Raw genomic sequence first — 144,179 nt, 5'->3', positions numbered from 1 at the left:
ATGCATGACAGGGTTATTTGTAATGTCTATTGCTGACTTATTGTCTATTCTAATAGGAATATCAAGAAAATCCATACCGTAGTCACGAAGTTGTTGCTGAATCCACAATACCTGGGAACAATAGCTACCAGCAGCCATATACTCTGCCTCACATGAAGACTGAGCAACACATGTCTGCTTCTTGCATTGCCACGATACTAATCTCCCTCCTAACAACTGACAACCTCCAGTCGTAGACTTTCTGTCATTGTTACAACCGCCAAAATCCGAATCAGTATATGCAACAAAATCAAACGTTCCTCCCATTGGATACCATAGACCAAGCCCTTGGTTTCCCTTAAGATAACGTAGAATACGCTTTGCTGCAGTGAAATGTGACTCTTTCGGACTAGCTTGAAATCTAGCGCAAAGACAAACAGCGAACATGATATCTGGACGCGAAGCAGTCAGATACATCAATGAGCCAATAATAGCACGATAATAAGTTGCATCCACAAGTTCATCTTTCGGATCAAGAACCCCTAAACCATGATTTTGCTGAATAGGAGTACCATATGTCTTAGACTCTAACATTTGAAACCTCTCCAAGATGTCATCAACATACTTAGACTGGTGAATAAAGAATCCATCTTTCCTTTGATCTACTTGTAGTCCGAGGAAAAATTGTAATTCCCCTATAGCACTCATTTCAAAGTCATTTTTCATGCTCATTTCAAACTCTTTGCACATCTTTATATTAGATGAACCAAAAATGATATCATCCACATAAACTTGTACAATCAGATAATCTCGCTTCTTCCACTTGATAAACAATGTGTTGTCTATCGATCCTCTTGTAAAGCCATTTGTCAACAAATGTGTCGACAACAAATGTGCTTGATAAAGAGCCTTATCCAATCGATATGCTCTTCTTGGATAATTTGGATCTTCAAACCCCGGTGGTTGATAAACATACACTTCTTCTTTGACTTCACCGTACAAGAAGGCACTCTTAACGTCTAACTGATACACCTTTATACCTTTGAAACTTGCAAAAGCTAAAAATAGCCTTATAGCTTCAATCCTAGCAATTGGTGCAAAAGTTTCGTTATAGTCATATCCTTCTCGTTGTGCAAACCCCTGAACAACCAAACGTGCTTTATTTCTAGTAATGATCCCTTTGTCATCTCGTTTTCATTTATATACCCAACGAATTCCAATTGGTTCTTTACCTCTAGGCACATCTACTAACCCCCAAACTCCAAGTTTTTCAAATTGAGCTAATTCTTCTTGCATAGCTTCAACCCAACATGGATCTTGAAGTGCTTCCTTAACATTCTTAGGTTCTACTTGTGAAATGAAACCAGAATACAAACACTCAGTTATCAAACCAGTGTCTTTCACTTCACAAAACAAACTAGTCAGATCCTTATTCAATTGATTTCTAGTTCGAACAGGTTCTGTAGCATTTCCAAGAATATTTTCAACTGGGTGATCCTTATTAAATCGATATTGAGGAACCGAATCAACATTCAAACTGTCTCCTAAATTTGTTCTAATCTTAAACTCAGGAGAGTTGAATTCATCTTCCGATTCTTCAGAAATAGGATCATCATCGGGCAGTGTAACCTTCGATGGAGTAGGTGGTGTAGTGTTTGTGGGTTCATTATTGTCTGAATCTGGTGTCTTATCCTTGTCCTTACCACTCTCATCAATATCAGTAGTCGACTGAACGTTGATTGGAGCAGTATCGACATTCCGAGTAGGCGGAGATATAGGAGTATTATCCATGTGATCTCTTAAAATAATCACATCGTCAACTGTCTCAGGATCTGAATAAGAATCAGGACCATGTGGTGAACTAAACACACTATCATAATCGAGGTTTTTGCCACTTCCAGAATGTATAGCGGGCTTATGACTGACAATCTTTACATTTGTTCCCAAATCAACTTTGCCGGTCTGTTTGTTGTAAACCCGCCGAATTGATGTTCCCGGTTTATAACCCATGAGAAATCCCTCTTCAACCTTTGAATCAAACTTTGACTGAGGTGGATACTTCAAGAAAGTACACGGTACACCGAATGGTTCAACATTTTGTAAATTTGGTTTCTTCTTATGTAGAAGCTCATAACAAGTCTTATTATGACGCTTAACTACTGTAACCCTATTTAAAATATGGCAAGTTGTATTCACCGCTTCCGCCTAAAACATAGTAGGAAGCCCTGAATCTGCAAGCATAGTTCTGGCTGTCTCGATTAGAGTCCTATTCTTCCTTTCAGCAACTCCATTCTGTTGTGGTTCATACGGAGAACTGTATTGATGTTGGATTCCCTTTGACAAACAAAAGACATCCATCACATTATTCTTGAATTCAGTTCCGTTGTCGCTCCTGATTCTCTTAACACGAACTCCATAAATGTTTTCAGTTTCGACAAAGAAATTTATCAAAATCTGCGGAGTTTCATCTTTCGATTTAAGAAAGAATACCCATGAGAATCTCGAGTAATCATCAGTAACCACCAAACAGTAATACATCCCACCAATACTTCTTACATTTACTGGATCAAATAAATCCATGTGAAGAAACTCAAAAGGATTGGCAATAGAATTTTCTTGTTTCGGTTTATGGGCAGACTTTTGCTGTTTACCTTTCAGACAAGGTACACATTTGCCTTCCATTCCAAACCGTTTCATGGGAACGCCGTCAACCAAACCATGTTTGACAATGTCATTCATCTTTCGGAAATTGATATGTCCCATTCTTCTATGCCATAGTAACGATTCAGATTCGTTTGCTTTTGATAACAAGCAAACAGACTCCTCTGGATTATCAACACCTAACACAAGGCCATAGATGTCTCTCTTCCTAGGAGCTTTCAGCAGGATCCAGTCTTAAGGAATAACATATCCCGGTTTCAATATAAGTGCTTCTTTCTCATTAAAATGGACAGTGTTACCCTTGTCACAAATCTGAGAAACACTTAATAAATTGTGTGATAACTGTTCCACATAATTGACTTTCTCCAGCGTGATCTTCCCATTAACAACATCACCTTGGCCCGAGATGTTGCCGCCCTTGGGACCAGCGAAACTAACGTACGAACCATTTACATCTTCATAGTTGGACAAAACGTTCTTCTCCCCTGTCATGTGCCGAGAGCATCCACTGTCAACATACCAAAGACTAATAGGCTTCCTTGGTTCTCCCTGCACATTAGACGATAAGATGGTTAGTTTCTGAAGGGAACCCAAACCTTTTGAGGTTTAGGTTTGCCGAATTCATCTCTGATGATTAATTCGGACCAACATCCATCGCTCTTTAATGGAGCCTTGGATGAAGATGGTGTCATAGACTGTTTCTTAGGTGAGGTGAAACGAGTCTTAGGAGGAGAATTCCTTGGTGAGTGAGTACCAAATCTAGGTTGACTCCCTAATCGATCATAGAATTTAGATGAACTATTAATTCTAACAGGAGGGGATCGATTTTGTTGAGTCATCTTCTTAGGTGAATTACTCCTTTGAGGTGTACGAGAACGACTCGGACTTACACTACTAAAAGTAGTATTCTGTGAAAGTCCCTGTCGTTTTAGAGTCTTAGCCCTATTGACACTTTTCCTTTGATCTGTAACAATAGACTCTCCATATGACACATTTCTAAGTAACTTAACATAATTCTGTGCATTTTTATTATCAGGATGTCTTTTTGCATACTCCTCATAATAATCCTTCTTATATGCACTCATAAACTTTGGTGAAGCTACTTGTTCAACTAGTTTACCCTTCCCTTGAGTTTTAGGAATATTATTAACATCCCGTGACTTGACTTGACTGTCATTCTTAGGATTCTTGACCTTCCTATTTGGACATTCAATAGCTATATGGCCTTTCTCACGACAAGTATAGCATTTCTTTACTTGTTGTTTTCTAGATTGACCATTCTCTATTTCAGGGATTGGTATACCATACTCCTTCATTTCATTTATGGTATCAAGCGTCTATATTGCTTCTTCCATATTTGTTATTGGTTTAAAAGGAGCATAATGTCTATCCTTATATGGAATTTGTTCGGCTAACCATTCTTCTTTATTTTCTACACACCAAACTTTATCAATTATTGTTTTAGGTTCAATCCTATTTATAGATACTTCTTTATCATAAAAAATTGTATCACGGTCTTTCAAAGTATAGTATACTACTTCATCTAGATTAAAAACTAATTTAGTTTGTTGGTGATCTTGTAGACGTAAATCGGAATCTTTAGACTCATTACCTTCCTTTTCACGGATAACATTTTCATCAATTAAACTAGTTGAATTCTCTTTTAGTTTCAATATTTCTTCTTTTAAATCTGACACCATTCTACATACATCAATTATAGAAGATAAAGAACATGATACCTTCTGATCTGCAGCCTTGCAATCTGCCATGTATGCAATGAAATCTTCAGTTGTCATACCTTCAAGTATCTCAAAGTTCTTCATCTGTTCTTCAATGCTCTGCATAGAAATGTCATCAGCAGGATTTGATGACTCTTTCTTTTCTTCATCTGTTCACTCTCAGATCTTACTGTTTCAGCAACATTACACATATTCTTCTGTACTATCTCAGATGCACTTTCTTCACTTGAGTACACAGCATAATCAATCGTTGCGGCTACCTCATCATATAATTCTACCATATAGGCATGATTCAAGGTATCATCGGATTGTGTATCTCATTGATAAATACCATCGGATTTTGAACAACAACAACCTTTGAATCCGAAAATGGTGACGAAACAGGCTGCTGTGGAGTAACAGGGTATGTAATCATTGCTTGCGTCTTATGATTATTTGGTGTAACACCGCCTTGATTATAATTTTGACGACCAGCAACAGTATTATCAATCCTTTTAGGCCTTTGACACTCTCTTGCAAAATGACCAAATCCATCACAATTATAACATTTCACTTTGGATTTGTCAAAACCTTTAGTGCCATTACCTATAGGTCTACCAGTTCTCTGAGTGAATCTTCTGACCTTAATAGTAAGCATAGCAAGCTGCCATTGTAGATCCATTTCTTCCAAATCATCAGGATCTATTTGATTGTAATCCTCATCAATTACTGCAGGATCAATAACCTTTCCTCCAATAAATGCTTCATGAGCATTACAAAAGGCTGCGTAAATACTCATTCTTCCCTCTGCAGAACTCATACTCATTGGCATAGAATGGAAAGATTATGCATTGCTCTTAACATTTGAATTTGTATTGTCATAAGCAACATATCCGGCAATACCATCAGCATCTACTATTGGTGTGGCTTCTGCACCACTTAGAAATGCATTATTTCCTGAGCTGGAACTTGATAAAAGAACAGACTTAGCATGATATAAGGATGGATCTTGTGTAAAATCTGAGTGAGTGTCCTTAATCCTTCTCTTCATATCTCTGTTCTTTAGCTTGGAGACTACCTTCTCAAAATCCCATGTACTGTATTCCTGATCATCTTGAAGTTGATGAACATAATCAGTCCAAGTTTTAGGCAGTGAATCCAGAAACTTATCAACTAGCTCAGTTTGAGGATAAACAACTTCAAAGTATGACAATTCAGTGGTTAGATGACTGAATCGAATAATAATCTCATCAAGAGATTCCCCTTTCAGTCCATTAAAGGCTTCATATTGTCGCTTGAGAAGCTTGATACGGTTTTTCTTCAAAGTTGCATCACCCTCACAATACATTTCAAGAGCATCCCATAAATCCTTTGAAGTAGTGTACTTTTTAAACAGATGTACACTATCTTGAGGCAATGCCATAGTTAGAGTTGACAAAGCCTTCCCTTCAACAGCGTATCTTTTACGTTATTCAATAGGCATATCAGCATAAGTATACCTATTGATTACTCCGTTCTTCTCATATGAAGGCCAATCAAAACCTTGAGTTATTACTAGCCACATTTCCATGTCAGTGAGACGAATGTAGTCTTCAAAACGTCTCTTCCACATCCAATAATTCTCCATTCGGAAAAGCTTTGGAGGTGTATTACCCCGACCAACCTCATGATCATGCATGATCATCTGGCTGATAAGTAAGGCATTAGGTGAGTTTGCGGCAACTGGTAAAGTAGTCATTTCGAATCTTTTGTTAACAAATTAAACGAAATAACACTAAGTTCGTGTGAGACGAAGTACACGTGGCACGAAGAACACGAGGACACGCAAGAAGCACGTGACACGAAGGACACGAGGTCACGCGAGAAGCACGTGACACGAAGAACACGAAGTCACACGAGAAGCACGTGACACGAAGACACACGAGGTCACGCACCTGAGCACGAAGATCAGTTCGTGCAGACGTGGCATTAGCAAAGCTGACACGAAGTCAAGTTAGTGCTGACGTACGCACTAAGCAAGGATTACCTCATGCTGACGTAAGCACGAGGTCGCGCGAAGTTAGACACGAACACAAAGAAAAACACGAATTTCGAACGAATTTGCAATCAATAGCAAATCAAACAGTCTTAAACCTTATGGTAATCAACCTTAGGGCTTTGATACCACTTGTAAGGTGCCCTATTGTTGCGTGGATCATAATAAGACGTGATTCGTTATGTCAAGAGTGCGGAATCCTCTTGAGATAACTAGATTGCTATTGCCTTTCGTTGATTAATGAGCAATTAACCAACCCAAGGAGATGCACAAGGCTTGTGGTTCGTGTAAAAGAACACACGAAGGAACAATTAACCTTAGCTCATAAATTCGTGAATAACTATCAAGGATTCGTAAATCATTAACCTAATTTCGTAGATTAGGTCTTGTATTTATGCTAGTTACGTATTGGATCGTGTGGGCTTAGGCCTTAATTACGTATTAGGCCCGAAACAATTAACAACCGATCTGCCTCGTGCTGACGTCAGCACGAGGTTGTTCCTACATGTTGATGACGTCAGCACGAGGGACGACCCGTTGTTCTTTGTTTGACTTCGTTTGACTCGTACATAACATCCAATCACCGTTTAAGTGTTCTACGACACTTATAAACCTTGATTCTATGTTCTTGTACCTGCAAAACAATATATAACACACAAACACAATACAAAACATAAACAGATATAATATAGAAGTCCAAACGTAATCATTAAATATCAACACAAGTTCTTATTTAAATGATTACAAACAAGTTCCTAAAAACATAAACAATAATCAAATCTATGTTGCGATTGTCACAACGAATCTACATCTACATTAAGTGATGGGACACTTGATGAACCTAGAGTGGCAGCGGAAGACATTTGTATGGGATCAGCAGGAGAAGAATAAGAGGAGAAATCAATGGTAATTGAAGGATCAAGAGGAGTTTGATCAGTGGAACCATTTGACTGATTTGAGTTATCAATGATGGGGTCATCAGCAGACTCCATGTCTTCAGTGTTAGCTGAAGCATCATGAAACTCATCATCAGCAAAGTCATCAACTTGCACATCATCAGCCAGTGATCTAGGTTTGGCTGATGCAGCATGGATTGACCTTAAGATAGACTCAACTGGCTCAATCGTATAGATATGAGCAGCAACTTGCTCCAGCTCAGGATCTGCTGAACTGTCCTCAGTGAGTTGCTGATCAAGAGGAGACGAGCAAGAAGCATCAACAAATGAGTCAGCATCCTCCGTAGGAGGATTAGTGAGCTCATTGAAGATCTCTTCAGTAGAAGATGGTTGGATGTCTTTAAGAGAAGATGAGCTTTCATCAAAAGTGACATGAATGGATTCATCCACTTTTTGAAGTCGAGTATTAAATACTCTAAAAGCTTTGCTAATGGCAGAGTATCCAACAAAGTAACCATCATCAGCTTTAGGATCAAATTTGCCTAAATGATCCTTATTATTAAGAATAAAGACAGGACAACCAAATACATAGAATTATTTGATTTGAGGTTTCTTTCCTCTTAACACTTCATATGCTGTCTTGTCATGTCTTTTAACAATGAGACATCGATTTTGAGTGTGACAAGCAGTGTTGACTGCTTCAGCCCAAAACCTACTGGGAAGTGAGGACTCACTGAGCATAGTACGTGCTGCCTCAATAAGAGTTCTATTTCTCCTTTCAGCAACACCATTTTGCTCAGGAGTTCTAGTAGATGAGAAGTTTTGTGAGATCCCTTGATCAGCACAAAAAGTTTCAAGAGTGTGGTTTCTAAACTCAGTGCCATGATCACTTCTGAGTTCTTTGACCCTTATGCTGTTGAGATTTTCCATTTTCTTAATGAATTTGATAATTTCATCAGCAGCATCACTCTTAGAATTAAGAAAAATTGTCCAAGTGTATCGTGAATATTCATCCACAATTACTAAAGTGTATCTACTACCCTTTAGACTTTGGACATTCACTGGTCCAAAAAGGTCCATGTGAAAAAGGTGAAAGCAACCCTTAACAGAATTAGCTTGTTTTGTTTTGAAATTAGCTCTATGGCATTTGCCTTTTTCACAAACACCACAAAGTCTGTCCTTTTCAAAGGACAGAGGAGGAAGGCCACGAACAAGGTTCTTTTTGGCCAGTGAGTTTATGGTTTTGAAGTTCACATGCGGCATACGCTTGTGCCATAACCAATTTAACTCGGATGCTGACTTGGCAAAGAAACAAGTCTCACTATCAGTCTTGATAGGATTAAAGTCTACAAGATATACATCTCTTTTCTTGGTGCGACCAAGACGACTTCCTTGTTGATGTTTACTACAGTGCCTTGATGTTTATCAAGGATTACTTTGTAGTCAGCATCACAAAGTTGACTTATGCTGATGAGATTATGCTTTAATCCATTTAGATAAGCAACTTTTGAGAATTTTATAAGGCTATTAGACAAAAGACCATACCCTTCAGTCTGTCCAGTGGAGTTATCACCAAACACCACTGTAGGACCAGGTGCCTCTGTATAGTTATCCAGCAGGGACTTAGAGCCAGTCATGTGTTTTGAACAACCGCTGTCCAAATACCACACTCCTTTTCCTAGCGAGCCCTGCATGGATGAAAAGAAAGGATTTAGGGTTCACTTAGTTCATCCATTGCTATGTCAGCAAGATTAACTGAAGGTACTTCAGGGGAGGATATTGGCTCTTCAGAGAGAGCCTCCTCAAGAGTAGTGTGATTTCCCATAGAGACAGGAGTAGTGTTATCTTCATTGGAGGGCATTATGTTGGTTTCATTATTATGAAGATATGCATAGCTGCTCACTACATCAGGAGCGCTATACTCAACCAGCATTGAAGGTTGTCCCCAAGCATTTGAAATAACCCTCTGAGAATGGGGAATTTCAAAGCGCTGAGCTTCAATGTATTCAGCAATGCTTGCATTTGTGACAGAGGAGGTGTCACTGATAACTAGTTCAGTAGAGAGGTTCTCACTGATCCGTGTAGAGGAAGAAGATGTTTCAGTAGCTGCAGAGATGTTTGGTTGAAATACAACCGCTGGAGCATCTCTTGGGCTGTATAATACACATTCAGAGGCAACATGTCTTCTGCTGCTACAAAGATAGCATTTTTTGTCAGAGGGATTGCCTTGATTCTGAATGAGAAAGTCCCTCAGCTGAGAGGAAAGATCATTTACTCGCTGAGTAAGTTCATTTATTTAAGGAGTAGAGGAAGAGGAAGCCTTGCTCTTTTGCTTAGACTTGGATTTATTCCTTTGTCTAAGTTTAGGAGGGGGCAATTGAGGAACAGGACCAAGGATGGATTCACCATGATGATTTTGAGGATTTTGATGTCCTCTAATCATGGTCCATGCTTGCTTTCCAGCAGGATAGGAAGAAGAGGAACCCTGCTGAGACTGATTCACATAGTTAGGAGTTGTGGATCTGACTTGACGTTTTGGAGTGACTGACCTCCTTTGCCTATGAGGTAGGTACTCCCTGTTGGACACTGAGGATTGACTGTGCTGAGAAGGCACTTGTCCTACTTGTGGAGTAGTAGGTCTCATTTGCTGATGTGGCAAATGTCCTCGCTGAGGAGTTATAGGCCTTACCTGCTGATGTGGAAAGTGTCCTCACTGAGGAGTGGTAGACCTGTTTTGAGAAGGCAGTCTTCCTCTTTTAAGAGTGATATGCCTTAGATTTGATTTTGAAGGCATAGATTGAGATGCTGTATTAGTTTGAGTATCAGCAGGTACAGCCTTTGTGGGAAGTACTTGCTGATGTCTTGCATCAGCGAACCTAACCCTTCTGTTCATTAGATGATCTTCAGACATTGAATTTGCATGGGTAGGTTCCAGCTGAGAGGAAGATTGAGCACTAGAGAGTTGCTGAACGACATGATTGACCCGCTGAGGAGTACCATAGTCATAGGGAGCAGCAATAGTGCTTCTTTTAAAAGGCTCAGCACCTTTTGCAGATAAACGCTGAGGAGCAATGGGTACATACCCATCACTTGAAATATCCCCTTTAAAGGTTCTAGGTGGAGAATGTTGTATTCTCCCTTCATATGGCATCATGCCAACAATGGGAAGATGAGAGAACATGTCAAAAGTACTGGTTGAGGAACTGGTACTTTTAACATTTGAGGAAGAGGGCACACTGGTGGACGCCGTAGCCTTAGAATCCATCTCAGCATGGTAGTCATTTTGTCCCTTGACAAAATACCACTTTTTCATCTCTTCTTGAGAAATGGAAGATGAACAGGGAGGAGGAATAGAGATGTCAGGCTTTACATCATCATTAAAAGAGTCAGCAATAGAGGCAGCAGCATCAAAATTGCCACCAATCACTGCTTGTACTTGAGCAGGGACTTGCTCGCTCAAGCATTGATGATGAAATTTGGAAGCCTTTGACCAGGAGGTCACAATTTTCTTTAGATTAGAAACTTCAGCCTTGAGAGTTTCATTCTCAAGCTGGAGTTTCTGAGTCATCAACTCATGAGATTGAAGTTCAACATGAACATTTTTCAATTTCACAAGTTTTTCAGATTTTTCTCTTAACTCTACTCCAGCAGAGTTAAGTTTAGATTGAAGTTCAGCACGTAGACTTTCTATGAACTGAAGATCACAAGACAAAGACTCAATAATTTTGGTCTTGTCATGATTAAAAGAGGAAGAAAGAAGAGAGTGTACCTTTTTAACAGTGACGTTTACCCATTGACTAGAGGAGACTTGATCCTTTGTCAGAGCATCACTGTCAGCAAGTTCCATGAGGCACATGGCATCAACATAATCGTCATCATCAGAATCATCTGAGCCAGCCCAATCATGTTCTTTAGCAATTAGACCTTTTGCTGGAACTTTGGCATCCTCTGTTTCAGCCACCTTAGCCCTCAGCTGATAGTATTTGTTCCTATATTCATCAGCAGATTTAGAAGGATTAGTTTTGGGAGCAGCAGGATTGGGAATAGAGAGTCTGCACTCCTTTTGGTAGTGGCCTTTTCTGCCACACCTCCAGCACTCTTCCTGTGATTTGTCAACAGGAGGTTTGAGGGGAGCAACCGTTTTGCGATTGTTCCACCTTCTGGAGTATCGTCTACCAGCAACAAGGGCAAAGCCCATGAAGTCATTGAACAAATCTTGTTTTTCTTTATCATCCAGCTCATCAATGAGGGTCTGAATAGGTGCTGGAAGAATTGAAGTACTGGCACCATCATAGAGATCGATGGGCTCAGTAGAAACAAGAGCGATAGGGTCAGAAATAGGATGAGAGGAGATGCTGACAGAGGAAGAAGAAGAAGAAGAAGGGCCAGCATGTCTTTTGGCATCAGCAGAGGCTCGAATATTTTGAGCCAATGCTCTCTCTTCAAATTGAAGAGTGCCAAAAAGTTCTTCAAGATCAAAATCTTGGATTTTCTTCGTTGTACGAAGAATTTGTCTTAAGTTTTGCCACTTAAGAGGAAGAGAGTCGATGAATTTATGACATACTTCAAAGTTATCATGAGTAATGCCAACATTTGTCATATCATTGAGCAACCCTATAAAGCGAGTATAGGTGCTCTCAAGACTTTCATCAGGAAGAGAGAAGAAGTTTTCATAAGCTCTTTTCAAATCAATTTTCTTGATTTTGATGAGGTCAGCAGATCCTTCATAGGTGCTGACAAGTCTGTCCCATACTTCCTTTGAAGAGAGATACTTGATGACTAGTTTCATGATTTCAGTGGGAAGAGTAACGATAATCATGTTTTTCAATCTAGCATCAAGATTTGCCAGCTTTCTTTCTTCATCTGTCCATTGAACCTCTGGTTTAACCAGGTCAGTGACTATCTCAGGAGCTTCAGGTGTAGCTCCTGGAGTCCTTTGGACATACATCGGTACGTATGGACCCTCAGTTAATATGGTCATTAAATAGGGTTCCACACCAGAGATGTGAAGAAGCATCCTCTCCTTCCAAGACCCAAAATCTTTGGGCTCGAACTTAGGAGGTGTCGACACGTAGCCAAAGTCACGTGTGTTCACTAGGCTGGGAACAGAAGACATGTTCTTGTTTTAGAGAGAGAAGGTTTCAAGAAGAATTAAAGAACAGAAGTTTTAAATGTAAACACAAGGAGGCAAACAGATCTTGTTCCAATGATTTAGGAATGGTGGCTCTGATACCACTTGATGGTTCACTAATGCACAACTTATGTTATATTTAAATTAGACAAGAAAGTAAATAAGCAAGTAAATAACAAGAACAACATCAAGTTCAATTGTAGTACATCAATGCAAGGATAATCATATGTATCATTGATTAAACGATGAATACATGGTTGATCTTACACACTTGACTTATAAGAATACAAAAGAACAGAGGTAATTGCTAAGTCTAGACACACTAAAAACTTAAACAATTACAAGTGACACACACTTTCAAGGTGACTAACACACTTGATACAATGCGGCTGTGTTGCTTTATATAGAGGAAGAATTAGGGCAACACAGCCTTCCTTTGATAGAGATAGATGGTGGTTGTTGACATTCCATTGGCTCCTTGTACTTCCAAGCAGGAGATTTTGTCTTCTTTACCAAAATGGGTATGAGAGAGAAGACCCAAGTTTTGGTCCCAACAAGTACCTTTTCCAATTAAGGTATGTTACAGTTGGAAGAACCACCATGTGACTCCTGTCTTCATATGGTTTGAATACTTCCCGCCATGACAAACATTTGGTCAGCATGCAACCCGCTGAGGAGAGTCACTGGACTTGCTGAAGACTTGCTGACTATACATGTCAACGAGTAAGTCTTGTCAGCGAATCCAAGACTCAAGAAAGGGTTTGTTCACAGACAAGACTCTCCCATTGCTTACTCACCGGTAAGTAGTAACCAAGAATCTTTATCTATATATTGTGGTTTGTTTAATAGTTCTATTGATTTATGTATATTTTTGGTACGATATATGAATCATATATAGTGATCTACAAGAGATGGATATCCCTGCTGGAGCGAGATTGCTTATTCTTGATTACCTCAAAAGGTTTGAATCTTGACTTTTCATTTGAAACCTATTTTGCTTGTTGTACAGATCTTTTACATTTTGTTTTTGTGTGCTTAGGAAGGAAGAGGTGAAGAAAGATGTTTGGAACTAGGCTTTAGAAGTGAAATTTAAGGAAGTGTATTACAATACACATGTATTGTTCAAACTTATTTTTAAGTTAAACTAAGATATGATAACTTGACATTCCATGCATATTTCCATTCTAATATTCTATATGGGCATTCTGAATGCACAATTGTTATTTCTCATGATTTGGGATAATACTTTCTCATAAAGTAATTAGAATTATGATGGGCCAGGTTCATGAGAATCTTGTGGTCCAGGTTTTAATTGAATGAGCAAATGTTTCAATTATGATCAGATGGCGCTGAAATAAGACATTTTTCTTGACCTAAATCTCTATCGCCAGTTCTTGTAATTAACGTAATGATGGCTATTCACTAGTAAATGAAATACATTTTTCAACATCTTAACCCCAGCGGTCTTCCTTCATACACTGTCATAGTATTGATATCCAAAATTGGTAGAAGACGATATTGAGTGCTACTTACTTACTTACTTTGTAAACGAAATACATTGATCTAGTCAAACATCTTTTTTTCTTTTGAACAGTTGGGAAACGGTTTTCTTTTAATTACAGTTTGTGTCACACATTAATTACGGGTAATTTTCAGTCCGTTGTCATCCCTATTTGTGTCGCTATATATATGTTATATTCTATTTTGATTGTTTAGGTTGTGGTCCGTAGAGCATGTCTAATGCTACAATTGCCACCATTGGCTTAATGTAGATATCACTTTTTTGTCTCTAGGTTAGTTTGTAGCTGCTTATATTACCAAGTTCTTATGAACATGTCATGAAACAACGATCCTTAGCATACATAAAAATATGAGAGGCGGAAATATTTTCCATTGATATAGAACTACTATCTTATAAAACATTTTGTCCTTTTTTAAAATCTCAAAAAATGATTTGAACTATCTAAATTACCCCTCTTCTTTATTCACTAATTTAAACATCACTACCTATTATTACCTATAATACCCTTAAATCTTAACCACTCATTGTTCACTTTGTCCTCAAATCTCAATCACTCATTTTTTTTCTCCCTACTACATAAATCATTGTATTCCTCTAATTCATTCAAAATCTTTTATCTCAAAAACGTATATCGATAAATTATTAAAATTGTATGGGTGTTCTTAAAATTTCATGCTCTTTCATTAGAGATGTCATTAGATATACTTTCGACAAATTTTTAAATCCTAGGGCGAAGCCCGTACGGGTAAAACATTTGCTATCACACTCTATGACTTATCACTTCATATGACCTATCACCCCCACCATCTCGCCGCCGTAACACGCGAGGACTTTCTCTCGTTTTAATAAAACATGAGACCATTATATTTGGAGATAGTAACATTATATACCGCTCACATACCAGTGACAACAACTAATAGTAATTATTTGATTTAGAAAATATAAGTAATCAATTTATGTCGATTCGTATAAGTTTTGGGCTTAATATTTCGACGGTATATGAGGGGTTAAAATATAGACAGTTTAACCCGTACTATGACAGTATAAAGAGACTATTTGCATATTCTTAATAAAATAAAATAAAAACAGAAAAAACCTCTAAAAGTCTTAGGCATGAGAATAAGAATTATTTGATTTGTATGATGCTATATATTATGAGTTGGTAGGAACGAAATTTATATGATTTTGAAGTAAATTTGACTCGTTAAGATATATAAAACGATGCATATGGTAAATTATATATATAGAGGGGTTAAGTTAAGAGTACTTTAGCAATTAACCAGATTTTAGACTCGTGTCAAATATACAAGTTTTGTAATATTATCAATATAAGAATTACTATTGAACAAAAAAAAAATACTTATACGTTAAATGTAAAATTATATTTAAAAATGAATTGGGATATTCAAATCTTAATATTGAATGCTAAATCATTTTAAGGGTGGAGGTGTATTTTATACAAACTCTTCTAAAATATAATATCATAACTTTGATTACACAATTCACCGAGTTTACATTGATATCTTGTAAAAAAGTAAATTTATTTTTGTAAGCCATGATTGTTAAGACAATAAAAAATAAAAGTAACAGTTGATTCGTAAGGTTTTCAATGATTTCGTGTGTTATAAATTTATTTATAGGTTTCAGTTTTTATAAGAATAATTTGTATCCTAAATATAGTTTGATTTCAACTACTAATAACAACAATGATTATTAATATCGTAATCTGATTACATTTACTAGTAAATTTTAGTTATATTTTGTTATTAGATAGACATTATGCAATAAAGTATTAATTATCTTTAAATTGGGTTAAAGTGTAAATTGTTGATGGAAAACCAAAAAGTGTAAATTAATTTAAACATGTGCTGATTTAATTAATTTGGAGAAATTAAGGACTGTGATTGGTCAATTGAGGTTAGGTCAGTTGTCTTTTAGTATATATTAAGATTAAGATTAAGATACCAAGATCTAAAGATGCTCTTTGAATCTTACTCATTGATTTTCATTTAAAGGTTAAAAATTTTTCAACTTGACTCAAAGGAAATCAACTTAAAAGAATCATCACCCTAACCAAAAGTTAACCCATATAACTTCTAAGATTACAAAATAATAGTTATATATTGATAAACTAGCTTATCATCCCGGGTAACACCCGGGATTATTAAAGATATTTAGGTGATGAACATACAAAATATGTATACAAAAATACAACACTACTTACATCTTTATAAAAGTTTATGATAAAAATAAAAAAAAACATATAACCGTTATCATGCTACAACTGGAAATTCTAAAAGAGGTGGCTAATACTCAGGCTAAAATATTTTTACGTAGGATAAAAATGTACACTTGTTGATCAAATAGATAGTAATTATACATCTTACTCTTCAAAAAATATGTTAAACTTCTTAATGATTAATTAAAAATCAAAATTTAATATGATGTCATAAATATAATTATATGAAAAAATTAATTAATAAAAAAAGCCTAGATATGCCAAATAATCCTTTTTTTTTAATAATGATGTAATCAAATTTTCGTTTTATTTATATAATAGAAAGATCTAAAACTTACATTTATTTTATCTAAAATTGCAAAATAATAACTATTGATAAATCTTAATCTTATTGTATTTTATATTAAAAGACAAATGACTTAATTTCAATCGAATAACCATAACTTCCAATTTTTTTAAATTTAGTTTTTTTTGTTTTTTTTTCTTTTTTAAAGTTAGTTTCGATTTAAACGTGTTGGAGATAATTTTAACCAACAAATCGATGGATCTCCAACCCCCTCCTCATGGAAATTATTATATTTCATAACAAAATATTAACTTTTTTTCAATGCTTTTAAATTATTATATTTTATGTCTATCTGTGTATATGTTAATAAAAATTTACTTTAACGATCTATTAACAAATCAAAATTTTAAATTTTACACCGTACTAAATAGTTCTTATCTTACACTCAATACTTAATGTGATTATCAAAAATGAGCGACAATTTGAATAAGAAATAAATGATATAGTGGTCATGTAAATTGTTATTAAATATTTGTATCGGCAGTTGGTTTGTAGCTACAATAGCTAGTTTTCAAATACGGACAATTGTTAACAATATATAATTATATTACTACGAAAGATTATATTACTAATAATTATGAGTACTATAAAAAAGATAAATCACAATATATGCATTCACTATTTTAAAATTAAATTTTTTATAATTTGATTTCATCTGGAATTTTACATGAAAATTTACATTGTTAACAATATTCATCTAATTTTGAAAATGTGTCATAAACAACTCTTATAATAAATTGCCGTTAAAGAAAAAATAGAATAGAATGATATAAAAGGAAAAGGTGAACAGGTAATAACGGTAGAATTCGAAATTAAACATGATTGTGATTATTACTTGTTTTCGATTTATACTACAATTCGAATTCATCCATAACTGTGATTACTTGGTCCAATGCTTATAAATTGAAAAATGTCTAAATTAAAATTCACAAATTCTAACGCCGATATTACAAACCCTAAATCGCAACCCTATTTCTCACATCAACCTCCGCCTTTTTTTAATAATCTTTGCGATATCATCATGGCTCCGATTTTTGGTGGCAACAACCAAACACCAAATTTCAAAAATCCTGTATTTATGTTCTTCTATATATGTTTAGTCATTACCATTTTCCTCTATGTGCGTTATGTTCATAATCAATCGTTTAATTATGATGAGAACTCGACTAAGAAACGTGGTCGTCGAAAGGCTTATCTCGACGTTGAACCTTCGAGTATGTGGTCTTGTCCCAGCGTTACACCTTCAGCTACGACCATTGTGGGTCCCGAGAGCTTCCTCATGTATGTAATGTACAAACCCTCATACATAGTTTTGGAAAACAAAAGGTTGAAGCGGTTTTCAAGATAAGAAAGAAACCGGTTTTTAACAAACAAGATGCATGGTGATTATCAATTCGAGATAATAATAGAATGTGATCAATGATTCAATGTCTTAACTTCTTATTTTATTTTACTGTTTATTTAGTTATTTATTTATTTTGTTAGATTTTGAGATTTCACAAGATATGGTTCTGTATTGCTGTATTATTGACCTTATTACTTGTAGCCAATGTGCCTACTCTTAAAACTGTGATTGGTATTAACTACTTGTCATACGATGAGAGACACTTTAATAACATTGATACGATGTCTTACGTCAGATATGAATGTAACATATGATTATAATTATAATTTGATCATAATGGTAATAGATATTAGTAAAATTATAATTCATGTATTGTTAAACTTAATAATTCAAGTAGACTTGAATAGCTATTTATGGTATGTAAGGTTGTACTTGGACAAGTAAACTGGTTTATGTATACGTTTTTAGGAATATGTTCGAGTTGCGTTAAGACTAGGATGTCGAATCTAATCTGTATTTGAACGATCTGGCACCTAGCATACTGCAAAACATCCGTTTGCAGTGCTAAACAGGCTTTGTTGTTTGTTATGAAAAACCAGCCACTAACTCCCCCTCCTGGTCTAAGAATTTCAACGGATCCTTGCCCGTTTCTTTTTTTTTTTTTCAAACTGCAAACATCTATTCGTGATCCACCACCGCTCCACAGCGCAGACAAATGTTCTTATGTTTGTGGATCATCCTAATTCCTAAGTATGGAACCTCTAGAACCACCTTACACAAGATATCAACTAGACATAATAACTCAATAAGCTAAGCATCTAATAAAAGTAGCTAACATCAGCCATGCATCTAATTTTGGTATCGTTTCTACTTCCAATAATAAAACAAAGAAAACCATTTCGCATAACATTTACAAGCAATTCAAATAGTTTACCCAAATATATAGTAGAACTGTATTCAATATATGATTCATCTCCCTCGTAAATCAACACATCAAGCCATCACTTTTTTTTCTTCAGAACAATCTAAATTACAATGTTAATATGATATGATGACCCTTACCTTTTCTAATAGTATACAAATTCAATTTCTAACACACCATTTTAATTTCATCAAATGATATATCAGAGACCAAATCATTCCAAACATTTCACTTGGTTGGTTTATTCTCTGTTGTCACACCAACAACGACATTGCTTACCTAGTTTATCATAAAAGACACAAATATTAAAGGAAAGTACAATGGGGAGGAAAAAAAGGGAGGGATATAGACATAAGAACTTACCAGTTTCCCACTCTCATCAACAGACATGGGGTTTTCAACGACAACAGTTAGAGTATCCGAATGAGGCTTTTCCTGTTGATATATGTAGAGAAACGATTTAGAAAGTGACATGCAACATCTTTTGACACATTTTATAGGAAACAATGAGTACAAAAGCAAGATATGACACAGCATTTTAGCTCTAAAGCAAACGTAAAGCATTCCCATCATTGCCAACCAAAGTGTTTTCTGGTTATTTTCAACAAACAAAGAGCATTTCTATTGTTACTAGTTTTGTCCAATAATAAATATTCCAATATCACCTTTCTTATCAACAGACATAGAATGTTCAATAAAGAAGTTTGGTAATGAAAGCAAGGCATGCATAATTGATTTAAATCTAATGGGACTTTAGTGTACAAGTGCATAACATTTGTAAAAATAGAGAATCATTTTAGCTCTTCAACTGTGTGTACATCATGAAACTTTGTTTCTAACCATGCTACCGATACAAAGAAACACACCATATGAACCTCCTATTTGTTTTTCACTTTCTCTGCTAATTTCTACTTAAAAAGTAGACAAACTTTTTCTTTAGTATATGGTACGTTTACAGACAAGTTGTCAAATGTACCCAAGGAAATTTGTTATCACTATTAAAAACACTATGGATCACAAATGTACACTCTCCTGCTATTTCAACATTTGGCCAGAGGTCCTTATGGATGCAGTCTCTCTACCCCCGGGTAGAGGCAAGACGGTCTACATCTCACCTCCCCCATACCCCGCATGCAGGAATTGGGTCTTGTTGTTGTTGCATTGAAATAAAAAAGAAGGTGGTCCTAATGCCAAAAGGGACAAGAGGGAGACTCCCTCTCTGCCACTCATGGAGTCTTTATGAATAATTTTTTTCCTCGAAATTTCATTTTAAAAGGACATGATTTTTCGTACACTTTTTGTCCAGAGAGAGTAACCTAAATAGTGGTTGTCCTACTTGCCTAAGTATACTCTTTGAAAAGATACTTAAAATAACCAAAGCGGGAAAATAGGAAACTCACAGTCGAAGTAGAGGGCATTGACCCATTAGGTTGTACTGGGGTAGGAACCCGTCCATTACTTGTCTGCTGCAAACGGAAACATACAATCAGTAACAGGAAAAGAAAGCATCTTCCTAGTCAGACTGGTAAATTGTCAGTTAACAAAAACTATAACATTTCGCCTTTTAGCAAGTTCTTAACTTCAACTGCATACAACTGAACACTACAGTGCATTGATGACATTTACAAATGGCCAAACATCTTTCTTACACTCTGTATATTTCTCAGTAAACTGGTAAAACTCAGGTCGAAAATTTTGTGTACAAGATCCATGTTCACATGAGAACATCTATGGCAGCACTCATGTATCCTTCTAAAAATCTGAAGCAGACACTGGTCGGTTCTTCAGAGGAGGCAAATAGAGATATCGGATTTCAAAAAAAGGTGGGTATTTTGGGTAGTTTCAAAGTGATGTACTATCAAACTATTCTACTAATACTTAATATGAATATTTAGAATTAAACAACCATATAGACATGAACAACGATAGAATTGTGGAGTTGAAGTCCAATAAAGTTTTATTCAGCAATATAGAGAAATATAGTAAGAAATAAGTATTAATCATATTGCCAGAACCACATAGAAATCAACAAAGGAAAAACTTAAAGAGAGGGTTGTGTATTTTAAGCTGCTCACATTGACATTTGTAATGTAGTGACAAACTGCACATCTAACAGACGGGGCACCAAATGGATACATCAGCATCGTCCGGCAATTTGCACAGCTGACTTGAGCAAGCTGGTTTGCAACTATAAGAAAATGAGATAAAGATGAAAACAGTAAGAATCCACAGCTGTGTAACTAGAGATATTTAACCTATTGAAATCTATTAACCTAAACTATCAGTATCTTAAATCCAGTATTATACACGGGTGTATCTCTCACTATAGAACAATCTAACATAATAGCATCTGCAAGAAACCATTAACTCCCTTATCTTTTCTCCATCAATGGAATGTCTAACAAAGTAACATTGCAACACAACTGGTCAACAGGCCAAGTTTTAGAAATAAGCAATAAAACCTAAATATGTCCAAAAGGCCATAAAGTGAAGAAGTAACTGTTCTCAATACAAATGTGGTGTATGTGCAGTAGTGCAGGTGTTTACAGGGTTAGACTCTTGAATTTAAATTGCAATTCTTTAACGAGCTATTAACCATTTCAATCTCCCTAGTGTTATTGGGTTTATTGTTAACAAAGGGGCAACCAATTGAACTTTTCTCAATCAAGGGATATGATAGTTTTGCTCACCAAAAAAGGGGTAAGGGTAATTGATTTAATTTTTCTCATTATAAGATTACTTCCATTTTTTTCAAATTAAGGCAATGCGTAGTACACTTGGACTTTCATTAACCACTTAGCAATCCGCATGTATCAAAAAGATGATGTAACAACTGAATGCATACATATACGGCAGAATTATTCAAAAAAAGGATCATAAGGAATCGAGTTGTAGTGTACGTATTCAGTTGCATGTTACGTTTAGACACGTAGACTTAATTCAAGTGAAAAGTTGTAGGTACCCCTTTTATGAAAAAAATAATACTGATCACCTCTTGTTAGGCGAGGAAAATTACTTTAACCCTTAATTAAACTTTCTTGGCAATTTGCCCTTGTTAAACTGTGTTTTACACTTTCAAGCCATTCTTGGAATCTAAGTTTTTTATAAACTCCTAACAAAATATTACCAAATTTGAAAACAAATTATTGAAGTATACCTGGTGCAAGATTTACAACATGACAGCATGAGCATCTAACGCTTGTAGCACCGCGTGTATACATCAGTAACGTGCGGCAACCTCCACAGATCAGCTGGGCCATTTCCATCCCTGAAAGATTTCACACCCGATATATGTGATTAAGAATAATATAATAAACAATATTTTAGTACTTAAGTGTGTAGATAGTCAGTATTCATCATAAGTCCGTAAGGTACAAGAAGTGAAAAGTGATGATTTGATCTTAAAGATCAATGTAATGCAAATGACGCCATCTGGATCAAAAGCACTCTTAAAAGTCTATACTAGTTAAAAAACTATACCTAAAAAAAAGCAACTGGAACAATATAACATTTTATTATTTTGATCGGAAAATAGTATTCATTAAACAAACTGGCAAGAAGTTAGACATACAAGACAACTTGATCAAACGAGACAAATCCATATACCTAGAGCCTCAGCAAATCAAATATGATTATTGCCGACTCAAGACAACTTAAACAAATATGATTATTGCCAAAAGAAACAAAAGCTTTGAAGTGATTAGCTATCAAGTATCCTACTTTTAGGGAGTTATATTTCAAGATTTACAGAGCATAAACCATAAATATCTTCAGTTGCAGGAAAATGGTGACATGCTTTAAGAACTATATACAGAATAAACGTGTATGTGTGTCAATCAGTACAAAATATAAGAACCTCATAGACCTAAATTAAGAAGGCTAACATTCATGTAATGATGATAATAACTGCCACCCTTTCTTAAATTCACAGCTTTCATGGGGATTACCAAAATAGAAAACACCAAATTTGCAGTAGATTGTTCTGAGTATCTTGTAATAAGATATGGTTTTAATAAATAAAGACTATGAAACTACTTAACTTAACATTACTTAGTACAATTGTCATCCATATGCTAAAACAAAATCAACATGGCTCTCTCTCTTGATTAACCCACAATGACAGCTTACCCATTGGGGAAATGGTTCACTAAACAAAGGCAAGGTTGTAAAACCCGCCCGATTTTGACTCGTGACTCGGTTACCAAACGAGTCAAGCACTCAAGCCAGCCGGAGTCGGACTAAAACTCGCTCAACAGGATCAGACTCAGGTCAACGGAGGTCAAACTCAGCAACCTCGGGTCAAAGATGGTCAAATTTTTTATTTTTTATTTTAAGAATAGACTTTTAATAAACATTTGTTTTCAATTATATTTAACTTTGAAGTTTCTAGTCTAGTTATAATTTTCTATTACATATAATTTCAAATTTATTAATTTTGTACATGAAAAACCCAATCCAGGTACCCCCGAGCCAAGTCCGAGTCTCCAAACACTGACTCCCACCCCCACCCCCACCCCCCAAAAACAAGTTGAGTCCAAGTCACGAGTTCCCCAACCTTGGACGAAGGTATCATGCTTAAGCCCCAACCCACATATCCTATATGCATCTGGCACAGTTAACAATTGTCATGTTTTAGTAACGAAAGACTAACAACTAATACAGCTCAGCTTTCCTTTATCTTCTCAAACATAATAGACAAGGTTTCTACTCAAAGTAACTCATCCCAGTGATGGCAGCTTTAGCCGTCAGGGATGTACAACATTAAGAGATATCGGGCTGAAATCCAAACCCCACATATCTTATATGCATTTAACATTATTAACAATCTTGTCAAAAACACCGCAATCCTCATTTAATTAATCGAGTTTCTTGTAATAAATTACGGTTTTGATAAAGAAAACTAAACTTGCAAGTTGCGACATGGTTTAAGTAAACCTTTATACTGAATAAAGGTTTCAACAGAGACAAAATATTAAAAATTCTCACAAACCTCGATAAATACTGGTGTAGTTCATGTAATGATGATAACTAACTTTCTTGAAATCTTTCGGAAAATATAAAATATCACAACTTTCATGGCGACTACCTAACGGAAAAAACAGTGTGATTTGCGGCAGGTAGTATCTTGTAAAGAAATAAGGTTTTAATTAAGAAAGACTATTAATTTACTTAGCTCAATTGTCATCTACTTTCTCAAGCATCGTATAAAAACAAGGCACTAGTCTAATTAGCCTATCCACACAATGGTAGCTTACGCGTTGGGGAAACGCAGCACTAAGCAAAGGTATCAGGCTCAAGTTCATAACTAGCATGTCTTATCTGTGCTTGACACAATTAATAATCTTAACCCAGCCTCACGTATCTTTTAATCCATACCCTACGTCTCTTATGCACCTTTAGCACAATTCACAGCTAATTATTCAAGTATCGATTTTAGCAAACTAAGATATCAACTAAATTCCCATATATCTTTTCAAACATAACCAACAAGGCTTCTACTCCACCTAACCAATCCCCGCGAGGGACACACAACACTAACCGAACATCCGACCCTCTAATCCCAACACCGCCGCACTTAACAAATTTGTCGGAAATATATACATACATACATACATACATAAGAGGTCCTAAAATAAGATGTGGTCTCAAAATATCTCACCCCATATGTATATATATATATATATATAAATGTAAAAAAAAAAAAGTGGATATACCTGGAGGGGGAACAGATGTAAGGGTATTACATAGTGCACAACAAACATTTGAAGCTCCTCTTGGATACAACAATATACTTCTACATCCACTACATACTATTTGGCTTTGCATTCTCCACCACCCCCACACTATATTTTATATATTTATATATATTTCACCTGCAAATAAAGCACAATAATTTCTTATCAAAATCCCATTTTTCAATTTCAAGATCACAGATTTATTGATTATATCAAGTAAAATATAAACGATTAATGATGGATAGAAATGAATAGAAGGTTACCTGAATGAATTCTGAGACCCGATTTGATGTTTGATTTTTTGTTGAAAAATCGGAAAAAATGAAAAAATAATTATGAGTATTTATTTATCTTAGACGTTGAAAACAGGACCCAAAAGAAAGAATATTTGGGTCTGTCAAAAAGAGACAGAGCCGGATTTAGTATTGTGCTCCTAATTTATTTTAGAGTTAATTATAGAAAGGAAAATGATTTATCCACCATCTTATTAATAGTTTTATTACGGTAATAGGTGGATATCATTGATTCTCTTTCCTAATTACACTCACGGATTTTCCACATATTACAATCCTATTAATTAGGAGGATCTTTAATTTAACAACTTATGAGGATCGATCATTACCCAGAAACTTATAGAAATCGTCCCGTCTTGGACCTCTATTTACAGCTTTTTACTGTTTTAATACAAAAAACTTTGTTGTGTCAATACTTTTGGTCCTGGCCATAAACGTCCATAACAAAAGAGGTCACGTGTCGGGCATGTGATGGGTAATCTCGTAATTTGGCTTAGAGTTAATTACAGAAATCGTCCCTATCGTGAACCACCATTTTTCAGTTTTGATCTCTAGTTTTTAATAATTAACTAGCACGGTACCCGCGCTATGCGGCGGTGGTCGTGGCGGCGACGGTGTGATGGTTGGACGACTGTTGGTGGTGGAGCGGTGGTGAGTTGTGTATATAATTGATGTAAAAGGTTAATGGATATATTTTAAATGATAAAGGACTGACAGTGTAATTTAATCATTAATGTTAAGAGGATAGTGTATGTGAAAGTATTTTAATGGGTGTTAAGTGAAAATATTACATATTTTCAACATTACCAAAAATAAAAAGGGCTATTCTTTTTATAATACGAGACGGGGTGCCCGCGCGATGCAGAGGTGATGGTGGTAACGACAAAGGTGTGGCTGCGGCAATTGTGGCGATGATGTGCGGCGGTAAGGGTTAATATGGTTATTTAAGGATTGGAGAATCTATGTTGTAGTTTATTTTATTAAGGGTATTATAGCTATATAGGTAAAGATGTTTAAATTAGTGAATAAATAAGAAGGGTAATATGGTCATTTCAGGTTCTTAATTACTTAAAGGGGAAGGGAGTTTGCTTTATATAGTAGTATAGATTTTAAGCCAAATGAATTAAATCAAATCTAAAAAACCAAAGTCTTATCAACATATATTAAACTAAATCTAATATACAAACGAATTGAAGCACGTGAGCCACAACAAATGAAAAGGAAATGAGATATGAATATGTGAATGCTACTATAAATGCATATGTGCGTGAGGAAACTAGGAAAACATGAAACAAATTAAAGTGTGCGTCTCCTAATAACTTTGAAATTGGATTCAATAAACAATGTAAATAGCAACAACTTTTCACAATTTTTTGTTGCAATACGAAAAAGCAATATTGCAACTCTTGAGTATAATGAGAAGATTTAAAGACAAACTCAATATAGAACTGAATTTCAAAAAAAAAAAACACATAAATACACTGAGCTTTCAAAAAAATTATCATCTTATTATTTTATCGATTGTGTTTTATTTTAGACAAATTATCAGTTTTATTGAGATTAATAATTTATCAAGTGTGAATTTATAGAGCCTCACGAGTTGTTCGTGTGATTTATTAGAAGTGGGTCTATATTATTTCTAGAAGTTTGTATTTTAATATATGTTGATAAGATTTTGGGTTTTAGATTTAGCATAACTAATTTGGCTTAAAATTAATTGTTAAAAGTTAGGGACCAAAGTTGAAACTGGTGGTTCACGATAGAGACGAAATCTGTAATTAACTCAGCTAAATTACAAAATTACCCATCACGTACCCGACACGTGACCTCGTTTTTTAACGGATATTTATGGTCAGGACCAAAAGTGTTGATGGAGCAAAAATTTTTGAACTAAAATTGTAGTTTATTAAACTTATGGACGAAAGCTGCAAATGGAGGTCCACGACAGGGACGATTTTTGTAATTAACTATTTATTTTATTTTATTTTAAATTCTTTATTCTTTTCATAGAAATCTCACTGTAAAGTTTTGCACATACCTTAAACAATAAAATGTAAATCATGGTCCATATAAGCATTAGGAGGGGAAAAACCCAAGGCTTGTCATCTTTGATCAAACTTCACAAAACGAAGGTTTTGCTCGTTATGGAACTTGATCGAACATCTCATGACACCAGCTGACGATAGCAATGCAGCACCTGTATGTAACCCCGTTTCCTTACAGTTTCAAACCTGACGATTATATTGGATTATGGCAGCACCTGTATGGCTGTATGTAACCCCGTATTTTTTTTCTTATTCGTTTTTGATGATATTTTGCTATTATGTATATTTGCGAATACGCATTGCAGAGTCGCTAACTTAATAGGAAAAATTCCTCTACGGGATTAAGGGGTTCTGACAGTTTTTTTCTTAACATTAAAAAGATTTGTTAGATGGTGTCGTAGTAACCTGAAAAGACAAAATTATGTCATAAAATAGTAAACTTCCTTTACCATTAATCATGAACCTAAAAAACTTTTATAACTAAACTTCATTATTATTATTATTATTATTTCAAGTAAAATGGTAGATGAATGTCAAAGTTCAAACACACGTCTAAAGATAGACCTAACGCATTTAATGTTTGACACTTATATCATGGAGTTGAACAACAAATTAATAATTAGCATTCTAGACACCACAATGACATCTATTTGGGCAGTATGCGGAACTCGAACCGCCCATGTCTCGAATGAAACTCATGACTCTCGAAACCTCCCACCCCCTTCCCGCCCAATAATCCACTCTTACAAATGTAAGAGACGAGATTTGAACCTTAGGGGAAATACTCCAAAGTTTAACACCTTACCAATAGGCCACCAATTTCATTGAAAGTGTAATGTGTCATCATTATACTTTTAACATCATGTCGAATGATACATAAACAAGTATCATTTGTATGAAACCGTAGTCATGTAGTGAGTATAGTTGGTTTGGATAGGTTATGGTCAGTGTCGGCTTAAGCTTTTTCGAGGCCTTAAACAAGATCAATTTTTTATCATTAAAATCAGATTTACAAATTAATTAGCATTAATAACAATAAAAAGGAATCACAAAAGGCAAGCGGTGAACCTAGTGGCCACTAATGGACCTGCTGGTGGTAGACATGCCCGACGTGATGGTACCGCCGCTAGTTCGTAGTTTGTTGTGGATTGTAGTCTATAAAACACTAATATCTAGCTTATAAGTTTAAAGCATAATTAAAAATATTAAACCCATAATATAAAAATTGGAGGCCTTTGTATTTTGGGAGCCTTAGGCCCATGCCTAATCTTTAACTATTGTAAAGCCGGCAATGGTTATGGTACAAAACCTTCAATCAAAAATGTCAGTTATGAATATTTTGCACATTATCTAGCTTTCGATTACATATATTTGATAATTTAGTTAGCATCTTTTCTTATTATTACCTCATTATATATCCCATGCGGAGCGTCCATACCGATCACACTAAGCCATAAGCAGAGTTATGTATTATAAACTTCATATTTAAACCCCTTCGCACCGTTTGTCAATTATATATTGCGTAGCCTCTGCGGTTGTAATACCGAAAGGGGTATACACAATCTTTTTCATGTTAATTTATCTAAATCTCGGAATTTTAGGAAGTATATGTCTCTCCCCTAAACCTCATCACACGTTTAAATGAGATTTGAGCATGAATTTATTATAACTTTGTGACTTCTCCTCCGAAATCGCCATCAAACATGCAACCCAAATCCATCTCTCCAAAGCCATAGTCTAGTGTGACTATTTTGATCAATCATTATCCAAAAGGTTCTTATATTCTTTGGGATAATTTTAGATATTTCCTTACAAATTTTTTTTTTTTTTAAATTCAATATATTACATATGTCCTTTCAATACTCTGGAAACATCATATTTGTTATTTTCATTAACTAATATTGAACATATTTTTAGAACACGACCTTGTTCGATTTCAAAACCGATTTACTCAATGATTACTAATGAAATATTCATACTAAAAAATTTGAGTCCCCCAAAAGAAAAGGCTATACCATTTTCCATCACTTGCATAATTGAATGTCCTTAAGGAAGGAATTATACTTGCTAATGTAATAATGTAATTTGTTTTATATTAGGGTATCTAGGTTCACAAAATGTTGCAAATGCTAAATTTCCAAAGTCCTAAAAGATAATGACAATCAGCCCAATTTTATAGGCTTAAGAATGACTCTAAGTCCATATATTCATTTCAGCCCGGAATTTTACTTGTTCATTTGCTTCACATTTCACACGGGCCCAAAACAATGGATGATAGTATACTAAAAAATCGACACTTTTGGTATCCTGATTTTATTCATCATCCATAGTTTAGAATTTTTTTTCTCCTCAAAATCTGGCATAATGGCTAATCTGAAAATTGCTAGCGATATGTTCATCGTAACTTTTCCCTTGCTCGACATTTTCCACTCGTATGCATTATTTCCACTAGCAGTCACGAGGTCTAAAGATATAAGGGATAATGTTAATATAGACAAAGGTCGAAGGTTTTAGTGTGTAACATTATCAATTGAGTTAGAGAGTGTGTGAAAATAACGTGCAAACTTTGTACAATTCAGACACGATCACATCGACTCCTTTTGTATTGAATAACGTTTCACAGATTTCAAATCAAAGTAAAAATGAGATGACTTGGTGTATGACTCGACTTTGCTCCGAACTCGCCCAAGTCGATGCAAGTCACCTTTGAAGTCACAAGTCAAAAAATATATATTTTCTATCTTATGTTTTTTAAACATGATTCTTTTATACGCTTTTAAATTTGATTCTATGAGTCGAGTCAAAATCATCGACTTGACAACTATTACTTCAATGTTATCCGTTTTAATTTTTTCCATCTTAATTTAGTTTTACTTTGTTTTCTCATTGTAGGTCTACATTAACGTTATTAGGAATTAGCATGAGATCGATATTATCCTGTACTAGCTGTGGTGCCGATACTAAAAATCACCAAAATGTGTATTAGTCTAAGTCCCATATAAGGTGGTATCGGTAATGACCACGACGGTACCAGGAAAATCCTATAAACTACGAGATTTCTCAATACCGTCCGGGTCCCAATCCTATAAACAAATAGTGTTCCGATCGTGAATAGGATTTATGTAACTAATTGTAACACCCCAACAAGGCGGAGTTATGAGGGTTACGAGATAAGCATAGCACGACATGAAAATTATATAAAGACAAATCTAAATGCTTTAAAGGATTGGACAATCTATACAATTCAATTGAAATACAAGTACCGGATCATACAAAAATGCATAAGGAGCACAACACCATCAAACGTTTACAAAATATGGTTCAAATGATGTCTAACGATCCTAAGCATAACCCAAAAACGGGAACTATGAATCACGGATCCAAGAATAGTCCAAGTCCAATACTAGCATAAAGTTGGTGAGTTTGTAGGTTTAAGCAATAAAAAATCAAGTGTCGGGATATCAACCGTTATCGATTATATGAGGACTATAATACCTAATCACGTCAAAGAACCCCTAAAGGGTACACATTAGCACAAGTCAACACATACAATGTCAATGTCTTATACAAATTGTCAATACATACATATATATATATATATATACATATATATATATACATATATATATATATATGGGGGATGGGTATAAAAGGTTGTTAGGCACCTAAGCTTAAGTGTGGAACACACATATTGTTTTTCTAATCTATAAAATTCATGGGGGCTCAAACATTTATTTATTAATCAAGAAATATTAAAAAAATTTGTATATGAGGGGTTCCACACCTAAGCTTAAGTATCGGACAGCCTTATATTCACTTTGCCCTATATATATTTATAATAATTATATATATATATATATATATATATTAAAAGAGTAGTTATCCTAATATTTTAAAACCTCTTTCAATTTAAAGCTATTTTTAAAAATTGACACATAAGCTTTTATCCCATGTGTCATTTTTATAAATTTTTATAATAATTATCTTATTTAAACATATTTAATGAATTCCAAAAATTCTATATATGGCAAAGATATTTTAATAAATTCTCATCAAATATAAATATTAATAAACTATTTTGGGGTTTATGGAATTTGTTATGGTCATCGTTTGATTTTGACACAAAAAAAAATTATTTAGATTTTTACGTGTATAGTCAACTTAATCAGGTTCAATAAAATTATTAACATGTAAGTTTGTTTGTTACTCACACATATAAATTATACTCGGTAATTTATAAATAAATTTTTTATCATTAAACCAATTCTTTTTATTATCCGTGTCAAAATTATTTTCAAAAAATAAATTTAATAACCGCACATCGTGCGGGTAAAACACCTAGTATATATATAACATGGGGAAAGATTATTTTAAGAACCCTTTAAAAGGCAAGAACCTTTAGAAACCTTTTTTCATCCAGATTTACAAGAGTAATGTTGTACTTTTATAATTGATTAATTAAATTAATATAAAGTAAAAGTAATATGGTTATTTATGCACATGTGATCACTAATATAGTTGTTCATGCACATATGATCACCAATATGGTTGTTCACGCACATGTGATCACCAATTAATTTTATAAAACATTGTATAAAATATAATAGCATACATGTGCTCAATTGTTTATTTCATTCACATATGATTATAATTTTACATGAGTGCACATGTGCACAAACAGAATATCTTTAAAAATATATATGCATACATATGTACAATAGTTTATATTTCGTTCACATATGATAATTAGTACATAAATGAACATGTATCAAATACAATATTTGAAAAAATTAAAATTATTTTTCATTCACATATGATAATTGGTACATAAATGAGCATGTATCAAATACAAATATTTGAAAAAATTAAAATTATAAGGAGGATAGATATATGTGCACATATGCAATTTTTAAATTCGCAATGTGTACATATGCACATATATATCATCAGTTTTTTCTTCAACAACTATCATTGGATTCTCACTCCTAGCCATTTTCAATCTGCCATCGGTTTTTCAAACACAATAAATTCATTATATATAATAAATAATTAAAAGTGAATTAAAAAAGAAAGAAAAAAGATCAAAAACATTAGACGATGTAAAGAAATTTAAACAAACTGGAGATGTCATCACCATTAATATACATTCAATAATTGACCAGCCAAAAATATAAATATAAATGCAAAGTAATGTTGCCCTCCACGACCACTTCCAATAAATTGTATTGAGTTAATTTGAATGAAGACAAAGTGGCATAAAGTAATTACCTTCACAAATCATATAAAGGTGCTATAATATTCCAGCCGCAAAACAAGAAGTCACCATCCCAAAGCAATTGTGAAAAAGTGTTATTAAAGAAATGTTGAATCTACATATATATAAAAAGTATAAATTAAATTACTGCAGTTTTTTTTCCAATAGAAATGCGATGTTAGTGGCCCATTTTTAGATTAGGGTAGTTTTTATTTTATTTTTACCTGACTAAATTGCTCTTTAATACTATGAAATAAATATTTATTATTTAAATTAATTACAAAAATGTCAATTGTAGTCCCTTGATCAAAAGCATTAAAGGTGGAGATTAATCTAAAAATGTTCTCAAAGGTTCTTACCTTTTTTAGGTTCTCAAAGTAACTTTTGTCTATAACATGGTATATATAATAACGTCATAACGTGGGTTCAACAACCCGAAACGTGACATGATAATACCAAGTGTGGATTCGTCAATCCACCATCAACATCTTACATAATATATAATATAACGTCTTTCGTCTTATAATATATAATATGGATTAAACAATCCATAACGTCTTCGTCATACATATGTATATTATAATATAGATGCAATGAATCCATAGCGTATTTCGTCTCACATATAAACACATAACACAAGTAAACATTTAGATATCTAATGTCTCGTTTCATATCATAACATGTTAAATCAACCAACAATCGTTTAATCGACAATACACTTTCCACCCCAAATAAGGTAGCGTAGGGGCTACGAGACTCACCTTGATTGGCAACAAGAAGTTAATATTGGGCTATAGGCGTTTAATAATCGTCTTGTGTTCACAACCTATAATACACACGTCATACATACAAGTCATTTCACCATTCGATCCTTAGAAAACACTAGTCAACTTTGAACGACTCCCAGGACTTCATTATGACACTAGAAGGACCAAGAAATTGTTCAAAAGAAAGCTTGACTCGAGGCAAGGATCATTGGCTCGAAACAAGGAAAAACAGGAAAACGAATCTCGTATCTAGGCGTCTCAAACGCCATAAAGTAGCGTGTGAGACGGTGGTGGAGCATGGACTAGCGTGTGGGACGTTAGAAAGTGGCGTCTGAGACGGTGGGACAGTCATTGGCCGGCGTCTAGGACGCTGAAACCACTGTCTCTTACGGTGGCTTGGAAAGACAAGTTTTAGTGTATATGTCAGCGTTCCTTAGTGTAATACATGGAGTGGGGTTGCAATTTTTGAAACATGAAGTTAGAGGGCACCGTCTTGGATGTTATTGTTACAGTAATAGACGCTGAAAGAAGTTGGCTGACGTTTTAGACGTTATAACTGGCGTAACAGATGGTGCAAGGGAAATGAGCAAAAATCTGGGTTTGTTCTTGAATCTTTGCACGACCCAAACAACCCCTCAGACACCCCAAATGAACTTGAAATCGATTTAGTGACCTCCAAAACATATTTTTACACTTAAACAAATATAAACAATCATAAACAAACAATACCCACCTTCCAAAACCGACCCATAACCTAAATCAAAGCTAAAACTCGAATTTAACCTAATTTACACACTTTGGAACCCTAATTTCAACCAAAAACGGTTTTGACTTTGAAATTGACCAAGAATTACTTTGTTTTGACTAGAATCATGATAATAAACATAAAACAATGATATAGAGGCAAGTTTGACTCACCAAATCTTCCCCCAAAAGCGCAAATTCAAAATTAAGCTAATTATGGAGATTTCTTGCACATTTAAACCCAACTTTTTGATATGATGGTAAGATGATGAAGTAGATGATGAATTCAATATGGATCTAACTTGAACAACCATTAATAACCCAAGAATTTAGAAAGAGAGTCAGTTTGGTCTTGCATTCAATAGGGAGAGAGATAAAGAAAGAAGTGTAAGAATTGAATGAGTGGATGGAGGGTGGGTGAGTGAGTGAGTGAGTGAGATAGGGTTGGGTCAATTGGGTCGACCCGTGAATCACCTGATTATCTTTCCAGCTAAATTAAACGTTGTCTTACGTATAAAACCGATTAACACGACAATGAAATCTCGACTAGTGTTACACACATTATAGAATCGTCAAATGTTATTCAATCATTTCATTATTCAAGAAAGGGTTAGTCAAATTACATATAAAGTCAACGGGTCAAAATTTGCGAATGTTACACTGATGTCTTTCATCTAATGATTTTAATCACCTTAAAATGGAACCGAAAGATATAGAATCTGCTGCAAATGACTTTAGTGACAATCGGATTGGTATTGGTGGATTTGGAAAGGTTTTAATGGAGAGCTCTTACCCCCTGATTAAGGAAATAAAATGGTTGCTTTCAAGCGCTTAAATCGTAAATATACGCAGGAGATTGTTGAGTTTTGGAAGTAAATAATGATGCTTTCTCAATACAAACATGCGAATCTTATATATCTCCTTGGCTATTGCAATGATGATGTAGATAAGTATCGTGTATGAGTATGCCTCAGACGGAAGTATTGATCACTATCTTGGTAAAACTAGTATTACATGGAAGCAACTTCTCAAAATACGTCATAGGTCTGCATGTGGACTAAATCATCTTTATGATCCTGCTTGGACGCAACAAAGAGTTCTTCATCGAGATGTGAAGAGCTCAAGCATCATACTCAACAAAAACTTTAGTGCTAAAATAAAATAATTGATTTGCCTTATTCGAAATTGGCCCAACTAACCAACAATATACATATATATCTTGTTTCCAATGTTTGCAGAACACTTTGGTATTGCGATCCCATGTATATGGAGACTGGCCCCTATCAAAAGAGTCGGACGTATACTCCTTCAGTATAGTATTATTTGAGGTAATGTGTGACAATACATTGAATATTGTAATTGTAATGGTCAGGCAGCATTGAATTGAAGTTACTTATTAGAAAAAGTGTTATGAAGAAAATATATTAAATGATATAGCCTAAAAGATTTCCTTTTTTTTTCTTTCTCCCCATAAGCCATATCTACTTATTTTTTTACTTTACCTTTCCTTCTAGATCCACTTATTTCCATTTTTTTCCTTCTCATATCCATTCATTTCTTTCTTTTTTCCTTTTATAATAGTATAATTATAAAGTTGTTCACTTAAATTAATTAATAACAATATAAATCTACGAACGTGGTACCCACACAATGCGGCGACAATGACGGCGGTGCGATGGAGGCGACGAATGGTGTTGGTGGTAGCGTCAAATAGTGTATGTAATTGATGTAAAGGTATTTCATTTAAATGAGGATAATAGAGATATATTATAATATAAGGGACCATTGGTATAATTTATTATTAAGAGTTGATAGTGATTAATTCATTAAGGATAATTTGATCAATTCGCATGTTTATTTTTTTTAAAAACTTTCAACATAGTAGTATAGATAATGAAAATGCATGTAGCAAGAATAAGTAAATCAAATGGCACATGTAGAACGCTAACTCGTTAAGTTCTCGTTTGGTCTCATGGAAACTAGTTATATTAAGTTTTGTATGGGCTTTTTGATAAAATGAGGCCCGTTCATCGATGATACAAATTCCTAACCATGATTCTCAATAGCAATTGATGTTGTTTAAAAGAAAATGGTTGCCAAATTTGCTACATGTTTTGTGATGCAACCGAAAACACTCTTTACACTTTGTCTTTTGTGATATTTAGCATGTGTTTACGTTAACTTACTATGCAGTTGAGTTTTTTTTTGAGATTCTTTAATGGAAAAATAACTCATTCAAAGTCTTTAGTTGGAAAATATCATATGACATCAAGCAATCAGCTAAGCCATCAGCCACAAGTCCTTTTGGTGTTCTCTTTTTTCGACAAAACCATTACACATGAGTCTGGTAAATTGTAATAACATGTCCTTTTGTTGCTCCACTTTTCGGGGGGAAAAAACCATTATATATGATTTTCTTAGTTATAAAAGCAATTACTTTCGCTTTATATCTACACAAATTGTGTCGAGATATATAATTTAGTCGATTTTCTAATTATTATTGTAGAATCATTTAAATAATAAGAATGACACTTGTTATTTCTTTTTTACTTATATGTGACTTTTTTTGTGTTATTATTTAGTTAATACATTATATATTTTTTACATTTTATATTAGAGCTTGAACAACTACAAACATGTGCTTAACGGTCAAATTCAGCCGTTCAACAACTTACTATATTCCAAAACTTTAGTCTAACTTCACTAACTTTGATAAACAAACTTGTTGACTTTTATATATAAAAAATAAACTAACATTAAAATGGTTGGTTGGCATTTTTAGGTACTCGTTCTAGATCCATTTGTAACATTTCTTTCTATTTCAAAATTATTAAAAAAGTTCAGATTCTATTATATTGACGAAGTTGATCTTTGAGATAGATATACCTTTTGGTCAATAGTAATTTTTTAGTTTTCTTAATATGTCATATTTTGTTCAATAGATATATAAAATTATTTATATGTTGATATAGTCGTTGACATGATTTATATTTAGAAGACGTACTATTCGAAGATCTTCTTGTGATTCACTTGAATTAAAAAATGTAAAGTCTACTTTGGCATGTATTGGTAATACCCGATTTCCCTCTGTAGCATAAATAACTCATTTGCTTTTGACACTTATTTGTCTGTTATTTGGACAGACTTTAATAGTCAACATTAAAGGAGTTTTGATAAGCTTGCTTTTACTTTTAGACAATATATACAGTATAAGCTAGCTACTTAGCTAGCCTTATCGTTGTACTTAAAAAAAAAGAAAAATTCATATCCCACAGAGCCGGCTTTATAATTATTTGGGTTTAGGCATGGCATAAGGCCCACCAATTACAAAAGCCCCCAAATTTTCAATACTTTAGCCTATAACTACACGTCTGTCATGATATTTATCCTAAAGCTTAATAGTATTTATAGTTAGGGCTTGAAAACATGTCCTTTATTTGTGAACAATGAACCGTTTCTATCATCATCACTTTTCTTTGAAACCAAATTTCCATTACTCTTGTACAAAAATTCAAATATAAATATGCTTATTGTGGTATTCAAGTTTATAAAATGTATACTGATGCTTATTATCCTAATTTTGAATACTTTATTTATTGTTGTCTAATCTATTGTTTTTATAATTCATAGTTCTCTCATCTCTTGTCATTGTTTACATTTCACCACCATTATCAGATACAAACTACATAATCTTAAATTTATCTTTCTATTAGTTATTTAATCTGGTAGTGTAAATTGCAGTACATGTCTACATGACTTAGTATTGTACCCTTTTTTTTCTTTCTTTGTTATCTTAGTTTTGTATGTTAATAAACAAGGCCTCAAAAAATGATTTCGTTTAAGGTCCCCAAAAACCTTAAGCCGGCCCTGATATCCTAACCAAACTTTTTTGGTATATAGACTACACCTACTATTTGCAGCGATAGTCGCTGCAAATAGTGCGGGCCCCCTGTCTGTAATGGCAAATCTGGCAAAAAATAACGGGCCATCTGTCAGTAATCGCTGCAAATAGTTGAATATGAACAAAAGCACCACTATTTGCGGCGATAATCGTTGCAAATAGTCTGGTTTAATTACCAGGTAGGGATACTAGCCGCCAAAAAAAAAGGAACTCAGATATTAATGACAAATATGTACAACCAACACAATTACAAATCATCAACATAATGATACACCTAGAATATATATGAATCTCCACCGGCATGCATAGGGATGAGCAAAAAAATTGTTGACCCGCGCCCGACCCGGAACCGACCCGCCCGAAGCCCAAACGTGTCGGGTCACGGGTCACGCATTTGTGGTTTTCGCGGGTCACGGGTCACGAGGGTCGGGTGAAAGCAAAAAACGAAAAACAATGAAGGAAACCCATAACCCGCCCGCGACCCGCCCGTACCCGACCTGACCCGAACCGACCCGGACCTTCACGGGCCGGGTCACGGTTTCGATTTTCATGCATTCGCGGGTCGCGGGCCGGGCTGGGTTTTCACGGGTCGGGTCGAGTCAAACCATCTGCACATCCCTAGGCATGCATGGTTAATAGTAAAACTATAAATTATAAAATGCAACAATCACCCGTTATACTTATTAGTATTATATTTTCCTTATTTTTAAGTTACTTTTAAAAAGAAAATTGACCCCGTAATAATCACTTCCTGACTCAGCCCTGCGGCCTTGGTGCTCAAGGATAACAAGAGTATAACTTTAACGAAGGAATCATGGCATATTGGGCAAAAGTAATGCTTTACGTTGTCGATAAGCTTTGTTGGATTCCATATCAAATAGTCAAAATATTATGCCTTTGACCATTGACTACCTGGAACTTTACGATGTCAATGAATAATTATAAACTTTTAATCGGGGCCCTTATAGTTTGTTTTACTAATCATAAGTGCCTCAAAACTTTATATAATAGTTATATTATATAAATATCATTATGCCTTTTTTATGTTTTACATCCTAACAGATATATAATACTTCGTTACAAGACGTGAGAAATTCTAACTTATCCTCTATATTATATTATCTAATATAATATAATGTGTTTTTTTATTTAATTTTGATGATAAGGTGATATTGTTAAATTGAAAATTAATATATTGAATTGAGGTAAATAATTTAGTGTACTAGCTCAGATCAATATACTAAGCTTAAATTAAATAATAATGTAATGTGTTCGATAATATATTGATGACGTGAAAACAATAAACTGAAAAATGATAACAAAGTGCGTTTTGGTTTTGGATTAACAAAGACACGAAAATATTCCACAACATTTCAAATTCTTCCAAATATACCAATCATACATTTGATTTGATGGAGCTTAATCCCAATCCTATTAAATTCCGTCAAAATATTATGGATCAAACGTTTCTTAAGAAGTATACTTTTCCTTTTTAAAATGTTAAAACATAGTATACTTTTCCTTTGATATAACCCACTATTCCTTTAAGAGAAGAAACAAAAAATTTTGTTTTTGATTTTCCGCTTTGTGATGTTTATTGCTAAGAAAAAAGTGTCGACTTGTGTCTCGATCTTTCACAATCTTGGAAGTGAGTATATTAACTAGTTTTATAAAAGTCAAAAACTTATTGAATTATAAAATTAGAACCACATGCGTGGATGACCACATATGTCTTCCAACTTAATTAATTGTCAAATAAATAGTTGTCAATTACGTAACTTGATTGACTTTCATAAAAATATGAAAACTTTGATTCATTTGAAATGAGTGCTTGAGAAACCTCGCATAATTATGTAACTGCATTTTTTTTCAATTAATCGATGGAGCTCTATTCAATTGTCTCTTTAAAAAAAAAAACAAACGAGTTAGTAATTAGCAGTTATTATTCAAACACCATAGTAATATTTAATTGAACAGTATGCAGTGTTCGAACCACGCATACTTTAGATGCAATTCAACACTCTCAAAAACCGCCCTTAATTATCCACTCCTAAAAATGTAGAAAGTGAGATTCGAACCTGATGAATTTTCTCAAAGTCTTTTATTTTGTTTAACAAATTCTATTACTATTTTCCACAAATTTTTATAGTAACATTTTGCATGAAAAATAAAAGGCAAATGAACAACTAGCTACGACACTAGCGCTTTTTGTATCATAAACTCGAGACGTTAAAAACCTAAATTCATAGACTTGACATCATAACATTAAAGCGTACAAACCGTTAGACCTTGCTGTCAAGTAGCGTGACGTTTTTTAGTTTTCATAAAAGTATAAAACCAAAAAATATAGGTGATGATTGATAAAACGTTGTTTACATTACGGTGAGGTTTCCCTGCAGTCGCATACCGACTGAAAATTAAAAAAACAACCGTTGTTTACACTTCATTTTTTAAATTCGACTTACATGCAAATAGAAACGAAATAACATTTTTAACACGGATAGAAAAGTAGTAGCTAATTAAGGTAATTTAGGCTTGGTTGCAATGTGACTCGACACTATCGATATCCATTTTCAAATGATCATGTATTAGAGTAATTTACACTCTAGAAAACTCCAACCCATTTTCAAATGCTTCTGAAAGTTACGTTAGATTTTGAAAGTTTTTGTTTCAAACTACTCCTTCCGTCCCAATTTAAATGTCATAGTTTGACATTTTGGGTCTTTCTTGTTTAACCTTGACCGTCTAGATTTCTATTTATGTTATGTAATATTTGATGTAATATATATGAATGAGTTAGGTTTTAAATATATTTTATAACGATATAACTTTCGCTAAGTATTATAAAACAAAAAAAATAATATTAATGGTCAAAGTTGTGAAAGATTGACTTGGACAGTCAAACGTGGACATTTAAATTGGGACGGAGGGAGTAAAAGTTTGAAGTTGTACACAACTTGTACTAACCAAAACAATTTTTTTTTATGTAATTAACTAGTTAATCAACCCAAGTTTAACCCGGGCATGTTAATTAAAATTATAAAACTATAAAATAAATCAAATTATGTAATATTTGTTTTTAAAACATTATAACTTGATATAAATCTAATAACTCAACTAAAACAATAATTATATAGTTAATAAATCAACTAAATAAAAAAAGGGTTTGCTAAATACAGCCCTTAGGGCTGTGTTTAAGGTGCATAAATTATTTGTAAATTTACCATGAAAATCAGGGGGTAGACTTTTAATATGGAAGGTACAAGTTGTTTTATGCACGTTAAATACAACCCATTTCCCAATAAAAAAAACATTTTATTTGTAATATTATATAAGAGAGATTTTTTATTCTTTAAACAAATGATTGATATTTTTATGCTATTTCTATATTATTTATATATATGACATCATAATTAAATAAAAAGAATTTTTAAGTGAAATATGGATTTGTCACATCAATAACTTTCTAGTAATACCTATAAAAAACAATTTTGTTTTATTATATATAGAAATTTCTCTCTTCAAAACTAAAAGCTATTAAAAACTCTTAATTAAATCAAAGGCCTTGTAAAAGAATTACTTTCATACTTACATCTGAATAAGTAAAAACCAAGTTACATAATTAAAAAAGTTTCATACAATAACAGTATCACACATATGTAAATGTAATTGGAAGCGAAGAAAGTTTGCAATACCAAATTGCATGGTTTCCAGCTATTTTATTCGAATTAAATTTGAACGTCATTTCCATTTCTTTTTCTGAAACTAATAATGATTCAGTCTTTGTTTGACTTTTCGATTTATTCGTTCCACTAGCTTCTTTACATCTATTTATTACTCGTACTCTCTTTTAAAGTCAAACCAATCTCAACCGTCGGATCACACATCGCATCTCCTTTGACTTTACTTTCCCATCCCATTCTCCATATACATATAAACTCTCATTGAATCATTTCTAACTTCCATCTATACATACAACTTTCTATCTCTATAAATCTCTCTCTCTCTCTCAACAAATTTTGTTTCATATTATTAATTTTAATTTAAAATAAGAATAAGAATACAACAATGGCGGTGGATTGCGTCGGAGTTCAATCTGTAGATCAATTCAATCGTATGTTTCAGTTCAAATCTCATGAATTCAACGTTTCTACGGTAAAACGTACAGGTCACGCGCGGTTCCGCCGTGCTCCTTCGCCGTCTTCTTCTGACGGACCTTCAACTTCTTCACAATCGGAATATTTCTCACAAGCGCGTGTTCATCACGCGACGCCTTCTACACCGGATATCTCAATTTCTAGCCAATCGGAAGATAAACTAAAACTACTACAAAACCTAGTTCACGCGCCGTCGGAAACGACGACGTCGTCTGGTTCAACAAACTCGTCTTTGTCTATGCTATCAGGTGGATTAGAAGGAAGCGTATCCAGCGGAAAACGGTTTTCATCGTTAGGTATAGTAGCTCCGGCGCCGGTGTTTTCATCGCGGAAGCCGCCGCTGCCGTACTCTCACCGGAAAAGATGTAGCGCTGATCGTCCGGTTGCGTCCGTACATAGATCTCGGAGCGAATGCCATTGCTGTAAGCGAAGGTGTGTTTCACTCTCTCAGCGCACTTTAGCAAAATATATATCTATCTATATCTAACGTTCGCCTAATATATAATTTATAAATATATTCATTATATAATGTTTAAATATATATTTCATAAATTAATGTTGATTTTTTATTATTTTCAGGAAAACCGGATCAAAACGTGAAGTAAAAAGAGTTCCGATCATCGGATCTAAAATCACAAGTATTCCGGCAGATAATTACTCATGGAAAAAGTACGGTGAAAGAGCTAGTGGAGTATACTATAAATGTAGTACCGGAAAATCATGTCCGGCGAGGAAGCGCGTGGCGATATCGTCAGACGATTCGAAGATGCTAATTGTAACTTACGCCGGAGAACACTGTCATCATCACGCGCCGACGCCTGTTCCGATGAGTTTGACCGGTGTGTTGGTTTAGTCAAAGTGAACATAAATGTGGTCCATGGTGTCATCACTTTGAACTATTTTCTATGGTCAACAAATAGTGTTGGAAAAAGACAACTCGTTTTTTATTCTTTTTTAATAATTTAGTTGAGGGGGTAGATTGTATATTAGAGAAAGTTTAAGGGTGTATATTGTAAAAGTTTGGATGCGTCAGATCTAAACACGATTTTGTTCGGACTACTTTTTCTTTTGTTAATTGATATATTAAGTTTAACAGATGACGTATTGATATTCCTTCCATTATTTTATATTTTATATGTAGAAAATATTGTATAGTGATTCGACTTTAACAAATTAATATAATTTTTGTATTGAATGACAAAACACTATAGAATAGAATAATAAGGTTTGTTTGGATAACAAAGTCAAAGGAAAATAAAGTCTTAAAAAATAGTTGTAATTGGTTAATTGCAAGTGGAATCTTAACTTTGTTTCCATGCGACTTTTGGCGGAATCGTGTTCTCGTGACTTCTTCGATGCCTATTGCCTATGCATCTTTGAGGGTCTAGTGTCTAAGTCTTTGACAAATTGCTTGCCGTCCAACTCATTCTTTTTTCCCAAAACTAGCTATAGTACATACTATAGTGTCAATTTTTGCCTTTTTGCCAATTTGCCAAAAATTTTCAAAACAAACCTTAAACTTTTATTAAACTTAAAAAACACAATACAACTAAATAAAAAGATTACATTTATTTAAAACATAAAACACACAAATACTTAAAAATAAAAAATAAGGTTACTAAACATCGATATCTGGATCTCCCACGTGCTCCGTAATATCACGACGTAACATGTAATGCGTCTCTTCGTTACATAATTTATAGAGAAAGTTAGGGTCGGTAGCACGAAGATCGTTTGGAGGGTCCCTGATGTACACCCGTGATATCGCGTTGTTATCGTCCTTGAGGATCATGTTATGTAAAATAACACACGCATACATCGCGTTAGTGATCTTTTATTTGTCCCTCATCTGTGCTGGTTGATCGATGATAGCCCACTTGTTTTTCAGAAACCTGAATGCTCGCTCAACATCTTTTCTCACGGACTCTTGCAGTTTCTTGATTTATCTTCTCCTGACGAGCGACTAGGTAAGCATACGCCTTCGCAAAACAAGACCAAGGTGAGCAAATACCATCCTGTAGATAGTATCCTCTGTTGTAACGGTGCCCTTTTACGGTAAAGTGTACTCAGGAGACTTCCCATTCACCTCGGGAATAAACAATGGCGATTGCTTCAAAACATTGATGTCATTGTTTGACCCTGAAACACCGAAATACGTATGCCAAAACCGTAAATCATAGGAAGCAACGGCCTCAAACCGAAAATACGTATGCCAAAACCATAAGTCCAGTAGGTACAATCGATGCTACTAATCATGCCAGGAAAATGATGCCGGGCTTCATGCGCCTCATATAAACAAGCAACATCATGGCTAGTCGGAGAACGTAAACACTCTTCATCATAAAGATACTTTATGGCGATGCAAAAGTTGTCTAGACACTCAAGTGTCGTTCTAGTAGAGAACGACAACCCCTCATCATAGTTGTCGACGAGGTTGCCGTAGCGCACACGTGTACTTTTGAATTGCCAAGAACCCTCTAATACCCGCCGCATTCGCCGAAGACCGAAACCATGGAAATGCTGCAGTGATATCTTCCACGATTTTCAAAAACAACCTCCTCGACATACGATATCTCATACGAAAGACACCGTCCTCAAACATTGGCTCATCCACAAAGTACATGTTCATCAATTTTTCATGAGTCGAGTGCCGATCTCTTCAAATATATCTTCGTGAGTGTGCAGAAGGGCTGCAAGAGCAACATAAGCCAAAAACTCGAAGCCGCCAGAAGACGACGGCGACGACGACGAGAATTCAGGGATTATATATACGGGTAGTTCATCGTCAGACATTTTGCCTTATGAAATTTGATAGTTTGGTGTTTGATGATAGTATAGTTGTTTGTTGTTTGAGATGGAATATGTGATAAATATGTGTATGTATATATAGAAGTTGGAAAAAGAAAAAAAAAATCACAGACGCTCCCAATGTTCAATTTCACAAAAAAACAAAAAAAAAACGGTCACTTTCATATGCTCCCAACGTTAATATGCATCGGCCAAAACTAGCCGATCTTTCTTGCCAAAACTTGCCGATTGTGCTTGCCAAAACTTGCCGATTCACGTGTTATAGTTTTGCCAATGTGCTGATGTTGCCGATGATTTTTGCCGATTACACCCTTACCCCTGATGGCTCAATATCTATGATAGTAGTAAAATCAAGCATATAATTTTTTTTTAATGATATCACTTATATTAATAAAACAAAATTATTTTTTAAAATTATTTTTAAAACATATACACAATGATAAATGAGTTCGATCTTCATCCCATGCAAAGGTTGTATGGTTTTTTCTACCATTTAGGTAAAAAATGGAAGCAACCTCTCTACTTAGGTAGAGGTAAGGTCTACCTACATTTTAACCTGCCTCATACACCATCGAAGTATTGAGCTCAAAACCCGTAGAAGGCGGCAGTAAACAATTTATTTATACACAATGATAAATGAGTAGTCATTAGCGTTAACATTAAAATCTTTTTATAAAAATTTCGAATTCTTCATGTTTTTTTTATAACTTTGATCAAAAACAAATTTCCCCGATATTGACGAAAAATCTCTAGATTATAACCAACTTAAATTAAAATTCCCGGGTTGATTAACTAGTATCTTTTTAAATGAATAATTTAAAAATCTTTTTGCAATTATTTATTTATTGTTCTATTTTCTTTCTTTTTGTATTTGATATTTTTGTTTCATAAATGATGCTTATGTAAACACTTGAGTTTGGACTTTGGAGGGTTAACTATTTTTATCAAACTTAATGAATTTGAATGTATGTTAAATGGTGTCTAGAAAATTGAATCGATGGAAAAGTAAGGGATCAATACGTCAGAAAGTATTGATCCCTTACTTCCTAGTTAGCTCAAGTGGTTGACCACCTGCCTTATAAGCAGGAGGTCTTGGGTTCAAGAATTGGAAAGTACATAGGAAGTATTTCTATGAAGGCTTGGCTTGGGTATACCCAGGTTCAAGTATGAGAAAGCAGGGTTTACCCCTATTGATCGTCGTGCCTTCGGGCAGATTAGTAGGGGGTTTTTCCCCCATCGGGTATTTGAAATAGGCATTTATACTTTGATGGAGCTCTCTAACACGGACCTGGTTAAGACAACGTATGTTAAACCTCCCGTTGTCGAATCGCGACACGAAGTTCTCAAGCGAAATTTCACCTTTCAAAAAAAAAAAAACGTCAGAAAGACTTTGAGTTGTCCTAAAAGTTCAATTACAACATGACTTCAATACCTAATACAACATTTGTATCTAAAATTCACTTAAGTTGGTAGTTAAAGGCGATAGGTGTGATTTTCATGGGGATTTTGATCCCTTTATTTTTACTATGAAGATCTATATTTATTTGTCGATGTAGGAAACAATGTTTGTGATGGCACGGGTGCTCCATAGTCCATAGGTAACCTATGCATGACCAAGTTCCTTGCAATGATTACATGGCAGTTTCTTCTTCTCCTCATCCTTAAAAAGGTATACAATTGCAATTTTTAGATCAACCAAATAGCCTTTTATCCATCACTAGTGGAAACCTCTTTGTAACTGATTATTGGAATAAACATGATTCGATTCGAGTGATAAAACATCTCAGATCGTCCTGTGAAACCTGTAAGAGCATTAAACTTGATTGTTATTGTTTCGGGTTCCCAAAACAAGATGACTGAGTAATAATGAGATGATAAATTAGCATGAGGTTATATACACGAATTTATGGAGGAATTACACACACGAAATTAGTAAGGGTATTAGGTTTGATTATATGATTCTTCATTAACCATTAGTTTCGGTTAATGACTCTCTATTTATAATGAGAGCATTTACACATTTAACCCATCTGGTGATTAATATGTGTAACATTAGTCCTCATAGTTTCAATCATTTAATGGGAAACCTTATATTTTGTCTTTAAGAGTAAATATGGCTATTATATATTACTAGACATAGCAACATCAGTTATCATCAATTATCATATTAAGAATGATAAATAATCAATGACGGTTACACTAACGTAGTTACAACACTAATATCTCCCATTCATAGAGATTTGGTATGGGGTTGACAATCTTTGACAAAAGTTTATCGATACATTTTGAAATGTAACAGTCATAGGATGGTACAATTTATACATCGTGGTTTAAATAAAAATCAACTTTTTATAACATGGTCAAGCTAGTGAAAACCAAGATATTGTCATCTTCTTATTACTCAATACAATAAGTAGAGATATCTTTAAAAGTTGTGTTTTCTTAGAAAAGTACTTATTTGAAACCAAGTGTATCAAACTCAAGGTTTTTATTAATGACAAGGTAATGGTTTATCATAAAAACTATTTCAAATTTTCAACTACAATACACGATATATTATTATACTAGTTAGATGTTTTAGGATTAAAAGTCTATATTAAATAGATGCAATTATTTGTAAATGTAATAATGAATTAACAACCTTTATTAAACTTTTCATGTAAACAGAACTTTCTAAAACTGATTTACATTACTAGCTACGACTATAAAGTCAAAGTTCCAGCTTATCTCTTATCTATATCTATCTATACTACTCTATAAAGCAAACTATCCCCACCCCTTTAAGTATTTAAGATCCTGAAATAACTATATTACACTTTTCTTTATTCACTAATTTAAACATCTTCAACTGTTTACCTATAATACCCTTAATGAAATAAATTACAACATATATCATCCAACCCTTAAAAACCATATTAACCCCTCTTACATCAAATTAATTTACATTCACCACCACGCTACAACCATCGTTACCGCCACACATCGCTGCACATCACGACCACCACTGTCGACGTAGCCACACCTTCGTCGTTATCACCATCAGCGCCGCAACGCGTGGGCACCCCTCTAGTATGAGTAAAGTAAAATTGTGATAACATGAGATTCTTATGTGGTATCATGTTCTAACTAATTATTTATTTAATTATTTTATGACATTACTTTTTATTTTCATTTTTGATCTATTATTATGAAGTTTTTTAAAACTAACAAGTCTAATGTAAATAATATTTTTTTTAATCTAAGCAACTGTCATTTATCAAGAATAGCATATATTTCATTATTTTTATCTTCATTTTTTTTACTTAACATTATCATTTTTTACAATTTAAGTTTGAAATCTAAAAACATGTAGTACGTTATTATTTTTAATTTTTTTTTATACCTAATCCAGTTTTTATTTTTCTAACTATTTTTTTGAGTGGTGGTGCAGCTCGTTACCCGTCTACCTCCTATTTCTAAGTAAATTATGTACAATATTTAATTTACTTTATTATATTAAAAAAAATTATGTTTCGTTATTGTTATTATGAATTAAATGATAATAGTTAGACATGAAATTACTATCTATCTTGTCAACACTTTTGCGTTTTTGTGTTACGTAATACATTTTGGCATGATTGTTGATCACCTTTTTAAAGTTTCAATTATAGCATGTCAATTGTCTTATGGTTCTTTATTATTATCGGTCAACTTTTTTTTCCATATAGATCTAAGTAATGTTGTTTTATGGTATCTATCTTTTTGTATGTTTATCTCCTTAATATCTATGATATATCCGGGTATCACCCGAGTTGATTAGCTAGTGTAGGTTTGAAATGAAATTGGGTCAAATTTGTAGTTTGAAAACATCAAATGCTATGAAAACACAAGGGAAAGAGTTCAATCTATTTAGCTACAAGCCTACAACCACATAAAGTCATGTTACCAAATGGAGACAACACAAAATTACAAAACGGTAAGACCTTTCAAATGTACTACAAAACAACAAGGAAAAACTTGGTCAAACCTTATAGTCCAAAACTATTATCCATCATACATCATTGACTGATAAATACGGCATTATATATGTAGAATTTAGGTTATTTTGCGTAGTCTCTTTTGAAATACCCGACGGCATTATATATGTAGAATTTAGGTTATTTTGCGTAGTCTCTTTTGAAATACCCGACACATATACATGCATAGTTATATATGGAACCATATATAATAGATTCTTTTATCGAACTAACATGCTTAGGGATAATCATTTTACAAACAAACATTTAAATATTTGACGTGTAGAACTAGTCAAGAAAACATATACATACATGAAGAGGGAGTAATATTCAAATTTGACAACTTTGGCCCGCGAAATGGAGCCGAATAAGAGATGTTTACACGTGACATCAATCTTGTTTTGAGTATTTGAACATACCTGAGCGAACCTTCTAACTATTATAAGGTTGATCGGAGTGAGGGGGTATTTGCCCAGATGCTGCCTTCTCCCGCCCAGCATATCATCCAGGGCGGCAAGCGCAATTTTTTTTTGAAACCAAAAGTAATCTTCCGCCCAATTTCATTGATCTTCCCAAAAAAAATTAGCCGTTACCCCCCTTCAAACATAGCCGTTTCACCTTTTTTTTATTATTTTTTATTTTTTTATTTAACCCATAAAAATATAACACACTACTTATTCCCCATATTTATACTCCTATCTTCCATTTTCTCTCTATATTTTACAAAATTTTCCATTTTTTCTCTCTATATCCAAATGGCTTGGACTCGGTCCGAAGAAATGAGTTTAACGAAAGATTGGGTGGAGGTGTGAGACGACCCGTTGTGCGGTAATTACTTAGGGGAACGTACGTTTTGGTCGAGAGTAACCCGTCTATTTCCCAGTTATGAAAATCAACCAGCGAGCTATTGAAATGAACACGCGGTGACCTCTAAATGGCACCGCATGCACGCAAACATTCACGTATTTGATAAGATTTTCAACAGTTTGCACCAAGTTCACGAAGGTGAGGCGGCTGAACATGATGCAATGGTCGAAAAAACTTTGGCCGAGTACAAGAAGGCATGTGGAAACACTATTCATCACATGGAGGAGTGAGAGTTGGTATGAACATATCCAAAGTTTAAACAAGTTTAATCGTTTCATTGTAGTGTGTGATGTTTTAGAATATTTGTTTAGTAATTTAAAAGCAAAAAATATATAAAAAGTTAAATATTTGGGGAGCCCCAAAGGGATGTCACAAAAAATTTGAAGGCATTCACATGATGTCCATATCTAAATACTCGTCGTACTCATCTGGTGGCGGTTGCGAGCTGCCTAATGGCAAATGTACACTTTTGAATTGCTGTAAAACTCTTTTTCATTTGGCCATCATATGACTTTTGAAATAAGAGTATCTGGACTCAGGATCTCGAACGATCTTTAAAAACAAGTGTTGAGGTATACGATATCTATCTTTGAAAATTTCACTATCGTATTTGATTTCCTCTCAAAAGTAGTCGTGATGCAACCTTTGTGAACCGGACTCAAGATTACGGTTAGCGACTTTTTTGTTTCGAACGTACCGTAGAACATTTAGCATTGGCCTCAATCGCGTCCGCAAACACCTTTAGACTAATATAGTTTGATGACTTAAACGGTTCATCTAACAATACAGTAGAACCAATTCGTTTTTCCATTTAGTGGTTTGGTGTGTTGATTTTTTTGATAAAGATTTGTGAATTTTTGGAAAGGAAAGTGTTTTTGTGTGTGTGTTGTGATTGAATTATGTATGTGCTTATATAGAAAAGTTATGAAAAAAAATAAAAATAAAAGATCTGTTGCAACAAAACTAGCCGTTACACCCTCTTTCCCACACCTTATCTCTTGCGTGGTCTCACCACCCGTTTTTCACCACTCACGTGTGGTTAAGCGTCGGCAGTGGTGTTCCACCGCAACGCCGCGCCCACCATGCACCTGATATGTCGTATTTTATGCCCATTTCCCATAGCTTAAAGTGTCGATTAGCGAGGATTACGAGTCATTTTCGTATACATTTGGTGCGTTTATGGTATTTGTTAGTGTTTCAGGTGGAACAGGTACCTAAGCGATATTTTGCAGAAAACTAAGTTTCTGGAGCAAAATGGGTGTTTACGGATGTTTCACGTGGCTCGTAGGTAAAGAATCGAAGAAAGTCAAAGCTGGTCAAAATGGTCACCGCAAGTTAACAGGACACTGCGACACAGTATTCCAAGTCGAGGTTAAAACTGCTTCGCAGCATAGGCAAACTGCGACGCAGTTTGTGTATATACGACAAAAGGCCAGTCAAAGTCAAGGAAAGTCAAAGAAGACACTGCGACGCAGTTTGGGACTGCGACGCAGTGTCATGCCGAATCTGCTGAATTTAGTCAGCATATAAATAGCTGCAATAAACATTCCAAAAATCTTTCTTTCACTTTTCAGACGATTTTAAGAGCTTTTCCTAGGGTTTATCTTATTTTTCATCATTGTGGAGGATCAAAGACTCGTTCGGAATCATTTCGTTATTCGTTTTTCAATCCTTTGTATTCGGTAACAATGAATTCTTTCGTTTTGATTTGTTATTTCATATCTAATATGAGTGGCTAATCGCCTTTTCATCCATCTTGATGGAGTGAGACATTATGTAGGGATTGCACAATTTTTATTAATTCAAGTGATTTGATTTAACGTTTTGTCGTGAACTTAATCTATTAATTCTTTGTTATTCAATTATTGATTGCGGATGATTTGTGCTCATTGCTTAGTGACGACTAGGATTTGGGTATAAGTTATTTTGATTGCTTAGCTAGAAGCAATTGGTTCTATGACGGGTACGGTAGAGGGTAATCAATATTTGATAAAAATTAACGGGTTGACGGTTGGGTACAATCGATAGGCAAAATTGTTATCTAAAATGACCAAAGCCATTGTTTAACTAGGGAAGTTATAAAAAGGCGTCTCGGGGTACCGGTCTTAATAATGAAACTAGTTATTACAAGAGAATAAAATAAGTTGTTAACTTGACAGGTACGGGGTTGGCAATAGATTTGAGTCTCGGTCATTAAATCACTAAATTGAATTTGAACTTCATCAAAAGTGCAATCCTAACATTCTGTTGAGCGAAATCAAGATGGGTGACCTTTAAATTCTTGTTTTAAACTACAATCTCTTTTTCGATTAATCCTTTGGGATTACTAATCTTCAACTAACTATTTGCATCGTGGCAACTCGGCCACAAAACCCCCCATTTTACTTGAATCATTAAACGTTTTTACAAATGCTTGTTTAAGTCCTTGCGAACGATCTCGGCTTACCATTTTTCACTATACTGCATACGATCAGGTACACTGCCTGTGAGTGTGTAGTTATCAGTACTTTTCGGTAAATCGTGTTATAAATTTAAAGCTAGATTTCGCACATCAAGTTTTTGGCGCCGCTGCCGGGGACTTAAATTAAGTAGTTGTTCGTTTTGTGATTCGATCCTTCCTTGCATTCATTTGTGAGGAAGTTATTTGTTTTAATAGATAGATTTTATTTTTGTTTTAGTTTTATTTTGTTAGTTTCTGGTGCGGTTGACGGTATTTCTTGTGGTGCGTGTGCAGGTGCTTTGTAGTTGATGAACACAAGAGCCTCTGGTAGACCTTTGCTTAGTCCTCAATCTAATCCAGGGAAAGCCAGACGACCCTTACTTAGATCAAATAACACGGAGCCCTCAAACACCGAAAACATAGATTCAAACACCAAAAACCATGATCACCCGGACGTAGATTTGGATCAATATTACTCAAAGAAAGGTTCAACGTCCGAGGTGCACAAGTCCTAAATTCTCCGAAGGTAGTGGGTTGTTCAAAACGGGTGATAGCTCAGAGGAAGAAGATAATCGGGATAAAACTCATCCACCGGATTTAACCGAGATTCCTAGAGAAAACCTTCAGGCAACTCAACCAGTTAGAGCTAGGAGAATGGGTGATCAAGAACCGGTAAACCCCAATAACCGTCTTTACGGTGATCGTAGGAGAAATGCCCCCACCAATAGGGGCACTCCTATTCGCCTTCTAACCACCGGAGTAAACTTTTCTCTTAAAGGAAGTCATTTGAAAAGTGTGGAGGAAGAGAATTTGATGGGGTAACTAATAATGATCCGTATGGGCATTTAGAGAGGTTCGAGAAGATTTGTAGGTTTTATCACTATGGAGCGAACCAAGATGATAATGTGAAGCTTGAGCTTTTTCCACTCACGTTATGTGGAGGAGCTAAGGCATGGTTAAAGGAGCAACCAGATGATCTGTATACAACTTGGGATGAGCTTCGTGTTGGGTTTATTGATGAGTTCTATTCTATAAGGACTCAGAGACAGTTGGAGAATAAGATCCGATCATTCACTCAAGATCCAGGGGAAGATGTAGTAGATGCCTGGAAGCGATATAAGGAAATGATCAGGAATTTCCCAGGAAACAACTTGAACACAGAAGCAGTGGTTGAGATCTTCTATGATGGTTTGCTAAAGAGAACTCGAAGGGAATTAGCTGGGGCATTTGGAGGTAGTTTGAACAATGTGACCCCGGCTGAAGGGTACAAAATCTTAGATGATATGGCCAAGGAGTTCTCTGATCGCGACGAGCTTGTAAGCAAGAGAACTAGTGGTAAGACTGTGGCAAAGTTGGAGAGTGGTGAAGAATCGAGCTTGGTTGCTGAAGTCAAAGCCCTCACAAAGCAGATGAATGAGAGGTTTGACAACCAAGATGTGAGATTCAAAAGTATTGAAAGGGATGTTAAGGTGATTGCTGATGGGTGTGACTACTGTGGGGACATGCATTACTCAGAGGATTGCCCGGATAAGCCGGCACAGGAAGTTAACTATGTCCAGAATCAGCAAGGGAACTTCAATCAGAGTACCGGTTATCAAAATCGGTCATCAGGTACTTCCTACCCTTCTTCTAATTTTAATACTAATAATTCTGGTTTTGGTGGAAGCAGGTTTAGCAGGTACAATAGTCAGCAGAATGCAAATGCTGAATTGATAGATATCGTGAAGAATTTGGTTGGCACTCAGAAAGTGACTACAGAGAAGATGACATCTCAATGGGATGCTATGACTACTAGATTGGATGGCTTGGTGAATAAGCTTGAGCAGAACTCGAAAAGTACTCAAGCCACATTTCAGGATATTGAAGCAAGGTTGGAAAGACTAGGAAACTCAAGCAGGCAGCCCGGTACCTTACCGAGCAATACTCAGCAGAACCCGAAGCCTCAACAAAATAGCCAAGGATCTGGAGCTAAATACAACCATCCAAATGCGAGAAATGAGCAAGTCAACGCAATCACAACAAGAGCAGGTAACACTTATGACTCTGCAAATGTTTTACCTAATGTTGTTACTCCTCTTGTGCAGGTTGAACCAGAAGTTGCGGTTGATGAAGAGATCGAGATGGAGCCGAACCCGTCCGTGAAGATTCCGGCCGTTCCATCTAAGAAAGTTGAGAAACCTACTGTTGAGGAACCTCCCGTGAAGCCTTACAAACCGAAGGTGCCTTATCTTCAACGGTTGAAGCAAGGGAAGATAAAGGAGAACTTCAAGAAGTTCGTTGATCTCATTCAGAATGTTAACATTACTGTTCCATTAGTTGATCTCCTTGCAGGTATGCCCAACTATGCAAAGTTTCTCAAAGATCTCATTTCGGATAGGAAGAAACTTCAAGAAGATAAGACGGCAGTCATGAGTGCCGAAGTTTCAGCGATAATAAAGAACGAGATACCCCCTAAGCTCGATGATCCAGGGAGTTTTCTTATTTCTTGTTCTTTTGGTCTTGAGTTATATAAGGCATTGGCCGATCTTGGGGCCAGCATTAATCTAATGCCTTATTTAGTGTATAAAAAGTTGTCTCTTGGTGCATTGACCCCAACCCGTATGAGCATTAGGCTCGTAGATAGATCTTTCCAATATCCCATGGGGATAGCGGAAAATTTACAGATTAAGGTGGGTCACTTGATATTCCCGGTGGATTTCGTTATCTTGGAAATGGAGGGGACATTAATGTGCCTCTAATTTTGGGTCGACCATTCCTCATGACCGCGGATGCTATCATCCGAGTCAAGGCTAAGGAAATTTCCTTAGGTGTCGGTAATGACCGGGTTGTGTTTAATGTTGATAAAGCTCTTAAGCATCCATACTCATGTGATGAATCTTGTTTTAGGATCGATGTGATTGAGGAGGAAGATGCTTTGGAAAAGGAGCTTATGGATTATTTGGATATTGAAGGATTTCTAAGACTGGTAGGTATGGAAAATGATGAGAATGGTAACCCTGTTGACCAAGAGTTCCGAATGTGGATAGACATATTCGGAAATAGGGAAATGGTTTGTAGGGAATGGTGCTTGGAATTCTTTTCAACTATCAATGTTAGCACCATTGACAAGGTGAAAAATATTTTTGATGAGAAATGCATACATTTTCGCTGCGGGGGGAGAGATCGATCTTTAACCATAGTGGAATTTGGAATTGCTACCGGAATGTACACTAGGGAATTGGCAGAAAATAATCAATTGTTTAGGAAGGTCTTAAGAATGGGAGCCCGTACCGGGTTGGGATTTTCGGATGGTAGTCAGAAGTCATACTATGCACAGATTTCTGGAGAGACTTGGAGTTTTAAATCGAGAGTGAACTCTATTAAGTCACCTATCTTGAGGTTGTTTTTAAAAATGATTACATACTTGGTTGTACAGCGGGACAAGGTGTATTTGGAGGATATGTGGTTGCTGAGACTTTTTCATGAGGGTGCCCCGTATAGATTAGCTTGTGCTCCTTACGTGGTAGCAAAACATATGGGTACCCGAGGCATGAGGGATAGGAAGCTTGTGTGTGGCCATTATGTTACAAAATTAGTGAAATTCTTTGGTTGTGAAGGGGATCGAGCTAATATGGTGTTTAACTTGAATTGGAAACCTATGAAGCCTTTTGAATACCCAGATTTGAAGCGTTTTGGGTTACTTAAACCTCAGACCAATAGAAGTTTTTACTCTTTGATTGATTTTGGTGATGCCACCCCTGAGGGCGATGAAGGTGATGATGGTGAAGATACTGATGAAGAGATGGAGGAGGCAGCGGAGGAAGAACTAGTTAGACGCCCTAAGCGTCGCGCCACTTCCACTGCGGGAGCTTCTTCTTCTGCTGCTGTTCCTGCAGGTTTTGATTTCACCTCGCTTCAGTCTGTTGTTGATTGGATGTTCGAATCTCAGCAATCGTTTCACACACGCATGGATAGTTTTAGAGAGCAAGTTGGGGGAGATATGACGATGATGGGTTCTGGGCTGGGTATAATGCGTGGTCTAGAGTGGAGTTTAACGTGTTAGTAGCTGCGGTAAGCTGGAAAATAGTTTGTGTAAGCCAGTCAATGTGCTGCCGAAGATAAATTATGTACTCAACTTCAACGGCGTTACGAGAATGTTTAGCAGCTTCAAGTCGTTCAATTTCGGTTGCGAGTACCGCTTTGTTAGCAGTCAAGTTGTCAATGAAATTGTTAACAACAGATTTGTTTGTATCATATTGAAGCATGTGATCCTGCATCCCCATTTTTATAGCGTGAACGGTCATGTTTGATATGTTATCTGCCATGTTTCTTTTGCGAATGTGTGTTATTTGTGTAGAAGAGTGTGTGTTTTTTTAATAGATAAATGGTTTGTGTAGAAGAGTGTGTGGTATATAGATTTGATAAATAGGGACCAAAAGTGTAAATTTGTATAAATATCAAATATGGCCGTTAGGGACTATTAGTGTAAAATTTTTGAAATTTTGAAAGTAAACCGTTACATTGGAAAAAGGAAAAAAAAAAAAAACGTAAAACACTCGTTTGTAGGGAGACGGGTGCACGAGAACGAGTCGGAGGACTAACCGTGTGCACTCGTCCCCTGTAATGGAACGAGCCGAGAACAAGTCCGTTGTAACTGCTCTAAGAGATGTACTAGTAAAAATCACCTCCCAACTTAAAAGAGTAAGAGGCACGATCAAAAAGTATTTCTCACTACTATCGACTTCTTGATTCCGTGGGTCGGAGACAGATGGCCAAGCGCCGGCGCCAGACCTCCTCCTCCTCTTCCGCCACATCCTCATCTTCCACGTCATCCTCATCTTCCTCCTGCTCAACAACAATTTTCCAACTCTCAGATGATCCTAATCACTTGTTGGGAATAATGATTGCAGCAGCTCTTTCAAACCCAACTTCATATAAAACCCAAATTATTATTTCCTTACTTTCCAAATCCCACATTTCAATTTTCTCTCAACACATTCCTCTTTTCATCTCATTACTCCCAGTTTTCATTCAATCCAAGTAAGGTTATATATATATATATATATATATATAAATGTATGCTTTTATTTTTTTTATATATGCACACCAACTGTTTGATGAAATGCTCATTTTTTTAAAGACTTTTTTTTATACAAGCAAGTTATACTTAGCATTATTTGATCTGGGCATCAATTCGTATGATTGTATGTTTAAATCTTAGTAACTTATTGGATATTTTGGGAAAGTATGTTGCTATTTTATGACATTATTATCGATTTTATGACTGTCTACAGCTCACCGCTTCCATACCCCTTTTTTGACGGAATTGGGTATTGTAGTTGTATCCGGTTTTTTGAAATAATATTAGGGTTATATGTTTATGATGCAATCTGAGTTTGGTTTCTGGAGACTGAGATCGGGCTTTGAGATTGAGAGTTTGAGATCGAGATTATTCCCGGTTAAGTCTTCCACTCCGGTGGATCTCACCCCGGGCCGGAGGTCCCTTCCACCTCGGTGCATCTGGAAGCAGCCTCTCTACCTTTGAGTAGGGGTAAGGACTGTCTACATCATACCTCCCCCATACCCGGGCATAGGCTTAGGCTTAGGCTGGGATTGGGTACCGTTGTTGTTGTTGCTGTTGTATGTTTATGATGCACACCAACTATTTGACGTGGCGATTTTTAAAAAAATAAAAATAAAATCGTAGTTGCATTTTTTATTTTGTGGGTGGGTGCATTTTTATTAAGGTTTTAACCTTTGTACAGATGTAGTAGAGGATTGCGTGTAGCATGAGATAGATGTAGTGAAAAGATTCACTCCAGGAAAACTAAATATAAATTATGCCAAAGATCCATAAATATTGGATCATTAATTAATTTTAGACCTCATGCACCAATCAAACATTCTTCCTAATTATTTAAGATTAATTAAAAGCAACATATCTTATTCAAAACAGCAATAAATAGGTCAAGAATAGTTGAGAGAACATAAAAGACCATCTTTCTATCCCTCTCTCCGAAACCTTGAAATGAAGATCATTGTGTTGTCAAAAGAGCTTATTGTACCGTCTTCTCCAACTCCATTTGAACTCAAAAGCTACAAACTTACGTACATAGACCAGCAAATTCCTCCTTATTATACGTCATCCATTCATTACTACTAATATGACGAATCTACCAACATAACACAATCCAAAATGACCATCAAACTCAAAACCTCGCTCGCTAAAACTTTGACTCATTTCTACCCTTTAGCTGGAAGGTTGTCCAAAAATCGAAACACCATTGACTGCAATGATCAAGGGGTTCAGTTCTTGGTAGCCAGAGTTAAATCAGACCTTTTAGATGTTGTGAAAAATCCAGTAGTTGGAGAACTAAATCAACTTGTGATGGTGGAATCATCATAACAGTTAGCCATCCAAGTTAACTTGTTTGATTGTGGTGGCATAACCGTTGGTATATCCGTGTCTCATAGAATAATGGATGCATGTAGTCTTTCATCTTTTGTGAGCCACTGGTTCGGGATGGCAAAACAATGTGATACTCCATTGATAGGTCCTATTCTTGATTCGGCAGCTCTATTCCCTCCAATGGAGTCACATGAATATAGCGGAAACCCAAAGAATCTGATTGTTCATGTCCCGTCAAAGGATCTTGTAACAAAGAGGTTTGTGTTTAGTTCCTTAGCCATAAACAAACTGAAACATGATATGGCTAAGAATGGTCACAACCTGGTGAACCCCACAAGGGTCGAAGTTGTGACTGCTTTGATATGGAAGTGTGCAACCTTCTCTTTAGGGGGTTATAAGGCCTCAGTGGCTTTTCATGTCGTGAACTTCAGGAAAAGAATGGAACCTCCGTTGCAAGATCAACAATTTGGAAATCTTTTTCAAATGGCTTGTGCAGTAACGCATGATCAAACATCAGACATGGCTAATCTTGTAAGGAAGTTGAGGGATTCATTTAAGAAGATCGATAACAAGTATTTGAAGAGTCTAATGGGCAAAAATGGAGCCGAGATAGCCATAGGTAATTTCAAACAAATAGGAAAGTTTATGATTCAGGAGAATGTGGGGGGTTTTCAGGTTCAGCAGTTGGTGTAGATTTGCTGTGTATGAGAATGATTTTGGATGGGGAAAGCCACTTTGGCTAAGCATGGCAAATCTTGGTGATGAAAATTCAGTAATTTAACAGATTCAACATGGAATGATGGCATTGAAGCATGGATTGTGATGAATGGCGATAATATGCAAAAGTTTAAGCAAAATGCAGAACTTCAAGCATTTGTTGGTTTGACCCGTTATCCAACCCGAGTGACCCACCCATCTGGCCACCTCTAGTTGAGACAAGTAGGAGCAGAGATTGGTTATAGAAGATAATACCTACTCACTTACATACTAACTCACCTCTAGTTGCTCACATTTTGTTTTCATATTTTGAGACCATAAGCAAGTTATACTTATCATCTTTTGAGCTGGGTATCAATATGTATGACTGTATGTTTAAATTTTTATTGTCTTGATCTTTTTAAAGGAAATCTCATAAACTGACTATATACTTTCTCTCAACTTCCATTTGGGCAATTAAAGTGTTTAAGTTTATGGCTGATGTGGCAAGACATAATTTTAACTAATCTTAAGGCGAAGAAATGCTAAGAGTTAGGTTATTTGGTTAAAATTGTTAAATAAAGTTAAAGTTACCTAAATTTACATATAATAGTTTTAATAACCTTTATGGACATTCCAGGAAAGTATGTTGCTATTATATGACATTATCTTTATTTGAAAAGATTGGAATTATATGTTCATGATGCACACCAGCTATTTGGCGATATAAAATGTTTTTTTTTTAATAAGATAGTGCCATTTTTTAGTGGTGGGTGGAATAAATATTTTAATCTTTTTACAGTTGTAGTGATATTGCGTCTAGCGGTTTGGAGATAGTGGGTGCAGCTTCTTTATTTTCAATTGAAATGAATGAACAGATTGCGTTGGATGATGATATAGTGAAGGGGTTGATTAATGCTATTAGGAGTTGTAACAGGAGTATATCGATGGCAGCTTGTAATGCTATTCTAGATTTGTTTACTACATCGATTGGGCAGTTTAGATTGCTGGAGTTGTCTGCGATTGATAATCTTATGTGAGCATCACTTTCTTTTTCTTTGTAATTTGCTTAGTGGGTTTATCTGTTTATTTTTTTGCATTGTAGCTTATTAAATTTGCTTGTCAAGAATGTTCAGAGAATATATGCTAGCCTTAGGAAATATAAATGCTACCAGTCTTTTGTATTCCTATTGAATCGTTGCCGATTATTGCATACCTCATTAGATATCCATTAACTTGAACTCTGAATCCTATCAGTTTTATGAGATTCTTTGGTTTCTGGATCATGCCCTTACCAAGAAACATTAAACAAGATGTGTTCATTTTGACAATTAGGATTCATTCGTATAACATTAGCTCTTAATTGCATTTTCCCTACCAATAAACTAACTGTATATTTATTGGTATAAGATAGGTTACTATTTTCATTTTTCAAGCAAATAGCTCTTATTTTAGAACCAACTTCATACTCATATTTTGATAAATGCAAATATTATTATTAGGAACCATTACTTAGTATCTGCTTATTTGAATCTTGTTAGACATGTAGAGCAAGAACCTACAATACTAACTATCAAGGGTTGTGAGAATGCGAGGTTGGTTATCAACATGCAGTAGAAAGATTAGGGAATTGGATGTCCAATGCTCAAAACTTGACTAATCTGCAATTATCCCTTACAACTCATGCGAGGCTCCTTGTAGAATGCTTCATTCAGTTAGAGTTTGAGTAGCTGTGGATTTTTTCAGGCTCTGTGGACTTAGTAGGGCAAAGGTCTGATCCCGCGGTTACTAAAGAACACTTGCAATACTAAGGCCCATAAAGTATGTTAATACAACACAAGCATGAAAAGCAGTTGTCAATATGCCAATGAGTACTGACTAGCCCCCCTTCTAGCATTTATATAAAATAGTTGTTTATGGCCCAACCCAAGAAGTATGTCTAATTGGTGGCTGATTGATGAGCATCTGGCAGTCGTAAAAATGTATAATATCACCCTCTAAAAATTCAACAAACCTTAAAGGTAAATGGGAGGTTTGGAATTTGGTAACATGTTAAGTTAGCAAACACAATTGGAAGACAAGAATCCATGTAAATGACCAGAATCCATATAGAACTTGGATGAATTATGTAGAGACGTGGATTGGGGTAATAGTTATCATTAAATTGTTTTTAGGGAAGTCTTTAATATCTCAGCTATATTACATAATAATAGGGGCAAAGTGCCTAGGTTGTGTAACAGCTTTTAGTGTGAATCAAAAAGATTTAGGTCAAGTTGACCAGCAAAATTTTTTTGTTTTCTTTAAAGATGCTAAAAATATTCAATGCGCTAAATATTACTGCATAAGTTATATTATTACTACCAATATCTATTTTTTTACTAAAGCAAATTGACCTGTGCATTATTTGGGCGACTGCGCGACTCTTAAGTCTTAACTCTCTTGAACCATTCAACTCATATGAATCATTTTTTATTTAGCTATTTTTTATTGTTGTACTTGTTTAACTCTTTAGAGATATAGCATATATCAGATTAACCAATACATAAATAAATGGGCCGAAAGTGCTACATCTAGTATCTATGTTTGTTAATTTTTTTTGTCCTGATTGTCATGTTAAGAGTATCAAGTCTCTTCATGTATAATTTCTTCAGTTGGTTAATTGATAGTTTTCTTTAAGGTTTTTGATATTCAAAACTCTTATTGATGCATTTCATCGCAATCTAAATTCCTACCAGTCATGCTAATATAGATCGTTGATTTCTATTCATATATTCTGACTTAACATCCTTTAGTTTTCATTTTTTTCAGGTACCTAAATCTTCAATACCTTCAGTTTCTCTAAGTGCAGAGAAACTAGGTGATAAAACCTTTTTCAGATTGGGATTCATGGAAGATGAATATCCTATATTGCTTCTTCAAGTTGCAGTTACTCTCATCAATGAATGCACGCTTGAGCAGCTCAGGAAGATCTCACGTGGACACTCCAAAATTTTATTAGCATATTTAACAACACTGTGGGAAAAAGTGCGCCAAGACATTCTAATAGGTGCAGCTCACGAGTCAGAGAGATTGTTCTATTTAAGCGGTATTAGAACTACTAACCTTGCAGAAAGTATATTCAGACTTTCAATGGAAGGAACATTCACCACTCCATCCATGTTCCAAGAGGTTAAAGAGAGCATCTTTCAATTGGGCAAGAATAGTTTTCAATCTTTTATTGTGAAACACTGGGAGCAATCGCCACTGCTAATAAAAAGACCCTTTAGTGCTTCATTGCACGAAAATGTTTTTAGTTCTTTTTCACAATTTCTTAGGTCCAAGGAAACTGTTCCGTCATTTCTTGGTTTTTTATTGCAGAATCTTGTTTCTGCTCTACCAATTAGTTCAGATGAGTTAGATATAACTAATTTTCTCAAGGATTCCCGAGAAAAGTTAGGTTGCCCTTTACTATATCAACAGGATATTCGGGTGGTTAAAACTCTGGAATCTATCGGAGAGATACATTTTTTCCAGGGGTCCTCAAATGCACATGATATCTTGAGATGTGTAGAAGCATATAATGATGGTTACACCTTTGCTATGCGTGGCATGGAGTTCCATTTTGAAGATATTGCCAATATTTCAGAAGGGTTGGCTTTTCTTTTTGGTCAACCATCAACAGGGGTAAATATGTACTTAACACCTCCAAATTCCCAGGGGCTAGCTCGTCATCGTGATGATCACTGTGTTCTTGTGTGCCAAATCAGAGGACTTAAACGCTGGAAGGTTTTTCCTAATCCATGCCTGCAATTACCTCGCTTATATGAAAACCTTGATGACTTGGTTGATATAGAGGGTGAGAATAATATAATAGATGGATGCAAAGAGTTTTTATTGAGAGAAGGTGACATCTTGTATATTCCTCGGGGTTCCCCTCATGAGGCATGTACCATAATTGGTGGTGAAACACATGAGAATGCAGAATTCTCCCTACATCTTACTCTTGCTATTGAGATAGAGCCTCCATTTGAGTAAGTGCTTTATTTTTTTATAAAAAAGTTGTAGAATTTTATAAGTTCGAAAAGGTTATACACAAAGATAGTATGAACCTATGAACTGAATATATGTCATCTGTCTTGTACAAACTACAAACTGGTAGTCTTAAGTGTTTACTGTTATCCATAAATCTATAAAGATGGGATCCTCATAAACATACATATAATGAATGGTTGGTATGCTATACTACTACCTTCTAAGAGATCTGGGTAGGCTAGGGAAAAATTCTACTGATAATTTGATATAACCATGCATCAGAAGTATTTAGCCTTGTATTTTTAGTTTTGCTATGACATGTTATTTTAATTTATGTGACATCTATTTAATAATGCTAGATAGAAACATGTGTATCCCTTGTGGAATATGTTTTTTTTTGGCGTGTGGTTACAGTGATAAGAAAGAAGAAAGAAAGTATGCTAGTAAATAATAATTATAAGAGTTAGTATGATGCATAAGCTCATCTGTGTGCTTAAATAATATCATAAAACATAGCTTGTTATATTCATGATCTAGAATTACTTTATTTCACATTATAATACTTTATTGACTTAAACACTTATTAAAGAAGGGCTTGTTTGTTCTTTTTACTCATTAAGTGCTGTTTGGATAAATATGGTTAACCCATTTCATCTGCTGAATGATCTTTAAACGAATATATTGAAAGTTAGTGACTTAATGCGTAGAAAATCATATTTGTGACTTTTTTAAGCTTCCTTTCTTAACAGATCGAGTTTAAAGCAATCAGATCTTTCTGACTTATGGCATTTAGGTTTTTTCTAACTAAACCAGTCAAGTCCAAAACAAACATTACCAAAGTTCATTTTCTATAATATCTGCTACTTCTCAGTAGAAAGATGTGTGAGAAGTAAATCATATAACTATGCGCCATTCTTTGAATGATTTAGTTTTCCTTTGTATGGTAGACTGATAGCTCACGAACAAGAAATTGCAATAAAAAGACCTGTCAAGTAGGTACCAGACAGAAAAGGAATAGAAACAAGAAATATTTACAAAAAATGACCCTAAATGCCTAACTTTTTACAATCATTGATATCATATAGCTTTTTCTCTTGGCCCCATGATGATAACATGCGTGAGATTCATATTGCATGGTCAACATGCTAGTTATCTTGACTGGATTAGTGGATTGTGATATGTGCTTCAAGTATGTTTTTATTTAAATGATATAGTATTGTATCAAAAATTCCGTATGTGTAACGTATTGTTTTATATAGTCAATTGGACATATCTTGAAAACTTGCATGAAAGTTGCCCTACTCAAATATTGCTTGATTGTTCAGCTGTCGGTATTAGGCAAATAATTTGTTATGATTAATGAATACATTTGTTATACTTGCTTTCATCACGTGATTGTTTTTTGCAAGTGTCTCCAATTTAATAGTAGCTTCACAAATGAGTTTTAATCAATGCACTAGCTTTTGATATCATATCCACTTCCTTTTGTTGTTATTTTATGTACCTAAGTTTTAAATTTTTTGTGTATATGTTAGATACTCACCACCTTATTAAATAATGTTCTTATAAAACAAAAGAATTTTAGAGATGCATGTGGACTGGTCAATATTTGTCACAACAATCCATAGTATGAACATGTGCTGTGGACCGGATGTACATATCAATCTTATCTTAGGAAATGATATCTCACATGTATGGATCTTTTCTTACTGCTGCTCTTAATATATACCTGATAGTTTAGGTTGCCGAAGTTATTAAAGAACTATCTGGATAAATCTAATGATTTCACTCTATCTAGAGAATCCATCTTATTTATCGTGATGAAATATAACTTTCTGAATTCCAGCTATAGTACCAATCTAACTGATATGGAGATAGTCATATACTCATATTGCCATATTGGCTATAACAACCCTGAAGCTGGTGTTTACTTTTCATTACTGATTCTTTGTTAATCTAATATGTTGTCAATGTTCATCTAGGTTTTTAGTCTAAATTCTCACTTTGTGTGAAAAATGCTTGAACTTAGCGGTGGTAAATCCGATCCATTTACTTATGGATGGCTCAACTTGAATTGCGTATTATAACATATGGATTAAATCAGAAAACTGGCTAAAAGGTGAACAGGCCCAAAATGCCAAACACTTCAGGCAGGTTAAAGTGGCCCAAAAAATCAATTCTAATGCATAAATATGTTTTCTGTAAACTAAATTATCACATCAATTATGCATAAAATTTGTTGGGTAATCTAAGAGGAACTTGTTTATACTCGTTATCAGACCACCTGAATTGCTATCATGGAACCTAACATACTATCTCATATACATGCAGGTGGGAAGGCTTTGTCCATGTAGCAATCCATCATTGGGGTCGAAAATTTAGTCTTTCCAATCACGTATCTGGTGAAAATTCATGTCAGAATCTTCATGATACTGCAGTGCATCTGATGCATATTGCAATTAAGCTGATTGGTGATGTTGATCCTACATTTCGAAAAGCTTCTCTTGTTGGTGCATTTTCATTCCTATCCATTACTGAAGATTGGTTTCAGACTCACCAAAAGTTAACTTTCAACAATTTGCTAAATAAAATTTTTTCTGATATTAATTTCAATGCTGTTCTTTCCAGTATAGAACTTGCTATTAGAAAAAATGAAGACATTTCTGAAAAGTTTAGATGGATTTGTCACCTTGACCAAAAAATGTCTCCAGTTGAGATTAGAGATCTCTTTTATTTGGTAGTTCACCAAAGGGACAAAGTTGAAGCTGCATTCATGGAGGTTAAGTCTAAATTCTGTAATGAAGTAGTATTTGATGATATAATATATCATTATAACGTTCTCCTAGAAAAATACAGAAGCACTCGCAAACAATACAATAGCGGGATGTTAGCTCTAAATTGCACTTAATTTTATGAATATTAATATAGAGTAAAGTTCTCATTTTCGAATTCGATTGGCAATGGCATTATTTAGTGGTTGTAAAATTGGTGGAATGGGTCAAAACATCAAAATGTGCAGTTTTTTTTTTTTTTGGTGTTTGTCAAAGTGGATGGGGTTGGGTTGACCCGAAGCATGTTACTTTTGTTAATGAACTGTGTGTGTTAATTGTGGTTATGAAATCTACATTATTGCAATATTAGTCTAATCCTTAAATAGTTATTTAGGAGAGGTCATACATAAATAATACACTGTCTGCAAATTTAGACCTGTTTCTTTCTAAATATTTATCCTTTTATTTTGCTGTTGATTAAACCTAACCTAGATTTATCCATTCAATGGGAAGGAGTTGCTGTGTGATAATAATTTTATATAATTTGTTTTCCTAACATTTTACTTGTTGAGCTTAGTCTTATATACAAAAAGCAAATTTTGAAGGTCAAACAGAGAATAAAGGAACGTATGTCATATTCATATTGTAAGTTCATCAATCGATACAATGGTAAAATTGATTCTAGATTTTAATGCACAACTGGTGCCAGTAGATGGTACGCTGTGGCTCAACATTCATGGAGGCTTGGTGGGAGTTGGACGCAGGTGGGTTTTCATGGATGCTTGGTGGGAGTCGGACTCGGGTGAGTTTTCACACCTTGATAATCGATGTTGTAAACAATTTCTGCATCTTCATTATTGATTGCATCATATGTATGTGGCATCGAATTTGCTTGCTTTGTAGATTTCCATGCATTTCCTTTTACCTGCAGATTACATTTAAGATTTATAGTCTGCATTTGTACAATTTACATGTAGATTTCCACTAATCACTATTAGATTTCTTGTGCACATAGAAGGCACCACAACGGAGATCGTGAAACTAAAGGTATCAGAATGAGTGAGTCGGGCATATTGTGTGAAGGCTAAATTGCGATGAATGTGTTAAATAGGATCAAAATCCTATGATATTACAATACTAATCCAGAATTTGTTATAGGAGGTTTTATGTAATCTGGATACACTTAAAGTGACCTATATGAACCATTTGACCCGTTTCATTTATATACATCTTTTAACTCGACCCATTTGAACTGTGAGAGATAAATATAGCATCAAATCTGGGTAAAACCATCATTGATCCCTGGTGGTTTAGTACCTTCTTAGTTATTAAGAAACTCCCAATTATGTCTGCCAAATAAACCAGAAGCACGTTTCTTTCTTGCGTTATGCATATGTAGGTTTCAAGTGCATCAGCTACTAATAGTTCTTGGATAAAATGTGACATGAAATGAGCTTTTTCAATCTTACCTCAACTAATTTGTGTATTTGAAAATGATGCAAAAACTAATATCATGATTATATTGTATCCCGCCTATCCATACCTTGATGCTTTCACGACTTGGGCCTTCTGTTGTCCTCAGGCTTCTTCTTGCTTGAAGCAACATGAGTTCATCATTGGTAGAGCAATTGGTAATTTGGGTAACAAAATACATACCCACTGTAAGAACGATAAACAATTGGATGATGTTTGTAAATCTCATTTTGGATTCTAAATTGGATACTCTCTAATCTCAAAAATATTGTGTGTGTGTGTGTGTGTGTGATATTACATAATGCCTGCATATATACATATATATATATATATATACATATATATATTAGGGGGGTAGTGTTTTGAGTCAATAATTGGATGGAAGACTGGGTAAGTCATATCTCCAGCCCATGCTTATGGGACTTGGGTATAAAAACTGCCAAATATTATCAACATTTTACTATTGTTTCTTGGAACCATGCAACATTATGGGCCAGTTGAGTTCTGACAGGTGTTTGGATATTGGCCCTGCTTCCTCTTTTTCTCTATTAACTTGAATGAATGAATGGATGTTTGTTGAGATAAATGAGTTATTATTATTTGAGTAAATGCTATGTGAACAGTTGGGTTTTTGATTGTGTGTGCTTATCAATGGTTTAAGTTGTAGCAAGTGATCAAGTTTGTTTTTTGTTTCTATGTATAAATATAGCACTAGCATCCTATGGAAGATACTGTTTGACAGGTGCCTTAATTTAGATTTTAAGCGAGAAAAAGAAAATCATGAATTGACCACATAGTTGAATTATAAATGTTTGATTCGGTTTTTTTTTTTTTTTTTTTACATTTGATTGTAAAATTAAAGGAAGAATCTTATATATGCTGCTCATAAACCACAAAATATGTATCATATATGATCAATATATATACGAGTTTTTTAATGCACTATATACATCATACAATGATGTTAAAACATGTTTTGGGCATGTATATTTTTTTAAGGTTTATAAATTATGAATAACATATGTAACATTGTCCAGCACTCCAGTTCATGATTGGAGAAACTAATTTTTCGTAAGGGAGGAAGGAGTGGTTGCCAATTTTGTTAAGTTACCCAATCCTTCCTCCAATCAAAACTTTATAACTCACAACTATCCAATTCTACCCAATCCTTATCCAAATCACTGAAAATACATACTCAATTCACTAAACTTACCTAAATTCATTTTTTTTTCTTTTTATTTTTATTCCACCAATAATTTAACTAAAACATTTTATTAAAAACTTAAAACAATATTACATAACACTTAAAAAAAACAATACATAATAAAAAAAACATTAAAATAAAAACACTAGACTTATTTAAAATAAAAAAACTAGTCGTCGAGATGTCCCAAGTCTTGAGCCCACACGTGTTCAGTGAGGTCATAACGAAGACGATGATGGATGTCTTCGTTTAGCAACTCCGCGTAAAAGGTATCGTCCCACACCGGTTGGACTGGTTGGTCCATGATGTGAACCGGCGAGATAGCTCGACCATCACCTTTTATCACCATGTTATGCAAAATACACACCGCGTAAACATAATGACCAATCTTATCTTTGATCAGTGGTCGGAGAGGGCGTCTAAGAATCTTCCATTTTCCTTTTAGAACCCCAAAAACACGTTCCACATCTTTCCTCGCCCCCTCTTGTAATTTCTTGAATCTTTTCTCCTTCGGGTCAATAGGATACGGGTATGCTTTAACAAACGCTGAGTACTTGTTGTAGATGCCGTCGGTTAGATAATAACCGCGTTTGTACTGTCGACCATTAACGACGAATGAAGTATCCGGGGCCGTGCCATTTCGCTCTGTGTGATACAAGTCGGATTGGTTCAACACGTTGATGTCGTTGTTTGAACCAAGAGCACCAAAATAAGCATGCCAAATCCACAAGTCTTGAGAAGCGGTTATCTCAAGCATAATAGTGGGAACGCCATGGTCGCCTCTCGTATATTGTCCTTTCAAGTGTCTTGGACAATTTAACCACTCGACATGTGTACAATTGATGCTACCAAGCATCCCTGGCATGTGATGGCGCTCTTCGTGAGCTTGGAATATACGAGCAACTTCGTGTTGGGTAGGCCTACGTAAGTACTCACGGCCATACAACTTAATGATGGCGTCACAAAAATGATCAAGAGAATTGCGACCGGTTCTCGCGGCCATGTGTAAGTACTCATCGTACTCGTCGGGCGGATTGCCCGTTGCGAGTTGGCGTACTGCCGATGCGACTTTTTGGAGCGGTTTGAAACTGCCTCACCCACGTGCATCAAACCCATCTCTAAAATATGGAAAATTCGCCTCGATGTTGTCGACGATTTTCAAAAACATGCTTTTTTCCATTCGAAATTTCTTTCGAAAGTAAGCGTCATTGTATTTTGGCTCATCAACAAACCAATCATTAAGTAAAATTTGATGACCAATTTCGCGCTGGCGCTCTATGGTTCGGCGGTTTTGAACCGCGTTGGAAGATGTCGTGTCTTCCATCCACTGAAGTGCGTTATGCAGGAACATACCATCAGATTCGGATGATGAATCCGATCCGACAACGACACAACGAGATTCCGATGAACTAGACATTTTAGGAGAAAGGCTTTTTGTGTGTGTGTGTGTGTTAAAATGATATTTGTGTTTGGTGTGTGTGTTAAAATGAATATAAAAAGTAGTATATGTATATATAGGGAGAAAGAGTTTTTTTTTTTTAAATAAAAGAGTATGTAGCCGTTGGGGGGGGGGGGGTTCCACATCTTCCAACGTTCAAAACATCACCACGACTCTCGGCTTCCTTAATCAAACTGGTACCCGAAAACACCTTATCCGAGTCCTAGCCGATCACTGGAAACGGTGTAGCCGATCGTGGTCGGTGAACCCGAGTCCTAACCGACCCCCACTCCTTCCCCAATCTAATGTGTACGGTAATACAATAATGCAAACGATACGGAGCGTTTATGTCACATATTTATCACATTTTGAATACTTATTTTCTATTGGAATGGCGAGTTAAAGTTTCATACAAGTCAACTTATACAAGTATGGAACTATCGCTAAAATTGTGTGCTGGTGGGTAATATTATTGCACTCTATGTACCTACACCCATGCTAGCCAGATCGTGGAGACACGGGTGAGTTCATATCTTGCAATGAGACGGTCAACCGACCATTATCTCGAGATCTGTCGACGGTCTAGGAGGCCATCCATGCCTTAATGGTTATGGCATCAGGTTTATGAATCCTATGTGTGAGGGTGGAAGCGTACGGTGGTTTCCATCGTTTTTTATACTTAAATTTTTTTATAACGTTTGTAGTTGAGATTCTTAGTGATTTTTTAAAAAAAATTTTATATCGTTTTGTAGTTGAGCTTCTTATTGAATTTTAAATCTAACTTGTTCGGGACAAATTAAATAATAGCTGAAATCATTATATTTGTTCACTGTGTCATTGATTTAATACATAATGTCATTGATTAATGCGACTATTTCTAAACAATGTTTTTATATGTTTTTATGTGTTTTCACTGTCAAACTACAAATGTTCTGTTAACGTGCACATTTTTAAGCCTTACATAATTGTTATGCATAATCACCACAATAATATATGTGGCACGATTGATACATTCAAACTTGCATACGTGTAAAACATATAAAAAAAATTATGTAATAAAAAAAAATCAATATCAATATTAAAATCATATACCAATCATCAATAGGTACATTAATTTAAGAGGTTTGAGTTTAAATCTTGGTACGAGCAAAATACTCCTAGTAATGGAGACAGGAGTTTTCCAAGCATGAGTTTCATCTGAAATTAGAGTTTGGTATATGAATAAGCATGCCGTTGAGCCCAAATATATCGTTCAAAAAAATATGTACTAAGATGCATTGTTTTACATACAAGTACGTACCGCCAGATATTACCAGTAATACAGGGTACCGGTGGTCGTCTGGTACAACGTGCTCGGTATTTTCTCCCGTATTTTCATTCAAAGTGATAGAGTAAAGAAGACAGATATTCTTGTTTGTTAATTGGTTTCAAAATGCACACATAGGATTATTAACATCTAACCTCTTTATATATCACGTTTAACGAAATTAAATATTATTGTTGTTATTATTGCTATCCTTAATTGGCAATGGCCAACTATTAATTCCCGCCTTCTTGCCGGAGATTCCTTAAAAACATATTATGAATAAGCATTAATATAAAAAGACAAACATCTATATAACGGTTAAAAGAACAAGAATGTTTCCGCCTATCAGTTTTTATTCCATTATTCTTTCTTCATTTGCCGACTTCTACTACTATACAATATAAACTCTTTATTAATTAAATAGAAAAAAAATAATTAAGTTAATCCAATTTTAATACAATAGTTTCACCTTGGATTTATAAAACAATATCATATACTTACATGGAAATCTCAGATACTTTATTATGTCTTATTATTATTGTTGTTAGCTCATCTGGCTAGCTGGTTTAGTTTGGTTAATTTGGTTTCACAGAAACATTTGAAGAACATATTAGATAAGCTAGTTCTTACATGGTGTGTTTGCATATGGAGAATATTGATTAATTATCGATATCTTGAAAGTTGAAATCAAGAAAACAATATCATGCGTCGCGACTTTGATGGTAACTATACTAATTTTCATTTTATTTTATGATAAATTGTTGTTATTTCATCAAGGAAGTGCATACTACAATGAATTTGTAGTACTAGTATTTGTATTAGATATGTCTCTCTATTGTTTTTGTTTCAATCAGCTAGCATGTTTTTATTTATTTGAACGACAAGTGTTAGATGTCAGTAGTTAGTTTTCTCCAAGTTCATGCTTACATGTCAATTCTAGAAGGATTTGAACCCGGACCTCCAAAGAGAAAAAACCTTCCACCTCCCCTTAGACCACTAGACCAAGAGCTCATTGGCAGATCAGCTAGCATGCTATACTAGCAGAATACGCTGCTACACATATAGTTTTTGATGGTTTCTTATTTATTATTATTATTATTATTATTTTTATAGTTTTCGGCAATTTGTAGCAAGAGGATGACGTGTCACATTTTTTCTGTATAGGAATACAGAAAAGATGGTGATATGGTACGATATAAATTGTGTTCGTTAATTAAAAAAGGCCGGGCAGGATAAACGTGACATATAGTATATAGAATATATATGTATGATGTTATTTACGTACTATGTAAGGTGATTTCTTTAATTATTAAGGTTAACAGATATATTTAAAGTGCATCTTATTTCTTGTCTGATGTGATAATGTATGATGTGTGAACATTTGGTTAAGAAAAAGGGTTGATAAATAGACATTTTAAGTGGATTCGAGTATGTTTTCTCAATGAAAACTATATGATTTTGTGAATGCAGCGATATCTCCAGCTCCATTGCTACTTAATGAAGAAAGCTCGTCAGACAAGCGCTCCTCGTCTGCAGCATTCTTCTTCCTAGGAGGGTTGGTTGTGCTTTTGATTTTGCTCATTCTTGTATTTGTGTATCAAAAGTTTATAAAACCAGCACAACTGAAGAGGTTGGGAAAGCGTAAAAATAGCTGTAAAGGTTAGCACTTGTATATTTTAGAGATGGCAATTTTGATCATTGTCAGTGGGTCAATTATGATTATGCTTTACATCTGATGGGTCAACGAAACGAAATGGGTCAAAATTCCTTCAATGCGTATTTTCTGTCTATAAAACCTCTTAGAGAATTTTGTTGAATACAAGCTATATATTGAAAAAAATGTAATTTTTGTCCACCAGTTTCAGTATTTCCAACTCAGTTTAAGATATTCATATGTGATGGTTAGATGTTACTTTTATTGTTGACGACTAAATACTAATCATAATCTTTGTTATTCAGATGCAAAAAACTATTTGAGTGGAAATCTTCGGACGATAAGCTATTTTAGCTTCCAAGCGCTAAAGAAGGCTACTAAGAACTTTCATGACTCAAATCTTCTTGGTAAAGGAGGATTTGGGCCAGTCTACATGGTACATACCCACAAGCTCGTTTTTTCTACACGATGATCTTGCAGCGTTGAAGTTTTGTGTGCACGTAAATGCCAATATTCTATGAAAATAAACTTTCAGTATATGAAGAAAATACAAAATATAGTATCACTGACTATAACTTATCAAGTTCATGGGATGTGAATGCCGAGTTATTGCCATAGCACATCGGTCTTGTGAACTGAGCAAATCTACTTACATATATTAGAGGTGGCGAATTTGGTAAGTTGGGTGGCAGTTGAAAGTGGGTTTGGGTCAAAACTCAAAACCATTTACTTTTTATGTGAGCTGGATAGGCTGACCCCAGAACACGTACAGATAGAAATTTTGGTTAGTCAAATTTGAACTCTAAAGTCTTACTATAATTAGGAGGTCTATTGACATAAAGTATTCTCTAGGCTACTTCGACATGGTTTTTATAAGCCAAGTCTGTTTGTTCATTTGAATTTTGAACTGTTAGAGGTAAAACATAATCTGTATCGACCCATTCCTTGGTAAATGGGTCTGTTTTGCAATCTCTAATGAAGATACATGACTTTAGTTGGTTTTAATAGGGTAAACTGGAAGATGGGCAGCTTGTTGCTGTAAAGAAATTAGCTCTTGACAAATCGCAACAAGGAGAGGCCGAATTTCTTGCAGAAGTGAAGATGATCACAAGCATACAACATAAGAACCTTGTTCGACTTCTTGGTTGCTGTTCTGAAGGGCCTCAAAGGCTACTTGTGTATGAATACATGGTGAACAGGAGTTTAGACCTGATGATTTACGGTAAGCGACTAAAACTCCCAGTCTAGATACTTGGTCAAAAGGTTGCATTTTATTCGTCACCAAGTTTGTATACACAAAAGATGTGGATATTTTACTAGAGTAAAAGTGTTACTCCTGCTTATAAAATCTCTTATTTTCAGTTGAGGAAACTTATAAAGCAACAGCCGGGATATTTATCTTACTCACGAGACTTTCTTCTTTCTTGTGTTGAAAGATATTTTAGATAGTACTCCGTATTTGGTAAATAATCAAAGACTTCTCGAAACTTATATGCTCAGTCAAACAGTAAAGGTTTCATCGGTGAACACGTAATCGTGTTTATGTATTAAAGGACTGCCTAAAACTCATGACTACTTACTAATATTGATATGATGGTTCAAAACAGGGATTTTTTATTTATATTTTTTTTGTAATGGGCAGGACCAGTTCTGGTTGGCTAGCAACCAATTATTTTGTAAATATATAGTAATGCAATAGCTATGATTACAAAAATAGTGTATTCCTATAATTAGCCTAGTCTTTGAACAGGAAAAAGTGATCAGTATTTGAATTGGAATACTCGCTTCCAAATAATCTTGGGCATTGCTCGGGGCTTGCAGTACCTACACGAGGATTCACACATCCGGATTGTACATAGGGATATCAAAGCTAGTAACATTCTTCTTGATGACAAATTTCAGCCAAGAATTGGAGATTTTGGGTTGGCCAGGTTCTTCCCCGAGGACCAAGCTTATCTTAGCACAACCTTTGCCGGAACACTGTAAGTTTTTCTCCCATTTAAGACATGTTAAGATGGCAGAATAGGTGGTTTAGGTGGATGGAGTGACAACTTTTTAGTACCAGTCGGGGCAGGCTTCCATTGACCCGAAACACCTTTTCATCCACTAAATAACATATAAACAGTTGATTCTTGATCTTTGATTACCGATATACTTTTTAAATGAGACGATTTAGGGTGTTGTACGCATCAAAAAACACCACTTGCAACAGTTTGACCCATTTCCATATTCACTAGTTATTTTTCGTAAGACCAATTAAAGATTCAGAGAGAGGACATAACCCAATTGTCACATCCAAAGATGTGCCAATAATCATCATATCTTGCTGTCTACTAAATGTCCATGTTAAGAATGTTCATGATATTATAATTCTCCGAGTATCGGCTTTCCCAAAACACCTTGATAGAGACCCTTCGGCTCAAACCATGTTTCTTATCTCTCCATTAGGAGTGGCAGTTTTGACATATATACTTACAGACAGGAAGATATCCGCACAAAAAGTATTAAAATACCCATGTAGGCCTGAACCGGTATTGACCCATTGCTTAACCCACTCATTTTGTCACTTGTAAATTGCTATTATTCATGTTGGTTGGTACTCACTTTTGTTCTGATACCATCATCAGAAGTAATGTTACTTTTTATATTGCTGTTTCCTAGTGGTTATACAGCCCCTGAATACGCAATCAGAGGAGAATTATCGGAAAAGGCTGACATATATAGTTTTGGAGTTCTTGTTCTTGAAATCATTAGCTGCAGAAAGAATACTAATCTTAATATGCCATCAGAAATGCAATACCTCCCAGAATATGTAGGTCATTTGCTCATCTAAATCTTATTTCACTATTATCTATCATCTGCTTTGTAGTTTGAATCCTCTTTTCTTAACTTTAATCATAATAAAGAAGAAAAATATAGAAGCAGGTAGTTTGATTATGGCACTGGAGCCTCAGTGGTGTCAAAGAAGTTTAGCCCATTACCACTCGAGTGGCTGACTTTTTAAGCGTTCATACTTGACTTTTCATTGCCAACTATCTGTTAAACTTCGAAAATGCCTGCATGAATGAGGTTCCTTTTGTGTTGTGAAAAAATGGTTAGTTTGAAACAAAAACTCATTTACTTCTTACAGCAAGAGTTGAAATAGGCGGGTTGGATAAGGGGTCAAAATGGATAATTTTTGGTACCGGTTGGGTGAGTATATCTAGTTACAGTTTTTCTCTGCTGAAATTTAGGTTACCAAGTATGATTAGTAAAACTACATTATTTCCTTTTTTTTATATAGTATGTATTAAAAATTACACTCTGGTTGACTTTTGACCTGTTTGAGCAGCTTTACTTGATACCAGTTTATATTATTTAACCCATTTGGCATGTTTAACATTAAATATGCAAAATGTAGGAAAAGGACCATGTATAAGGCCTTTCCCAATACAAAATAAGTTACATGGCTTTTATTTCTATTATCTTTAAATTAATGGTTTTCTCTTGATGATTATCGTTCATGGTAACAGGCATGGAAGCTATACGAGAGGTCAAAGATGATTGATCTTGTAGATCCAAGAATGCGAAACACAGGTTTTGTGGAGAAAGACGTTATGCAAACAATTCATGTCGCTTTACTATGCCTTCAAGCGAATGCAAACACAAGGCCACCTATGTCAGAAGTTGTAGCAATGTTGACTTGGAAGGTCGAAATGGTCAAGTCTCCGTCAAAGCCCACATTCTTAGATCGGCGAAATCGTTGGAAAAATGAAAAAAGTTCTTGGGAAACTATATCGGCCGATTTCCCTTCTCATCTTGAAGGCGAATCACCTTCTCTTACAACTCCTCCAAATTCAAGAGAATATTATGCCAGCCAAAGCTTCTCAGGAACAATGCCGAAAGCCTAGCTTAGCTAGTACAGATTTTTTTAATTTTTATTATATATACATTTTTACCGAGTGTGTTCTATATATGCATTCGTTTTACTTTTTGTTTATAGAAGGATAGGTGCAGTACTGCAGTGCAACATATCTTTGTATACATAGTCATATCTTCATGTCATGAATAAGAAGAAAAGAGGGACTTTTTTACCAGTTGGAGTTTATGAGATAAATTAAATATTGCTCAGTTGGAGATGTGTGGATGAATTTATGCGTTACACTATGTGGACTACATATGAACTAGTTGCATAGAAATAAATTGTAGACGCTCAATTAAACTTGAAAAATTACCTACACTATTTACAAAGAATTAAATCTAAATTGTAATAAAAAATGATGTGACAATTTGACATCTTATTAAACTCAGAACCAGTGATTCTATTAAGTTGCTCCGTCGATCCTCGTCGAGCTTGTTCCCCCACCACTTCAACGAGGATGTTTTGACATCTAGGTCGTCGTCAGCATCGAGGTTAGGGGTTAGGTTTTATCCTGTATTGCCAATTTTGCTTATTAAAGTTGGCTTTTATCTATATGAAAACGTTTAAAAAAATCAATTATTTTGCCAAAGATATTTTTTCATTATTTTGCATTATAAAAACGCAATAAAATTTTAGTGACCTCAAAACGCAATTACAACTAGGGATGGCACCCGCGGGTAACAGGTGCGGATACCTCTTTCCCGTTACCATGCACGTGGGTTTTTCTTGATCCGTCAATTCACAGGTATCCGCAAACGGGTTAAATATTTGATCCATATCCGTGATCCGCGGTTATACAAGTTCACGGGTAGATCTGCGGATTCTATATCTCTTTAAAATTGTGATAATGGTAGAAAGAAATGATAATGGTAAAATGTTAAAAAGTTTAAGCGGACGGTCAAATTATAAAGTAATAATGTTATGTAAATTGAAAACAAAGTATCATTAGGCTATAAATTAGGAATGAAGTATTAAGATTGGAACAAAACTCTAAACATAGTACCTAAAGGATTTGATATTTTGCGTTTAAAAATTTACTAATATGTATCATATATATATAATGTTTTATATAAAACTAAAATTAGTATGCGTATTTCACGGGTTATCCTACGGATATATCCACGGATCTTATTAATGTGTATCAAGGGGTTCGCGGGACGGATACATCCATGACGGATATCGTATATCTATTACCCGTCCGTGATCCGCAAACGGGTACATATTTATACCCGTTATGTATCAATTTATAAAATGTATTGTAATTACCCGTTCATGACGGATGGGTATCCGCGGATTACGGGTTTTTTTTCGGTCCGTTGACATCCCTAATTACAACTCCCTCTTAAACCTCAGATTTATTTTAATCATGTCGAACTTCAACAACCAAAAAGCCAACGACTTCTGGAACAACGCCGTGAACGATTTTAATCAATCGTACACTAACCAGCCATCACAAATACCATTCATCCAACCACTAAATGACCCCCGTTATGCTCAATTCATGGCAGCTTATTATGCTTCACTTGCCGCTGCACAACCCCCTAATTTCTACCATGGGGGGTCATCGTTAGCAGCACAATTTCAACAACCTGATCAACACTCCTTTCCCACACCACCATATAACCCCACACCTGAATCTGCTCCCACGCCCGAATCTGTTCCCACCCCCCAATCCATTCCTGAAACACAACTAAAGAAGGGTCGGGTCAAAACCATGTCCAAACGCACCAAGAAAAGCAAACAACCAAAGAACCTGTTGCAAACTCGTCAAATTGGATCGAGCTTGAGATGAAAGTTCTCACTGAGTGTTGGATCGATGCTACAGAAGACCCAATCATCGGCAAAGACCAATCTGTTGATTCTTTTTGGTGGAAAATCATAGACAAGTACAATGCAAGATTCCCCAACAACCCAAGAAACCACAATCAGATTAGTGGCAAGTGGAGAAAGATCAGAACAAATGTGTCAAAGTTCAATGCAATCTGGAAAGGCTATGATGGTCATCGGTGCAGTGGTGAGAACGATGCCCAAGTAATGGAGGAAGTGCGTTCAGAGTACTTTACTCAAACCAAAACTCAGTTTACCATGTACGAGTGTTGGTTGCTTGTGAAAGATAAGCCAAAGTTCTTCGCTCCATCCGGTCATGATGTTCTAGGGCGAAGCCTGCATAAAAGGAAAAACGTTCTTAATGTCGTTGATAGTGAAGATGAGGAGGAGGAGGGGTCCCAATTCGAGTCGGTGGACCTTGGTGATAATTACCTCTTTGGTCCGGATACATATACGCGCCTCCTACTAAGTCAAAGGCATCACGAACATCTGCTTCTTCCGATGCGGGGTCTGCTCGTTCTTCAGCTTCCGACCTAGCCGCCCGACTTGACCGACTTGGGTGTAAAAAGAGGCGTGTTGGATGAACAACAACTATCTTTGGCTGCCATTCGTGAGGAAGAAAGGAAGCGCACCATGTATTCAACTCTTTCATTCATGGACAAAACAGAATGTGGTCCCTGATCCTATTCTCATTCTCAATTCATAAACAATACAAAGCAAAGATAGTTGATGGACAAAACAGAATGTGGTCCCTGATCCTATACACATCACATATGCACATGCAAGCCATTAAAACCTAATGAATAGATTTAATTTAAGGGAAAATTACACTTTTGGTCCCTGAACTTGACACGTTTTTCACTTTTAGTCACTAAACTTCAAAAATTGCAAATTATACACTGAACTTGTCACTTTTTTTCACTTTTGGTCATTGCGCCCAGTTTCGTTAGTTTTGCTCCGTTAAGTTGCCCAGATTCGTTAGTTTTTTTTTTTTTTCACTTTTCGTCCTTCCCATTATTCCATAACTAAAATCGATAATCGACAAACTTAGTGATGAAAGTGTAATTTACCTAATTTTTTTTTTTTATATATATACCTGATTCGTCCAATTTTAAATGTTATTATTTTGATTTTTTTTTATTATTTTTACTTTTAACTTTGACTCTAAACATTTTTATTTGTAATATATAGTAGTTGGTGTAAATTAAATCAATGAAAAGTATATTTAAAAATTAGTTCATTATTATATGTTTTATAACAAATTTATATAACACAGACAAAAATATTTACGATTAAATCATAAGGCGTTAACGATTATCCGAAAAACCTACAACACGTTACAAAACATTACAATATCTGATTTTTGTTTTCGCTTATTAATAGTTAATAAAATGAGTTAAGAAAAACTGTATAAGTTTATATAACACACAAAAAAAATACGGTTAAAGTAAACATAAGAAGACTCAAAATTCAAACATTGTCACTAAATAAATCTATCTTTATAAATAAAAATTTCAATAACAATTATTTCATCGTCATTAAAAAAAAACAATTATTTCATCTAATCAAACTACTCTATAACTAATAGATAGTAAACTGTAAACATAAAAAATTTGTTTCAAAACATAATAAATGAATATGTATTTTCACTAATCGGCCAAAACAATATATAAGACCTGAAGTTTGGCCGATTATCGATTTTAGTTATGGAATAATGGGAAGGACGAAAAGTGAAAAAATTAACGAATCTGAGAAAGTTAGCGGAGAAAAACTAACAAAGTTGACGCAATGACCAAAAGTGAAAAAATGTGTCAAGTTCAGTGTATAATTTGCAATTTTTGAAGTTTAGTGACTGAAAGTGAAAAACGTGTCAAGTTCAAGGATCAAAAGTGTAATTTTCCCTTAATTTAATTAGCTCTGTGCTTACAGGATCTGAAATTGCTAATTATGTATGTGCGACTTAAGAGATATAATTAGTAAATTTCTTTTGGAAGATTTGGTTTTATAAAATATAATTCGGTTCTTTTTTTTTTATAATTGGTTGTATACTTGTATAGATACAATTCCTTTATTTTTTTTTTTTAAAAAAAGTATAGGGTTTTTTTGCTGTAAGTTATAGGACTTCTTTTTGCTGTAGTAAGATTTAGGGTTTTTTTGCTTGTCTTGGATAAGGATATTGATTTGAAACCATATCTGCATGTTAACTAATAGTGCAACTTGTTCCTAAAATACCAGTTGTTTCTATTATTTTCGTTACAGAAAAATGCAATATTAGGGTTTATATTTTTATATCTTTTGATAACCTGATGTAAAACAGATTGTTGCGGTTTGTATACAACAGTTGGGTTTGATTTCTCCTAACTTTTTTGGAGTCTTTGTTAAATAACTGTTATGGAATTAGTAAAAACGTTGACGTTTGCGTTTGTATGTGTGTTTACAGATGCAGATATTTGTGAAAACTTTGACTGGAAAGACCATCACTCTCGAGGTGGAGAGCTCTGACACCATTGACAATGTTAAGGCCAAGATTCAAGACAAAGAAGGGATTCCCCCAGATCAGCAGAGGCTGATCTTTGCCGGGAAACAGCTTGAGGACGGTCGTACCCTTGCTGACTACAACATTCAGAAGGAATCGACCCTTCACTTGGTGCTTCGTTTGAGGGGTGGTATGCAGATCTTTGTCAAGACGTTGACTGGCAAGACCATCACGTTGGAAGTTGAGAGTTCTGATACTATTGATAATGTGAAGGCAAAGATCCCACCGGACCAACAGAGACTAATCTTTGCAGATATACGTGCATGTTAGACAAAGTCTTAAACAAAACCTATATGTATTGGTCTACACAACTCTAAATAGACATAATACACATGTTATTCTAGCTTTGATTTATCATGCTCTTAGCCAGTTAGCCTTGCATCGTCTTCATCAAGTAGACCTGCCATTCTTCACTTCTAGGCTCAAACATCAACAATGAATCACCATCTCCATTTAAAACACGACACCTCTTTTTTTTTTCTTTGTTACCTACGGCTTCAAAACATACCACAACCTGTTTTTTTTTATAAAAAAATTACTATAATGGTCAAATTTAAATGCCTATATCCAAATATAGACACCAAAAACAAAATTACCACAATGGTCAAAACATTCTTACTACCTACCCATATTAGTAAGAAATGTCAATCACCAATTACATGATGACAAGTATTTTTGTTGGACCCATATGTATATTAGTTTTTGTCATTTCCCCCTTTTAAAAATCTACAATAATTTTATAAAGTTCCTTTTTATACATATATATTTTACAATGTTTCTATATATTTTTGTTGGTTTCATAATTCCATTTTACTCTCTTTTTCCTTTTTATAAAATTTATAATCTTTTTGTACCCTTTTTTTTTCTATAAATAATTGCATCTGGTCGAATAGCTCACGTACGCAAAACAAATCCATATATTTGTTAGTATTTCTAATTATCACTTTTATATGTATATTTTTGCTTATCTGTAAAAAACTCTTATTTATTTCAGTTTTAGTTTCTATCAAAGAATACATTCCAAAATTGACTTATTAAAAAAAAAAGGAATTAAGGTATCTTTTGTTTGTGATGATACAAAAAGATATTTTTTTAAGAGTAAACGGCCGAAATCGTCCTTGTGGTTTACCCTAATAATCAAGTTTCGTCCTTAACTATTCGAAATGACACTGACAATCCTTTTAGAAAGGATAAGGATCACATCTTGTCCTTTATCTAAACGTTCGTTGTCTCTGATCCGTTAACTGTCTCACGTTTTTTTCACGTGAGGGTAGTATCGTCAGTTTAGAAGCTAAAGGACCAAACTTAATATTTTTTCACTTCTTTATATCTTTTTCACAGAAATAAATGACCACCAAACACCACCAATTTTCTGATATTCTTTTACACAATTCCTTTCCACCCCAAAAATCTATACATACACAAATATTAATCTTCAATCCACTATATAATATTTATATGTACACATAGATTCGAGATCTATCATCATCTTCAAAATCTATATACACACATCTCTATATATGATCTATCTACATCTATATATATATATATAGAATGTATATATACATGTAAAATCTATTCAGTAAGCTAAATTAAATCACCACTTTTAAAACCAAAAACTCTTTTATCCTAAACCACATAAGTTGATCCAGATATAAGTAGCTGACTAGTTGGTTGAATGGGTCCAAACCCAGATGATGATGTTCATTTAAGGATGAGTCTTGACCCGATCTAGTAAAAAGTTTGTTGAAGAAGAAAATAATGACGAACAAGAAGATGGCTTTACATTGACCATGATCCAGCCACCACCACGAATATCAAACCACCACCATTAAGATCCGGCCACCACAAGATCCAACAACCATCCCCCAACATCTGGCCACCACCGTATCAATCCTCCCCCGCCGATGCACCACCAACAGCCGCCACTTATTGTATCTCTCATTAGAAACCCTAAAAGTACACACTTTCTTACTCTCTCTGTCTCCTGCTCGTGGCATCGCACCCTCTGCCGCTGCCGCCCGATCGTCGCACCACCACTAGAAACACACTTTATAACTCTCTCTCTCTCTCTCTCTCTCAACTGCTGTTGATAATCTTCTTCAATCATGTTTTATTTTGTGTTTATTATTGTTTAAATAGAAAAATAAAAAATGATGAATGTTAGGTTGAACCATTTAATTCTATAACTGATAAGTAGCACGGTGCATCATATTGTTTGAGATTTGGTTTGTATGAACATTTGGAAATGTGAAATATAGATTTTGATTATAGATATTAAATACATATATGTATCTGGGTTTTGATCTGGGTTTGAAAGGTAGCAAAAGTCTGAAATGCCCTCACCAGTTATCCACGTGTGGGGGCTAACGGATTGGAACAAACATCCGTTTGCATAAAGGACTAGATGTGCTCCTTATCCTCCTTAAAAGGATTGTCAGTGTCATTTCGAATAGTTAAGGATGAAACTTGATTATTAGGATAAACCACAAGGACTATTTCGGCCGTTTACTCTATTTTTAATGAATTCAAGATCTAAGTTTTATTTCAAATATTTTACGATTATTTGAAAAAACTTAAAATTTTTAACTTCATTTTAAACTTTTCAAACCTTTTCTTGTATTACTACATACAATAAAGACATATTTATTTTTATGGACTAACTCATTTTTAAAAATATATTTGGTAGAAATGAGCATGAAACTAAAATAAACATAAAACTTTTTACAAACAAGTGAAAATATATGTATATAAAAATAGGATATTAACAAATATTAACCAATTAATCCACCATTTGTCTAGAAAATACTAATAAATAATAATAAATACATGAAAAAGAGAGTAGATTACATCAAATATATATTTATACTAACAAAAAATGAAGTCAAAACTAATAGAATATTGTAGAGCTTACTTAATGACTCTTGTTATATTTTGATTGGTTGTTTTTCTTTCTTACTAAGAATGTTAGGTAGTAAGGAATTTATGACTAAAATGGTAAATTTTTTTATAGGTGTCTAAAATTGGACATACATCTTCGAAATTGACCATCTACGTAATTTTCTTTTTTTTTTCCCCTATAATTAGCTAACATAACTTTTTTTCTAAATCACATTCAAACAGTAACCATCATTTCTCTCAAAAATTCAATTCTAAAATAGGTCCTAATGAAAGATTATTCTAAAATAGGTCCTAATGAAAGAAACACAATCCACAAGGCAAAACATAACACTTTTCAAGCTAAAACTTGTTAGGTGTTTATGCAAGAAAGCTATCATTGATTCCAAACCTTCGAGCCTTATTTGCTTATGTAAGAAAACTATAAACGTAATCTTTTATTATACTAAAATACAGTTGTTCTAATAACTTATCGACCAATTATAATTCTTGATTTCTTAATGTTGACTTTTTTTTTCAATTTTGACTTTAACTTTTACTTTTTTGTTTTCCAATCACAAATTTACACTTTTTACCCAATAATTTCAATATAATTAATAAATAATAATAGTAATTGTACTATTTTAATATTACCTAATAGAGATAGTTGAACTTATGATTTATTAACCAATTATATCGCTCGATTTCATCAGATTGACTGTCGATGATGTCACCATTTACTTTTTTACATAATTTTATTTAATTAATAGAAAACAAATAACTAAAATAATTATTTTTACAATGTTATTAAAATTGGTTTCTATCTACAAAGTCCGACTTTCATACAAGAACAATTGTACATCGCAGTATCTCGAGTTAAGTCGAGAAGGGGCTTTAAGGTGTTAATATGTGACAAAGATGAGAAGATAAAAGACATTACAAAAAATTTCGTCTATAAAAAAGTCTTTAAACTGATGAAGGAGGGTATATGTTTCCAATGTTTTTTTATTACATTAGTTTTCTTTCTATTAGCTTAACATTCTTAGCATTTAAATTAAACACATAATATCTACATATATCTTCAACTTTGAACTTATAAACGTTTATGAATTACATGTATTAATATCCAATATTAATAATGTTGTGAGTCTCGTGTCCTGTGTTGAACACGGATTTAAAATCTAGTTGATTTACTATTATAAACTTGTGTTATCATTATTTTAATTGTTGCTGTTGTAGTAGTTATAATGCTCGTCAACTCTTTTTAAAATAAATCTTTAAATACAAACTTATCAAAACGTTTTGAGTACATAAACATCTTTTATATGAGGTTATCATGATAAAATATATTAACACATGTTGGAATTGTATTACAAATATTAATAAACACGAAATATATGAAATGTATAATTACATGCTTTTTTTATATACATATATGTACACTCGTAAAATTGGAAAATGTCTTATAAAAACGTTTTATTGTCATTATGTAGAAATTGTTTTGAAAATTTATTTCAAAGCTTAGTTACTTAGTTTGAATTTACCCAAAGTCTCAGGTTTGAGCCTTGCGGTTATCATCTCAAAGATATTTTCTATGAAGAGATAGTTGGAGTTTTAGAAAATATCTGGTTAAAATTGTTTTGAACACGTCTGAATCGAAACTCATTTTGAATATATATATATATATATATATCGAAACTCACTTTGAATATATATATATATATATCTTGTATAAGCACCTTACAAAATGATTATTTATATAGATCATTTTTAAAACATTTTATTATTATAAAAGTACGTTATATAAATGCTAGTTTTTAATAGACCTTTTTGAACGTATGAACATTTATATGAGATATGTGTATAAATATACATATATTTTAGACAACAAAGTTGCCACAATAAGTTTTAAATACTTTTATACTACATGGAAACACTAATAATTAATCTAATAGGAGGCAACAAAGAAAATAAATATTACGTTGACAAACATATTAAACATTTGAAAAATGCTAAACGAAGCCTTTAGAGCTTCACTTAATGTGCATAAAAAGGTTGTATTTTTCCATATCAAAAGTTTACCCCCTGATTTTTATGATAAGTGTACAACTATTTAATGCATTTTAACGAAAGCCCTTAGGGCTTCGTTTAGGAAAATCCATTTTTAGTATTAAACAAGTTTAGTATCTATTTCTTTAAAACTCAAGGCTATTGAATGAACTCTAAACATGTATAGATCATATGTGGATTCAGTTAATATTTTGTTTGTCATCATACTAATGATGTTAATGATAAGTTTCATGAACCCTTTTTACTCTATTTTAAGGTGAAAATACATTGCTCTATTTATGAACGCAAGTGTTTTCATAGTTTGTGTATGTAACTATTTGCTCATGGAATTGCTGATCTTAATCTACCTTTAAACCCCAAAGACAAACCAGTGGATAAACAAGTAAATGAAGTAATGGAAGAAGAGCAAATATCACCTGAATCTCTAGTTGTAATCAACCCTTACAAAAATCTCGTTGTATTGTATATCCGCCATACTATTCGAGACTAGAAGGAAATGAAATTTCCTCATTTTACTGGACCTCGTTAAGATCTAAGGGATTACACCTTTACTCACGAACCTTCCTACCATATTGTTCCAATCTTAGTGGCACGTTTATCAGAACTAGAACAAGGACTGGGTTCAGATTTGACCAAATAGGGAATTTAACAACTCGAGGAGAATTGGATGTCACGGGGATAACATACGGAGTAAAAGGGAACATGTTACCCTCCCAACATATTGCCGCCTTTAGAATACACATGCATTCGAGAACATACAAGGATTCAAGAACTACAAGATAAAGTGAGGGAGTTGGAAGAAATGACGGGTGCTTAAGAAGAGCATTCAGACCGTGTTTTTTCTCCCTTACCCTAGCTTGTAGTTCTTCATCCTTGTGTCTTACATCATGTTCACCAATGCTTACGAATTCTAGATCTGGAAATCTGTTAGGATACTGGTATGTTCCTTTATCCCCCGTGTGTTTCTCCTCATGACATGCAATTCCCCCGAGTTGATATATTCCCTATTTCGTCAAATACGAACCCAAGTCTTAGTTTTAGTTATTATAAATGTACTACTAAGATAGAAACGGTATGGTAAAAAGGTTCGTGAGTTAAATGGTAATCTCTTGATTCGTAGAGAGATCCAATAATCCGATGTAAATCCATATCATCTGTCCAGTCTCAGTCTCGAATACTTTAACGGATATATGGTAAGTCAAGAATTTTATAAAGTTCGTTTACAATAGGAGATTTACAAACTATTTATTTCATCTATGTTTGGAGTTAACTTGATATGCCTTCCACGTAAGCGGTACTCATGTCATTTCCGCCTCATGTAGGGGGTTTAACGGAGGTGAGATGATGATCAGAGGACTAAACACGAATCTTATCTTTCTATAAACAGCTGTTAGTGATGTTTTTCATTGACAGGGATGAAACGCAACTGTTTTAGTAAACCACAGGGACGATTTATGTCGTTTACTCTGTTATTTACTGTAATTTTTTTTCTACGATCAGATATTTTCTGAACTCCCCTATACTTATTTTTAGTGAAAAAAATATATATAATAAAAAAAAAGCCAAACATGGATCTCCATGTTTTGTTTTTTATTTCCGAACATTCCGTCGGTATACGACATCAGAGAAACCCCACCGTATAATGGTGAAGTCTTGCACTTACCTAAGACAACGAGATATTGACTATGGGCCGTTACAAGTATTCGGAGGAAAAATACCAAGGTTTGTCATCCCTAAGAATCGGACTCAAGACCTCGGGTAAAACCGGGAGCGCCTCTGTCAAGATCACTAGCAATCTTGTTTTTGATTTAGGACCTCTTTGCTTTGTAACCATTAAGTGATTGAGTTGATTAAGTGAGTGAATGAATAAATAATATCTGTAGGGATTAAGTCAATGTAGTTATTTTTTTTGTAAATGCCAATTATGACTAGTCCAACTGGTTAGAGGCATCTCATGTTTTACCCAAGTTCTTGAGTTCGATCCTTAGGGATGACAAGTCTTGGGGTTTTTTCCTCCGTAACGGCTCATGGTCAACATCTTGTTGTCTAGGATACGTGCAAAACTTCAACATTATATGGTGAGGTTCCTTAATGTCGCATTCCGAATGAATGTTAAGGTTCCTTAATGTTGCATTCCGAATGAATGTTAATCTAAGTAAAAAAAAAAAAAACACTTTTGGTATTGTTTTTTTAATTAAGTACGTTTTGCAGTTTTAATTTGTAGATTGAACTCTTGAAGGGGTTATTCTTATTCATCTTTCTTTATCATTCATTCATTCATTATAATAAAATCTAAAGAAAGAAGCAAGGCAGCTAAAGAAAGAAGAGGAGGATGTTGCTGGCTGTATTAATCGCAAATTCTGAAGGCAATATTCTTGTTGAACGGTACCCACCCTCTCTATAAATATATGCATTTAATCATATCAAACCCCGTAGCCAACATAATTTGTTAAAAACTTTTGTCTACTTTCTTTTTTTCCTAAGGGCGAGTTAGTTGTAGCCTTGTAGGTCGTGGGCTACAATCTTTTTTGCTTAAAATGAGAAGTTGATATTAAGAGGGGAGATTTATTTGAGTAGATCAATGCAGTTAATATATATATATATATATTTTTAGAGGTCTCATCATTTAAATTTAGATGAGCTTGTAAAATAAGTTTCTAGATAATTAGAGAATTTATAGATTTGTACAGCTATACCCGATGTTAGTGTAAAGTTCGATGACAATAGACTGTATTCACTACTGCAAATGGTGTAATTGTCGTCTACAAGTCTCAATTAGGTATTCGGTTATTCGTTAAGGGAAACTAGAAGCCAGAAAACATGTTGAAACTTTGTAGTAATCTATGAAAATTGTTGTTTGATATGCTAATTGCAGTATTGAACTATTGCATATGGTGTCGCGCTATTGAAGATTGATCTGTTTTGATATGTGTATCACTTATGTATGTGTGATATTTGCAGTTTTAATGGTGTTCCGGGCGAGGAACGACTGCATTGGCGATCATTTTTAGTCAAACTTGGAGCAGATAACCTTAAAGGTGTTAAGAGTGAAGAACTTCTTGTCGCATGCCACAAGTATGTTGTTATTCCTTGTTTTCCTTTAACGCTGATGCTACCTTGTACTCTCTATGTGATCTGGCTTGCGAAATTTGCTATTATACTTGTCTTGTATGAATTTAAGTATTTGAGATTTCGAGGTATGTATGAGAGCTTACTCCTGATTGGTAATTTTTGTCATACTACAATACTACATGCTCATTGCATGACATGGTAGTAGCCTCCTACCAGTCTACCACTAAGTATAACTTTGTTTAGGGATAATATTTGCAGTCGTTTTTTAGGCATTACCCTGATCCCGACAGTTTGTCACTTTGTCCAGCCACTTGGTTTATTCTTTAATATCAACTACGATGCTATTTAATTAAAGACAGCTGCACTATGCAGCAATATATCCTTTTGGCTAGATGGATACCGGTACTTGCGGTTAAATCAAAATGAAATTTTATTTACAATACAATTGATGGGACTCCCATCAAAAAAAGTAACTGCTACGATATTCCTAGACTTGCATTGGGAATACTATATAAACCAATTTTGAATTATGAAAACCATGAAGAAAAATGACAGTATGCTCTAGGGTGCTCTTTGCCAACGAAAACTATAATCAAATCCGGATATAAAGTTGTAACATTGAAAACATCACGGTGTGATGGGAGTCCTTACGCAACTGAATTCAATTATTTGGAATCTTCCATAACTACGCCACCTTTTGACATGAACAAATTGAAATTTTAAATGAGCAGCTTGAGTTGAACCACTTTAAGTGTTACTTTTTTGTGATCTTGTTCTCGTATCTAGCACCTTTCTGGTGAATTATGTTATTTGTTGCTATGTTATCTTTTAACCACACTCCAAGCACTATTACCTTTTGACCGCGATTGTAATTGACTAATAATACTGGTAATTGCATTCGATGTCGATTCCATATTTGCATTGTTAAATTTGATACCTGTTTTGAGAAGAGACGTTATAAAAACGAAATGATTATGAATTACTGTATTGTATTACACAGACTGTGTGCTTGTAAATTAGTAGCTGGGTGACACTCCGACTAACATATTTTATCTCAAGTCTTCAAGCTCTCATCTGTTACTATCTAAACCATGAACACATGACTTGGGATGCATTGTGCATACCATACAAGTCTATGCCATGTAACCTCGTTAGCCTCTGGATATAGTTCTCCATATAGAGTGGTGTATCAGCATCCAGTTTATTGAACCACACTGAAACTATCTTCCTGCCACCAGTCTTGTACATAATATGTTCTCTTAGCTCTTCTCACATGCTTAGAATTTTCTGCCGATCAACTTGTAGCAATATTGCCTTGCCTGATATGATGTACATTGTTTCTAATTTAAATTGTCAAGTTATCCAGTTTTATACTTTTAAGGGTAACTAGATGTACTCAAAAGTCATCTCCCATCACAAAGTCCCAGAAAATCAGACACATGAAAGCTAGTTACCAGTTGGTAGATTGTCCAACTCTGAAACAACATACTTGTTGTAGAACTTAGTAGTACCCCATGCCACATAAAAATTTAGTCTGCCAAGTCGAATGCATTTGTGGTGGATTTTTTTTAATCAAATGAACATCTCTAAATGTGTTATATTTTCAATGGATACCAAAGGAAATCTAATAGTGTGAGGATATGCCTAAGTAGCCAAGTGATTAATACTATTGTTCTAGCCAATAATGAATTAATGGGTCAAAAATGCCATACTTTCTTCAAATTGACTTCTGGTTTGATTTTCATGGCACATAACTTTTTTCATAAAAAGTCCCAATTCCCAACTTTACGGTTTATGCTTTTATGTGGTGACTAGTAATGAGTTATTTTCTTTCATCTTCAATCACAAAAGAAACAGAAATAGAAATTGCACGTAATAGAGGACTTGAAATCAAATTACTCATTTCAGATGCCTTCTATGTGTTTGGTATGTTCTCGATACATTGAAATGGTATTTAGAAAAGGCATCACTATTGATATATCTTAAAGTTAAGCATCCACTCAGTCATTCTTAATGCAAAAGCTCACTACACATACCAGTTATTCCACATGTGAAAAGAATGAGAAAACCCACTTAAGCGGATCTCATTATTATCCTCTATGATATCTTTTGTTCGGCAAGGTCCGACTGTAGTTTCTTTGCATACAGATGATACATACAACCTATCAATTCCTTCATTGCTATAATTTAGTTTTAGATGATCATCTGTTTGCATTTTAGTGTTTAGTCTTTTCTATATACTCTATGAAGTTACTTGTCTAGGCTTTATATAGTCTATGAAGTTAGTTATCTATGTACCGGTTCGAGCTTGTGTAAAGCTACTTTATCACAAAGCACTGTAGGGTGACATAAACTATTACCTAATGAACATTTTATAATTTTTCATCCCTGCTTTGTATTGATTTAAAAAAATTGTGATCCATATCTGTTTTACTACTGGCATTGACTTATCTCAAATTTGAAAAGTTGGTCCTACTGTACTAGTGAGATCCATAGGCTGGGTGTATTACAAAAGTAGTTGTTTACTAATATTTCTATCTAAAATATGAATGAAGTGGTAATTCAAAATGGATGACTCATTTTTTTCAAGCTTACCAAGTTAGACTATGTATCAGTTCAATCTTTGATTCGTCATTGCCTTTGTAGGTCTGTATATATCGTGTACACTGTGCTTGGAGATGTCAGCATCTTTCTTGTTGGTAAAGATGAGTATGATGAACTTGCTTGTAAGCATATCTTAATTTTTTTTTGCTCCAATCATGTATATGTCGTCTCATATTCTCATTTGAATTGCTTTGTTCGCTTGTTAAAAAAAAGACCATTTTAACACCAACAATTCGCTAAAATTTATATTATTAATGACGTTTATTTAGGTAGTCAAAATTTTATTTTGAGAGTGTGTGTGTGTGTTGGAGGGTATTATAGATATCTCAAAAAGTAATCAACATTGTGCCAGGTCAAACATTACAATTTTTATGGAATGGGGTGTCATTGTTGTCTCTCTTTTCCCCTTGTCCCCACATGATAAGAATATTAAGCTTCATTATTTTTGTCAAATTATTTCTTGATTTTCCAGCTGTTAATGTTGCTTTCGTCTTTCTTAAAGTGTCAGAAGCAATTTTTGTTATTACCTCAGCCATAAAGGATGTATGTGGGAAGCCTCCGACAGAGCGCCTTTTCTTGGACAAGTATGGTAGGATATGCTTGTGCCTCGATGAGATTGTGTGGAAGGTGAGCTCCACTGCTTTAGTCGATAGTCTTTAACTTACTCTGAAATGTTTGTGTAGAATTACCTAATTAATATACATTGAAATAGTAGTTGACCAACCTATATTCGTCCTGATTCTTGAAACCCCTTCATAACGACATAAATGCAACTCCTGCTGGTCACATATGTCAATAGAAGTGTCTGTCGCCCGTTGAATATCTAAAATTTCTGTCAACAATGACATAATAGGGATCCTATAGGCCTCAGTGAGTGATATAAGTGTTTCTGTTGGCCTCATATCTTAAATGTTGAAGTAAGGTCTGTAAGGATAATCAGTATGTTGAAACCACAAAGGGAAGATGAGCAAAAAGGGATTTTTATATAGTGATTCATCCATAGTCAGTTTTACCTTCCATTTACTTTCTTCATCCCAGTTATTTTATTTAAACAAAGTTGGTTATAAGGGACATACTATATATACTCAGAAGATAGTCCAAGTGAATAGATGTAAATTATCTTGACCGGTTGCTTTCATTTGTTGTATAAAATGTGATGATTATTGTTAGCTAAGCAAGTGATTATGTAGTTGATGACACATTTGGTTGTGTTTCTCATTTCTTACAACATGGGTTGATTGGGTTCATTTATGTGATATGGTATGGGGTCTGCAGTAAAGTATGAAGGATGGGGAAATAGTCTGTAGATAAAGATGCAAGTTTTGTGTAACTCCTGTTATCATTATGTTTATTTCACATAATGATAATGAAGTTTGTGCTAACTATATCGGTTCATTATGAAGGGGCTGTTGGAGAACACAGACAAGGATAGAATCAAAAGGCTGATAAGGTTGAAGCCTCCAACTGAGTTTTGATGAAAGAAATCAAAAGGCTGTACGAGATGTATCGGCTCTTCTCAAATTTTGCTGATTCAGTGTATGAAAAGGCAATGCGATGTAAACTAACAAAACCTCAAAGCCTTGCTGGAGCTGATTATTGTTGGTTTTGATTTAGATGTTTTAAAGCTGGTTCTTCCAGTCTACCCAAAATCGGAACCGAATTAATTTTATTTTGCCCAAAGTTTAAATTATGCTACTTTAGATTTGTATTAACCTGAATATGTATTGACCAAATGATAGAAAATGCTATAACAGTAAACAGTTTGAAATTTGAATCGGCGCTTGTTCTATTATATTCAAAATTCGATTATGATTCCGTCCCAACCTGATGCACACCCTTGTAGAAAACAAAGAGAATTGTTGCTCTAGGGTACTTCAAAGGTTTAGCCCAGGCAACAAAAGAGAGTTTGATGCATGAACTACACGAGTGACTTTGTTAGCTAAATCTTGGGCATGTGTCCAATAACTTTGTGACAGATTTATGTATAAATTTTAAAGATAAGGGTCTTAAACATAAAAATGTAGTAATACAGAGTTTGCGCTTAATCGACTATATTATAAAATAAATAGGTTTGTTCGATGGGCAATTAGGGTTCGAATCTAAAGGGGCGCATGTTTTACCCCAAATGGCATTCAATGTCGTAGATGTCGTTTCGTTTGACGATTTATCCAGGGGTTTTCACTGTGAACTACCGTCATGGCATTCTGTCCGGTGATTGTAGAGATCACCTATGGAGTGAACAGGTGACCAAAATCGAAAGTTAAAAAAAAAATGAACTAAAATATTGGCAATGATAATAATAATAATATCCTTTTCATACCAAATTTATATAATTATACTAGTTTATATAATATCCCTTTCAAAAAAAAAACTTATGAAAACCTAGAATTGAATAAAATTTTTAGTACCAAAGGCTAAAAACGTCATTTCATGAATAATGGGGAATAATGAATTAATGATATATCTTATCTTGCTTGGTCCCTGCTAGAAAAAGAAAATATTTGAAGCCTTTTGTCCACATAATTTCTTTCATCAACCTACAAAATGCCCAAAAGTCTCCTTGAATCATATCATCATATCATATAATAATTATATAAATTACAGTTGTTTATTTAAAAGATTAATTAAATATAATGGGTGCAATGGCAACTCAAACAAGATATATAAAAAATTCAACATTATCTTCTTCTTCATGTTGTTCAACATCTTCCATTTGTTGTCATTTATCAGATAATCATAATAAGGATAAACATTCTCCTCCTTTTCATGTTTTTTTCTCCAAAAAGGTACACATTTTTCTTTTTTTTTTTTTTAGAACAGCAAGTTTTTTCTCCAAAAGACACTAAAGTTACATCATTTAGAGTTTAGACCTTATTTTACTCATTTATTTATTTTTGTTGAATTTGGATATGTGATTGTATGTATGTGTTTGTGGAATTACAGAAGAAGTCATTTTTGAGTGGAGAATTACACATAAAGCAATTTCTTAGATTAGATGCAAGGAGATTAAGAAACCATGCAGCAGCTGGTACGTTTAATTTGTAATGGTTTAATGTATGCAAATAAATTTAATTTCATCATTGTTTTATAAGAAGGTATCGGCCTGTTAGAAAATAGACCGTATGCCTAGTCCCCTGCCTCTAGGATCAAGCCCATAAGGGGACACGACCCACTCGGCCCCTGGGACACATTATTGTATACGGGCGTGCACTCCATACCTCCTAACCTGTATAATATACAATGGTAATTACTCTAAAATACTAAAAAGAGTTGCAAGTATTATCTAACATAATCTATGTAAGACGGTAACAAAAGCTGCGTAAATTTAGACACTGTTATACTAAGAGCACTATGAATAGCAGTCGTGAGTCGCCTACAATACACCAGTTCTTGTAATCTTGTCAGCGCTTTTCTAGAAAATATGTTTAAAATTTTCTGATTGATTAGTTATTATTCCCCATCACTACTCAATAAGGGAAACCACAATAGATTGCGTGATTTGCAGCTTAGACTGTTTGAGGCTCATGTTTTGGCCAAACTACTTCTCAATTAGGATTACCCTTATGGCCAAGACTTAATCAGCAACCTAATCAAATGAGCCAGCCTTTCTAACGACTGAGTTAATCTCTGACAGGGCTACATTAACCTTGACGCCCATGTATCCAAAACCAGAGTTAAACATATAAAACACATACGATTTGTGGACTAAAACTATAGTTACATATGTAGCTTAATGCTTATTAATGAACAATAATGTATTTTCTTACAAAAGTAACGTTGATATAGTACATATATATAGCAATCAGAATGTGGTCAAAGCGTCTAGCCTGTGACTTTATTATCCATTGAGAGAACTGTGTGCCTTTTTGTCCACCTGATCTTATTATAATGACATTTGGTTATAAAGTTTTAATTTTAAGCTATACAAATTTAAAGCTTCATATTAGGTTCGTATGCGAGTGTGAGCTAAAAAGATTAGAAGCCTTCGAAATCAGTAAAAAAAATATGGTTTCATTTTCTCTGCAAAAAAAGAGCCTGTTGACTTTTTAGGTCAAATCTTTCGACTTTCCGATAAAATGTGAAAAATGTTCTGCATAAATTCGACACCACCATTCTATCTACTGGTGTGTAACATATTCCTAATCTTGGGTATCAAACTTTTTCTCAAATTCATAAAGAATACTAGATAAAAACAACTTTTGAAAATTATTATGTTTGACCTTTGTATCTATTGACTTGAACTGAAGGTGTTGTGATTTCACCAAGATGTGTACTTCCATTAACCGAAGAGAATGTGGAAAAAGTATTGGATGAGGTCCGACCTGGACTTATGGCTGATGGTGGCAACGTTGCCTTACACGAGATAGATGGCCTTGTCGTCGTATTGAAACTTCAAGGAGCTTGTGGGTCATGTCCAAGTTCGACAATGACACTAAAAATGGGAATTGAGACTCGGCTTAGAGACAAAATTCCTGAAATTATGGATGTTGAGCAAATTCTTGACACAGAAACTGGTCTCGAATTGAATGAGGAAAATGTTGAAAAGGTATATGAACAATTAATCAAATTTTAGTATGACATTTATAATGACCATGTCGACCTCATCAGTGTGTTGACTTTTAAGGTTATCTGTGCACTGCAGCTTCTTGCAGAGATTAGGCCATACTTGGTTGGCACTGGTGGCGGGATTCTTGAGTTTGTTGAAATCAAAGACTACAATGTCAAAGTCCGCCTCGCTGGCCCTGCAGCTGGCGTAATGACAGTTCGTGTTGCGTTGACACAAAAACTAAGAGAAAAGATACCTGTTATTACAGCCGTTCAGTTAATAGAATGACAAAAACCATGTGAGAATGTATATTTTTTGTTGTTAATTTGACAAAAGAGTACTCAAATATAATACCTAAATTTTCAAGGTAGTTATTTTGTTGTCTCGTGTTACAAATTTCACGCCTGATGAATTTAGTTTTCCCTTATAGGAAATATAGAATCTCTTCTTCCTTTTTAATCAATTTCGTCATATTTTTACTATTTCAAGGGTACATGAAAAGGTTCAAGGAAATCTCTTTTTCCAACTAAAATATACCGATCTAGCTTACATATTTTGCAAGTCAAATGACAAACCCGTGCAATACCTTTCTTAACACTTGGAGTAGATGTGTTGATATAGAGTAAAACAGGATACTCAGGCTGTGTACATCTAAATACTCATCATAACATTAACAATGAAATTTAAACTTTTGACATTGGCTTGATCAGGACACTCAGAGTAGACTTGTTGATATAGAGTAAAAAAAGTTGATTTTCAGTTTCAATCACTTCTTTTCGGTCTACTTGTAGTTGTAACTATTCCACATTGGTCACGCTACAAGCAGGCATTGATCAAACAAACCACAAGGATATTATAATTTGCTGATATAGACTTAAATTGTTTATGCTCTATTTCTAGCACAATGTGCAGAGCCATCAACATAATACAAGTATCGTGTATGAGCAGGAAACTATTAAAAAACACAAAGCAGTTCAATGTATTTAATTCGTCAAAGAAACCCATTTATTATATTACTATTTTCAATAGCTTGACTAGTTGAACACTTGAACTAATACCAAACCCAAAGTTCGGGCTCTTTCAAACTACACTACTACAGTAAAGAGTTTGGGTCATTCAGATTAGGCCGAGTGAGAATGAATGATACATATCACATTCATTCTATATTGTTCATTATCATATCAATAGAGATCTTCTAATTCGAACATGGATTGAACCGATCACTACTGATAATGGTTCGCATCATGCCCCAATCTTTGGGTTGAGACAAACGACAAACACTAAATTCAATAGATGACAAAAGTACTTCAGCAGGCCTAGAAATTTCATTCTTTGCATAACAGCTGCAGTATCAAATAAAAAATATTGTAATTTCAATTTGGAAATATGCTGTAGCACATCAGATAGTAACATTTCAACTTTTAGTACTAAACTATTGATCACAGATTTTGACAGTCTCACAAGACTGTCGAAGCAAAGCAATATCCAACATGAACCGTATTGAGCAAAACTTGGACCCTGATCACCTTGTGAACGCAAAACTGAAGATATCATATCAGATTTTCAAAGCTTCTACAGCTGCATATAATTAACTTTGTTAGTTTAGAGATAAAAAGATGGACAGATGGCCAAGACAGATTGCCCCACAAACAGTTCTTTGTCGACTTTTTATGTATCACTTGTTAATTATGATCAACATACAAACTATCATCATAGTAATAGTTTACATCAACTAAAGAAAACGATTTCTGATAGTTTAATTCATTAAAACAGATTCCGGTAAAATCCATGTTATCCTTGTTTCTTCTGTTGGCATTTATTTTCTAACTTGACCTGTTTAAATAATTCATACCCCAATCAAGCCACACATAGGTAATCGGTCAAAGCCCGACACCCCTATAGCTAATACTAATTCGTGTGAAGTGTCCAGTAGAAGAACAAGAAAGTGACGTGTTCCTGAAATGTATACCTTTGACAGGAGGCTCATCCTGTGGTTTCATAGCCGGGAAAAGTAGAACTTCCTGTTTGGTCAAAAATGTTCAAGTTTAATGACCCATAATGAAAAGATAAACATTCACGAATGGAAGAATACAATATTAGAAAAACTTGCACAGACCTTGATGTTCTGTGAATCCGTAAGCAACATTGTAAGCCTATCAATACCCAAACCCCACCCACCAGTTGGTGGTAAACCATATTCAAGAGCCTTAATAAAAGTCTCATCTAAAGCCATTGCTTCATCATCCCCTGATTGTCGATCCTGAAATTTTGTCATTGGATAATGAGAAATAACTATTCACATATCAACACTGGTACACTCTGGTAAGTAAGTTTAGTACCTTCAGTTGATTGGCAAAGCGTTCTCGCTGTACCACTGGATCATTAAGTTCAGTGTATGCATTGGCAAGCTGAGAAAATTAAAATGTAACGATGATATTAAAAGATCTGCCTGGAAGACAAATGAATCAAACAAGAAACCAAATTAGTTGCATACCTCATGCTTGTTGATAAACAATTCAAAACGTTCAGTTAAGCCTGGCTTGGAACGATGCCATTTTGCCAGTGGACTCATTATCTCAGGGTGGTTTATAATAAAAGCAGGATTAACACATTGCTCCTCCAAAAAGTGTCCAACAAGCTGCACATAAAAATTAATCAATGTCAGTGTTGGGATATATGAGTTCAACATGAAGCTAACTTTATTAAAAGAACGAAACACTTGAGAGGCTAACTGGCTGTATTTGAAACTTTAGTAACAAAAAACGAGGTAATAAATTTGGATGACGTCAACATGAATTAGCAACCATAATCACACTGAGGCGATACTAATGACTTATGTATTATAACACACTAGTCAACAGAGAAGCATGTAAAAAACCTTAGTGCCTGAAAAGTTCCTAGATACAACATCAACTGAGCCAATAAGCATAGAATTTTGCAATTATCATTTGTTTAAACAGAATCATTACCTTGTCCAACAATCTTGCTGTTGTTTGAGGCGGAGGACATTTGATATCAAACTTCGTGCATGCATCAGCAAGATATTTATTGGCTTCATCACTCGCAAGGTCTTTGGGTATGCTAAGATTGGCTATCTCCTCCAACCCGTCAATCATATCAATCCGTCTGAAAACATTTTAAGCAAATTCAGTTCTCCAGTCAAAAGTGAAAAGATAGAAAAACATCATAATTAATGAGCAAGCAAATGACCTGAAAGGGGGAGTGAAGTCGATTTCAATAGGGTCATTATCTAACCCATTGGCATGATATTTAACCTTGTAACCACCTGTCAGCTCCTTGACCATGCCTGGTTCATAGTGTGGTTAGCAAACATCGCATGTAGTACAATTATGGTTTCAAATAAAACTTGAAGTGGAAAAATGGACAGGTTGAGTTGGGCACGCCCGAAACACATATTGGTCAATTATTAATTTGGTCATAACCATTGTTACGTCAAATCTGACTGTAATAGTTCAATCCTTGAGCTTTAAGATAACTCTTACAAAACAGACTTGTGAGATTAAATGCATTGAATATACGTTGAAGAAGTTTCAACACATTTGGACAATGTCCTCTTCATTGCAACATTTTCTATTTGACATATTAGAGACAAACAATGGAGCAACTCTAAATAAAGCCACAAAGTAAAGAATTGGATATGTGTGGCCAAAATTCAACACTTACCACTCAACATTTGTTCAGTTAGCTCCATCACATCATTATAATCTGCATAAGCCATATAGAATTCACAGGTTGTGAATTCAGGATTGTGTGTCAGATCTATTCCCTCATTCCTGAACTGTTTACCAATCTCATATACACGCTCAAGTCCACCAACAACAAGCTCCTTCAGATAAAGTTCAGGGGCAATTCGCATAAACAGTCGCATGTTTAGATCATTGTGATGTGTCACAAATGGACGCGCTGCTGCCCCGCCAGCAATCATGTTCATCATAGGAGTTTCAACCTATAAGGGAAAGCATTTAGCCTTCAGGGGGAAAAAAAAAGAAAAAGAGGTGGCTAGATGTGTCAGCCAAAGGTAAAATTTTGGGTGAAAAAAAGACATTTCAAGACAGACAAGAAGATGCAGGCCAGTCCTGGTTAACCTGCAAATATTGTATTGACCCATTTAAAAAGTACACATAAGTGACTTGATACATGCACAATACAAAAACAATCTATCCTTGAAAAAAAATGATTTATAGATTGGAAACAGTTAAACTATAAAGGACTATGCACATATTTCAGCTGGCTCAACCTGTGCCTATCCCGTAACCATTTGCCTTAACTTTTGACAGTTGACCTCATCAAAGAGCCACCTCTAAAATAAATTTTAAAAAAACCAAACCGATGCTGAAGTGATGGAAATAAATGATAGATAACTATACTGATAAGGCATACCTCCAAAAAATCAAGATTGTCGAGAAAACGTCTAACATAAGCTACGATCTTTGCTCGGGTTTTGAATATATGTCTAACTTCAGAATTTACCATCAAATCCAGATAACGCTGGCGATAACGAGTTTCCTACCCCAAAGAATTGCATTAATCTGGTTAATAGGTGCAAAAGAAGAGACAGCATGAAAAGACCACAATAGTAATATGATATACCTGGTCCTTCAATATATAAGCATCAGGATTTCTACTAATTCCAGGAGTCCAAGCATCCAACTTCTGTAAATTAAGAGTGCAATTCCAAATCACTTTAAGAACCCAAACAGCAGAGGTACCAATTCAGCCCAGATACTATGGGTAATGCCTTCTCTAACTACTCTAACCTAAAGGAAACCAAGCCAAATGGACTACGAGGAAAGAAACATCTGCCAAAGTGTGTTTTAATAACCTGACAGATCTTAGACAAACTTTCTTTATAGACTACATCATCCATTTTATTATTGAGACACCATAACTTTTGTAATCTTATCTTACAAGCAAATATACATTATAGACGGAAATGTTTTGAGTCGATTCATTCACCCAGGTTGCTCATTTGTCAGGTCTACCAAATAGCATCAAACAAATCAACACACTAAGTTTCACCTTTATATTAGGATTTTCAACAGCAGCTGCACTCTTTTGCCTAGGCATCATATGAAGACAATGTGATAAAGCTGTGAATGACTTTGGGAAAATACTCAGCTCGCCTTTCTTGCTTTTTCCTGCCATAAAAAAAAAATGAGCCAGAATGCAAACGCAAGACAAAATTGCATTATATAACATAATACTTAGATATCAACTACATAAAATATCAGAACTGATATCAAAACTAATAAGCATCATTCACATGTTCAACCCAGGTATTTATCTTCATGGGAGTGGAAGACATGACAGTGATACTAACAATGAAATTATCAACTTCCAAAACTGAACACTTAGATCAATTTGACAGGAAGGATGGTCTCAACCCAGGTCTCTCCTACCTACTGGCCCCTAACCAAAATGGAAACGATAAATCATGGATCTACTAGAGCAAAGAAAACAAGGATAGGATTAAACCACATAAGTATGCTTCATTTTTGCAAGCCCTGCTCACCTAAACCACTCGGGAAACTCATGGGAACAAATTGACTAATGCTACTGCGAACACACAACAAGGTCCTTCAAAAAGTGAGGTCATAATAAAAGATTCTACTAAATAGAAGCAAATACATCTATTGTATATTTGAAAACTCCACCAACCCAAAACTCAACATTTCATCTCCTACTCAATATCAAGCATTAAAAAAGATAAAGCTTCGAGAAAGAAATAATTAGAGTTAAGGTAAACACCTGGAAACCCGACGACGCCAACAATATCTCCACGCTTCACACCAGCATGGTACTTGGAAAATTCAACTTCATCCAAAATGGAAGTCCTGAAAAACATGTGTGATTTAGCCAGTATCTTTCTACAGTTTATAACTTATGAAAAATGAACAAGTCAAAGAAAATTAAAGGACGGTGTGGAGTTAAAACATGTCAACGGCTACTATTCATCAGCATTATGCTCAAAAAAGCTTCAGTATTTCAGATTTCAAACCAATAGCCTGTCTAGTTTGTTAAACCCATTTCATTATCTAAGAACAGAACAAACCATTAGAAAGGGAGATATTTCAGTTCACAACAATGATAGAGTGTAGAACTAAATAATGTGGAAATTAAATATTTTCTCCAATTTGAGTTATCAAATCGATTCAGCCCGAATGATAGATTTAATGCACAGCTATAGTGAACTTATCATGGTGTGTGTGTGTGTGTGTGTGTGGAGGGCGGGGGGCTGGTTCATTATTACCACAACTAGACAGATTTACCACTGTGTACACATTTCATAACACGCTGTACAAGCACAGCTATGTAAATTTATCATGTTGTTTGATACAAATACCACTTCCCCTTTATTCGTCTGGTTAAGGTTACCTTGCATCAGCCATAACTTGCACCTTAGCCCCAGAACCAATCAAGTCGTAAAAAAACAGCTTTGATGATGAAGATCGTTTGCTCATCAGTCGCCCTGGCAATAGTGTAATTATCAGCACCATTATTATGATAAAAAAATATCTAAAAGATCATATTGTTAAGATGCTGCTCACCAGCCAACGATACTTCAACATCCTCCAAATGTTCCCCTTTATTCAAGTATTCATACTTCTGTATGTATTCAGGAACAGACATCGATACATGGAATTTGTGAGGGTAAGGATTCAATCCTTCTGCCTTTTGAGCCTCAAGCGCTTTCAGCCTGTTGTCATGATATTGCTGCACGCAGAAAGAGATATATATGATAACCAAAATAAGAAACTTTCAGCTAAAAAGAATGGTGCTTATGTATTCTAAAAGGACTATAAAGCACTCCTTTGTTGAAAGAAAAAACTAGTTAGTTAAAAATCGACTAAAGGAATGCTATAGACAACTAATAATGAAGTAAAAATATACCGTTGGGTCCATCTCCTCGTCATCTGCAGCAGCCTGCTTCGAGACTGCTGATTTTGGCTTTTCGGCAGCCTGAAATGAAAGCTCAATGTCATGACAATACTCTTAACTCTAAATAAATAATTATGTTGTCCATAATATGTTAATGAAGCAAACTAAGGTTGTTATAGACTTATAGTTGCTATCTGAAATCAATTACATGATCATTTGTAGTTATAAAGCAAAAAGATAGCAATAGAAACCATGCAACCGCTAAAATTAATCTTAGCAACCAACTTACACAAATACACACACACTACTAATCTATAGTCCAAAAGTACAGAACCGACTACAGTGTTCGTGACAACATCATAAAAAGAACTGTAAAAATAAATAGCTATGAAGTTGGGCATTTTTTAATGTCCATATGACTGTAATGATCATTTTGTGAAATAATAAAAAACACCATTGAAGGTGCTAACCCGAAGAACAATCCATAACTATATGCATAATAATCCACAAACACAACTTATCGAAAAAGCAAGCAAATAATCCACAAACTAAAATGCCGATATCCGACAATGCTACATTGACTAGTCGACCAGCTAATAAAAGTATTTAACAATCCGCACAAACCAAAAAATGTGAACAATTAGTAAATTAACATACTACTAACAACTTAATTTCAACAGGCATTAATACTAACTTATTATTTAGATTTCAAATTATCAAGATTACAATTCACAAATCATAATCATAAATAAATAAACTAAGAACAATTAATTATAGAATAAATATATCAAAAAACACAAATAATTATATAGATAAACAAAAATAGTTATTTAATTAATAAAAAAAAAAAGAGGAAAAATACCTTTTTCTCCTTTTCCTTTTCCTTAAGGCGTTTCTCTTCCTCCTTCTTTTGGTTCTTCAGCTCTTTCTTCTGAGCACTTAATCAAAAAAAACATATACATATAAATTCATACATACATACATATATATATTATTTGCTAGAATTTATGAATAGTAAAAAGATATAGATGAAAAAAATGAAGGAAAATGGGAAGATATATATACTTTTTGCTAACGGTTTTCTCTGCTGGATTGGAAGAAAAAGCCGAGTTATCGTTGTTGTCGTCGTTAGGTATATTATTAGCTGGGTCCGCCATTGAAGGAGTAGCAGAAGAAGAAGAAGAAGGAATTGGATATAATGGCGGTTATTTTAGGGTTTTGGGGAAAATGGCGGCTTAAAAGAGAGAGAGAAAGGGAGTGTGTGTGTTTTTTAGGGTGGATTTGAGGGGGTGGGAGTGGGATTGGGAATTTTGTATTAGACAAAGCACTTGGGGAGCACGTATTCGCCGAATTTCAGAAAAATGTCAAAAAGTATACGTTTATTTTAATTCTAAAAACCAAACTGAAAAACAAAAAAATCATGAAAATTAAAATTAAAAAGTTCGAACAGAAAAAACCGAAAACTAAAAAATCAACGGTTTTTGGTATTAGTTTTTCTAAAAGCTGAAATTTATGGTTCGGTTTTAGTTTCTAATGAAAAATCGAACCACAAAAGCCGAACAAAACCAAAAATATATGTTGTATACTTTATTTTATATTTATATCATTTTATTACTAATTTTCGGTATATATGTTAATATATTTGCATTTTTAAGTGTATAAAATAATATCTTTTAGGTGAAAATACATAACAATAATGATTTGGTTTAACAATTGTATAATTAAACAACGCGGGTTATATATAAAATTTGTTTGAAATCATTATTTAAAGTTTGTACAACTTATTTTGATAGATTTGTTTTCATAATTGTAATCTTATTGTTACTAATATTGTTTGGAAAACTTGTTGAAATTATGGTGTAATCATATGATATGAACTTATAAATTTTTCAAGTTCAAGTTGGCCAAAACTACAAGTAGTTAAAAAAATTACCAAAATCAAACCAAAACAGACCGAAACCGAAAAAACTGAAAACTCAATAGTTTTAGTTTTCAAAAACAAGAATATAACGGTTTGGTTTTCGGTTTTAATCATAAACCGACCCAAACCGAACCGTACTCACCCCTAATTCTAACATCCGCATGATGCGGCAGTGTGACGGTGCGGGCAATGGTGATAGTGATGGTGATAGTGGTATCGGCGTTTGTGCCAGTAACCATTTGGTTATTATTTATTCATGAAAGTAATTGGTGTAAAATTTATAAAGATGGAGAAATGTATGTTGTAAATGATTTTATCGATATATTATGAAGAGAGTAAATACTTATCTATATAAAACAAAATTATTTCTAGAATTTTTTTCCTAGGTGGAATGCCAATATTTTCTCTTAAGCTATTTTCTACAAATTTATGATGTCATTATTGATTTTTCTTTATTTTCAAAAAACTATTTTTTTTTAATATTAGGTCCTATGTTATATTTTTTTACATATTTTTTTAACATTATTTATTAAAAAATTAATATGAAAAATAATCGATTGTATTCAAGCTCTTTATTTTTAATTCTATATCTAACATTCATCTATGTAGTTATTTTTACTTTTTTATCACCAAATCGGTTTTATATATTAATGTTTATCTTTACAAATATATTGCTATCTCCATATCAAAAATTATAATGTATCGACAACAAATTACAAACAACAACAATAACAACAAGGGTTTCCAATCCGGCAAAAGCCGGGTTTGAGGGAGTCAATGTAGACAGCCTTACCCCGACACGAATGTAGAGAGGCTACTTTCAGAAGGATCTCCGACCAAAAAGAGGCAAAAGATAGAGAGTGCAAAATATTTAGTAACCATACATGTCGGTGGAGTATCGTCTGACTACATTACAATTAGAGAAGAATAGCAGAGATAACACACTTTAGTGTAAAATGGACAATACATAGAAAAGAGGCATTCAAACCTATTAAACATCAACTTACAAATGTAATAAACATGTCCATGTGCATACCACCAAGCAGGGATCCAAGAATTACGAGCGGTATGTGCAAGAACTCTCCTAAGTCCTCTCCCAGCAAGCCAAAGAAGCAAATATGGTTGAATCAGACATACATCGAATTATCTTAAATTACATACATAAGTCTATATATTTTTTGGTTTTAACTTTTTAATTATGCAGCCCGGGCTGAACCCGAGTTGATTAGCTAGTGTATTATAAACTATATATTAGCTGAGATTTCAGTTTCTTGATAGAAAAAAACTTCGCAAAATGTCATTTTGCTACATACTTTTCTCTCCGATTTCAATGTCATTTAGACACATATATCACTCACTTTTTTAAACAAAATTCACTGTCACCTATAATTCACGATGTACCTTTAACAACAATCTCTCATCATCTAAATTCATCACCATCAAGAATAGGGATGAAATTTGAACCCGAGACTCGAACTAGACCTGCCTGTAAATGGCCCGACCTGATTCACCTGACAACCGAGTCTTTCTCAACAAAGACAGGACTAGAAAGAAAAAAAAAGTAAGGGGGACAAAATTAAAAAATTTCACATACAACATATACAAAAAAAGACAAAATTTAAAAACTTAAAAGAAAATTTTTTTCGAGGAGGGATTAGCCCCTCTTGGGTCCAATATACATGATGATAGCTAGGTTATTTATGTTCTAAGGATAAGGAAAGGAATTGAAAGGGATGATCGACTATGTCTCTCATCGGTTATTCAACATGCGAGTTCAGTCAATTGCTCAAGGAACAAGATGAAATAATGTTTTTGTACCAACCCCAATGTGTTGTGTAATTGACATGTTGTGTCGTATCAATCAAGGCAAAACTTGAGTTTGATTGCCAAATCGGCAAAGAAGAAATAGAAGCCTATAGGCGTGAAATGTGCTAAGTAGTAGTATTACTCCAATTTATAGCAAATGCGATAGGTTTTATGCAATTTATGCGATACACAGAAAAACATGTCATTGCACTACCAACTCCAATTCTTTTTATTTTTTTGACAAAAAAATAAAAATAAAAATATGAGAAGGTAACCAAACCATTTCTATTGACATTTATATATTTCTTAACCCGTCTCAACTTCGGACTCACTTATTAACATCTAATGAGTTTACGTTATGAGATAATTTGGATAATTTCAATAATTAGGGGATGGGGATTTTTTTGATCGCTTCTTCCATAAGGTATTGTTTTTCGGGCTTTTTTTTTAAGATAAAAAAACCAAAACCCTTCACATCCAAGGATCCCCTATTCATAATCTAATTAGTTTAATGATGGAGTTCATATAAGTCACTAAGAGGGTGTTTAGGATTGTGTTATAAAATGATTATCTGATTATTACGTTTATAAAACGCAAATAATCTAAAAAAGTGTTTGTACGAAAAAGTGATTATTAGCTATGAAAACGCAGTTTGGAGAAGCATGTACCAGCATGCTTTTTCAAAACGCATAATATATTTTGAAAAAGTAGATTGTTTTGTAAACGCAATACCAAACACCCCCTTAGTTTGACGATAAAGTTCACGTCAATCTATATCTATATCTTTATCTTTTCTACTGTATAGAGCATCAACCCCCTCTCCTTTCTCAAACTACAACTTTGAATTACCCAAAATACCAATTTTCTTTATTCACTAATTTAAACATCTCTACATAATATACCTATAATACCCTTAATGAAATAATTTACAATACAAACCCCTAACCGTTAAAATAACTACATTACCACATTTAACATCAATTACTTTAACATTCACCATCATTGACACCCCTACCACCCGTCACCGCATCCGCCACCGCTTTCGAAACCACCGTCGCCACCGCCGCCATCATCCCTCGCCTCTACCGCCATCATCGCCGCATTGTGCGGACATATGACTCGTCATCAAAAATGATGGTTTACCTTGAAATGTGCCCTCCAACCAGCTATCGATTTTCAACCTCGAGTTGTTGCAAAAAGGAGAAATGACGGTTATGTGCTTATCTATATCTATCTATCTATTAATCTATATTTATATTACCTCATAAAGCATTTAACGTCTCTCATTTTCTCAAATAAGAACTTGATCTATCCAAACTACTCATCACCTTTATTCACTAATTTGAATATCTCCACTTAATAAACCTATAATACGATTAATGAAATTATTTACAATATACCTCTCAACCCTTAAAATAACTACACTATTTCCTTTACATCAATTAGTTTTACATTAATAACCACACGTCCACACTCCTATCGCCATCGCCACTGCCGCATCGCGCGGACATGTCAAAATTATGTCGCACCATTTGAATTCCGAAAACTTGGGCTCCGTGTTTCAAGTTCTTTATCCTAACCGTATCCTCTGCTCCACCGGGAGCCTGACCCTTTCTTCTATTTTATCTATTGCCTTGCTCCTCGGCTCCATACTGCTCCAGCCACTTGCTGTAATAGCTTGCTTCTCGGGTGGCTCGCACCAAGTTTTCGTTGTCAAGTTAAGTTTAACGATTTAGATTCATATACGTCACTAAGTTTAACAATAGAAATATACGCCTTATTGTCAAATGGTGGTGGCCTGCTTGGCTGCTTTGGAAATGTGGTCTTTCTGACTACCACAACGGAAATATGGATAAACAATGAAATCAAAAAGGGCTGTTCTACTCTGTTGCCCCAGCAAAAAACATGGGCTCGTTTCGATACGTCTATAATGCCCACAAGGTGTAAAAATCTGTACTGTCAATGCCCAATATAATGTGCATGCCATCAAATGTGCTTAAAAACATCTTCTAGTGTAGAAGGCGCAAGAGAAGGCAGCTCCAACCACTTTGAAACCAATTGTTGGCAGTCGAAATACATGATAGAACAAAGCACAAAGCAAAGATTGGATATCAAAGAACAAAGCAAAGATTGGATATCAATTCCTTTTCTAGAGAGGTTTCACCTGGTAGGAATAATCGAGTAGCACCCTCCAAATGTGAATCTTAACCCTTCCGAGGGACATTTTTTATTCCACCTAATAACGACAATATTATCATGTAGATAGCTATCATCAATAATCATTCGAATCCCTTTAAGTGAAAACCCGTCCATTGCTGCCATCGACCATTGCCATTGGTCTTCTTTATCTCCTGGAATGGTGTCCTTAGACCCATCCATTAGGGCAAACGATTTGCTTTTCCAGCAACCCCCTAACGGGACTTCGCCAATCAGTATGAAAACAACCAAGATACCACCCTATATAACTGTGGATAGCGAGAGCCTGCAAGGATACTTGGCCAAACCATATCCAAAAAGCAGCTTTTACCATAACTAGTCTTAATGGAAAGCACATGGAAAGGGATAGTATTCGACAGGTTTAGTTCATACGTCAATTTGTACCATATTCCAGATTTACCAAGAGCGGTACCAAGACCAAACAGATCTAGGCTTGTAAACATTATCTAAGACTTTAACTCATAAAGAATCAGGATAATTTAATTTGTAGATCACCATCTCCAATTAAGCAATAAGTTGAGAGCATCAAGAGAACCTATTCTAGTTTCTCCACAATGTTTACTAGCCATAATAACAATGTTTGACACTTTCACTTAATCTGATGACTTCTTATCATCCTTATTACGACCCCAAAAGAAGTTACCATGTAAGGATCCTAACCTCTTTTTAACCTTAACAGGCATGTGAAATAAAGACATGTAATAGATGCCTATAGAGCCAAGCACCAACCATACAAGAAGAAAGAGTCCTCCAATAGAAAGAAGGCTTGCCTTCCATTTAGATAAGCGTTTGGTGAACTTGTTGATAATTGGTTTCCAAGATGGGAATACCCAGATAAGTAAAAGGAAATGCCTCTCTACCACAACGGGCCACGCAAACAAAGTGCTCAATATCAGCATCCTGAACCCCAATGCCGAAAATTTTAGACTTTTGAAAGTCAATTCTCAAACCTGATGCTGAATGAACACAAGAGAAAGCCTACATTAGTTAAATTTTCCTGTGACCATTCTCTCATGAATAACACGTCGTCTGGATAAAACAAATGGGATAAAGAAATGATACTAACCTGGATACCACGAATATAGTCTGCTTCTTTCACATCTTCAATAGCCACATGCAATCCCTCTATAGCTAAAGTATAAATAAAAGGTGCCATCGAGTCCACATCGGGTTCCCTCTAAATTAAGTCAATCTGATACGTAATGAGGATTTTTCTTCTAGTTAACGATGACAGTGATATGTGACCAGCTGGCTATCTTAATAAAAGCAAAGCAAAGCAGATTTTACTGATGAGAACTCTGAAAAAGAGATGCAAAGATATACAAACAAGGTAAAATAGTAGATCATGCAATGAATTGAACACACCTAAGAATAGGTAAACTACACCTGTAGCAACCGAATCATAGATATGCATTGATCTTTATTAAACAGATACATAATCCAAGTGGATACTAACAATAACTTCACTTGTCTAGCTAAAGAATGAACATTTACAACCTATTGTTTTTGTTGTAAAGTACACGTCTCCCAGTATTAAACAGATACCTAGAATCAAAAATGGAACGATACATATCCATCACAAAAGGATATTGTAATACAGCAAATATGATGACCGGTGTAGCTGCAGATATACTGATAAGGATTGGTAGCCATTTGTATGTGTTTTTATAAATCACAAAGAAGCTGGCAGCAAAGGTGACCATCATAGCAACTACAGACATAAATAGCGACACTAGACCTATCATCAGCTTTACAGGCATTGCGCACAAAAAATCACGTTGACCATAAGGAGATGTGAGGATAGACAAGAACACTAGGAGTGAAGTTGATGAAGTAAATAAGGAAAATGCATCTGCTATTATGAAAACCAGGAAACCAGCTTTATGATAGAAGATAGGAATCCCAGTCTCTTGGTTGTAGCCACCAGGAACTGTGAAAGCAACTGCAAATGCTACGGTGATTATAAGGGTGGCAACCACCATGCAATCTTTTGTCCATTTCAAACCTTTGGAAACCAACTCTTTGTTATTCTCTGAGAATAACTCATAGGGCGTTTTACCATCATCGTTCCTTGCATTTCTGTACGCAGGTGGTACTATCTTCTCTACCTCCTACAGGACAAAATTTGTAGTCAACAATAATTTTTGTAGTCAACAGTAAAGCATTATAGTTAACTTTGTTAAGAATGTTTACTTATTTAGCATTATAGTCAACAGTAAAGCATTATAGTTAACTTTGTTAAGAATGTTTACTTAATATTAATTAAGCAGAAAGATACAGGTCCTCCAAGTCTCCAAGCTAATTATAATAAAAAGAAGGGGTACAAATCCAAGTCGTCCAACTAATTTTACGACTTTTGATTTCAGTTACAATCGAGCTGAAAGACAAAGACGTGACATCAATTGTTGCCCATGTTGCCAATGCATTGAGTTTCATTTCTGAAATATAATTGATTTGTGTTCTTCCAAAGCAACAACAAAACAGATTGGTTTATTAATGCTCTTTTTGAACAAAATACTAGGAACGATATTATATATATTTAGATATACACATTATTATTATTATTATTATTATTATTATTATTATTATTATTATTATTATATATGGTAGAATTAAGAAGTCTAGGGCACTTGGATGATCAATTCCTCTTTTCTAGCAACATTAAAAAGACAGATTAAAGTTTGGGGGTGCATACGTACCTTATACCACAATAACTCTCGTTGCATCAGTAGAGATGCTCCAGACGGTGTCTGATGTTGTGTTTTATCGTTTGAGGTCATTGCGACTAAATGAAGAATATTGTTATGCTTATTATCAAACCACCTAGCTATTCGACTATTTTGTGAACCCGTTTCATACAATAGATTGTATATGTCTTTGTTACGGCGCATAACAGCAATGTGAAATATACTTATGCCACCATCCTTTCTCTCGTGTATGGTTGTGGGAAACATTCTAAGAAGCTCTATGACAAATCTGGTGTTGCCCATTTCCGCAGCAGTAAACAACAGTACACGAGGATTCATACCCATTTCTTGAACTTCTCTCTTGTTTACGGGAAACAATTTCAAAAGGCTCTGTACTAATTTCAAAGCTTGATTTTCCATTTCAGGAGAGTTTTTCTTCACATGAAAGAAAGGCAGAACTAAAGGACAAGAAACAAAAGAATACTGAGTAACTAAGTTACCAAATTGCAGGTTCAGATAAAGATAGTGCAAGTTTGAATAATATGGTATTCGTATATATGTTTGTGTGAGTATATGAGGATATATATATATATATATACAGAGACGACACACACAAATATACATATACACATATGTGATTAGTAGCTATGCTTACTTGAATTGGCGATGCTCCAAATCACATATACATCAGTTTCTGCTCTATTAATTGTATCTGGCCTCCTAGCCAAAACATCTAGTGAATCAAAACAAGTCTTGAAACTAGTACCAATAATCGGGTGGTCCTCCAAGACTTGCAATGCAATATCTGACAATCAGTAATTTAGGGGGATCGAGTGAAAATAAAGTGACAATAAAGAAGAATTAGCAAAAGGAAATGAAACTAGTATATCTTATGACAAAACATAAAGTTTAATGTTGAAAATATACTACTCATATCTAGTTTTGATTTCTTGAATCAATAAAAATAGGAGTAAATGTTGAAGAGTATATGGAAAAAATTCCGTACCAAACAAATCACCATGAATGCAATTTAAGAAAAAAATACACCATCTTTCCTCTCCCCAAAACGAAAGGGGCGTCTTCTCAAGAACATTATAGAAATGCAACGTCATGTCATGATTTCCATTTGCAGCACTCATATCCAGTGCTACCAACGTGCTTTTAGGGAATTTGCTCAATAGGTCTTTGTGCTTATTCACTATTACCTCAAACATATGAACCTTTCCTTTTATAGCTGCAATCATATAAGCCGGGTCGCCAACTTCATTTCCAATTTCCAAGTCCTCAATTTCCATCATTTTCAATAGATTTTCCATAAAAAATTCACCCTGCTTAGTAGCTTCAGCTCTTACTGCAATATGAAGTGTTGTGTCACCATTTGGAGTGATAGCAAACCGTACCAACTCTGGACGTCTGTCAAGGATGACCTTTGCAGCTTCCCAATCACCAGTAATTGCTGCTTCATACAATGGAACACAAATCTCCATATACTCTTCTTTATTCTCTTCACGTAATAAAAAAATTCTTTTTGTTAGATTACCACTTCATTTAATTTGAATTCAAGTACCAACTACCAAGTGCTACATATCAGGGCATATCTCAAGCTTTTACTGGGCTAAAAAGAAATTTACACGTATATGGTGCATAAAAAGTTTGGGGATTTAAATTTGTTGGTTCTAAAGTCTTGGCTTTAGGGAAGTTAAAAAAAAACTCTTAGCTTTAGCAGTTTTTACCTGAGACATTGATGCATTTAGTGCACATAATTAGTTAGAACAATTTACTTTTATACACATAAATACTTGTGATTTAGATAGAAAACTTTTAGTTTTAATTGTAGGTAAAACTCACCACTGATCAGACTTCTACAGGGCTTTCTTTTGCTTGTTGTTGACTCTATGGAAGTATTTGCATTCGCATCGGTAGCTTCAGGGTCCTGGGTCACGGTATTAAGGTCATTGCTCGAACCCACCACTTCTGATATAGTCCTGCGACCAGGAGCGCCCAGAATGTTAGATTCTTGCTCTTGGCTCATAATATTGAGGACATGGTCAGAACCCATGTCTACAGTTTTGGAATCCATCTAAATAACTAGTTGCTTCTTAATGATCTGCAAATTATAAAAAACGAGGCAAATCGTACATTAAAACTGAGCATATACAAAACCATGTCCTTATAAGAGTAATTTAGTGCACCTCAAAAGTATGTAAGTCACATTTTAAGGTCTTCCTGAATTAATAATTTCTTTCTAACAATAGATAAGCAAATGTGGATAAAGACTGGAAGGGAGTACACCAAAGATTATACAGAAGAGAGACTATTACAAATCCTCCTTGTCATTTTTTGTCTTATTTGAGTTTTAACACTTGTGCTTTTTCTTTAATCAGCCTATCCTTGAAGTTTGATATGTATCACCAAAATCTAAGTACCTCACGTGCATTGCACATGAGGGGTATTTTGGTCTTTTTACATGGTACTTTTTTACTAATTTCCTCATATCTGATCATTACAAGCTGCAAAAGACAATTGCAATTCAACCCAAAATCGAATTTAAGCTTCCATATCTAAACTCATGTATATACAGTGTATATATATATATATAATAAATATTAAGAGAAATAATAAAAGACGAACATTTTGTAGGAGATGAACTGAAGTCGAAAGTTGAGGTATAAATGTTTTTGAACCATAATACCTTTTGTACTTGTATAAAAGGTCATCATTATAACTCATATGCAGATAAAATCCAACTGCTAATAAGAGACCAAGTCTTCTTCAACTAAATCCCTCGAAACAGAGAAAATACTTAAATCGGATACGGATTTTAAGTAAAACCATCATATTCGATGGTAACGCATTGACTTACAAAATTTAAAGTTGGAGCAGTGATTGGTCTGTAAAAACCAAAATAAACTCCCATATTAAATGGCTACCAATTTGATAGTTTCAAAAAACCGTAGACGGTGTATAATTATACAAAACATTGGCAACTAAGTACTGAGGTGGAATTAGTATAATTTATGCATCACATGCCTTAACCATTTTTACAGCAATATTAACATTACCCAGACCTTCTAGACAAACCATAATTAACTTTTTTTCACGCTGATTTGGTGCCAACAGCGAGCAGCAAATTGTGGGGTAACCGGGTAACCCTTAATTTGAAGGGCAGCATGTAACAATAATAACTTGACAAGTTGAATACTTATGGTATATGAATCAAACATTCTAATATACAACACTTGTTACATACAAAATCAAAAATGTATTTTTTTTAACAATAATCTATCATAGTCTTACTCTTAAGTTAACTCTAATGCCATTGACTATCTATATAATGTACTAATTTAGCTGTGTTTGGTAAACTATACTCCTGTTAATAAGGTCGATAGTAATACTTCCAAGAGTTAGTCAGATCATAATATGAACATGACACTAAAAATAGCCCCTGAATATGGTATCATTTCACTCAAGTAGCATGAAACATACCTGAGTGAGTATATTGATGGCGTTTCATCAAACACCTTGTATGCAAATTATGATGCGCTGGTTTTGAACCACAATATACCTATAAAAATGAACACATATATAAAATAGATGGAAATCGATTAGGTTTAATCATAGTATTCCAATCGTAAATATTCTTTGTTATCAAGACAAACATTGAAAATAAGTTACATAAATCTATATTATTGGACAATATATAAATAAATGTTATAAATAGGCATAAAGTAGTTACTAATCCGGTTTGACTTACAAAATGGTTAAAACAGTAACAAAGACCGAGTTATGAAATATAACGATGAACCATAAAGTACTTATTTCGAATGATTTGTTATTTAACACGACATGTTTCCTACCCTGCTTGGGTGAGAATTATGCTAGTCACTATTAAAAGTGACACTTTATTTACATAGTAAATACTTCAATATCTTACTAACAAATACTGTAACAAATATAACGTCTCCGCCCAGCCAAGTGACCTGACTGGCTGACTGAAATTTTGAGTTTTAATTAGTTTGATTTTTTTTTTTTCTTATAAAACATAACTACCGCTTATATCACAGGTCCAATTCTACAGTTAAAGAAATATAGATGAAACTAAGATTATTAGATTAACTATTTTAGATGTCCTGCTTAGTTTCTACGAGTATATATTATTTTCCGTAGTATTAGTTTCCATAAATTAGTTTTTAGCTACTCTATAAATCTTTGATCACAATACAATACAACCTACAAGCTAGGTAGGCTTGTCACTATATATATTCTAGTTGATGCCTATGGAAGCTAGTACATTGCTATTTCATAATTTTAGTGCATTAGGTAAAAAAAAATTAAAGTTGCCTTTAAATAAAAATCGATTGTTAAATGAAGATTTTTCATCTAGTTAACGATGATAGTGATATGTAATGCGGCTATTAAAACCAAAGCAAAGCAAATTTAAATGATGATAGCTAAACTCGATCTGATAATGGGATTCAAAGACATACAAACAACCAAGTTAAAATAATAGAGTGAGTAATGAATTACATAATAGCAACAGAATCATAAATTTGCATACAAATACATAATCCAAAGTGGATACCATAATACCAACACACTTAAACAATTACTTCACTTGTCGTTCACTTGTCTAGCAGAAGAGTGAACATTTACAACTTCTTGTTTTTTGTGTAAAGTACACGTTTCCCGGTATTAAACAGATACCTAGAATCAAACATGGAAAGATACATATCCATCACAAAAGGATATTGTAATGCAGCAAATATGATGACCGGTATAGCTGCAAATACACTGATGACGACCGGTAGCCATTTATATGTGTTTTTATAAATCACAAAGAAGCTGGCAGAAAACGTGACCATCATGGCCGCTACAGACATAAATAGTGTGACAAGACCTATCATCAGCTTTCCAGGCATCGTGTATAAAAAATCACGTTGACCATGAGGAGATGTGAGGATAGACAAGAACACTAGGAGTGAAGTTGATGAAGTAAATAAGGAAAATGCATCTGTTATTATGAAAACCAAGAAACTAGCGTCACGATGGAAGATAGGAATCCCAGTATCTTGATTGTAGCCACCAGGAATTGTGAAAGCAACTGCAAATGCTACGGTGATTATAAGGGTGGCTACCACCATGCAATCTTTTGTCCATTTCATGCCTTTGGAAACTAACTCTTTGTTATTCTCTGAGAATAACTCATAGGGCGTTTTACCATCATCGTTCCTTGCATTTCTGTACGCAGGTGGTACTATCTTCTCTATCTCCTACAGGACAAAACTTGTAGTCAACAATAATTTTTGTAGTCAACAGTAAAGCATTATATTTAACTTTGTTAAGAATGTTTACTTATTTAGCATTGGACAGAACATTTGCTACTCTAGATGCATATATGCTTTTATTGTTAAAAAATAAGGGTTATAAGGTCACAAAAACGTTACAACGTTATCCAAATAGACCATTATGGTGAAGACATCACGTCTACAAGAAAACCGGTCAGAGTTGAGATTTTCAACTGACAAACCCGTCAAAGTTGAGATTACCAACTGACAAAATATATAATTGTGGGTAACTTGGAACTATAACGATTATATATATGTGTATAGACACCACTACTGTTTTTGAACAAATCACATGGAAAAGGGTTAAAAGTCCACGTCGACCTGTTAATATTAATTAAGCAGAAAGATACAGGTCCGCCAAGTCGCCAAGCTAATTATAATAAAAAGAAGGGGTAAAAATCCAAGTCGTCCAAGTAAATTTACGACTTTTGATTTCAGTTACAATCGAGCTGAAAGACAAAGACGTGACATCAATTGTTGCCCATGTTGCCAATGCATTGAGTTTCATTTCTGAAATATGATTGATTTGTGTTCTTCCAAAGCAACAACAAAACAGATTGGCTTATTAATGCTCTTTTTGAACAAAATACTAGGAACGATATTATATATATTTAGATATACACATTATTATTATTATTATTATTATTATTATTATTATTATTATTATTATTATTATTATTATTAGTGTTAATTACTGAAATGGTACACGTTTGCGTCATATTACTGGTTTCATACATTTCCTTTCGAAATTACGCTGATCATACCCAACGTATGCAAATCTCCACTCGGACCATACTGGAGGCTAACGCCGTCAGCTGGCCGTTAAAACCTTCCCCACGTGACTTGCACGTGAGGGGTAAATATATAATATCGCGTTTCCTAATTACTGAAATGGTACCTAACGTTTGCATGATATTGCTGGTTTCATACCTATATGTTTCTTAATTACTTAAATGGTACATAATGTTCACGAACAACCAAAAATAGTAATAAAGTATCATAAAAATAACTTTAAAAAAAAAAAATTTCTTTTTTAAAAATTTTGGAAATACCGCAACGGTAATACCAGAAATATCCAGGAATACCAGAAATATCAGCCGGTATTTACGGGTATTTAAAACATTGCTTTAAGCTTCGTGTCGCAGTAAATACTGACTTGTATTTCTGGTATTACCATTGCGATATTTCCGGAATTTTTTCAAAAAAAAAAAATTTCTCGCAAATTTTTTTAAAATTGTTTTATGATACTTTATTGCTATTTTTGGTTATTCGTGAACTTTAAAACTTATATTTTGTTATGAAATAACTATTTGGTATTATTTTTGAGTGGATTATAACTGTATTCTGACTATTTTCATTAAATTGTAACAAGTTTTGGAGAATTTTTATAAAAGAAAAATAAAACAAATTAAAAAAAATAATAAATAAATAATTAAACATTAAGTACCATTTAAGTAATTAAGAAACATATAGGTATGAAACCAGCAATATCGTGCACACGTTAGGTACCATTTCAGTAATTAGGAAACGCGATATTACATATTTACCCCTCACGTGCAAGTCACGTGGGGGAGGTTTTAACGGTCAGCTGACGGCGTTAGCCTCCATTATGGTCCGAGTGTAGATTTGCATACGTTGGGTATGATCAGCGTAATTTCGAGAGAAAAGGTATGAAACCAGTAATATGGCGCAAACGTGATGTACCATTTCAGTAATTAACTCTTATTATTATTATTATCATTATTATTATTATTATTATTATTATTATTATTATTATTATTATTATTATTATTATTATTATTATTATATATGGTAGAATTAAGAAGTCTAGGGCACTTGGATGATCAATTCCTCTTTTCTAGCAACATTAAAAAGACAGATTAAAGTTTGGGGGTGAATACGTACCTTATACCACAATAACTCTCGTTGCATCAATAGAGATGCTCCAGACGGTGTCTGATGTTGTGTTTTATCGTTTGAGGTCATTGCGACTAAATGAAGAATATTGTTGTGCTTATTATCAATCCACCTAGCTATTCGACTATTTTGTGAGCCCGTTTCATACAATAGATTGTATATGTCTTTGTTACGGCGAATAACAGCAATGTGAAATATACTTATGCCACCATCCTTTCTCTCGTGTATGGTTGTGGGAAACATTCTAAGAAGCTCTATGACAAATCTGGTGTTGCCCATTTCCGCAGCAGTAAACATAAGTACACGAGGATTCATACCCATTTTTTTAACTTCTCTCTTGTTTACGGGAAACAATTTCAAAAGGCCCTGTACTAATTTCAAAGCTTGATTTTCCATTTCAGGAGAGTTTTTCTTCACATGAAAGAAAGGCAGAACTAAAGGACAAGAAACAAAAGAATACTGAGTAACTAAGTTACCAAATTGCAGGTTCAGATAAAGATAGTGCAAGTTTGAATAATATGGTATTCGTATATATGTTTGTGTGAGTATATGAGGATATATATATATATACAGGGTAAGGTTCATGTATATATATAGACGACACACACAAATATACATATACACATATGTGATTAGTAGCTATGCTTACTTGAATTGGTGATGCTCCAAATCACATATACATCAGTTTCTGTTCTATTAATTGTATCTGGCCTCCTAGCCAAAACATCTAGTGAATCAAAACAAGTCTTGAAACTAGTACCGATAATCCGGTGGTCCTCCAAGACTTGCAATGCAATATCTGACAATCAGTAATTTAGGGGATCGAGTGAAAATAAAGTGACAATAAAGAAGAATTAGCAAAAGGAAATGAAACTAGTATATCTTATGACAAAACATAAAGTTTAATGTTGAAAATATACTACTCGTATCTAGTTTTGATTTCTTGAATCGATAAAAATAGGAGTAAATGTTGAAGAGTATATGGAAAACATTCCGTACCAAACAAATCACCACGAATGCAATTTAAGAAAAAACTACACCATTTTTCCTCTCTCCAAAACGAAAGGGGCGTCTTCTCAAGAACATTATAGAAATGCAACGTCATGTCATGATTTCCATTTGCAGCACTCATATGCAGTGCTACCAACGTCCGTTTAGGGAATTTGCTCAATAGGTCTTTGTGCTTATTCACTATTACCTCAAACATATGAACCTTTCCTTTTATAGCTGCAATCATATAAGCCGGCTCGCCATGTTCATTTCCAATTTCCAAGTCCTCAATTTCCATCATTTTCACTAGATTTTCCATAAAAAATTCACCCTGCTTAGTAGCTTCAGCTCTTACTGCAATATGAAGTGTTGTGTCACCATTTGGAGTGATAGCAAACTGTACCAACTCTGGACGTCTGTCAAGGATGACCTTTGCAGCTTCCCAATCACCAGTAATTGCTGCTTCATACAATGGAACGCAAATCTCCATATACTCTTCTTTATTCTCTTCACGAAATAAAAAAAAAAATCGTTAGATTACCACTTCATTTAATTTGAATTCAAGTACCAACTACCAAGTGCTACATATCAGGGCATGTCTCAAGCTTTTACTGGGCTAAAAAGAAATTTACACGTATATGGTACATAAAAAGTTTGGGGATTTAAATTTGTTGGTTCTAAAGTCTTGGCTTTAGGGAAGTTAAAAAAAAAACTCTTAGCTTTCGCAGTTTTTACCTGAGACATTGATGCATTTAGTGCACATAATTAGTTAGAACAATTTACTTTTATACACATAAATACTTGTGATTTAGATAGAAAACTTTTAGTTTTAATTGTAGGTAAAACTCACCGCTGATCAGACTTCCACGGGGCTTTCTTTTGCTTGTTGTTGACTCTATGGAAGTATTTGCATTCGCATCGGTAGCTTCAGGGTCCTGGGTCACGGTATTAAGGTCATTGCTCGAACCCACCACTTCTGATATAGTCCTGCGACCAGGAGTGCCCAGAATGTTAGATTCTTGCTCTTGGCTCATAATATCGAGGACATGGTCAGAACCCATGTCTACAGTTTTGGAATCCATCTAGATAACTAGTTGCTACTTAATGATCTGCAAATTATAAAAAACAAGGCAAATCGTTCATTAAAATTGAGCATATACAAAACCATGTCCTTATAAGAGTAATTTAGTGCACTTCAAAAGTATGTAAGTCATATTTTAAGGTCTTCCTGCATTAATAATTTCTTTCTAACAATAGATAAGCAAATGTGGATAAAGACTGAAAGGGAGTACACCAAAGATTATACAGAAGAGAGACTATTACAAAGGGATAAGTATCTAGGAATGTAATGAACTATGCAGGAATGTAATAAACTATGCAGGAATGTTTATGTTATGTAATGAACTATTTAGATGTTTATTATATGTAATGAACTTTTAAATCCTATTTATTGGATGCAACCGGATATATGTGGCAACCATATAAGTTGCCACTTGTAAGTTTTTGATTGGTCAGATACATCCAATAACCTGGATTTGAAAGTTCATTACATACAATAAACATCCAAGTAGTTTATTACATTATATAAACATTCGTGCATAGTTTATTACATTCCCAGACATTTATCCCCTATTACAAATCCTCCTTGTCAATTTTTGTCTTATTTAAGTTTTAACACACGTGCTTTTTCTTTAATCAGCCTGTCCTTGAAGTTTGATATGGATCACCCAAATCTAAGATTGCAAATGAGAGGTATTTTGGTCTTTTTACATGGTACTTATTTATTAATTGGGATAACTGCAGAAAATAGAAAACACCTTTCGACCAATTCACGAAAATAGCAGTGACCTTTAAAAGTTTTACTTTTTAGAAATGAACTTTCATTTATTCCCGAAAATAGTAGCATTTGACACGCGTACATGATGACATGGACATTTTTTGATTATGTGTCATTTTTTAATGACGCGGCATACTTTATAACTACAAAAAATATAAAGGACGTTTCGACAAATTTACGAAGATAGCGGTAACCTTTAAAAGTTTCACTTTCTAGCAATAAACTCTCATTTATTGTTGGATTACTTCAACACCGACGACGGCGGTGTTGGAGATGGAGGTGGAGGTGGTTTCTTCTCGATTTCTTCAACTAATTTAGAAAATGACGGCGATTTGTTCGAGTTCGAGCTAACCTCTGGACCTCCGTTATCTGGATCTATGTCATCTGTCGACGAACTATTCTTAAATGGTCCAGATCCGGCCTATGAAACTCTCGTCTCACCTTAAACTTCCTCAGAATCTCCCTTCGACTAAAACAACGACGTTTTGATTTTATTTTCTCTAGATAGACGAATGGAGAAGAGCTAGATCTATGTCTCATCTAAGATCTTCATACACAGCTTTTCAGCTTTTCAATGTTTGAAGTAGGAAGAGACTCAACAGAAATCAATAAAATTAAGCTGAAATTAGTTCCAGAAGAAAATGACGAGAAACAAAATACCATGTCAGAACCGAAACTGAAACGGAGTCATGTCATTTTTGGGGGAAATGACACGACTGATAAAAATTACATAATAAATAAATAAAAAATAATGTCATGTCATTAAAAAATGCCACGTAATTAAAAAATGTTTACGTCATTATGTACACGTGTCAAATGTTACTAATTTCGTGAATAAATGAAAGTTCATTTTTAAAAAGTAAAACTTTTAAAGGTCACTGCTATTTTCATGAATTGACCGAAAGATGCTTTCTATTTTCTGCAGTTACCCCAAATATCCTCACATCTGATCATTACAAGCTGCAAAAGACAATTGCAATTCAACCCAAAATCGAATTTAAGTTTCCATATCTAAACTCATGTATATACAGTATATATATACTAGCGTTGTACCCGCGCGATGCAGCGAGAAATAAGAAAAAAACACCGGTGGTTTGATGGTGGTTTGTGGGGCGGCGGCGATGAAAAAGAAAAAAAATAAACCGACGGCAGTGGATGGTGGTTTGATGGTGGTTTTTGGGGCGGTGGTGGATGGTGTTTATGGGGGGATAGCGTACATAGAAGGTGGATTGCGGCGGTGAATGGTGGTATTTGGTGTTTATGGGGGGAGAAAATCAGAGAAGGGGGGACAGAGAGAAAATCGGAAATTGGATGAACGTATGTGTGTGTAATGAGCGTGATAGAGAAAAAATAGGGTAGTGTAAATTAGGAGGACATAAAAGACATTTTAAAGGTAGAGGTGTTAAAAGAGGGGTGAAGTAGTTTGCTTATTAAGGGAGTATATATATATATATAATGAATATTAAGAGAAATAATAAAAGACGAACATTTTGTAGGAGATGAACTGAAGTCGAAAGTTGAGGTATAAATGTTTTTGAACCATAATACCTTTTGTACTTGTATAAAAGGTCATCATTATAACTCATATGCAGATAAAATCGAACTGCTAATAAGAGACCAAGTCTTCTTCAACTAAATCCCTCGAAACAGAGAAAATACTTGAATCGGATACGGATTTTAAGTAAAACAATCATATTCGACGGTAACGCATTGACTTACAAAATCTAAAGGGCAGTGATTAGTCTGTAAAAACCAAAATAAACTCCCATATTAAATGGCTACCAGTTTGATAGTTTCAAAAAACCGTAGACGGTGTATAATTATACAAAACATTGGCAACTAAGTACTGAGGTGGAATTTATGCATCACATGCCTTAACCATTTTTAAAGCAATATTAACATTTGGCAGACCTTCTAGACAAACCATGATTAACTTTTTTTCATGCTGATTTGGTGCCAACAGCGAGCAGCAAATTGTGAGGTAACCCTTAATTTGAAGGGCAACATGTAACAATAACGAGAGCAAGTACCCGCGCGTTGCGGCGATGAGATGGTGGGTGATATCTAGGTCATAGAGTATGATAGGTTATAGGAGTTGATATGTCATAGAGTATGATAGTCAAATGTCTTAGCCGTACGGGCTCCGCCCTCGGATTTAAAAATTTGTCGAAAGTATATCGAATGACATCTCTAATGAAAGAGCATGAAATTTTAAGAACACCCACACAATTTTTATAATTTATCGATGTACAGTTTTTGAGATAAAAGATTTTGAATGAATTGTAGAATAAATGATTTATGGAAGAGAGAGAAAAAAGATGATTGGTTGAGATTTGAGGAGAGAAAAATGGTATTTTAGTTATTTTAGATAAATATAGAATAGATAGGAGGGACATCTTGAAGAAGTACTTAAAAATCAATATTGAAAAATTCAAGTTCAATTTTAAAAATCTAAGGAAAATCTGCTTTATAATATAGTATAGATAACTTGACAAGTTAAATACTTATGGTATATGAATCAAACATTCTAATATACAACACTTGTTACATACAAAATCAAAAATGTATTTTTTTTAACAATAATCTATCATAGTCTTACTCTTAAGTTAACTCTAATGCCATTGACTATCTATATAATGTACTAATTTAGCTGTGTTTGGTAAACTATACTCCTGTTAATAAGGTCGATAGTAATACTTCCAAAGAGTTGGTCAGATCATAATATGAACATGACACAAAAAATGGCCCCTGAATATGGTATCATTTCACATTTTCACTCAAGTAACATGAAACATACCTGAGTATATTGATGGCGTTTTATCAAACAGTTTGTATGCAAATTATGATGTGCTGGTTTTGAACACAATATACCTATAAAAATGAACACATATATAAAAAAGATGGAAATCTATTTGGTATAATCATAGTCACTTTTAAATATTCTTTGTTATCTATACTATATAAAGCAGATTCTTTCTTGTTGAAATTATAAAGCAGATTCTTTCAAGATTTTCAACATTGAGTTGAAATTTTCAATATTGATTTTAAATACATCCCCAAAATATCCTTCTCATCTCTTCTATATTTATCTAAAATAACCATAATACCCTTTCTCTCTCCTCAAATCTCAACCAATCATCTTTGAACTCTCTCCTCCATAAATTATTTATTCCTCCAATTCATTCAAAATCTTTTATCTCAAAAATCATACGTCGATAAATTATAAAAATTGTACGGGTGTTCTTAAAATTTTATGCTCTTTCATTAGAGATGTTATTTGATATACTTTCGACGAATTTTTAAATCCGAGGGCGGAGGCCGTAGGCATTTGACTATCACACTCTCTGATCTAGCTATCACCCCCACCATCTCACCGCCGCAACGCGCGGGTACTTACTCTCGTCAAGACAAATATTGAAAGTAGGTTACATAAATGTATATTGTTTGGATAATAAAAAAGATATAAATAAATATTATAAAATAGGCATAAAGTAGTTACCAATACCAATCCAGTTTTGACTTACACAACAAAAAGTAACAAAGACCAATGTTATACAAATATAATAATGAACCATAAAATAATTATGGCGAATGATTTGTTGTTTAATATGACATGTTTCCGACTCTGCTCCATTGGGTGAAAATTATGCAGTCACTAATTAAAATTTAAAAGTCACACTATATATTCCTACATTATATAAATCCCACTTCAAAGTTTGTTAGTTATTGCCTATGTGGCATGCTTAAAAATGCAAGAAAGCCCAAAAATAATTACAATATTGCTTTTTGAAAGGTCTACGGATTAGTTACTTTTATAAGAAGTTCAAATTTTCGAAAACGGATTAGTTATGCTTTCAAGAAGTTCAAATTTTCGAAAATTTGAATATGTAACCGTTCGTGTATTGCTTGTGGCGGTTACTTCCTTGCATGTCTATGTCTATATAAGGCCACTTCTATTCAGTTTTAAGGCATTTCAAAACGTAAACACATAACAGATCAATTTTAGCATGGTTTCACTAAACCATGTTTCAATTAGAAATTTGCGTCCAAATAATAAGCCATGTACGATAACGGTTAGAATTTGCGGCTATGGAAGCAACCTCTATATGGAGATGTTAATAACATAGGTAGTATTGAGATGATCCTGATGGACGAACATGTAAGTATTCATTGTTTGTGAATTTTTCTTTTTTGATTAGATTACTTTTTAACATAACTTTCTTTCGAATTTATAACTAGCTTTTAACATTCTAATGTATAAACATTTTCATTTTGACAGTTTGATAAAGTGGTTGTTGTTGCAACAATCGGTTTTATTCCAACCGACCAGTTATGGTATTCAATGAAATGTGTGAACTGTTCTCAAGAAGTTAAGTTGACCGATCCCTACATGGATGCAGTCGACATTATTGATGCTTTAAGGGACAACAAAATGTGAATTTGTTGTTCATGTAACGAGGAAGGAGTTCTCATCAATTCTAGGTATATATTTATATTTCATATTAAAACTCTGTAATCATTAAGTTGTGTGGTGATATTGTATCTCTATTTTTTTTTGGTAGGTTTAATGTGCAAGTTAGGATTGTAGATGCTACTGGGGCTGTTGGAGTTAAAATGAATGATCAACAAATTTTAAATCTTATACAAAGAACAACCTATCAAAATTGTGATGAAAATTATGAGGTATATTTGGTTTATTTTAGTGCTAAATAAGACTTTTCTATGCATTTTAAGTCATTAGTTTTTTTTAAAATGGTCATTAGTTGTAATAGGAGTACATTTACTTCGCTATTTGCATGCTTAAACTGGTGTTAAAGAGATTATTTAAAGTTATAGTGTATCCACGTGGGTCTATATATCAAAGTGGGTGAAAATTCATAATACCTATCACATCCAGGTAACCAACATAATCCTTCTTATATGCGCCTACTATGGGCAATCCATTTTATAATTTCTCTCCGGCGTGCAATGTACGCGTGTAACACCCCGAGCTAGGCTTGAAATGCACCGAAAAGCATGACACAAGATGGAATTATCGTAGAACGAGACTATATGAAAAATAAAAGGATTCCGTGAACCCAACATTTAGTTTACAAGTTACAAAAGCACAAGGAGCATACAACCACCAAGTGTTTTACAAAAATGATATCAAAAGATGGCTCATGATCCTAAGCAAGTCCATCAATGGGTAATGAATCACGGATCCATGGTCATAGTCCAACTTCTAGCAATGCAATCAAGCTCTTGGGTTATCTTGGTTACCTGAAAAGTGTACTAAACAATGTCAACACTAGGTTGGTGAGTTCGTAGGAAAGAAAGAACAAGAACACGTACCAACTTGATCCATCACATAAACAATCATAAAGAACAAAAATTTAGACATCCATAAGTATCTAATATGACAAATGATCTCACACTTGCACACAATGTCTCTCAATTGACCTCATGTCATCCATAATTGTCATCAAGTACGTATCGTACCCGTATAATGTCATCAAGCACTAAAAGTGCCCGTTTGTATTGTCATCGTACTCCTCATTTCATTCATTTCACGTAAATTGATCATCCATGGCCATCATTGTCCACACATAACCAAATACCATGTGTATATACTTCCTATGATACTACTTTTGAAAGGCCTTTAATGCTTATATATAGGGTCACCCGCAGCCTTCCCACCACATCTCCAACCTTTCAAAGGCATTATCATCCTCCATATATACCCAACTATCCTAAAACAACTCATCATACATACACAAGTAACCATACAACAAATCACATAATTGCACGTCATCAAAACCTTCACGCAACATGTAATTCACAATTTGTCATCATGGACAAAGTACACTTTTCAGCCCAACTCTTAAAGAGTAAGGGAAGCTACAAAAACTCACCTTGGCTCAAGCAATTACAAGTATAAGTCAGGCTATAAACGTCCAACGACCGCCAAATGTCCACAACCTATCAATATATACATTACAATACAAGTTAAGAGTCTCACTTTGTTCTACTTATGACTCCCAACCATGAATGACTCAAGAGACTCGAACAAGAAACCAATGGACCCGAAAGAATGTGTACAAGAAGGTATGGGTCGACTCAAATACCATGGACAGTCAACAAGCTCAAAGGATTCTTTGTAGACTACTTTCAGTTTTTCCCTTGTCTACTTCCAGTTTTGTAGACCAATTTTGGTACACAAGATGACCACTTGAGACAAAACTTAATTCTTAGAAAATGTAGAGGGCTCAAAGACCTTTTCAGAAGTATAGGGTTTAACTCTTGAAGATCTCTAACGAACGAGTTACGGTGTTTCCAAAAACAGACCTGCACACTTTCGACTAGTTGAAACCTAGTAACCAAACACACCCAAATTCGTCCCAATATATTTTGACCTCAAATTTGACTAGGAACTTCTTTCAAACTCATTTTTAGACATAAATGAACATAACCCACATCACAATTTCGTTCTATAGCACCAATTTTGTGTTCAATTCGTTTTTGACCTGTTTTGACTTTTGACAAAACCCTAATTGACCTAAAATCGGATCTTGGAAAGCTTGGACTCGTTTTTGCAGCTTTTATGAACATATTTAGATACAAAACACTTCAAAACTTGATTTAAAACATCAATTTTTAGCTTAGATTCGAAATTGACCTAATTTACCCACTTTGTAACCCTAATTTTTGACCCACTTCGATTTTGACTTGCAATTTGACTCAAGATCACTTGGGTTTGACTGAAAACATGTTAATAAACATAAAATGATTGATTTGAGTGAAATGTAACTTACTAAAACCCCTTCCAAGTTGTTGGCCCGAAATTTGAGCTAGATTGGTAGAATTCTTGCACTTTGACTTTTTCAAAATTTTGATATGTTGCTAAGATGATGATAAGGATGATTATCCCTATGTAAATCTAGCTTGAAATAACCATTAATAACCCAAGAATTTAGAGAGAGAGATGTGTATATGTGTGTGTGTTCTTGGAGAGCTTTAGAGAGAAAGATAAGATGATATGAATGAATGGATAAGAAAGTGTAAGGGATTGGGTAGATGAGGCATAAGTAAAAATGGTAAATGCTACACTATTACCCTAAGTAAAAACTCTCTTTGTCTCCAGTAGCCTATTTTTGATTCCCAGCAACTTTAGACTATTACTCTGGGAAGTAGTCTTATTCTGTCTAATTCTCATTTTTGCCACTTTAGACTATTACTCTGCGAAGTAGTCTTATTCTGTCTAATTCTCATTTTCGCCACTTTTAGACTATTACTCTGGGAAGTAGTCTTATTCTAAGTGTCATAAAAAAAAATGTAAGAACCGACTAGTACTAACAAAAGACCCCGACTAGCACATAAGTCCCAAATTGAACGATGAATTGATCTATATGAACACATTGCACTTAATTGAGCTCTAAATTGTTAATATATAATTAACTAAATAATTAGTCAAAATGTACATGAAATCAAAGAGTCAAGAATCACAATTGTTACAACGCGTTTTAAGCCCTCGTGTATCATTAATAAATCCCAAGGTGTATCTAGCATTCTTCTTCTTTAAATTAAGGGATTAGTTTCCTGGAATGTAACTATCTTTGACCGAATGTCTATAGTAGGAAAAAACTAAAGTTATGTGTATTGTATGTAAGCAACTTGAAAAAATATTTATTGTATGTAAGAAAACATACGTGGCAACCATATACAGGTGTCACTTTCGAGGAAACTAATCCCTTAAATTAATCAACTCATTATTTCAAAGTTGTTTACATACAATACACACAACTTTAGTTATTTCGTACAATAGACATTCGTTCAAAGTTTCTTACATTCGAGGAAACTAATCCCTTAAATTAATCAACTGACAAGAATATTTTTATTATGTCCAACTCAGTTATATTTATTCATTGATACAATCTTAAAATAAAGTTTAAGAAAAATTATTTAAGGTTGTCCGTGCATCGCACGGGGTCTAATCCCTTAAATTAATCAACTGACAAGAATAATTTTATTATGTCCAACTCAGTTATATTTATTCATTGATACAATCTTAAAATAAAGTTTAAGAAAAATTATTTAAGATTGTCCGTGCATCGCACGAGGTCTAAGCACTAGTAAATGTATATTTGTGGGAACCCATATCGATCATGCACCGAAGACGCATTGCGAAGGACCAGAATTGAGAATCAATAATTCCTTGATTTACAATGGAATGAGTTTTCTTGATCATTTGTTGGGTTTCTATTTAAAGCAAGTTAGTTTGTCCTAAAATAAGATTTCGAATTTGCGCAGAGTGTGAGATGCGTGACATCGTATACACAACTAACTAATATATATCCATAACATCTAATAATATATCATCATTATCATAACTCATGAATATCACCGACTATAATTTCTCCAAAGAACTTAAGTTGCCAAAATTGATTTAACTTAACATAAAATAAGGGATAACTATAGAAAATAGAAATGAACTTTACTCGATTTCACGAAATTAACAATATTCTTTGAAAGTTTACTCTTTAGAAAGCATCTTTTGTTTATTAGCAGAAAAAGTAACATGTAACCTGGTAATCTGGTGACGTGTCAGTTTGATTTTTAATTCACGAAATTAGAAATGAACTTTGGATGAATTCACAAAATTAGCAATGTTATTATTTTAATTAATAATAATAATAATAATAATAATAATAAAGCACTTTTATAAATAGTAATAATCATAATACAGTGAATAGTTATTTTATATTTTCAAAATAAATTTAATATATAAATTAATATTTGATGAAATAGACTTATGCCCGCACAATGCGACGGTGGTAGGGGTAGTGATAGCAGAGGTGGTGGTGGTGACAGTGGTGGGGGCGACAGTGGGGGCGGCGATGATGGGAATGTAAAAGTACTTGATGTTAAAGGTAGTATTTTGGTTATTTTAAATAGGGGGGGGGGGGTTATACTATAAATTATTTCATGAAAAGTATTATAGGTATATTAGATGTAGATGTTTAAATTGGTGAATAAAGGTAAAGGGTATTTTTGATTTTTCAAATGTAAAACGTTTAAGAGAAAAGAGGATGATTTGTTTTATTAGATAGTATAGATGGGTAAACATGTGTGTTTAAAAGAAAATAATAAGTATATTTTTTATTTAAGTTTTTAGTTGGGGATATTTGTAATTTTTATTGCATATTGGGGATATATGCAATTATCCATTATAATAATAATAAAAAACCCACTTTTATAAATAATAATAATATTTAAATTAAGTTTTAAGTAAATTTTAACGTATTTTCTACCTGTATGGATACCCAAAAACACCTCAATGTCAATGACAAACTGGCAAGCTTCACCAATCTGATAATTGAACCGGTTAGATTTCAGTTGAATAAATAAAGTAAAGATAAATACAAGAAACTAAATGACTGAGACTATATAATGCTAAATATATATCAAATATTAATTTATCTATTACATTTATTTTGAAAATATAAAATAATTATTCATTGTATTATTATTTTTACTATTTATGAGAGTGCTTATTATTATTATTATAAGCCGAGATACTATCTGGGCGCTCACTCCTCTAGCTATAGCAAAACTAACTCTACTAAATATTACTATTACTATTATTATTATTATTATTATTATTATTATTAATTAATTAATTAATTAATTAAAATAATAACATTGCTAATTTTGTGAATTCATCCAAAGTTCATTTCTAAATTCGTGAATTAAAAATTAAATTGACATGTCAGCAGGTTACCAGGTCACATATTACTTTTTCTGCTAATAAACAAAAAATGCTTTCTAAAAAGTAAAACTTTCAAAGGATATTGCTAATTTCGTAAAATCGAGTAAAGTTCATTTTTATTTCGTGCAGTTATCCCTTCAATTAACCATGATAAAAACAATCGGTTCAAAAATTAACAACGGAGATAATATATTTCACTTCTAAGAATAATTTGCTTCTAATGTACTACTGTAATTACTAATTAATTACCATTAAACGAAAGCAGTAAAATTAACTAAAAATCAAATATGTTGAAAGCAGTGGGATCAAAAGTTAATTTCCAAATGGGCACTTGTTTTGCTTCTTCAATTCTTCCATCATGTCTTAATTAATTCCTTCCGAGGCTTTCAAGCTTGCTACAGAAGAAAGGAGTGGTGGGAAAATGAGGGCGACGTATGAACTTGGAGAGCTCGTACTCACAATATGCTTGGATGGTATCCACGTAATCCGTTATGATGGTATTCTCGATGACATCTCTTGCCAGAGTTCCAAGAGGATACTTGTCGTTAAACCCATCCGATGAATTCACATAGAACTCGATTCCATATTGCTTAGTCGTCAACGAACATTGATAGTAATCGGTTCTTTCCAAGGAATAGGAAGGCTGTTGTGGTGCGTCTTTTTGTACATCATTATCCTCTTGCATAAAAAGACCAACGTACCCTAAAAATAGAACCGCAACCAGAGTCACTAGCCAAAAGGCAAATATGCCACCTCGCACGTGTTCATTATCTAGGAATGAAGATTCTTCTTCCCTCTCTTTGATTAATGCTGCTGCTGCTAATGCAAATTTTTCTTGCCTTTTTTTGATTGATGCGGCTGCTGATGATGGCCGGGGGTATCAACACAACTGTATCACCATCCATGATCGATCACCAAAAAACGAAACCAAAACGTATTAAATATTTGGGTTTTATTTTGATGAGGTAGTTTGATTCGATCTCGCTCTATCCCTACATTATATAAATTCCACTTCAAAATTTGTTAGTTATTGCCTATGTGGCATACTTAAAAATTTGTTAGTTATTGCAAGATCTACGGATTAGTTACTTTTATAAGAAGTTTAAATTTTCGAAAACGGATTAGTTATGCTTTCAAGAAGTTCAAATTTTCGAAAATTTGAATATGTAACCGTTCGTGTATTGCTTGTGGCGGTTACTTCCTTGCATGTCTATGTCTATATAAGGCCACTTCTATTCAGTTTTAAGGCATTTCAAAACGTAAACACATAACATATCAATTTTAGCATGGCTTCACTAAACCATGTTTCAATTAAAAATCTGCGTCCAAATAATAAGCCATGTACGATAACAGTTAGAATTTGCGGCTATGGAAGCAACCTCTATATGGAGATGTTAATAACATAGGTAGTATTGAGATGATCCTGATAGACGAACATGTAAGTATTCATTGTTTGTGAATTTTTCTTTTTTGATTAGATTACTTTTTAACATAACTTTCTTTCGAATTTATAACTAGCTTTTTAACATTCTAATGTATAAACATTTTCATTTTGACAGTTTGATAAAGTGGTTGTTGTTGCAACAATCGGTTTTATTCCAACCGACCAGTTATGGTATTCAATGGAATGTGTGAACTGTTCTCAAGAAGTTAAGTTGACCGATCCCTACATGGATGCAGTCGACATTATTGATGCTTTAAGGGACAACAAAATGTGGATTTGTTGTTCATGTAACAAGGAAGGAGTTCTCATCAATCCTAGGTATATATTAATATTTTCATATTAAAACTCTATAATCATTAAGTTGTGTGGTAAAATTGTATCTCTGTTTTTTTTTTGGTAGGTTTAATGTGCAAGTTAGGATTGTAGATGCCACTGGTGCTATTGGAGTTAAAATGAATGATCAACAAATTTCAAATCTTATACAAAGAACAGCCTATCAAATTTGTGATGAAAATTGTGAGGTATATTTGGTTTATTTTAGTGCTAAATAAGACTTTCTAATGCATTTTAAGTCATTACTTTTTTTTAAAATGGTCATTAGTTGTAATAGGAGTACATTTACTTCGCTACATGCATGCTTGAACTGGTGTTAAAGAAATTATTTAAGGTTATAGCGCATCCACGTGGGTCTATATATCAAAGTGGGGGAAAAATTCATAATACCTATCACATCCAGTTAACCAACATAATCCTTCTTATATGCGCCTACTATGGGCAATCAATTTTATAATTTCTCTCCGGCATGCAATGGACGCGTTTTAAGCCCTCGTGTATCATTAATAAATACCAAGGTATATCTAGCATTCTTCTTCTTTAAATTAATCAACTCATAAGAATATTTTTATTATGTCCAACTCAGTTATATTTATTCATTGATACAATCTTAAAATAAAGTTTAAGAAAAATTATTTAGGGTTGTTCGTGCATCGTACGGGGTCTAAGCACTAGTACATACTTAAAAATCTTACCAACAAATAACAGTTAACAAATATAACGTCTCCACCCACCCAATTGAGCTTTAGTTTTGATTTTTTTTTCCCTTAGACTATCTACAACAAGGATATCCACATGTGATTTGTGATGACATTGATGGTGTTTGTAGGAAAGATATTGTTTTGGGTGATATGATAAAAGATGGAGGTAGATGATAAAAATTAGATGAATGATGAAGTACAACAACAACAAAGACCCAATCCCTAGACGGGGTACGGGGGAGGTGAGCTATAGACAGTCTTACCTCTATCCAAGGGAAGAGAGACTGCTTCCAAAAGGACCTCCGGCCACAAATAAGTGAAGGTCGAAAAGTGTAAAGAGTTAAGTTATCATACCTGTCGGTCGCCAATAGCAAAGAAGGAAATACCTGTCTGTAGGCGTGGGGGGCTTAGCAAGCATGTCATCGAACCTACTTTAGCACATGTTCGACAATACATATAGCCTAGCCAACATGGGTTAAGGAAACAACCATGCACACATTCATATAAAAATGGAACCAACCATGCAAGAAAGATAAATGGTGCTAGACACCTTATGGAACAAAGTACTAAGGCTTCCTAGCTAGACTAAATCTTATTCCTCACATATACTCTCAAACCCCTAAACTAATCCTAGTCCTCTAAATCATCTGTTGAGTCTTAGATTCGCTGATTAGACTTACTCGCTGACATGTATAGTCAGCAAGTCTTCAGCGAGTCCAGTGACTCTCTTCGGCGGGATGTATGCTGACCAAATGTTTGTCATGGCGGGAAGTATTCAAACCATATGAAGACAAGAGTCACATGGTGGTTCTTCCAACTGTAACATACCTTACCTGGAAAAGGTACATGTTGGGACCAAAACTTGGGTCTTTTCTCTCATACCCATTTTGGTAAAGAAGACAAAGGCTCTTGCTAGGAAGTACAAGGAGCCAATGGAACGTCGACAACCACCATCTATCACTATCAAAGGAAGGCTGTGTTGCCCTAATTCTTCCTCTATATAAAGTAACACAACCGCATTGTTTCAAGCGTGTTAGTCACCTTGAAAGTGTGTGTCACTTGTAATTGTTAAAGTTTTTAGTATGTCTAGACTTAGCAATTACCTTTGTTCATTTGTATTCTTGTAAGTGAAGTGTATAAGATCGACCATGTATTCATCGTTTAATCAATGATACATATGATTATACTTGCATTGATTCATTAAAATTGAACTTGTTGTTGTTCTTGTTATTTATCTTCTTATTTACTTTCTTGTCTAATTCAAATATAACATAAGTTGTGCATTCTTGGACCATTAAGTGGTATTAGAGCCACCATTCCTAAATCATTGGAACAAGATCTGTTTGCCTCCTTGTGTATACATTAAAAATTCTACTCTTGTAACTTTTCCTGAAATTCTTTTTCTAAAACAAGAACATGTCTTCTGTTCCCAGCCTTGTGAACACACGTGACTTTGGTTACGTGTCGACACCTCCTAAATTCGAGCCCAAGGATTTTGGGTCTTGGAAGGAGAGGATGCTTCTTCACATCTCTGGTGTGAAACCCTATTTAATGACCATATTAACTGAGGGTCCATACGTACCGATGTATGTCCAAAGGACTCCAGGAGCTACACCTGAAGCTCCTGAGATAGTCACTGACCTGGTTAAACCAGAAGTTCAATGGACAGATGAAGAAAGAAAGCTGGTAAATCTTGATGTTAGGCTGAAAAACATGATTATCCCACTGAAATCATGAAGCTAGTCATCAAGTATCCCTCTTCAAAGGAAGTATGGGATAGATTGGTCAGCACCTATGAAGGATCTACTGACCTCATCAAAATCAAGAAAATTGACTTGAAATGAGCTTATGAAAACTTCTTCTCTCTTCTTGATGAAAGTCTTGAGAGCACCTATACTCGCTTTAAAGGGTTGCTCAATGATATGACAAATGTTGGAATTACTCATGATAATTTTGAAGTATGCCATAAATTCATCGACTCTCTTCCTCTTAAGTGGCAAAACTTAAGACAAACTCTTCGTACAACGAAGAAACTTCAAGATTTTGATCTTGAAGAACTCTTTGGTACTCTTCAATTTGAAGAGAGAGCATTGGCTCAAAACATTCGAGCCTCTGCTGATGCCAAAATTGGCCCCTCTTCTTCTTCTTCCTCTGTCAGCATCTCCTCTCATCCTATTTTTGACCCTATAGCTCTTGTTTCTACTGAGCCCATCGATCTCTATGATGGTTCCAGTATTTCAAATCTTCCAGCACCTATTCAAACTCTCGTTGATGAGCTGGATGATGAAGAAAAACAAGACTTGTTTAATGATTTTATGGGCTTTGCCCTTGTTGCTGGTAGAAAATACTCCAGAAGGTGGAACAATCGCAAAACGGTTGATGCTCTCAAACCTCCTGTTGATAAATCACAGGAAGAGTGCTGGAGGTGTGGTAGAAAAGGCCACTACCAGAAGGAGTGCAGAGTCTCTATTCCCACTCCTGCAGCTCCTAAACCTAACCCTTCTAAATCTGCTGATGAATACAGGAACAAATACTATCAGCTGAAGGCTAAGGTGGCTGAAACAGAGGATGCCAAAGTACCAGCAAAAGGACTTGTTGCTGAAGAACATGATTGGGCTGACTTAGATGATTCTGATGATGACGATTATGTTGATGCCATGTGCCTTATGGCATTTGCTAACAGTGATGCTCTGACAAAGGATCAAGTCTCATCGAGTCAGTGGGTAAACGTCACTATTAAAAAGGTACACTCTCTTCTTTCCTCCTCTTTTGATCATGACAAGACCAAAATTATTGAGTCTTTGTCTTGTGATCTTCAGTTCGTAGAAAGTCTACGTGCTGAACTTCAATCTAAATTTAACACTGTTGGAGTAGAGTTAAGTGAAAAATCTGAAAGACTTATGAAATTGAAAAATGTTCATATTGAACTTCAATTTCATGAGTTAATGACTCAGAAACTCCAACTTGAGAATGAAACTCTCAAGGCTGAAGTTTCTAATCTGAAGAAGATTGTGACCTCCTGGTTAAAGGCTTCCAAATTTCATCATCAATGCTTGAGTGAGCAAGTCCCTCAATTGGTGGCAATTTTGATGCTGCTGCCTCAATTGCTGACTCATTTAATGATGATGTAAAGCCTGAAATCTTTATTCCTCCACCCTCTTCATCTTCCATCTCTCCTGAAGAGATGAAAAAGTGGTATTTTGTCAAGGGACAAAATGACTACCATGCTGAGATGGATTCTAAGGCTACACCCTCCACCAGTGTGCCCTCTTCCTCTAATGTTAAAAGTACCAGTTCCTCAACCAGTACTTTTGACATGTTCTCTCATCTTCCCATTATTGGCATAATGCCACATGAAGGGAGAATTCAACATTCTCCACCCAGAACCTTTAAAGGGGATATTTTAAGTGATGGATATGTACCCATTGCTCCTCAGCGACTATCTGTAAAAGGTGCTGAGCCCTTTAAAAGAAGCACTATTGCTGCTCCCTATGACTATGGTACTCCTCAGCGAGTTAATCAGGTCGTTCAGCAACACTCCAGTGCTCAATCTTCCTCTCAGCTGGAACCTACTCATGCTAATTCCTTGTCTGAACATGATCGTCCAATGAACAGACGGGTTAGGTTCGCTGATGCAAGACATCAGCAAGTACTTCCCACAAAGGCTGAACCTGCTGATGTTCAAACTCATATGGCATCTCAATCTATGCCATTAAAATAAAATCTAAGGCATAACACTCCAAAAAAGGGTAGACTGCCTTCACAAAATAGGTCTACCACTCCTCAGCGAGGACACTTGCCACATCAGCAAGTAAGGCCTATAACTCCTCAACGGGGACATTTGCTCTTAAAGATATCCAGCCATCTTCTACTGAAGAGATCTTCAATGAGTTCACTAATCCTCCTACGGAGGATGCCGACTCATTTGTTGATGCTTCTTGCTCACCTCCTCTTGATCAGCAACTCACTGAGGATAGTTCAACAGATCCTGAGCTGAAGCAAGTTGCTGCTCATATCTATACGATTGAGCCAGTTGAGCCTATCTTAAGGTCAATCCATGCTGCATCAGCCAAACCTAGATCACTGGCTGATGATGTGCAAGTTGATGACTATGCTGATGATGAGTTTCATGATGCTTCAGCTAACGCTGAAGACATGGAGTCTGCTGATGACCCCATCATTAATGATAACTCAAATCAGTTAAATGACTCCACTGATCAAACCCTTGTTGAACCATCAATAACCATTGATCTCTCCTCTTATCCTTCTCCTGTTGATCCCACACAAATGTCTTCCACTGCCACTCTAGGTTCATCAAGTGTCCCATCACTTAAATGGACTTCAAGTCATCCTGCTCAACAAATTATTGGTGATCCTCAGCAGGGTATTGTAACTAGATCAGCGACTAGAAACACATGTATATATGTAAATTTCTTGTCAATGATCAATCCTAAGAATATTGGAGAGGCTATGGTTGACCCATCGTGGGTTGCTGCCATGCAAGAAGAACTAACACAATTCCAAAGACAGCACGTCTGGTTCTTAGTTCCTCTTCCTCCTGGCAAAGAACCCATTGGTACAAAATGGGTTTATAGGAGTAAAATGGACGAAGATGGTGTTGTTATATGCAACAAGGCTAGGTTAGTCGCTCAAGGTTACCTTCAAGAAGAAGGTGTCGACTATGACAAAACCTTTGCTCCAGTGGCCAGACTTGAAGCAATACGCTTATTCTTGGCACATGCTGCTTATCGAAACTTCACTATATATCAAATGGATGTCAAGAGTGCTTTCCTAAATGGAAAACTCGAAGAAGAAGTTTATGTGGAGCAACCACCTGGTTTTGAAGACCTAACCAAGCCAAACCATGTTTATCGTCTCTATAAGGCATTATATGGTCTTAAACAAGCTCCCAGAGCTTGGTATGACACTCTCTCTAAATTTCTTCTTTCTCATGAGTTTCAGACAGGATCTATAGACAATACTCTTTTTATTTATAGAAAGGGTGCTCATGTCCTATATGTACAAATATATGTTGATGACATCATATTTGGATCCTCTAGCAAGAAACTTTGCAATAAGTTTAGCTCCCTAATGTCTTCTCACTTTGAAATGAGTATGATGGGTGAGCTAACCTTCTTCTTTGGTCTACAAATTCGTCAACTTTCTGATGGCATCTTTATAAACCAAGAAAAATACATACGAGACATGCTGGCCAAATTTGATATGTCTAATATCACTACTAAGCCTACTCCTATGTCTCATCCAAAAAATCTCCATGCTGCCCTTGATGGTAAGCATGTGAACCCCACTTTCTATCGTGGGATGATAGGCTCGCTGATGTATCTCACAGCGAGTCGTCCAGACATTATGTTTGCTACTTCCCTTTGTGCAAGATATCAAGCATCTCCCAGGGAGTCTCACCTTCTCGCTGTCAAGCGTATCTTCAAATATCTCAAAGGGACTTCCTCTCTAGGTCTTTAGTATCCCAAAGATTCTAGCTTTGACTTAGTTGCATACTCTGATTCTCACTATGCTGGTTACATGTTAGATAGGAAAAGTACCAGTGGTGGATGTCAATTGTTGGGGGGAAGGCTGACTAGTTGGTCTAGTAAGAAACAACATACAGTTTCCATCTCCACTGCTGAGGCAGAGTATGTGTCAGCAGCAAGTTGTTGTGCACAAGTCCTACGGATGAAAAACCAACTTGCTGACTATGACTTAGATTTTTCTAAAATCCCCATTATGTGTGATAACACTAGTGCTATTGCCATCACACATAATCATGTTCAACATTCCAAAACTAAGCATATTGACATTTGGTATCACTTCATTCGTGATCATGTCATGAAGGGGGATGTGGAAATCTACTTCATCCCCACTGATGATCAACTTGCAGACATTTTCATTAAACCTTTAGATGAAAAGAGATTCAAGGATCTCGTTAGCAGGTTAGGAATGCTAAATGGTGAGTCTGCTACTTAACTTACATATCTTTTGTAAGTTAAAATCTCTTGACTTATATCAAGAATACCAGCAAGTTCAAGTGTGTTTTACTTGCTACAAAATAAGGCAATGAAGAGCCATAGAGTCTTCATCTAGTCCAGCAGCAAACGACTGCTGGTAAAGACATCTAAAATCCGTTGATCCCTGATGCTTTGGAAAAAAACATAATAAAAGTAATAGGGTGCTGAAAGTCCCTATCTAGTCCAGCAGCAAACGGCTGCTGGTAAAGACATATAAAATCCGTTGATGGCTGACAATTTGCCAAAAATTGTTTAATGCTCATCAGCATCCATTCTTTCTTTCTTTGTGGTGCTAATTAAAACTTGGTAACCATTCCTTTTAATAAAATAAACTCTTCAGTGGATACCTCAATTTATCTGAGTATATTCCATTACGTATTTTGTTAAATATTTTATTATATATATATCTCAAACGGTTACCTCGATTTTCTACCAAATGGGCAACTTGTACACTGTACGCGCCGTATGAACTCGAGTACAGTTGAAATCGTGGTTCATATAGTCACATCATACCTCTCTCATATGTACATACAAACAGTATCTCACAATTTAATATAATTCTTTTTATGCCACGTATGAAAGAGAGTACATGTGACGACTCACTTTTTGTAGTCATGGGACCCATATCCATGCCATATATATGCAAATCTCTTCCTTTTCACCTTCTTTTACGTTCATTTCATTCTCTCAATCTTTCATATTCTCTAAAATCTCTCATATTCTCTCAAATCTTTCCTACTTTCTCTAAATATTCATATCAAATTCTTATTCATATCATATTCAAATCATCTCATCTAAAATGGCTTCTTCATCTGCTCCTGAACAACAAACTCTCTCATATCTTAACTCCAAAATCTATGATAATGAAGGCATTAATCCTTCTAATCAAGTGTCTTTTCAAGCTTCAAAGTTGGTTATCAAGGCCAATAACTATCTGCGATCTGAAGAGATCCCATCAAAAATCAAAGGTTACTTCTCCATGCTCGATTTCATAATGGGATGCCCAGTTAGAAGGGCTATTTATAGTGATCCTACAGAAATAGTTGTCCATCTCCTAAGGGAGTTCTGGTGGACATATGATTACAAAGTTGCAAGTAGCACCATTACTGGTACCGTGAAAGGGACGCATACTATATCTATCTCAGTGGATCTACTGAGAACAGTTCTTCGTCTTCCCAATCAAACTGAAGAACGACCATTTGTTGGACTTGTAGAAACAAATGTATGGAAGGAATGACTGCTGTCCATTGGGTACGGATCTAACACTATCCCTCCCATACCTGTTCATAGCAATCCTCAAAAGAAGTTCTTGCCTGGGGTTTGGAGGTTGTTGTTTACTCATGTCATTCAATGTCTTGGTGGAAACAGTGGCTCATTTGATCAAGCCACTACTACTAAAATGCAGATGATCTATGCACTGGCAAATGGTCGAAATATAGACTTTGTCAGTGTCATTTTTGAAGACCTAAAGGGAAAGGTCACTATAAGGAACATGTCAAGCTCTGTGCCATTTTCCATATTTCTCTCACTAATCTTCAAGCGTGAGCTGAAGGGAGAATATCTTCCTGAAAGTGCTCACTATCTTCTCTCTCCAAGGGTTGCGAGCTCTGTATATAAAACTCCTGCTTGCGACCCATAGCAATTCGACTCCAAGTATGTTGTGCTCACTCCAGCTATGAGGCAGGTACTTTATTCTGTATATCCTAAAATTTATAAACCTAACCCTGCTAGAGCTGGTATGCTGATAATCCCCCCAGCAGCCTCCAAATCTCCCAAGAAAGCCAAAACACTTGCATATTCTTCCACTTCACCTCCTGCTGCTGTCCCAAAACAGCAGCAGCGACTACTAAAGGGCAAAAATACTAAGGTTAAGAAGTCCTCACTGCCCAAGGACAATAGAGACCCAGCCAGCCCATCCGCAGTCTCAAAAAAGACTGCTGACAAGAAAAAGGGTAACCGAAAGCAGCCACCTCAAACTTCTATAGGCGAGGTTGGTGAAGATTAAGGGCCACCCCAGCCCATTAGAGTTGAGTCTACCGAACAAACTATTTCCTCTTCTTCTTCTCAACCCTCTGAGTCGTTGTCAGCAGCCATATCACAGGTGATGCTAGAGACAACAAAGTTTACGGCCGATGATGCTTTGGTGGTACAACACACTGAAGCTGAGGCACCCAGTTCCCCTACCCCTCTAAATTTTTCTATGGATGAAAGGATGGGTGTTGAGGTTGAAAATGCAGAGGATGTTGCTTTTGGTGAAGGAAATGTTGGTTTTGAAGGTGATGATGATGGTGAAGAAAGTGATTTTGAGCTGGGTGAATTTGTTGCTGATGAATTCCAGCTGGATTCCTCCAACCAGGCTGATGAACTTGAAGCTAGTGATATGGAGGTTGATGTTGAAGAAGCTGCTGCTGATGATAGTGCAGCAGCTAATGATAAAGAAACTAAGGTATTGACTTTCTCTGCCAGACCTCTAACTCCACCCATGCAACCAGTGAACATCATGCTCTCCCTTGGCATGCCCTCTTCCTTTCAAGGTGTTCCTGGCTGTTCTTCTGCTGCCAAGCCTGTCATCTCTCATACTGCCAAAGAGTTGGGTATCTCTTACTCTACCAACTCTTCTGATAGGCTGGCCAGGGTGGAACACCAACTGAATGATCTCACCAAGGCTGCCACACTCGCTGTTCAACTCAAAAGTCATGAGGATGACAGCTTGGTGAAGATCTTGGAGAGCTGGTACAGCAAGCAGAATGAAAACACTGCCAGCATTGAGACACTTAAGGAAAAATCTGTTTCTATGGCTACTGATCAAGAGAAGCTGCGCACTTATACAAATGTTATCAAAAAGGATCAGCAGGCCATTCGAGGGTTCTCGCGATCCCTATGCAAGATTGGAACTGTTGTACGGTTCTCAGCAAAGAAAGCATCCAACAGCAATGAATCTGCGGCTGCTGAAGCGAAAAGGGTTGCTGACCTAGTTTCTCCTCTTATCTCCCAGGTTGAATGCAAAACCAAGGCCATACATGCCTTGTAGACTCTAGTGGCCAGTGATAAACGCCTAATTAGTCTAACTTTAAGATATGAAAGTGACATGTTTTGTGAAGATTAATAGAAGAATTAGGGCGTGTTTATGTTTGTTAAGTGTTTCAGGTCATAAGTCATGATTTGGAGCTAAAAGGATCAAGAACGAGTCAAAGAAAGTCAAATCTGGAAAAATGCTTTTCTGAGCTACTATAAGCTACGCCAGTTTTGGAGTAGGTTACGCCAGTTCAGAAAGTGCATCCGATAATTATGGTTTTAATTCAATTTTTAGATTATATTTGAGACATACACGACTTTGGGAGGTTACAACTCATATTTTCTCATCCCTGGAGCAGTTCCTAACACACACAACACCCCAATTTCATCATCAAATCACAATATCATGAAGATTATAGCCTTAATTGAAGAATCAATGATGAAGATTATAGGCTAGGTTTTCTATTGATCATTCTTATGTGAACAATTATGTAAGACTTTTATGTTCAACCTTTCTCATATTCATGTTGGATTAGATGTTTAATTCTTAATTGTGTTTTGCATCTAATGTTGTTTGGATTTGAATGAATGATTACTTGTTTATGACCTTGAATGAAATTCATCTATCTTTTGATTTCAAATTAGTGTTTATCATGGATTATTGAAAGAATCTCATGAACTAGTAATTCTATTTTAATGACTTGAAAATCTAGTTGTGTCAATTCTTCGGTTTTTCGTTATCGTGAATCATCACAACCGATTACTTTAGTTCTTAAGTTCATTCATTCCAAACGTTATAACGAATCATGTCTATGTGATTTCCAACGAATATAAGTTAGGTTACATATTTGAAAGCATAATTGGGAGCATGAGAATGGTCTACTTTGTTAATTGAAGTATTTTGTTAAGTTTATGCTCAACTTTAGTTTTAATCAAACAAATCAATCAATCAATCGATTTTAAGTTTATGTCTAGTTCAATTAGTTCTTGTAACTTGTTTAACACTTTCCCTTGATTCCTTGTGGATACGATACTCCACTTGCCCTAGCTAATTAGTGGTATTTAGTTTTAATTTTGATCAGTCCAACGACACTGATCAAATTTTGGCGCCGTTGCCGGGG

At 34.7% G+C, this 144,179-nt stretch overlaps 13 protein-coding genes, 1 long non-coding RNA gene and 1 pseudogene across 15 annotated transcripts; 9 read left to right on the top strand and 6 right to left on the bottom strand.

The window, feature by feature from the left end:
* The first annotated feature begins 13,181 nt into the window (after positions 1 to 13,181).
* Positions 13,182 to 13,546, top strand: LOC122600085. The gene is made up of 3 exons (XR_006323991.1): positions 13,182 to 13,219; positions 13,319 to 13,381; positions 13,460 to 13,546. It is a non-coding gene; the product is annotated as an uncharacterized LOC122600085 (long non-coding RNA).
* A 5,206-nt stretch (positions 13,547 to 18,752) lies between these two features.
* On the bottom strand, positions 18,753 to 24,938 carry LOC122600084 (protein LSD1). 2 transcript variants are annotated; one of them, XM_043772743.1, is made up of 7 exons: positions 24,793 to 24,938; positions 24,509 to 24,667; positions 21,952 to 22,062; positions 20,870 to 20,982; positions 20,195 to 20,257; positions 19,158 to 19,229; positions 18,753 to 19,073 (listed from the first exon to the last, which is right to left on the bottom strand). In XM_043772743.1, exons 2-7 carry the CDS (start codon positions 24,618 to 24,620, stop codon positions 19,023 to 19,025), a joined length of 522 nt encoding a protein of 173 aa, XP_043628678.1. In that variant the 5' UTR covers positions 24,621 to 24,667; positions 24,793 to 24,938; the 3' UTR covers positions 18,753 to 19,022. The 2 variants fall into 2 exon arrangements, with proteins under 2 accessions (XP_043628678.1, XP_043628677.1); XM_043772742.1 differs by having other exon boundaries at positions 20,195 to 20,260; positions 24,793 to 24,936.
* A 16,563-nt stretch (positions 24,939 to 41,501) lies between these two features.
* LOC122600519 (probable WRKY transcription factor 11) lies at positions 41,502 to 42,785 on the top strand. Its single transcript, XM_043773250.1, has 2 exons — positions 41,502 to 42,122; positions 42,270 to 42,785. The coding sequence occupies exons 1-2, from the start codon at positions 41,602 to 41,604 to the stop codon at positions 42,541 to 42,543; spliced, it is 795 nt and encodes a 264-aa protein (XP_043629185.1). The 5' UTR covers positions 41,502 to 41,601; the 3' UTR covers positions 42,544 to 42,785.
* Positions 42,786 to 57,772: 14,987 nt separating this feature from the next.
* On the top strand, positions 57,773 to 59,267 carry LOC122600953 (annotated as a pseudogene).
* Positions 59,268 to 59,831: 564 nt separating this feature from the next.
* On the top strand, positions 59,832 to 66,303 carry LOC122600952. The gene is made up of 3 exons (XM_043773731.1): positions 59,832 to 59,920; positions 61,677 to 62,894; positions 65,227 to 66,303. Exons 1-3 carry the CDS (start codon positions 59,832 to 59,834, stop codon positions 65,801 to 65,803), a joined length of 1,884 nt encoding a protein of 627 aa, XP_043629666.1. The 3' UTR covers positions 65,804 to 66,303.
* Positions 66,285 to 67,368, bottom strand: LOC122600955. Its single transcript, XM_043773732.1, has 2 exons — positions 67,210 to 67,368; positions 66,285 to 66,591 (listed from the first exon to the last, which is right to left on the bottom strand). The coding sequence occupies exons 1-2, from the start codon at positions 67,366 to 67,368 to the stop codon at positions 66,439 to 66,441; spliced, it is 312 nt and encodes a 103-aa protein (XP_043629667.1). The 3' UTR covers positions 66,285 to 66,438.
* A 1,144-nt stretch (positions 67,369 to 68,512) lies between these two features.
* LOC122601100 (putative nuclease HARBI1) lies at positions 68,513 to 69,346 on the bottom strand. The gene has a single exon (XM_043773873.1). The coding sequence runs from the start codon at positions 69,344 to 69,346 to the stop codon at positions 68,513 to 68,515; it is 834 nt and encodes a 277-aa protein (XP_043629808.1).
* A 2,444-nt stretch (positions 69,347 to 71,790) lies between these two features.
* On the top strand, positions 71,791 to 76,867 carry LOC122601099 (cold-responsive protein kinase 1-like). Its single transcript, XM_043773871.1, has 7 exons — positions 71,791 to 71,809; positions 72,558 to 72,746; positions 73,047 to 73,177; positions 73,750 to 73,963; positions 74,492 to 74,723; positions 75,403 to 75,553; positions 76,254 to 76,867. The coding sequence occupies exons 1-7, from the start codon at positions 71,791 to 71,793 to the stop codon at positions 76,629 to 76,631; spliced, it is 1,314 nt and encodes a 437-aa protein (XP_043629806.1). The 3' UTR covers positions 76,632 to 76,867.
* Positions 76,868 to 78,430: 1,563 nt separating this feature from the next.
* LOC122601098 (glutathione S-transferase T3-like) lies at positions 78,431 to 79,006 on the top strand. Its single transcript, XM_043773870.1, has one exon. The coding sequence runs from the start codon at positions 78,431 to 78,433 to the stop codon at positions 79,004 to 79,006; it is 576 nt and encodes a 191-aa protein (XP_043629805.1).
* A 1,901-nt stretch (positions 79,007 to 80,907) lies between these two features.
* LOC122601097 (ubiquitin-like) lies at positions 80,908 to 81,275 on the top strand. The gene has a single exon (XM_043773869.1). It carries the CDS (start codon positions 80,910 to 80,912, stop codon positions 81,273 to 81,275), a length of 366 nt encoding a protein of 121 aa, XP_043629804.1. The 5' UTR covers positions 80,908 to 80,909.
* A 6,916-nt stretch (positions 81,276 to 88,191) lies between these two features.
* On the top strand, positions 88,192 to 93,402 carry LOC122600683 (TSET complex member tstD-like). The gene is made up of 5 exons (XM_043773436.1): positions 88,192 to 88,337; positions 88,914 to 89,027; positions 91,671 to 91,750; positions 92,131 to 92,255; positions 93,032 to 93,402. Exons 1-5 carry the CDS (start codon positions 88,285 to 88,287, stop codon positions 93,101 to 93,103), a joined length of 444 nt encoding a protein of 147 aa, XP_043629371.1. The 5' UTR covers positions 88,192 to 88,284; the 3' UTR covers positions 93,104 to 93,402.
* Positions 93,403 to 94,228: 826 nt separating this feature from the next.
* Positions 94,229 to 96,560, top strand: LOC122600540 (nifU-like protein 3, chloroplastic). Its single transcript, XM_043773269.1, has 4 exons — positions 94,229 to 94,414; positions 94,572 to 94,656; positions 95,876 to 96,174; positions 96,271 to 96,560. The coding sequence occupies exons 1-4, from the start codon at positions 94,262 to 94,264 to the stop codon at positions 96,460 to 96,462; spliced, it is 729 nt and encodes a 242-aa protein (XP_043629204.1). The 5' UTR covers positions 94,229 to 94,261; the 3' UTR covers positions 96,463 to 96,560.
* Positions 96,561 to 97,505: 945 nt separating this feature from the next.
* On the bottom strand, positions 97,506 to 104,328 carry LOC122599495 (lysine--tRNA ligase). Its single transcript, XM_043772020.1, has 17 exons — positions 104,140 to 104,328; positions 103,937 to 104,012; positions 103,087 to 103,155; positions 102,744 to 102,909; positions 102,571 to 102,664; positions 101,944 to 102,029; positions 101,215 to 101,333; positions 100,786 to 100,848; positions 100,576 to 100,701; positions 99,859 to 100,141; positions 99,385 to 99,481; positions 99,144 to 99,300; positions 98,669 to 98,812; positions 98,514 to 98,582; positions 98,291 to 98,434; positions 98,144 to 98,195; positions 97,506 to 97,752 (listed from the first exon to the last, which is right to left on the bottom strand). The coding sequence occupies exons 1-17, from the start codon at positions 104,229 to 104,231 to the stop codon at positions 97,730 to 97,732; spliced, it is 1,860 nt and encodes a 619-aa protein (XP_043627955.1). The 5' UTR covers positions 104,232 to 104,328; the 3' UTR covers positions 97,506 to 97,729.
* A 6,114-nt stretch (positions 104,329 to 110,442) lies between these two features.
* On the bottom strand, positions 110,443 to 113,955 carry LOC122602084. Its single transcript, XM_043774817.1, has 6 exons — positions 113,898 to 113,955; positions 113,554 to 113,812; positions 112,712 to 113,209; positions 112,361 to 112,510; positions 111,718 to 112,163; positions 110,443 to 111,129 (listed from the first exon to the last, which is right to left on the bottom strand). The coding sequence occupies exons 2-6, from the start codon at positions 113,783 to 113,785 to the stop codon at positions 110,509 to 110,511; spliced, it is 1,947 nt and encodes a 648-aa protein (XP_043630752.1). The 5' UTR covers positions 113,786 to 113,812; positions 113,898 to 113,955; the 3' UTR covers positions 110,443 to 110,508.
* A 2,399-nt stretch (positions 113,956 to 116,354) lies between these two features.
* On the bottom strand, positions 116,355 to 121,039 carry LOC122601096. The gene is made up of 5 exons (XM_043773868.1): positions 120,808 to 121,039; positions 119,967 to 120,464; positions 119,617 to 119,766; positions 118,956 to 119,401; positions 116,355 to 116,975 (listed from the first exon to the last, which is right to left on the bottom strand). Exons 1-5 carry the CDS (start codon positions 121,037 to 121,039, stop codon positions 116,355 to 116,357), a joined length of 1,947 nt encoding a protein of 648 aa, XP_043629803.1.
* Between the last annotated feature and the right edge of the window lie 23,140 nt (positions 121,040 to 144,179).

The sequence above is a fragment of the Erigeron canadensis genome, chromosome 5 (assembly GCF_010389155.1).
Source record: "Erigeron canadensis isolate Cc75 chromosome 5, C_canadensis_v1, whole genome shotgun sequence".
NCBI lineage: Eukaryota > Viridiplantae > Streptophyta > Magnoliopsida > Asterales > Asteraceae > Erigeron > Erigeron canadensis.
This window is presented reverse-complemented; position numbering and strand designations above follow the sequence as displayed.

Bases quoted from the DNA above. Each gene is read 5' to 3' on its own strand.
- LOC122600084 (XM_043772742.1), bottom strand. From the start codon at position 24,620: ATGCAAAGCCAAATAGTATGTAGTGGATGTAGAAGTATATTGTTGTAT. The intron at 20,261-20,869 runs GTGAGCAGCTTA...TTCCGTTTGCAG, and splicing joins ACTACATTACAAATGTCAAT to CAGACAAGTAATGGACGGGT. The intron at 19,074-19,157 runs GTAAGTTCTTAT...ATGATAAACTAG, and splicing joins TTGATGAGAGTGGGAAACTG to GTAAGCAATGTCGTTGTTGG.
- LOC122600519 (XM_043773250.1), top strand. From the start codon at position 41,602: ATGGCGGTGGATTGCGTCGGAGTTCAATCTGTAGATCAATTCAATCGT. The intron at 42,123-42,269 runs GTGTGTTTCACT...TATTATTTTCAG, and splicing joins TGCCATTGCTGTAAGCGAAG to GAAAACCGGATCAAAACGTG.
- LOC122600952 (XM_043773731.1), top strand. From the start codon at position 59,832: ATGGCAGCTTGTAATGCTATTCTAGATTTGTTTACTACATCGATTGGG. The intron at 59,921-61,676 runs GTGAGCATCACT...AACATCCTTTAG, and splicing joins TCTGCGATTGATAATCTTAT to TTTTCATTTTTTTCAGGTAC. The intron at 62,895-65,226 runs GTAAGTGCTTTA...ATATACATGCAG, and splicing joins GAGATAGAGCCTCCATTTGA to GTGGGAAGGCTTTGTCCATG.
- LOC122600955 (XM_043773732.1), bottom strand. From the start codon at position 67,368: ATGAGATTTACAAACATCATCCAATTGTTTATCGTTCTTACAGTGGGT. The intron at 66,592-67,209 runs GTATGGATAGGC...TGTAATCTGCAG, and splicing joins CAAGTCGTGAAAGCATCAAG to GTAAAAGGAAATGCATGGAA.
- LOC122601100 (XM_043773873.1), bottom strand. From the start codon at position 69,346: ATGGCCGCGAGAACCGGTCGCAATTCTCTTGATCATTTTTGTGACGCC.
- LOC122601099 (XM_043773871.1), top strand. The intron at 72,747-73,046 runs GTTAGCACTTGT...TTTGTTATTCAG, and splicing joins GCGTAAAAATAGCTGTAAAG to ATGCAAAAAACTATTTGAGT. The intron at 75,554-76,253 runs GTAGGTCATTTG...TCATGGTAACAG, and splicing joins TGCAATACCTCCCAGAATAT to GCATGGAAGCTATACGAGAG.
- LOC122601098 (XM_043773870.1), top strand. From the start codon at position 78,431: ATGAAAGTTCTCACTGAGTGTTGGATCGATGCTACAGAAGACCCAATC.
- LOC122601097 (XM_043773869.1), top strand. From the start codon at position 80,910: ATGCAGATATTTGTGAAAACTTTGACTGGAAAGACCATCACTCTCGAG.
- LOC122600683 (XM_043773436.1), top strand. From the start codon at position 88,285: ATGTTGCTGGCTGTATTAATCGCAAATTCTGAAGGCAATATTCTTGTT. The intron at 88,338-88,913 runs GTACCCACCCTC...TGATATTTGCAG, and splicing joins GGCAATATTCTTGTTGAACG to TTTTAATGGTGTTCCGGGCG. The intron at 91,751-92,130 runs GTAAGCATATCT...TCTTTCTTAAAG, and splicing joins TGAGTATGATGAACTTGCTT to TGTCAGAAGCAATTTTTGTT.
- LOC122600540 (XM_043773269.1), top strand. From the start codon at position 94,262: ATGGGTGCAATGGCAACTCAAACAAGATATATAAAAAATTCAACATTA. The intron at 94,415-94,571 runs GTACACATTTTT...GTGGAATTACAG, and splicing joins ATGTTTTTTTCTCCAAAAAG to AAGAAGTCATTTTTGAGTGG. The intron at 94,657-95,875 runs GTACGTTTAATT...CTTGAACTGAAG, and splicing joins AAGAAACCATGCAGCAGCTG to GTGTTGTGATTTCACCAAGA.
- LOC122599495 (XM_043772020.1), bottom strand. From the start codon at position 104,231: ATGGCGGACCCAGCTAATAATATACCTAACGACGACAACAACGATAAC. The intron at 99,301-99,384 runs GTCATTTGCTTG...AAATGTTTTCAG, and splicing joins GACTTCACTCCCCCTTTCAG to ACGGATTGATATGATTGACG. The intron at 97,753-98,143 runs GTATACATTTCA...AATTATATGCAG, and splicing joins GGATGAGCCTCCTGTCAAAG to CTGTAGAAGCTTTGAAAATC.
- LOC122602084 (XM_043774817.1), bottom strand. From the start codon at position 113,785: ATGGATTCCAAAACTGTAGACATGGGTTCTGACCATGTCCTCAATATT. The intron at 112,164-112,360 runs GTAAGCATAGCT...CTTGTCCTTTAG, and splicing joins TTGGAGCATCGCCAATTCAA to TTCTGCCTTTCTTTCATGTG. The intron at 111,130-111,717 runs GTACGTATGCAC...TTTGTCCTGTAG, and splicing joins GAGAGTTATTGTGGTATAAG to GAGGTAGAGAAGATAGTACC.
- LOC122601096 (XM_043773868.1), bottom strand. From the start codon at position 121,039: ATGGATTCCAAAACTGTAGACATGGGTTCTGACCATGTCCTCGATATT. The intron at 120,465-120,807 runs GTGAGTTTTACC...TATTTCGTGAAG, and splicing joins CCGTGGAAGTCTGATCAGCG to AGAATAAAGAAGAGTATATG. The intron at 116,976-118,955 runs GTACGTATTCAC...TTTGTCCTGTAG, and splicing joins GAGAGTTATTGTGGTATAAG to GAGATAGAGAAGATAGTACC.